Genomic DNA, 143,079 nt, shown 5'->3' on the forward strand with positions numbered 1-143,079 from the left:
TGCCCTACCCCCTCAGTGCAAACAGTGGCGGGCAAAGGCCCCTGCCAGCCATTTCGCACCCCTGCCCATTCTTCCCCAGGAATAAGCCATGCGTATATCTCCCTGCAAGGAAGGATCGAAAGGAGAGCGGACGACAAGTGAAACAGCCTCTTCCTCAGAAGGCAAAGGCCAGGCAAGGTGTGCAGCTGCTCAGCCCATGTGAACCATGGGGAAGGACCCATGGGGCACTGACACCAAAACTTTACTCCCTTGCTGGCAGAAGAAATGGCTGGGCGATGGGCACGGACGTCAGGCCTACCCGGTCACTAAGAAGGCTCTGTGGAGTAGGAAAGCCTCACGCACTGGATGACTCCCAGTGCTGTCCCTGATGGAGTGGGAATGTTTTTTGGCGCTCAGGGATCATCCAGATGAAGAAGGGTCCAGGCCCTCGCAAACCAGGGAGGAAGAGAAAAGATATGGGGGCATGGTGTTCTTGTACAAGTTGGCACCCCGGCAGGAGAAAGCTCTGCCAATCGCCACGGGGTTGCCTCCTTGGATGGCCGAGCTAGCCGGAAAGGCCCCTGTGGACGGACAGATGTTCTCCGTCCGGAGTCTCTGCTTCTCTGCCCTCTGGCCTCCGTCAGAGAAGGTAGGTGTGAGCCTAGGTAGGGCACGAGGCCCAAGGTTGGCAGAATCTCATTCTTGGCCTTCCCTGCACAGCTCTCTGGCCTCCAGAGTTCCTGGTGAGGTGGAGGTCGTCGTCGTCTTCAGCTTGGCTGTCATCCTCTTCGGGTGCCACAGCTGGCTCCCCTCCTGGCGGCGAGGACGTTCCTACTCTTCCCGGGCTCAGGTGGCCCCACCCCCAACCCCGACGGAACCAGCCCATCCCTCCCCCATGCAGGAACCCCACGGTAAACGAATGGCACCCGGCCCATAGCCCGAGCGGAACTGCACCAAGGGGCTCACCAGGAGGAAAGGTGACTTCAAGCAGCCCTGAGGCAAACGGCGAATAGGACAGAGCAGTTACTCCCCATTGCGAACACACATACCTGGAATCTCCCTCTCTCTCTCTCTCCCTCTCTCAATCTCTCCCTCTCTCCGTCTCTCCCTCCCTCTCTCTCTCAGAAGCCACAGGCACTCAGGCAGGTCCCGACAGGGCCAGGCTCTGCGGCCGGCGAAGGGGGACCCCTGAGTACACAGGGACACAGGGGCGTACGGGTAGTCGAGCCTCGCGAGTCACGGGCGTGAAGACTGCGGACTCTCGGGGAGACTCACATACGCAGCCAGCAGGCGGCTGTGAGGTGGCGATGGGCGACCGCCCCATGGACCCCGCTGCTGCTTCCTGGACGCTGCGACCACAGAGCCTTCTTCGGCCCGCTGAGCCCTCCTCCTCCTTCTCCTTGGATCCGCGGACGACCTCCTGGCGGGCAACCTGGAGAGGACAGGCCAGAGCCTGACAAGGACTCGCCCGGCCTGGCCGCACAGGGCTCCTGCGATAGGGACGCTTCACTAGGCAACGGCCGCTGTCATTGTGACGGCGACTTGCGCATGCGCGGTTGTAAGGCCGGCTCGCGCGCCGGGCAAGGCTGTCAGCGGGCCATGGCGGCTTTGGCCTCGCGACCCGGCGATGGCGACGGGGGTGCCCACCTGCGGCGGCGGGGGAGGGCGAGGCGGTGCTGCCTAGGGTGTCTGGGAGGGCGGAGGGAGGCTGTGAGGGAACGAGACCCGGACCGCACAGGGACCACGATGGGGGAGGCGGGGGCACAGCCTCCCGGTCCTCTGCTCAGGACCCCTCTGCGCAGAGCTCTGCTTGGGATCCCAGCTCCCAGGGGAGGGCCGATCCCAGGGTGACAGGCGAACATCGCCATCCCTCCTCCTGGGATCTGGGCTGGCATGAGACCCACTGGGGACAGGCGTGGCTGCCCACCGCGGCGGCGAAGATGAACTCCGGTGAGCGTGAGCGGGGCCGGGGCCTGTGGGGCACAAGGAGTTACCTGAGGCCCTAGAGAAGGCTCCAGGTAACAGCTCACCAACGTAGGTGTCCTGTGGCTCCAAGGACCCCGGGGGCCCACCAGGTACCGGCCCGGTCTTCATGGCCCTGGGCTCCCGCCTGCCCCCAGTGCTCTTCAGGGGAGACGCAAAGGCGCAGCCAGGCAAGACCCGGGGACAGCAAGTGTGACCCAAGCGGTGCCTGGCTAAGACCTGACAGCCCAGCAAGACGCAGGGAGGGAGGCAGCGGTGCCTCCCGAGCAGGACCGGCCGGCTCCAAGACAGATGTGGACGAGAAGGCACCCTTTCCAGGGGCCCAGAGGACCCCAGGAGGGCTCGGGGAAAGCAGAGCCTAATGGGACCACATGCACAGGCCCGCCTCTGCAGGCCTGGGCAAGACCGGGCATTCTTGCCCGAAGACAAAACGGTTCCCCAGGCAGTGCACTCAGCCCCCCCCAACCTAGCGAAGGGGAACAGGGCCACCACCACCCTGCAGCCACACAAAACCCAGTCCCTCGTCCTCCTGCCCTACCCCTTCAGTGCCAACAGTGGCGGGCCATGGACCCTGCCAGCCATTGCCCACCCCTGCCCACACTTCTTCAGGAACAAGCCAGGCATCTATCTCCCTGCAGGAAAGGAATGAACGGAGAGCGGACGCCACGTGAAACAGCCTCTTCCTCAGAAGGCAAAGGCCAGGCAAGGTGTGCTCCCGCTCAGCCCATGTGAATCATGGGGAACGACCCATGGGGCACGTAAACCAAGCCCTGACTCCCTTGCTGGCAGAAAAAATGGCTGGGCGGATGGGCACGGACATCAGGCTACGCAGTCACTGAGAAGGCACTGTGGAGAAGGAAAGCCCCACGCAGTGGATGCCCACAGTGCTGTCCTTGATGCAGTGGGAATGTTTTCTGGCGCACACGGTTCATCCAGATCAAGAAGGGCCCAGGCACTCGGAAGCCGAGGAGGAAGAGAAAAGATGTGGGGGCATGGTGTCAGTGGGTATACAAGCTGGCACCCCGGCAGGAGAAAGCGCTGCCCACCGCCACGGGCATGCCACCTTGGATGGCCGAGCTAGCCAGAAAGGCCCCTGTGGAGGGACAGATGTTCTCCGTCCATAGTCTCTGCTTCTCTTCCCTGCGGCCTCTGTCACAGAAGGTAGGCATGGGCCTAGGTAGGGCACGAGGCCCCAGGGTGGCTGAATGTCCTTCCTGGCCTTCCCTGCACACCTCTCCCTGGCATCCAGAGTTCCTGTTGAAGTGGTGGTGGTCGTCGTCGGCTTGGCTGTCATCCTCTTCAGGTGGGAAAGCTGGCTCGCCTCCTGGCGGTGAGGACCTTCCTACTCTTCCGGTCTCGGGTGGCGCCCCCAGAACCACACCATCCCACTGCCAAGCAGGAACCCCACGGAAAACGAATTGGACGGCTCCCTAGCCTGAGCGGAAGTGCACCGAGGGGCTCACCAGGAGGACAGGTGAGTTCAAGGAGCCCCGAGGCAAACCAGTTGCTCCCACCTGCCAACACACATACATGTCACCTCTCTCTCTCTCTCTCTCTCTCTCTCTCTCTCTCTCTCTCTCTCTCTCTCTCTCTGTGAAGCCAAAAGCGCTTAGGCAGTTCCTGAGAGGACCAGGCTCCACAATGGGAGAAGAAGGACCCGTGAGAACAGAGAGGCACACGGCCATCTGGCAGTCCAGCCTCCCGAATCAGAGGCGTGGTGACTTCTCAGGGAGATACAGGTACACAGCCAGCAGGTGGGAGTGAAGTCGCGATGGTGGACCGGTCCGTGGATGCCGCTGCTGCTTCCTAGACGCCGCCACGGAGCCTTCTTCAGCCCTCAAGTCCCCGTCTTCATTGCCAGGGCCTGAGGCCTGTGCCGTCTGCTCTTCAGGGTAGGAGGAAAGGTGCAGACAGGCAAGTCCCAGGGACAGCAAATATGACCAGAGAGGGGTGCCTGGCTAAGACCTGACATCCCAGCAGGGTGCAAGGGGGCAGGGGGTGTTTCGCCAACGGGACCGGCCCGCTCCAAGGACGACCTTGGGGAGAAGGCACCCTTTCCAGGGCCCCAGAGGGCCCCAGGAGAGCTCGGGGAAAGCAGAGCCTACCTAGGACCACATGCACAGGCCCGCTTCTGCAGGCCTGGGCAAGACTGGGCATTCTTGGCCGAAGACAAAACGGTTACCCAGGCAGTGCACTCAGCACCCCAACCTCAGCGAAGGGGAACAGGGCCACCACCACCCTGCAGCCACACAAAACCCAGTCCCTCGTCCTCCTGCCCTACCCCCTCAGTGCAAACAGTGGCGGGCAAAGGCCCCTGCCAGCCATTTCGCACCCCTGCCCATTCTTCCCCAGGAATAAGCCATGCGTATATCTCCCTGCAAGGAAGGATCGAAAGGAGAGCGGACGACAAGTGAAACAGCCTCTTCCTCAGAAGGCAAAGGCCAGGCAAGGTGTGCAGCTGCTCAGCCCATGTGAACCATGGGGAAGGACCCATGGGGCACTGACACCAAGACTTTACTCCCTTGCTGGCAGAAGAAATGGCTGGGCGATGGGCACGGACGTCAGGCCTACCCAGTCACTAAGAAGGCTCTGTGGAGTAGGAAAGCCTCCCGCACTGGATGACTCCCAGTGCTGTCCCTGATGGAGTGGGAATGTTTTTTGGCGCTCAGGGATCATCCAGATGAAGAAGGGTCCAGGCCCTCGCAAACCAGGGAGGAAGAGAAAAGATATGGGGGCATGGTGTTCTTGTACAAGTTGGCACCCCGGCAGGAGAAAGCTCTGCCAATCGCCACGGGGTTGCCTCCTTGGATGGCCGAGCTAGCCGGAAAGGCCCCTGTGGACGGACAGATGTTCTCCGTCCGGAGTCTCTGCTTCTCTGCCCTCTGGCCTCCGTCAGAGAAGGTAGGTGTGAGCCTAGGTAGGGCACGAGGCCCAAGGTTGGCAGAATCTCATTCTTGGCCTTCCCTGCACAGCTCTCTGGCCTCCAGAGTTCCTGGTGAGGTGGAGGTCGTCGTCGTCTTCAGCTTGGCTGTCATCCTCTTCGGGTGCCACAGCTGGCTCCCCTCCTGGCGGCGAGGACGTTCCTACACTTCCCGGGCTCAGGTGGCCCCACCCCCAACCCCGACGGAACCAGCCCATCCCTCCCCCATGCAGGAACCCCACGGTAAACGAATGGCACCCGGCCCATAGCCCGAGCGGAACTGCACCAAGGGGCTCACCAGGAGGAAAGGTGACTTCAAGCAGCCCTGAGGCAAACGGCGAATAGGACAGAGCAGTTACTCCCCATTGCGAACACACATACCTGGAATCTCCCTCTCTCTCTCTCTCCCTCTCTCAATCTCTCCCTCTCTCCGTCTCTCCCTCCCTCTCTCTCTCAGAAGCCACAGGCACTCAGGCAGGTCCCGACAGGGCCAGGCTCTGCGGCCGGCGAAGGGGGACCCCTGAGTACACAGGGACACAGGGGCGTACGGGTAGTCGAGCCTTGCGAGTCACGGGCGTGAAGACTGCGGACTCTCGGGGAGACTCACATACGCAGCCAGCAGGCGGCTGTGAGGTGGCGATGGGCGACCGCCCCATGGACCCCGCTGCTGCTTCCTGGACGCTGCGACCACAGAGCCTTCTTCGGCCCGCTGAGCCCTCCTCCTCCTTCTCCTTGGATCCGCGGACGACCTCCTGGCGGGCAACCTGGAGAGGACAGGCCAGAGCCTGACAAGGACTCGCCCGGCCTGGCCGCACAGGGCTCCTGCGATAGGGACGCTTCACTAGGCAACGGCCGCTGTCATTGTGACGGCGACTTGCGCATGCGCGGTTGTAAGGCCGGCTCGCGCGCCGGGCAAGGCTGTCAGCGGGCCATGGCGGCTTTGGCCTCGCGACCCGGCGATGGCGACGGGGGTGCCCACCTGCGGCGGCGGGGGAGGGCGAGGCGGTGCTGCCTAGGGTGTCTGGGAGGGCGGAGGGAGGCTGTGAGGGAACGAGACCCGGACCGCACAGGGACCACGATGGGGGAGGCGGGGGCACAGCCTCCCGGTCCTCTGCTCAGGACCCCTCTGCGCAGAGCTCTGCTTGGGATCCCAGCTCCCAGGGGAGGGCCGATCCCAGGGTGACAGGCGAACATCGCCATCCCTCCTCCTGGGATCTGGGCTGGCATGAGACCCACTGGGGACAGGCGTGGCTGCCCACCGCGGCGGCGAAGATGAACTCCGGTGAGCGTGAGCGGGGGCCGGGGCCTGTGGGGCACAAGGAGTTACCTGAGGCCCTAGAGAAGGCTCCAGGTAACAGCTCACCAACGTAGGTGTCCTGTGGCTCCAAGGACCCCGGGGGCCCACCAGGTACCGGCCCGGTCTTCATGGCCCTGGGCTCCCGCCTGCCCCCAGTGCTCTTCAGGGGAGACGCAAAGGCGCAGCCAGGCAAGACCCGGGGACAGCAAGTGTGACCCAAGCGGTGCCTGGCTAAGACCTGACAGCCCAGCAAGACGCAGGGAGGGAGGCAGCGGTGCCTCCCGAGCAGGACCGGCCGGCTCCAAGACAGATGTGGACGAGAAGGCACCCTTTCCAGGGGCCCAGAGGACCCCAGGAGGGCTCGGGGAAAGCAGAGCCTAATGGGACCACATGCACAGGCCCGCCTCTGCAGGCCTGGGCAAGACCGGGCATTCTTGCCCGAAGACAAAACGGTTCCCCAGGCAGTGCACTCAGCCCCCCCCAACCTAGCGAAGGGGAACAGGGCCACCACCACCCTGCAGCCACACAAAACCCAGTCCCTCGTCCTCCTGCCCTACCCCTTCAGTGCCAACAGTGGCGGGCCATGGACCCTGCCAGCCATTGCCCACCCCTGCCCACACTTCTTCAGGAACAAGCCAGGCATCTATCTCCCTGCAGGAAAGGAATGAACGGAGAGCGGACGCCACGTGAAACAGCCTCTTCCTCAGAAGGCAAAGGCCAGGCAAGGTGTGCTCCCGCTCAGCCCATGTGAATCATGGGGAACGACCCATGGGGCACGTAAACCAAGCCCTGACTCCCTTGCTGGCAGAAAAAATGGCTGGGCGGATGGGCACGGACATCAGGCTACGCAGTCACTGAGAAGGCACTGTGGAGAAGGAAAGCCCCACGCAGTGGACGCCCACAGTGCTGTCCTTGATGCAGTGGGAATGTTTTCTGGCGCACACGGTTCATCCAGATCAAGAAGGGCCCAGGCACTCGGAAGCCGAGGAGGAAGAGAAAAGATGTGGGGGCATGGTGTCAGTGGGTATACAAGCTGGCACCCCGGCAGGAGAAAGCGCTGCCCACCGCCACGGGCATGCCACCTTGGATGGCCGAGCTAGCCAGAAAGGCCCCTGTGGAGGGACAGATGTTCTCCGTCCATAGTCTCTGCTTCTCTTCCCTGCGGCCTCTGTCACAGAAGGTAGGCATGGGCCTAGGTAGGGCACGAGGCCCCAGGGTGGCTGAATGTCCTTCCTGGCCTTCCCTGCACACCTCTCCCTGGCATCCAGAGTTCCTGTTGAAGTGGTGGTGGTCGTCGTCGGCTTGGCTGTCATCCTCTTCAGGTGGGAAAGCTGGCTCGCCTCCTGGCGGTGAGGACCTTCCTACTCTTCCGGTCTCGGGTGGCGCCCCCAGAACCACACCATCCCACTGCCAAGCAGGAACCCCACGGAAAACGAATTGGACGGCTCCCTAGCCTGAGCGGAAGTGCACCGAGGGGCTCACCAGGAGGACAGGTGAGTTCAAGGAGCCCCGAGGCAAACCAGTTGCTCCCACCTGCCAACACACATACATGTCACCTCTCTCTCTCTCTCTCTCTCTCTCTCTCTCTGTGAAGCCAAAAGCGCTTAGGCAGTTCCTGAGAGGACCAGGCTCCACAATGGGAGAAGAAGGACCCGTGAGAACAGAGAGGCACACGGCCATCTGGCAGTCCAGCCTCCCGAATCAGAGGCGTGGTGACTTCTCGGGGAGATACAGGTACACAGCCAGCAGGTGGGAGTGAAGTCGCGATGGTGGACCGGTCCGTGGATGCCGCTGCTGCTTCCTAGACGCCGCCACGGAGCCTTCTTCAGCCCTCAAGTCCCCGTCTTCATTGCCAGGGCCTGAGGCCTGTGCCGTCTGCTCTTCAGGGTAGGAGGAAAGGTGCAGACAGGCAAGTCCCAGGGACAGCAAATATGACCAGAGAGGGGTGCCTGGCTAAGACCTGACATCCCAGCAGGGTGCAAGGGGGCAGGGGGTGTTTCGCCAACGGGACCGGCCCGCTCCAAGGACGACCTTGGGGAGAAGGCACCCTTTCCAGGGCCCCAGAGGGCCCCAGGAGAGCTCGGGGAAAGCAGAGCCTACCTAGGACCACATGCACAGGCCCGCTTCTGCAGGCCTGGGCAAGACTGGGCATTCTTGGCCGAAGACAAAACGGTTACCCAGGCAGTGCACTCAGCACCCCAACCTCAGCGAAGGGGAACAGGGCCACCACCACCCTGCAGCCACACAAAACCCAGTCCCTCGTCCTCCTGCCCTACCCCCTCAGTGCAAACAGTGGCGGGCAAAGGCCCCTGCCAGCCATTTCGCACCCCTGCCCATTCTTCCCCAGGAATAAGCCATGCGTATATCTCCCTGCAAGGAAGGATCGAAAGGAGAGCGGACGACAAGTGAAACAGCCTCTTCCTCAGAAGGCAAAGGCCAGGCAAGGTGTGCAGCTGCTCAGCCCATGTGAACCATGGGGAAGGACCCATGGGGCACTGACACCAAAACTTTACTCCCTTGCTGGCAGAAGAAATGGCTGGGCGATGGGCACGGACGTCAGGCCTACCCGGTCACTAAGAAGGCTCTGTGGAGTAGGAAAGCCTCACGCACTGGATGACTCCCAGTGCTGTCCCTGATGGAGTGGGAATGTTTTTTGGCGCTCAGGGATCATCCAGATGAAGAAGGGTCCAGGCCCTCGCAAACCAGGGAGGAAGAGAAAAGATATGGGGGCATGGTGTTCTTGTACAAGTTGGCACCCCGGCAGGAGAAAGCTCTGCCAATCGCCACGGGGTTGCCTCCTTGGATGGCCGAGCTAGCCGGAAAGGCCCCTGTGGACGGACAGATGTTCTCCGTCCGGAGTCTCTGCTTCTCTGCCCTCTGGCCTCCGTCAGAGAAGGTAGGTGTGAGCCTAGGTAGGGCACGAGGCCCAAGGTTGGCAGAATCTCATTCTTGGCCTTCCCTGCACAGCTCTCTGGCCTCCAGAGTTCCTGGTGAGGTGGAGGTCGTCGTCGTCTTCAGCTTGGCTGTCATCCTCTTCGGGTGCCACAGCTGGCTCCCCTCCTGGCGGCGAGGACGTTCCTACTCTTCCCGGGCTCAGGTGGCCCCACCCCCAACCCCGACGGAACCAGCCCATCCCTCCCCCATGCAGGAACCCCACGGTAAACGAATGGCACCCGGCCCATAGCCCGAGCGGAACTGCACCAAGGGGCTCACCAGGAGGAAAGGTGACTTCAAGCAGCCCTGAGGCAAACGGCGAATAGGACAGAGCAGTTACTCCCCATTGCGAACACACATACCTGGAATCTCCCTCTCTCTCTCTCTCCCTCTCTCAATCTCTCCCTCTCTCCGTCTCTCCCTCCCTCTCTCTCTCAGAAGCCACAGGCACTCAGGCAGGTCCCGACAGGGCCAGGCTCTGCGGCCGGCGAAGGGGGACCCCTGAGTACACAGGGACACAGGGGCGTACGGGTAGTCGAGCCTTGCGAGTCACGGGCGTGAAGACTGCGGACTCTCGGGGAGACTCACATACGCAGCCAGCAGGTGGCTGTGAGGTGGCGATGGGCGACCGCCCCATGGACCCCGCTGCTGCTTCCTGGACGCTGCGACCACAGAGCCTTCTTCGGCCCGCTGAGCCCTCCTCCTCCTTCTCCTTGGATCCGCGGACGACCTCCTGGCGGGCAACCTGGAGAGGACAGGCCAGAGCCTGACAAGGACTCGCCCGGCCTGGCCGCACAGGGCTCCTGCGATAGGGACGCTTCACTAGGCAACGGCCGCTGTCATTGTGACGGCGACTTGCGCATGCGCGGTTGTAAGGCCGGCTCGCGCGCCGGGCAAGGCTGTCAGCGGGCCATGGCGGCTTTGGCCTCGCGACCCGGCGATGGCGACGGGGGTGCCCACCTGCGGCGGCGGGGGAGGGCGAGGCGGTGCTGCCTAGGGTGTCTGGGAGGGCGGAGGGAGGCTGTGAGGGAACGAGACCCGGACCGCACAGGGACCACGATGGGGGAGGCGGGGGCACAGCCTCCCGGTCCTCTGCTCAGGACCCCTCTGCGCAGAGCTCTGCTTGGGATCCCAGCTCCCAGGGGAGGGCCGATCCCAGGGTGACAGGCGAACATCGCCATCCCTCCTCCTGGGATCTGGGCTGGCATGAGACCCACTGGGGACAGGCGTGGCTGCCCACCACGGCGGCGAAGATGAACTCCGGTGAGCGTGAGCGGGGCCGGGGCCTGTGGGGCACAAGGAGTTACCTGAGGCCCTAGAGAAGGCTCCAGGTAACAGCTCACCAACGTAGGTGTCCTGTGGCTCCAAGGACCCCGGGGGCCCACCAGGTACCGGCCCGGTCTTCATGGCCCTGGGCTCCCGCCTGCCCCCAGTGCTCTTCAGGGGAGACGCAAAGGCGCAGCCAGGCAAGACCCGGGGACAGCAAGTGTGACCCAAGCGGTGCCTGGCTAAGACCTGACAGCCCAGCAAGACGCAGGGAGGGAGGCAGCGGTGCCTCCCGAGCAGGACCGGCCGGCTCCAAGACAGATGTGGACGAGAAGGCACCCTTTCCAGGGGCCCAGAGGACCCCAGGAGGGCTCGGGGAAAGCAGAGCCTAATGGGACCACATGCACAGGCCCGCCTCTGCAGGCCTGGGCAAGACCGGGCATTCTTGCCCGAAGACAAAACGGTTCCCCAGGCAGTGCACTCAGCCCCCCCCCAACCTAGCGAAGGGGAACAGGGCCACCACCACCCTGCAGCCACACAAAACCCAGTCCCTCGTCCTCCTGCCCTACCCCTTCAGTGCCAACAGTGGCGGGCCATGGACCCTGCCAGCCATTGCCCACCCCTGCCCACACTTCTTCAGGAACAAGCCAGGCATCTATCTCCCTGCAGGAAAGGAATGAACGGAGAGCGGACGCCACGTGAAACAGCCTCTTCCTCAGAAGGCAAAGGCCAGGCAAGGTGTGCTCCCGCTCAGCCCATGTGAATCATGGGGAACGACCCATGGGGCACGTAAACCAAGCCCTGACTCCCTTGCTGGCAGAAAAAATGGCTGGGCGGATGGGCACGGACATCAGGCTACGCAGTCACTGAGAAGGCACTGTGGAGAAGGAAAGCCCCACGCAGTGGACGCCCACAGTGCTGTCCTTGATGCAGTGGGAATGTTTTCTGGCGCACACGGTTCATCCAGATCAAGAAGGGCCCAGGCACTCGGAAGCCGAGGAGGAAGAGAAAAGATGTGGGGGCATGGTGTCAGTGGGTATACAAGCTGGCACCCCGGCAGGAGAAAGCGCTGCCCACCGCCACGGGCATGCCACCTTGGATGGCCGAGCTAGCCAGAAAGGCCCCTGTGGAGGGACAGATGTTCTCCGTCCATAGTCTCTGCTTCTCTTCCCTGCGGCCTCTGTCACAGAAGGTAGGCATGGGCCTAGGTAGGGCACGAGGCCCCAGGGTGGCTGAATGTCCTTCCTGGCCTTCCCTGCACACCTCTCCCTGGCATCCAGAGTTCCTGTTGAAGTGGTGGTGGTCGTCGTCGGCTTGGCTGTCATCCTCTTCAGGTGGGAAAGCTGGCTCGCCTCCTGGCGGTGAGGACCTTCCTACTCTTCCGGTCTCGGGTGGCGCCCCCAGAACCACACCATCCCACTGCCAAGCAGGAACCCCACGGAAAACGAATTGGACGGCTCCCTAGCCTGAGCGGAAGTGCACCGAGGGGCTCACCAGGAGGACAGGTGAGTTCAAGGAGCCCCGAGGCAAACCAGTTGCTCCCACCTGCCAACACACATACATGTCACCTCTCTCTCTCTCTCTCTCTCTCTCTCTCTCTCTCTCTCTCTCTCTCTCTGTGAAGCCAAAAGCGCTTAGGCAGTTCCTGAGAGGACCAGGCTCCACAATGGGAGAAGAAGGACCCGTGAGAACAGAGAGGCACACGGCCATCTGGCAGTCCAGCCTCCCGAATCAGAGGCGTGGTGACTTCTCGGGGAGATACAGGTACACAGCCAGCAGGTGGGAGTGAAGTCGCGATGGTGGACCGGTCCGTGGATGCCGCTGCTGCTTCCTAGACGCCGCCACGGAGCCTTCTTCAGCCCTCAAGTCCCCGTCTTCATTGCCAGGGCCTGAGGCCTGTGCCGTCTGCTCTTCAGGGTAGGAGGAAAGGTGCAGACAGGCAAGTCCCAGGGACAGCAAATATGACCAGAGAGGGGTGCCTGGCTAAGACCTGACATCCCAGCAGGGTGCAAGGGGGCAGGGGGTGTTTCGCCAACGGGACCGGCCCGCTCCAAGGACGACCTTGGGGAGAAGGCACCCTTTCCAGGGCCCCAGAGGGCCCCAGGAGAGCTCGGGGAAAGCAGAGCCTACCTAGGACCACATGCACAGGCCCGCTTCTGCAGGCCTGGGCAAGACTGGGCATTCTTGGCCGAAGACAAAACGGTTACCCAGGCAGTGCACTCAGCACCCCAACCTCAGCGAAGGGGAACAGGGCCACCACCACCCTGCAGCCACACAAAACCCAGTCCCTCGTCCTCCTGCCCTACCCCCTCAGTGCAAACAGTGGCGGGCAAAGGCCCCTGCCAGCCATTTCGCACCCCTGCCCATTCTTCCCCAGGAATAAGCCATGCGTATATCTCCCTGCAAGGAAGGATCGAAAGGAGAGCGGACGACAAGTGAAACAGCCTCTTCCTCAGAAGGCAAAGGCCAGGCAAGGTGTGCAGCTGCTCAGCCCATGTGAACCATGGGGAAGGACCCATGGGGCACTGACACCAAAACTTTACTCCCTTGCTGGCAGAAGAAATGGCTGGGCGATGGGCACGGACGTCAGGCCTACCCGGTCACTAAGAAGGCTCTGTGGAGTAGGAAAGCCTCACGCACTGGATGACTCCCAGTGCTGTCCCTGATGGAGTGGGAATGTTTTTTGGCGCTCAGGGATCATCCAGATGAAGAAGGGTCCAGGCCCTCGCAAACCAGGGAGGAAGAGAAAAGATATGGGGGCATGGTGTTCTTGTACAAGTTGGCACCCCGGCAGGAGAAAGCTCTGCCAATCGCCACGGGGTTGCCTCCTTGGATGGCCGAGCTAGCCGGAAAGGCCCCTGTGGACGGACAGATGTTCTCCGTCCGGAGTCTCTGCTTCTCTGCCCTCTGGCCTCCGTCAGAGAAGGTAGGTGTGAGCCTAGGTAGGGCACGAGGCCCAAGGTTGGCAGAATCTCATTCTTGGCCTTCCCTGCACAGCTCTCTGGCCTCCAGAGTTCCTGGTGAGGTGGAGGTCGTCGTCGTCTTCAGCTTGGCTGTCATCCTCTTCGGGTGCCACAGCTGGCTCCCCTCCTGGCGGCGAGGACGTTCCTACTCTTCCCGGGCTCAGGTGGCCCCACCCCCAACCCCGACGGAACCAGCCCATCCCTCCCCCATGCAGGAACCCCACGGTAAACGAATGGCACCCGGCCCATAGCCCGAGCGGAACTGCACCAAGGGGCTCACCAGGAGGAAAGGTGACTTCAAGCAGCCCTGAGGCAAACGGCGAATAGGACAGACCAGTTACTCCCCATTGCGAACACACATACCTGGAATCTCCCTCTCTCTCTCTCTCCCTCTCTCAATCTCTCCCTCTCTCCGTCTCTCCCTCCCTCTCTCTCTCAGAAGCCACAGGCACTCAGGCAGGTCCCGACAGGGCCAGGCTCTGCGGCCGGCGAAGGGGGACCCCTGAGTACACAGGGACACAGGGGCGTACGGGTAGTCGAGCCTCGCGAGTCACGGGCGTGAAGACTGCGGACTCTCGGGGAGACTCACATACGCAGCCAGCAGGCGGCTGTGAGGTGGCGATGGGCGACCGCCCCATGGACCCCGCTGCTGCTTCCTGGACGCTGCGACCACAGAGCCTTCTTCGGCCCGCTGAGCCCTCCTCCTCCTTCTCCTTGGATCCGCGGACGACCTCCTGGCGGGCAACCTGGAGAGGACAGGCCAGAGCCTGACAAGGACTCGCCCGGCCTGGCCGCACAGGGCTCCTGCGATAGGGACGCTTCACTAGGCAACGGCCGCTGTCATTGTGACGGCGACTTGCGCATGCGCGGTTGTAAGGCCGGCTCGCGCGCCGGGCAAGGCTGTCAGCGGGCCATGGCGGCTTTGGCCTCGCGACCCGGCGATGGCGACGGGGGTGCCCACCTGCGGCGGCGGGGGAGGGCGAGGCGGTGCTGCCTAGGGTGTCTGGGAGGGCGGAGGGAGGCTGTGAGGGAACGAGACCCGGACCGCACAGGGACCACGATGGGGGAGGCGGGGGCACAGCCTCCCGGTCCTCTGCTCAGGACCCCTCTGCGCAGAGCTCTGCTTGGGATCCCAGCTCCCAGGGGAGGGCCGATCCCAGGGTGACAGGCGAACATCGCCATCCCTCCTCCTGGGATCTGGGCTGGCATGAGACCCACTGGGGACAGGCGTGGCTGCCCACCGCGGCGGCGAAGATGAACTCCGGTGAGCGTGAGCGGGGCCGGGGCCTGTGGGGCACAAGGAGTTACCTGAGGCCCTAGAGAAGGCTCCAGGTAACAGCTCACCAACGTAGGTGTCCTGTGGCTCCAAGGACCCCGGGGGCCCACCAGGTACCGGCCCGGTCTTCATGGCCCTGGGCTCCCGCCTGCCCCCAGTGCTCTTCAGGGGAGACGCAAAGGCGCAGCCAGGCAAGACCCGGGGACAGCAAGTGTGACCCAAGCGGTGCCTGGCTAAGACCTGACAGCCCAGCAAGACGCAGGGAGGGAGGCAGCGGTGCCTCCCGAGCAGGACCGGCCGGCTCCAAGACAGATGTGGACGAGAAGGCACCCTTTCCAGGGGCCCAGAGGACCCCAGGAGGGCTCGGGGAAAGCAGAGCCTAATGGGACCACATGCACAGGCCCGCCTCTGCAGGCCTGGGCAAGACCGGGCATTCTTGCCCGAAGACAAAACGGTTCCCCAGGCAGTGCACTCAGCCCCCCCCCAACCTAGCGAAGGGGAACAGGGCCACCACCACCCTGCAGCCACACAAAACCCAGTCCCTCGTCCTCCTGCCCTACCCCTTCAGTGCCAACAGTGGCGGGCCATGGACCCTGCCAGCCATTGCCCACCCCTGCCCACACTTCTTCAGGAACAAGCCAGGCATCTATCTCCCTGCAGGAAAGGAATGAACGGAGAGCGGACGCCACGTGAAACAGCCTCTTCCTCAGAAGGCAAAGGCCAGGCAAGGTGTGCTCCCGCTCAGCCCATGTGAATCATGGGGAACGACCCATGGGGCACGTAAACCAAGCCCTGACTCCCTTGCTGGCAGAAAAAATGGCTGGGCGGATGGGCACGGACATCAGGCTACGCAGTCACTGAGAAGGCACTGTGGAGAAGGAAAGCCCCACGCAGTGGACGCCCACAGTGCTGTCCTTGATGCAGTGGGAATGTTTTCTGGCGCACACGGTTCATCCAGATCAAGAAGGGCCCAGGCACTCGGAAGCCGAGGAGGAAGAGAAAAGATGTGGGGGCATGGTGTCAGTGGGTATACAAGCTGGCACCCCGGCAGGAGAAAGCGCTGCCCACCGCCACGGGCATGCCACCTTGGATGGCCGAGCTAGCCAGAAAGGCCCCTGTGGAGGGACAGATGTTCTCCGTCCATAGTCTCTGCTTCTCTTCCCTGCGGCCTCTGTCACAGAAGGTAGGCATGGGCCTAGGTAGGGCACGAGGCCCCAGGGTGGCTGAATGTCCTTCCTGGCCTTCCCTGCACACCTCTCCCTGGCATCCAGAGTTCCTGTTGAAGTGGTGGTGGTCGTCGTCGGCTTGGCTGTCATCCTCTTCAGGTGGGAAAGCTGGCTCGCCTCCTGGCGGTGAGGACCTTCCTACTCTTCCGGTCTCGGGTGGCGCCCCCAGAACCACACCATCCCACTGCCAAGCAGGAACCCCACGGAAAACGAATTGGACGGCTCCCTAGCCTGAGCGGAAGTGCACCGAGGGGCTCACCAGGAGGACAGGTGAGTTCAAGGAGCCCCGAGGCAAACCAGTTGCTCCCACCTGCCAACACACATACATGTCACCTCTCTCTCTCTCTCTCTCTCTCTCTCTCTCTCTCTCTCTCTCTCTCTGTGAAGCCAAAAGCGCTTAGGCAGTTCCTGAGAGGACCAGGCTCCACAATGGGAGAAGAAGGACCCGTGAGAACAGAGAGGCACACGGCCATCTGGCAGTCCAGCCTCCCGAATCAGAGGCGTGGTGACTTCTCGGGGAGATACAGGTACACAGCCAGCAGGTGGGAGTGAAGTCGCGATGGTGGACCGGTCCGTGGATGCCGCTGCTGCTTCCTAGACGCCGCCACGGAGCCTTCTTCAGCCCTCAAGTCCCCGTCTTCATTGCCAGGGCCTGAGGCCTGTGCCGTCTGCTCTTCAGGGTAGGAGGAAAGGTGCAGACAGGCAAGTCCCAGGGACAGCAAATATGACCAGAGAGGGGTGCCTGGCTAAGACCTGACATCCCAGCAGGGTGCAAGGGGGCAGGGGGTGTTTCGCCAACGGGACCGGCCCGCTCCAAGGACGACCTTGGGGAGAAGGCACCCTTTCCAGGGCCCCAGAGGGCCCCAGGAGAGCTCGGGGAAAGCAGAGCCTACCTAGGACCACATGCACAGGCCCGCTTCTGCAGGCCTGGGCAAGACTGGGCATTCTTGGCCGAAGACAAAACGGTTACCCAGGCAGTGCACTCAGCACCCCAACCTCAGCGAAGGGGAACAGGGCCACCACCACCCTGCAGCCACACAAAACCCAGTCCCTCGTCCTCCTGCCCTACCCCCTCAGTGCAAACAGTGGCGGGCAAAGGCCCCTGCCAGCCATTTCGCACCCCTGCCCATTCTTCCCCAGGAATAAGCCATGCGTATATCTCCCTGCAAGGAAGGATCGAAAGGAGAGCGGACGACAAGTGAAACAGCCTCTTCCTCAGAAGGCAAAGGCCAGGCAAGGTGTGCAGCTGCTCAGCCCATGTGAACCATGGGGAAGGACCCATGGGGCACTGACACCAAAACTTTACTCCCTTGCTGGCAGAAGAAATGGCTGGGCGATGGGCACGGACGTCAGGCCTACCCGGTCACTAAGAAGGCTCTGTGGAGTAGGAAAGCCTCACGCACTGGATGACTCCCAGTGCTGTCCCTGATGGAGTGGGAATGTTTTTTGGCGCTCAGGGATCATCCAGATGAAGAAGGGTCCAGGCCCTCGCAAACCAGGGAGGAAGAGAAAAGATATGGGGGCATGGTGTTCTTGTACAAGTTGGCACCCCGGCAGGAGAAAGCTCTGCCAATCGCCACGGGGTTGCCTCCTTGGATGGCCGAGCTAGCCGGAAAGGCCCCTGTGGACGGACAGATGTTCTCCGTCCGGAGTCTCTGCTTCTCTGCCCTCTGGCCTCCGTCAGAGAAGGTAGGTGTGAGCCTAGGTAGGGCACGAGGCCCAAGGTTGGCAGAATCTCATTCTTGGCCTTCCCTGCACAGCTCTCTGGCCTCCAGAGTTCCTGGTGAGGTGGAGGTCGTCGTCGTCTTCAGCTTGGCTGTCATCCTCTTCGGGTGCCACAGCTGGCTCCCCTCCTGGCGGCGAGGACGTTCCTACTCTTCCCGGGCTCAGGTGGCCCCACCCCCAACCCCGACGGAACCAGCCCATCCCTCCCCCATGCAGGAACCCCACGGTAAACGAATGGCACCCGGCCCATAGCCCGAGCGGAACTGCACCAAGGGGCTCACCAGGAGGAAAGGTGACTTCAAGCAGCCCTGAGGCAAACGGCGAATAGGACAGAGCAGTTACTCCCCATTGCGAACACACATACCTGGAATCTACCTCTCTCTCTCTCTCCCTCTCTCAATCTCTCCCTCTCTCCGTCTCTCCCTCCCTCTCTCTCTCAGAAGCCACAGGCACTCAGGCAGGTCCCGACAGGGCCAGGCTCTGCGGCCGGCGAAGGGGGACCCCTGAGTACACAGGGACACAGGGGCGTACGGGTAGTCGAGCCTCGCGAGTCACGGGCGTGAAGACTGCGGACTCTCGGGGAGACTCACATACGCAGCCAGCAGGCGGCTGTGAGGTGGCGATGGGCGACCGCCCCATGGACCCCGCTGCTGCTTCCTGGACGCTGCGACCACAGAGCCTTCTTCGGCCCGCTGAGCCCTCCTCCTCCTTCTCCTTGGATCCGCGGACGACCTCCTGGCGGGCAACCTGGAGAGGACAGGCCAGAGCCTGACAAGGACTCGCCCGGCCTGGCCGCACAGGGCTCCTGCGATAGGGACGCTTCACTAGGCAACGGCCGCTGTCATTGTGACGGCGACTTGCGCATGCGCGGTTGTAAGGCCGGCTCGCGCGCCGGGCAAGGCTGTCAGCGGGCCATGGCGGCTTTGGCCTCGCGACCCGGCGATGGCGACGGGGGTGCCCACCTGCGGCGGCGGGGGAGGGCGAGGCGGTGCTGCCTAGGGTGTCTGGGAGGGCGGAGGGAGGCTGTGAGGGAACGAGACCCGGACCGCACAGGGACCACGATGGGGGAGGCGGGGGCACAGCCTCCCGGTCCTCTGCTCAGGACCCCTCTGCGCAGAGCTCTGCTTGGGATCCCAGCTCCCAGGGGAGGGCCGATCCCAGGGTGACAGGCGAACATCGCCATCCCTCCTCCTGGGATCTGGGCTGGCATGAGACCCACTGGGGACAGGCGTGGCTGCCCACCGCGGCGGCGAAGATGAACTCCGGTGAGCGTGAGCGGGGCCGGGGCCTGTGGGGCACAAGGAGTTACCTGAGGCCCTAGAGAAGGCTCCAGGTAACAGCTCACCAACGTAGGTGTCCTGTGGCTCCAAGGACCCCGGGGGCCCACCAGGTACCGGCCCGGTCTTCATGGCCCTGGGCTCCCGCCTGCCCCCAGTGCTCTTCAGGGGAGACGCAAAGGCGCAGCCAGGCAAGACCCGGGGACAGCAAGTGTGACCCAAGCGGTGCCTGGCTAAGACCTGACAGCCCAGCAAGACGCAGGGAGGGAGGCAGCGGTGCCTCCCGAGCAGGACCGGCCGGCTCCAAGACAGATGTGGACGAGAAGGCACCCTTTCCAGGGGCCCAGAGGACCCCAGGAGGGCTCGGGGAAAGCAGAGCCTAATGGGACCACATGCACAGGCCCGCCTCTGCAGGCCTGGGCAAGACCGGGCATTCTTGCCCGAAGACAAAACGGTTCCCCAGGCAGTGCACTCAGCCCCCCCCAACCTAGCGAAGGGGAACAGGGCCACCACCACCCTGCAGCCACACAAAACCCAGTCCCTCGTCCTCCTGCCCTACCCCTTCAGTGCCAACAGTGGCGGGCCATGGACCCTGCCAGCCATTGCCCACCCCTGCCCACACTTCTTCAGGAACAAGCCAGGCATCTATCTCCCTGCAGGAAAGGAATGAACGGAGAGCGGACGCCACGTGAAACAGCCTCTTCCTCAGAAGGCAAAGGCCAGGCAAGGTGTGCTCCCGCTCAGCCCATGTGAATCATGGGGAACGACCCATGGGGCACGTAAACCAAGCCCTGACTCCCTTGCTGGCAGAAAAAATGGCTGGGCGGATGGGCACGGACATCAGGCTACGCAGTCACTGAGAAGGCACTGTGGAGAAGGAAAGCCCCACGCAGTGGATGCCCACAGTGCTGTCCTTGATGCAGTGGGAATGTTTTCTGGCGCACACGGTTCATCCAGATCAAGAAGGGCCCAGGCACTCGGAAGCCGAGGAGGAAGAGAAAAGATGTGGGGGCATGGTGTCAGTGGGTATACAAGCTGGCACCCCGGCAGGAGAAAGCGCTGCCCACCGCCACGGGCATGCCACCTTGGATGGCCGAGCTAGCCAGAAAGGCCCCTGTGGAGGGACAGATGTTCTCCGTCCATAGTCTCTGCTTCTCTTCCCTGCGGCCTCTGTCACAGAAGGTAGGCATGGGCCTAGGTAGGGCACGAGGCCCCAGGGTGGCTGAATGTCCTTCCTGGCCTTCCCTGCACACCTCTCCCTGGCATCCAGAGTTCCTGTTGAAGTGGTGGTGGTCGTCGTCGGCTTGGCTGTCATCCTCTTCAGGTGGGAAAGCTGGCTCGCCTCCTGGCGGTGAGGACCTTCCTACTCTTCCGGTCTCGGGTGGCGCCCCCAGAACCACACCATCCCACTGCCAAGCAGGAACCCCACGGAAAACGAATTGGACGGCTCCCTAGCCTGAGCGGAAGTGCACCGAGGGGCTCACCAGGAGGACAGGTGAGTTCAAGGAGCCCCGAGGCAAACCAGTTGCTCCCACCTGCCAACACACATACATGTCACCTCTCTCTCTCTCTCTCTCTCTCTCTCTCTCTCTCTCTCTCTCTGTGAAGCCAAAAGCGCTTAGGCAGTTCCTGAGAGGACCAGGCTCCACAATGGGAGAAGAAGGACCCGTGAGAACAGAGAGGCACACGGCCATCTGGCAGTCCAGCCTCCCGAATCAGAGGCGTGGTGACTTCTCGGGGAGATACAGGTACACAGCCAGCAGGTGGGAGTGAAGTCGCGATGGTGGACCGGTCCGTGGATGCCGCTGCTGCTTCCTAGACGCCGCCACGGAGCCTTCTTCAGCCCTCAAGTCCCCGTCTTCATTGCCAGGGCCTGAGGCCTGTGCCGTCTGCTCTTCAGGGTAGGAGGAAAGGTGCAGACAGGCAAGTCCCAGGGACAGCAAATATGACCAGAGAGGGGTGCCTGGCTAAGACCTGACATCCCAGCAGGGTGCAAGGGGGCAGGGGGTGTTTCGCCAACGGGACCGGCCCGCTCCAAGGACGACCTTGGGGAGAAGGCACCCTTTCCAGGGCCCCAGAGGGCCCCAGGAGAGCTCGGGGAAAGCAGAGCCTACCTAGGACCACATGCACAGGCCCGCTTCTGCAGGCCTGGGCAAGACTGGGCATTCTTGGCCGAAGACAAAACGGTTACCCAGGCAGTGCACTCAGCACCCCAACCTCAGCGAAGGGGAACAGGGCCACCACCACCCTGCAGCCACACAAAACCCAGTCCCTCGTCCTCCTGCCCTACCCCCTCAGTGCAAACAGTGGCGGGCAAAGGCCCCTGCCAGCCATTTCGCACCCCTGCCCATTCTTCCCCAGGAATAAGCCATGCGTATATCTCCCTGCAAGGAAGGATCGAAAGGAGAGCGGACGACAAGTGAAACAGCCTCTTCCTCAGAAGGCAAAGGCCAGGCAAGGTGTGCAGCTGCTCAGCCCATGTGAACCATGGGGAAGGACCCATGGGGCACTGACACCAAAACTTTACTCCCTTGCTGGCAGAAGAAATGGCTGGGCGATGGGCACGGACGTCAGGCCTACCCGGTCACTAAGAAGGCTCTGTGGAGTAGGAAAGCCTCACGCACTGGATGACTCCCAGTGCTGTCCCTGATGGAGTGGGAATGTTTTTTGGCGCTCAGGGATCATCCAGATGAAGAAGGGTCCAGGCCCTCGCAAACCAGGGAGGAAGAGAAAAGATATGGGGGCATGGTGTTCTTGTACAAGTTGGCACCCCGGCAGGAGAAAGCTCTGCCAATCGCCACGGGGTTGCCTCCTTGGATGGCCGAGCTAGCCGGAAAGGCCCCTGTGGACGGACAGATGTTCTCCGTCCGGAGTCTCTGCTTCTCTGCCCTCTGGCCTCCGTCAGAGAAGGTAGGTGTGAGCCTAGGTAGGGCACGAGGCCCAAGGTTGGCAGAATCTCATTCTTGGCCTTCCCTGCACAGCTCTCTGGCCTCCAGAGTTCCTGGTGAGGTGGAGGTCGTCGTCGTCTTCAGCTTGGCTGTCATCCTCTTCGGGTGCCACAGCTGGCTCCCCTCCTGGCGGCGAGGACGTTCCTACTCTTCCCGGGCTCAGGTGGCCCCACCCCCAACCCCGACGGAACCAGCCCATCCCTCCCCCATGCAGGAACCCCACGGTAAACGAATGGCACCCGGCCCATAGCCCGAGCGGAACTGCACCAAGGGGCTCACCAGGAGGAAAGGTGACTTCAAGCAGCCCTGAGGCAAACGGCGAATAGGACAGAGCAGTTACTCCCCATTGCGAACACACATACCTGGAATCTCCCTCTCTCTCTCTCTCCCTCTCTCAATCTCTCCCTCTCTCCGTCTCTCCCTCCCTCTCTCTCTCAGAAGCCACAGGCACTCAGGCAGGTCCCGACAGGGCCAGGCTCTGCGGCCGGCGAAGGGGGACCCCTGAGTACACAGGGACACAGGGGCGTACGGGTAGTCGAGCCTCGCGAGTCACGGGCGTGAAGACTGCGGACTCTCGGGGAGACTCACATACGCAGCCAGCAGGCGGCTGTGAGGTGGCGATGGGCGACCGCCCCATGGACCCCGCTGCTGCTTCCTGGACGCTGCGACCACAGAGCCTTCTTCGGCCCGCTGAGCCCTCCTCCTCCTTCTCCTTGGATCCGCGGACGACCTCCTGGCGGGCAACCTGGAGAGGACAGGCCAGAGCCTGACAAGGACTCGCCCGGCCTGGCCGCACAGGGCTCCTGCGATAGGGACGCTTCACTAGGCAACGGCCGCTGTCATTGTGACGGCGACTTGCGCATGCGCGGTTGTAAGGCCGGCTCGCGCGCCGGGCAAGGCTGTCAGCGGGCCATGGCGGCTTTGGCCTCGCGACCCGGCGATGGCGACGGGGGTGCCCACCTGCGGCGGCGGGGGAGGGCGAGGCGGTGCTGCCTAGGGTGTCTGGGAGGGCGGAGGGAGGCTGTGAGGGAACGAGACCCGGACCGCACAGGGACCACGATGGGGGAGGCGGGGGCACAGCCTCCCGGTCCTCTGCTCAGGACCCCTCTGCGCAGAGCTCTGCTTGGGATCCCAGCTCCCAGGGGAGGGCCGATCCCAGGGTGACAGGCGAACATCGCCATCCCTCCTCCTGGGATCTGGGCTGGCATGAGACCCACTGGGGACAGGCGTGGCTGCCCACCGCGGCGGCGAAGATGAACTCCGGTGAGCGTGAGCGGGGCCGGGGCCTGTGGGGCACAAGGAGTTACCTGAGGCCCTAGAGAAGGCTCCAGGTAACAGCTCACCAACGTAGGTGTCCTGTGGCTCCAAGGACCCCGGGGGCCCACCAGGTACCGGCCCGGTCTTCATGGCCCTGGGCTCCCGCCTGCCCCCAGTGCTCTTCAGGGGAGACGCAAAGGCGCAGCCAGGCAAGACCCGGGGACAGCAAGTGTGACCCAAGCGGTGCCTGGCTAAGACCTGACAGCCCAGCAAGACGCAGGGAGGGAGGCAGCGGTGCCTCCCGAGCAGGACCGGCCGGCTCCAAGACAGATGTGGACGAGAAGGCACCCTTTCCAGGGGCCCAGAGGACCCCAGGAGGGCTCGGGGAAAGCAGAGCCTAATGGGACCACATGCACAGGCCCGCCTCTGCAGGCCTGGGCAAGACCGGGCATTCTTGCCCGAAGACAAAACGGTTCCCCAGGCAGTGCACTCAGCCCCCCCCAACCTAGCGAAGGGGAACAGGGCCACCACCACCCTGCAGCCACACAAAACCCAGTCCCTCGTCCTCCTGCCCTACCCCTTCAGTGCCAACAGTGGCGGGCCATGGACCCTGCCAGCCATTGCCCACCCCTGCCCACACTTCTTCAGGAACAAGCCAGGCATCTATCTCCCTGCAGGAAAGGAATGAACGGAGAGCGGACGCCACGTGAAACAGCCTCTTCCTCAGAAGGCAAAGGCCAGGCAAGGTGTGCTCCCGCTCAGCCCATGTGAATCATGGGGAACGACCCATGGGGCACGTAAACCAAGCCCTGACTCCCTTGCTGGCAGAAAAAATGGCTGGGCGGATGGGCACGGACATCAGGCTACGCAGTCACTGAGAAGGCACTGTGGAGAAGGAAAGCCCCACGCAGTGGATGCCCACAGTGCTGTCCTTGATGCAGTGGGAATGTTTTCTGGCGCACACGGTTCATCCAGATCAAGAAGGGCCCAGGCACTCGGAAGCCGAGGAGGAAGAGAAAAGATGTGGGGGCATGGTGTCAGTGGGTATACAAGCTGGCACCCCGGCAGGAGAAAGCGCTGCCCACCGCCACGGGCATGCCACCTTGGATGGCCGAGCTAGCCAGAAAGGCCCCTGTGGAGGGACAGATGTTCTCCGTCCATAGTCTCTGCTTCTCTTCCCTGCGGCCTCTGTCACAGAAGGTAGGCATGGGCCTAGGTAGGGCACGAGGCCCCAGGGTGGCTGAATGTCCTTCCTGGCCTTCCCTGCACACCTCTCCCTGGCATCCAGAGTTCCTGTTGAAGTGGTGGTGGTCGTCGTCGGCTTGGCTGTCATCCTCTTCAGGTGGGAAAGCTGGCTCGCCTCCTGGCGGTGAGGACCTTCCTACTCTTCCGGTCTCGGGTGGCGCCCCCAGAACCACACCATCCCACTGCCAAGCAGGAACCCCACGGAAAACGAATTGGACGGCTCCCTAGCCTGAGCGGAAGTGCACCGAGGGGCTCACCAGGAGGACAGGTGAGTTCAAGGAGCCCCGAGGCAAACCAGTTGCTCCCACCTGCCAACACACATACATGTCACCTCTCTCTCTCTCTCTCTCTCTCTCTCTCTCTCTCTCTCTCTCTGTGAAGCCAAAAGCGCTTAGGCAGTTCCTGAGAGGACCAGGCTCCACAATGGGAGAAGAAGGACCCGTGAGAACAGAGAGGCACACGGCCATCTGGCAGTCCAGCCTCCCGAATCAGAGGCGTGGTGACTTCTCGGGGAGATACAGGTACACAGCCAGCAGGTGGGAGTGAAGTCGCGATGGTGGACCGGTCCGTGGATGCCGCTGCTGCTTCCTAGACGCCGCCACGGAGCCTTCTTCAGCCCTCAAGTCCCCGTCTTCATTGCCAGGGCCTGAGGCCTGTGCCGTCTGCTCTTCAGGGTAGGAGGAAAGGTGCAGACAGGCAAGTCCCAGGGACAGCAAATATGACCAGAGAGGGGTGCCTGGCTAAGACCTGACATCCCAGCAGGGTGCAAGGGGGCAGGGGGTGTTTCGCCAACGGGACCGGCCCGCTCCAAGGACGACCTTGGGGAGAAGGCACCCTTTCCAGGGCCCCAGAGGGCCCCAGGAGAGCTCGGGGAAAGCAGAGCCTACCTAGGACCACATGCACAGGCCCGCTTCTGCAGGCCTGGGCAAGACTGGGCATTCTTGGCCGAAGACAAAACGGTTACCCAGGCAGTGCACTCAGCACCCCAACCTCAGCGAAGGGGAACAGGGCCACCACCACCCTGCAGCCACACAAAACCCAGTCCCTCGTCCTCCTGCCCTACCCCCTCAGTGCAAACAGTGGCGGGCAAAGGCCCCTGCCAGCCATTTCGCACCCCTGCCCATTCTTCCCCAGGAATAAGCCATGCGTATATCTCCCTGCAAGGAAGGATCGAAAGGAGAGCGGACGACAAGTGAAACAGCCTCTTCCTCAGAAGGCAAAGGCCAGGCAAGGTGTGCAGCTGCTCAGCCCATGTGAACCATGGGGAAGGACCCATGGGGCACTGACACCAAAACTTTACTCCCTTGCTGGCAGAAGAAATGGCTGGGCGATGGGCACGGACGTCAGGCCTACCCGGTCACTAAGAAGGCTCTGTGGAGTAGGAAAGCCTCACGCACTGGATGACTCCCAGTGCTGTCCCTGATGGAGTGGGAATGTTTTTTGGCGCTCAGGGATCATCCAGATGAAGAAGGGTCCAGGCCCTCGCAAACCAGGGAGGAAGAGAAAAGATATGGGGGCATGGTGTTCTTGTACAAGTTGGCACCCCGGCAGGAGAAAGCTCTGCCAATCGCCACGGGGTTGCCTCCTTGGATGGCCGAGCTAGCCGGAAAGGCCCCTGTGGACGGACAGATGTTCTCCGTCCGGAGTCTCTGCTTCTCTGCCCTCTGGCCTCCGTCAGAGAAGGTAGGTGTGAGCCTAGGTAGGGCACGAGGCCCAAGGTTGGCAGAATCTCATTCTTGGCCTTCCCTGCACAGCTCTCTGGCCTCCAGAGTTCCTGGTGAGGTGGAGGTCGTCGTCGTCTTCAGCTTGGCTGTCATCCTCTTCGGGTGCCACAGCTGGCTCCCCTCCTGGCGGCGAGGACGTTCCTACTCTTCCCGGGCTCAGGTGGCCCCACCCCCAACCCCGACGGAACCAGCCCATCCCTCCCCCATGCAGGAACCCCACGGTAAACGAATGGCACCCGGCCCATAGCCCGAGCGGAACTGCACCAAGGGGCTCACCAGGAGGAAAGGTGACTTCAAGCAGCCCTGAGGCAAACGGCGAATAGGACAGAGCAGTTACTCCCCATTGCGAACACACATACCTGGAATCTCCCTCTCTCTCTCTCTCCCTCTCTCAATCTCTCCCTCTCTCCGTCTCTCCCTCCCTCTCTCTCTCAGAAGCCACAGGCACTCAGGCAGGTCCCGACAGGGCCAGGCTCTGCGGCCGGCGAAGGGGGACCCCTGAGTACACAGGGACACAGGGGCGTACGGGTAGTCGAGCCTCGCGAGTCACGGGCGTGAAGACTGCGGACTCTCGGGGAGACTCACATACGCAGCCAGCAGGCGGCTGTGAGGTGGCGATGGGCGACCGCCCCATGGACCCCGCTGCTGCTTCCTGGACGCTGCGACCACAGAGCCTTCTTCGGCCCGCTGAGCCCTCCTCCTCCTTCTCCTTGGATCCGCGGACGACCTCCTGGCGGGCAACCTGGAGAGGACAGGCCAGAGCCTGACAAGGACTCGCCCGGCCTGGCCGCACAGGGCTCCTGCGATAGGGACGCTTCACTAGGCAACGGCCGCTGTCATTGTGACGGCGACTTGCGCATGCGCGGTTGTAAGGCCGGCTCGCGCGCCGGGCAAGGCTGTCAGCGGGCCATGGCGGCTTTGGCCTCGCGACCCGGCGATGGCGACGGGGGTGCCCACCTGCGGCGGCGGGGGAGGGCGAGGCGGTGCTGCCTAGGGTGTCTGGGAGGGCGGAGGGAGGCTGTGAGGGAACGAGACCCGGACCGCACAGGGACCACGATGGGGGAGGCGGGGGCACAGCCTCCCGGTCCTCTGCTCAGGACCCCTCTGCGCAGAGCTCTGCTTGGGATCCCAGCTCCCAGGGGAGGGCCGATCCCAGGGTGACAGGCGAACATCGCCATCCCTCCTCCTGGGATCTGGGCTGGCATGAGACCCACTGGGGACAGGCGTGGCTGCCCACCGCGGCGGCGAAGATGAACTCCGGTGAGCGTGAGCGGGGCCGGGGCCTGTGGGGCACAAGGAGTTACCTGAGGCCCTAGAGAAGGCTCCAGGTAACAGCTCACCAACGTAGGTGTCCTGTGGCTCCAAGGACCCCGGGGGCCCACCAGGTACCGGCCCGGTCTTCATGGCCCTGGGCTCCCGCCTGCCCCCAGTGCTCTTCAGGGGAGACGCAAAGGCGCAGCCAGGCAAGACCCGGGGACAGCAAGTGTGACCCAAGCGGTGCCTGGCTAAGACCTGACAGCCCAGCAAGACGCAGGGAGGGAGGCAGCGGTGCCTCCCGAGCAGGACCGGCCGGCTCCAAGACAGATGTGGACGAGAAGGCACCCTTTCCAGGGGCCCAGAGGACCCCAGGAGGGCTCGGGGAAAGCAGAGCCTAATGGGACCACATGCACAGGCCCGCCTCTGCAGGCCTGGGCAAGACCGGGCATTCTTGCCCGAAGACAAAACGGTTCCCCAGGCAGTGCACTCAGCCCCCCCCAACCTAGCGAAGGGGAACAGGGCCACCACCACCCTGCAGCCACACAAAACCCAGTCCCTCGTCCTCCTGCCCTACCCCTTCAGTGCCAACAGTGGCGGGCCATGGACCCTGCCAGCCATTGCCCACCCCTGCCCACACTTCTTCAGGAACAAGCCAGGCATCTATCTCCCTGCAGGAAAGGAATGAACGGAGAGCGGACGCCACGTGAAACAGCCTCTTCCTCAGAAGGCAAAGGCCAGGCAAGGTGTGCTCCCGCTCAGCCCATGTGAATCATGGGGAACGACCCATGGGGCACGTAAACCAAGCCCTGACTCCCTTGCTGGCAGAAAAAATGGCTGGGCGGATGGGCACGGACATCAGGCTACGCAGTCACTGAGAAGGCACTGTGGAGAAGGAAAGCCCCACGCAGTGGATGCCCACAGTGCTGTCCTTGATGCAGTGGGAATGTTTTCTGGCGCACACGGTTCATCCAGATCAAGAAGGGCCCAGGCACTCGGAAGCCGAGGAGGAAGAGAAAAGATGTGGGGGCATGGTGTCAGTGGGTATACAAGCTGGCACCCCGGCAGGAGAAAGCGCTGCCCACCGCCACGGGCATGCCACCTTGGATGGCCGAGCTAGCCAGAAAGGCCCCTGTGGAGGGACAGATGTTCTCCGTCCATAGTCTCTGCTTCTCTTCCCTGCGGCCTCTGTCACAGAAGGTAGGCATGGGCCTAGGTAGGGCACGAGGCCCCAGGGTGGCTGAATGTCCTTCCTGGCCTTCCCTGCACACCTCTCCCTGGCATCCAGAGTTCCTGTTGAAGTGGTGGTGGTCGTCGTCGGCTTGGCTGTCATCCTCTTCAGGTGGGAAAGCTGGCTCGCCTCCTGGCGGTGAGGACCTTCCTACTCTTCCGGTCTCGGGTGGCGCCCCCAGAACCACACCATCCCACTGCCAAGCAGGAACCCCACGGAAAACGAATTGGACGGCTCCCTAGCCTGAGCGGAAGTGCACCGAGGGGCTCACCAGGAGGACAGGTGAGTTCAAGGAGCCCCGAGGCAAACCAGTTGCTCCCACCTGCCAACACACATACATGTCACCTCTCTCTCTCTCTCTCTCTCTCTCTCTCTCTCTCTGTGAAGCCAAAAGCGCTTAGGCAGTTCCTGAGAGGACCAGGCTCCACAATGGGAGAAGAAGGACCCGTGAGAACAGAGAGGCACACGGCCATCTGGCAGTCCAGCCTCCCGAATCAGAGGCGTGGTGACTTCTCGGGGAGATACAGGTACACAGCCAGCAGGTGGGAGTGAAGTCGCGATGGTGGACCGGTCCGTGGATGCCGCTGCTGCTTCCTAGACGCCGCCACGGAGCCTTCTTCAGCCCTCAAGTCCCCGTCTTCATTGCCAGGGCCTGAGGCCTGTGCCGTCTGCTCTTCAGGGTAGGAGGAAAGGTGCAGACAGGCAAGTCCCAGGGACAGCAAATATGACCAGAGAGGGGTGCCTGGCTAAGACCTGACATCCCAGCAGGGTGCAAGGGGGCAGGGGGTGTTTCGCCAACGGGACCGGCCCGCTCCAAGGACGACCTTGGGGAGAAGGCAGCCTTTCCAGGGCCCCAGAGGGCCCCAGGAGAGCTCGGGGAAAGCAGAGCCTACCTAGGACCACATGCACAGGCCCGCTTCTGCAGGCCTGGGCAAGACTGGGCATTCTTGGCCGAAGACAAAACGGTTACCCAGGCAGTGCACTCAGCACCCCAACCTCAGCGAAGGGGAACAGGGCCACCACCACCCTGCAGCCACACAAAACCCAGTCCCTCGTCCTCCTGCCCTACCCCCTCAGTGCAAACAGTGGCGGGCAAAGGCCCCTGCCAGCCATTTCGCACCCCTGCCCATTCTTCCCCAGGAATAAGCCATGCGTATATCTCCCTGCAAGGAAGGATCGAAAGGAGAGCGGACGACAAGTGAAACAGCCTCTTCCTCAGAAGGCAAAGGCCAGGCAAGGTGTGCAGCTGCTCAGCCCATGTGAACCATGGGGAAGGACCCATGGGGCACTGACACCAAAACTTTACTCCCTTGCTGGCAGAAGAAATGGCTGGGCGATGGGCACGGACGTCAGGCCTACCCGGTCACTAAGAAGGCTCTGTGGAGTAGGAAAGCCTCACGCACTGGATGACTCCCAGTGCTGTCCCTGATGGAGTGGGAATGTTTTTTGGCGCTCAGGGATCATCCAGATGAAGAAGGGTCCAGGCCCTCGCAAACCAGGGAGGAAGAGAAAAGATATGGGGGCATGGTGTTCTTGTACAAGTTGGCACCCCGGCAGGAGAAAGCTCTGCCAATCGCCACGGGGTTGCCTCCTTGGATGGCCGAGCTAGCCGGAAAGGCCCCTGTGGACGGACAGATGTTCTCCGTCCGGAGTCTCTGCTTCTCTGCCCTCTGGCCTCCGTCAGAGAAGGTAGGTGTGAGCCTAGGTAGGGCACGAGGCCCAAGGTTGGCAGAATCTCATTCTTGGCCTTCCCTGCACAGCTCTCTGGCCTCCAGAGTTCCTGGTGAGGTGGAGGTCGTCGTCGTCTTCAGCTTGGCTGTCATCCTCTTCGGGTGCCACAGCTGGCTCCCCTCCTGGCGGCGAGGACGTTCCTACTCTTCCCGGGCTCAGGTGGCCCCACCCCCAACCCCGACGGAACCAGCCCATCCCTCCCCCATGCAGGAACCCCACGGTAAACGAATGGCACCCGGCCCATAGCCCGAGCGGAACTGCACCAAGGGGCTCACCAGGAGGAAAGGTGACTTCAAGCAGCCCTGAGGCAAACGGCGAATAGGACAGAGCAGTTACTCCCCATTGCGAACACACATACCTGGAATCTCCCTCTCTCTCTCTCTCCCTCTCTCAATCTCTCCCTCTCTCCGTCTCTCCCTCCCTCTCTCTCTCAGAAGCCACAGGCACTCAGGCAGGTCCCGACAGGGCCAGGCTCTGCGGCCGGCGAAGGGGGACCCCTGAGTACACAGGGACACAGGGGCGTACGGGTAGTCGAGCCTCGCGAGTCACGGGCGTGAAGACTGCGGACTCTCGGGGAGACTCACATACGCAGCCAGCAGGCGGCTGTGAGGTGGCGATGGGCGACCGCCCCATGGACCCCGCTGCTGCTTCCTGGACGCTGCGACCACAGAGCCTTCTTCGGCCCGCTGAGCCCTCCTCCTCCTTCTCCTTGGATCCGCGGACGACCTCCTGGCGGGCAACCTGGAGAGGACAGGCCAGAGCCTGACAAGGACTCGCCCGGCCTGGCCGCACAGGGCTCCTGCGATAGGGACGCTTCACTAGGCAACGGCCGCTGTCATTGTGACGGCGACTTGCGCATGCGCGGTTGTAAGGCCGGCTCGCGCGCCGGGCAAGGCTGTCAGCGGGCCATGGCGGCTTTGGCCTCGCGACCCGGCGATGGCGACGGGGGTGCCCACCTGCGGCGGCGGGGGAGGGCGAGGCGGTGCTGCCTAGGGTGTCTGGGAGGGCGGAGGGAGGCTGTGAGGGAACGAGACCCGGACCGCACAGGGACCACGATGGGGGAGGCGGGGGCACAGCCTCCCGGTCCTCTGCTCAGGACCCCTCTGCGCAGAGCTCTGCTTGGGATCCCAGCTCCCAGGGGAGGGCCGATCCCAGGGTGACAGGCGAACATCGCCATCCCTCCTCCTGGGATCTGGGCTGGCATGAGACCCACTGGGGACAGGCGTGGCTGCCCACCGCGGCGGCGAAGATGAACTCCGGTGAGCGTGAGCGGGGCCGGGGCCTGTGGGGCACAAGGAGTTACCTGAGGCCCTAGAGAAGGCTCCAGGTAACAGCTCACCAACGTAGGTGTCCTGTGGCTCCAAGGACCCCGGGGGCCCACCAGGTACCGGCCCGGTCTTCATGGCCCTGGGCTCCCGCCTGCCCCCAGTGCTCTTCAGGGGAGACGCAAAGGCGCAGCCAGGCAAGACCCGGGGACAGCAAGTGTGACCCAAGCGGTGCCTGGCTAAGACCTGACAGCCCAGCAAGACGCAGGGAGGGAGGCAGCGGTGCCTCCCGAGCAGGACCGGCCGGCTCCAAGACAGATGTGGACGAGAAGGCACCCTTTCCAGGGGCCCAGAGGACCCCAGGAGGGCTCGGGGAAAGCAGAGCCTAATGGGACCACATGCACAGGCCCGCCTCTGCAGGCCTGGGCAAGACCGGGCATTCTTGCCCGAAGACAAAACGGTTCCCCAGGCAGTGCACTCAGCCCCCCCCAACCTAGCGAAGGGGAACAGGGCCACCACCACCCTGCAGCCACACAAAACCCAGTCCCTCGTCCTCCTGCCCTACCCCTTCAGTGCCAACAGTGGCGGGCCATGGACCCTGCCAGCCATTGCCCACCCCTGCCCACACTTCTTCAGGAACAAGCCAGGCATCTATCTCCCTGCAGGAAAGGAATGAACGGAGAGCGGACGCCACGTGAAACAGCCTCTTCCTCAGAAGGCAAAGGCCAGGCAAGGTGTGCTCCCGCTCAGCCCATGTGAATCATGGGGAACGACCCATGGGGCACGTAAACCAAGCCCTGACTCCCTTGCTGGCAGAAAAAATGGCTGGGCGGATGGGCACGGACATCAGGCTACGCAGTCACTGAGAAGGCACTGTGGAGAAGGAAAGCCCCACGCAGTGGATGCCCACAGTGCTGTCCTTGATGCAGTGGGAATGTTTTCTGGCGCACACGGTTCATCCAGATCAAGAAGGGCCCAGGCACTCGGAAGCCGAGGAGGAAGAGAAAAGATGTGGGGGCATGGTGTCAGTGGGTATACAAGCTGGCACCCCGGCAGGAGAAAGCGCTGCCCACCGCCACGGGCATGCCACCTTGGATGGCCGAGCTAGCCAGAAAGGCCCCTGTGGAGGGACAGATGTTCTCCGTCCATAGTCTCTGCTTCTCTTCCCTGCGGCCTCTGTCACAGAAGGTAGGCATGGGCCTAGGTAGGGCACGAGGCCCCAGGGTGGCTGAATGTCCTTCCTGGCCTTCCCTGCACACCTCTCCCTGGCATCCAGAGTTCCTGTTGAAGTGGTGGTGGTCGTCGTCGGCTTGGCTGTCATCCTCTTCAGGTGGGAAAGCTGGCTCGCCTCCTGGCGGTGAGGACCTTCCTACTCTTCCGGTCTCGGGTGGCGCCCCCAGAACCACACCATCCCACTGCCAAGCAGGAACCCCACGGAAAACGAATTGGACGGCTCCCTAGCCTGAGCGGAAGTGCACCGAGGGGCTCACCAGGAGGACAGGTGAGTTCAAGGAGCCCCGAGGCAAACCAGTTGCTCCCACCTGCCAACACACATACATGTCACCTCTCTCTCTCTCTCTCTCTCTCTCTCTCTCTCTCTCTCTCTCTCTCTCTGTGAAGCCAAAAGCGCTTAGGCAGTTCCTGAGAGGACCAGGCTCCACAATGGGAGAAGAAGGACCCGTGAGAACAGAGAGGCACACGGCCATCTGGCAGTCCAGCCTCCCGAATCAGAGGCGTGGTGACTTCTCGGGGAGATACAGGTACACAGCCAGCAGGTGGGAGTGAAGTCGCGATGGTGGACCGGTCCGTGGATGCCGCTGCTGCTTCCTAGACGCCGCCACGGAGCCTTCTTCAGCCCTCAAGTCCCCGTCTTCATTGCCAGGGCCTGAGGCCTGTGCCGTCTGCTCTTCAGGGTAGGAGGAAAGGTGCAGACAGGCAAGTCCCAGGGACAGCAAATATGACCAGAGAGGGGTGCCTGGCTAAGACCTGACATCCCAGCAGGGTGCAAGGGGGCAGGGGGTGTTTCGCCAACGGGACCGGCCCGCTCCAAGGACGACCTTGGGGAGAAGGCACCCTTTCCAGGGCCCCAGAGGGCCCCAGGAGAGCTCGGGGAAAGCAGAGCCTACCTAGGACCACATGCACAGGCCCGCTTCTGCAGGCCTGGGCAAGACTGGGCATTCTTGGCCGAAGACAAAACGGTTACCCAGGCAGTGCACTCAGCACCCCAACCTCAGCGAAGGGGAACAGGGCCACCACCACCCTGCAGCCACACAAAACCCAGTCCCTCGTCCTCCTGCCCTACCCCCTCAGTGCAAACAGTGGCGGGCAAAGGCCCCTGCCAGCCATTTCGCACCCCTGCCCATTCTTCCCCAGGAATAAGCCATGCGTATATCTCCCTGCAAGGAAGGATCGAAAGGAGAGCGGACGACAAGTGAAACAGCCTCTTCCTCAGAAGGCAAAGGCCAGGCAAGGTGTGCAGCTGCTCAGCCCATGTGAACCATGGGGAAGGACCCATGGGGCACTGACACCAAAACTTTACTCCCTTGCTGGCAGAAGAAATGGCTGGGCGATGGGCACGGACGTCAGGCCTACCCGGTCACTAAGAAGGCTCTGTGGAGTAGGAAAGCCTCACGCACTGGATGACTCCCAGTGCTGTCCCTGATGGAGTGGGAATGTTTTTTGGCGCTCAGGGATCATCCAGATGAAGAAGGGTCCAGGCCCTCGCAAACCAGGGAGGAAGAGAAAAGATATGGGGGCATGGTGTTCTTGTACAAGTTGGCACCCCGGCAGGAGAAAGCTCTGCCAATCGCCACGGGGTTGCCTCCTTGGATGGCCGAGCTAGCCGGAAAGGCCCCTGTGGACGGACAGATGTTCTCCGTCCGGAGTCTCTGCTTCTCTGCCCTCTGGCCTCCGTCAGAGAAGGTAGGTGTGAGCCTAGGTAGGGCACGAGGCCCAAGGTTGGCAGAATCTCATTCTTGGCCTTCCCTGCACAGCTCTCTGGCCTCCAGAGTTCCTGGTGAGGTGGAGGTCGTCGTCGTCTTCAGCTTGGCTGTCATCCTCTTCGGGTGCCACAGCTGGCTCCCCTCCTGGCGGCGAGGACGTTCCTACTCTTCCCGGGCTCAGGTGGCCCCACCCCCAACCCCGACGGAACCAGCCCATCCCTCCCCCATGCAGGAACCCCACGGTAAACGAATGGCACCCGGCCCATAGCCCGAGCGGAACTGCACCAAGGGGCTCACCAGGAGGAAAGGTGACTTCAAGCAGCCCTGAGGCAAACGGCGAATAGGACAGAGCAGTTACTCCCCATTGCGAACACACATACCTGGAATCTCCCTCTCTCTCTCTCTCCCTCTCTCAATCTCTCCCTCTCTCCGTCTCTCCCTCCCTCTCTCTCTCAGAAGCCACAGGCACTCAGGCAGGTCCCGACAGGGCCAGGCTCTGCGGCCGGCGAAGGGGGACCCCTGAGTACACAGGGACACAGGGGCGTACGGGTAGTCGAGCCTCGCGAGTCACGGGCGTGAAGACTGCGGACTCTCGGGGAGACTCACATACGCAGCCAGCAGGCGGCTGTGAGGTGGCGATGGGCGACCGCCCCATGGACCCCGCTGCTGCTTCCTGGACGCTGCGACCACAGAGCCTTCTTCGGCCCGCTGAGCCCTCCTCCTCCTTCTCCTTGGATCCGCGGACGACCTCCTGGCGGGCAACCTGGAGAGGACAGGCCAGAGCCTGACAAGGACTCGCCCGGCCTGGCCGCACAGGGCTCCTGCGATAGGGACGCTTCACTAGGCAACGGCCGCTGTCATTGTGACGGCGACTTGCGCATGCGCGGTTGTAAGGCCGGCTCGCGCGCCGGGCAAGGCTGTCAGCGGGCCATGGCGGCTTTGGCCTCGCGACCCGGCGATGGCGACGGGGGTGCCCACCTGCGGCGGCGGGGGAGGGCGAGGCGGTGCTGCCTAGGGTGTCTGGGAGGGCGGAGGGAGGCTGTGAGGGAACGAGACCCGGACCGCACAGGGACCACGATGGGGGAGGCGGGGGCACAGCCTCCCGGTCCTCTGCTCAGGACCCCTCTGCGCAGAGCTCTGCTTGGGATCCCAGCTCCCAGGGGAGGGCCGATCCCAGGGTGACAGGCGAACATCGCCATCCCTCCTCCTGGGATCTGGGCTGGCATGAGACCCACTGGGGACAGGCGTGGCTGCCCACCGCGGCGGCGAAGATGAACTCCGGTGAGCGTGAGCGGGGCCGGGGCCTGTGGGGCACAAGGAGTTACCTGAGGCCCTAGAGAAGGCTCCAGGTAACAGCTCACCAACGTAGGTGTCCTGTGGCTCCAAGGACCCCGGGGGCCCACCAGGTACCGGCCCGGTCTTCATGGCCCTGGGCTCCCGCCTGCCCCCAGTGCTCTTCAGGGGAGACGCAAAGGCGCAGCCAGGCAAGACCCGGGGACAGCAAGTGTGACCCAAGCGGTGCCTGGCTAAGACCTGACAGCCCAGCAAGACGCAGGGAGGGAGGCAGCGGTGCCTCCCGAGCAGGACCGGCCGGCTCCAAGACAGATGTGGACGAGAAGGCACCCTTTCCAGGGGCCCAGAGGACCCCAGGAGGGCTCGGGGAAAGCAGAGCCTAATGGGACCACATGCACAGGCCCGCCTCTGCAGGCCTGGGCAAGACCGGGCATTCTTGCCCGAAGACAAAACGGTTCCCCAGGCAGTGCACTCAGCCCCCCCCAACCTAGCGAAGGGGAACAGGGCCACCACCACCCTGCAGCCACACAAAACCCAGTCCCTCGTCCTCCTGCCCTACCCCTTCAGTGCCAACAGTGGCGGGCCATGGACCCTGCCAGCCATTGCCCACCCCTGCCCACACTTCTTCAGGAACAAGCCAGGCATCTATCTCCCTGCAGGAAAGGAATGAACGGAGAGCGGACGCCACGTGAAACAGCCTCTTCCTCAGAAGGCAAAGGCCAGGCAAGGTGTGCTCCCGCTCAGCCCATGTGAATCATGGGGAACGACCCATGGGGCACGTAAACCAAGCCCTGACTCCCTTGCTGGCAGAAAAAATGGCTGGGCGGATGGGCACGGACATCAGGCTACGCAGTCACTGAGAAGGCACTGTGGAGAAGGAAAGCCCCACGCAGTGGATGCCCACAGTGCTGTCCTTGATGCAGTGGGAATGTTTTCTGGCGCACACGGTTCATCCAGATCAAGAAGGGCCCAGGCACTCGGAAGCCGAGGAGGAAGAGAAAAGATGTGGGGGCATGGTGTCAGTGGGTATACAAGCTGGCACCCCGGCAGGAGAAAGCGCTGCCCACCGCCACGGGCATGCCACCTTGGATGGCCGAGCTAGCCAGAAAGGCCCCTGTGGAGGGACAGATGTTCTCCGTCCATAGTCTCTGCTTCTCTTCCCTGCGGCCTCTGTCACAGAAGGTAGGCATGGGCCTAGGTAGGGCACGAGGCCCCAGGGTGGCTGAATGTCCTTCCTGGCCTTCCCTGCACACCTCTCCCTGGCATCCAGAGTTCCTGTTGAAGTGGTGGTGGTCGTCGTCGGCTTGGCTGTCATCCTCTTCAGGTGGGAAAGCTGGCTCGCCTCCTGGCGGTGAGGACCTTCCTACTCTTCCGGTCTCGGGTGGCGCCCCCAGAACCACACCATCCCACTGCCAAGCAGGAACCCCACGGAAAACGAATTGGACGGCTCCCTAGCCTGAGCGGAAGTGCACCGAGGGGCTCACCAGGAGGACAGGTGAGTTCAAGGAGCCCCGAGGCAAACCAGTTGCTCCCACCTGCCAACACACATACATGTCACCTCTCTCTCTCTCTCTCTCTCTCTCTCTCTCTCTCTGTGAAGCCAAAAGCGCTTAGGCAGTTCCTGAGAGGACCAGGCTCCACAATGGGAGAAGAAGGACCCGTGAGAACAGAGAGGCACACGGCCATCTGGCAGTCCAGCCTCCCGAATCAGAGGCGTGGTGACTTCTCGGGGAGATACAGGTACACAGCCAGCAGGTGGGAGTGAAGTCGCGATGGTGGACCGGTCCGTGGATGCCGCTGCTGCTTCCTAGACGCCGCCACGGAGCCTTCTTCAGCCCTCAAGTCCCCGTCTTCATTGCCAGGGCCTGAGGCCTGTGCCGTCTGCTCTTCAGGGTAGGAGGAAAGGTGCAGACAGGCAAGTCCCAGGGACAGCAAATATGACCAGAGAGGGGTGCCTGGCTAAGACCTGACATCCCAGCAGGGTGCAAGGGGGCAGGGGGTGTTTCGCCAACGGGACCGGCCCGCTCCAAGGACGACCTTGGGGAGAAGGCAGCCTTTCCAGGGCCCCAGAGGGCCCCAGGAGAGCTCGGGGAAAGCAGAGCCTACCTAGGACCACATGCACAGGCCCGCTTCTGCAGGCCTGGGCAAGACTGGGCATTCTTGGCCGAAGACAAAACGGTTACCCAGGCAGTGCACTCAGCACCCCAACCTCAGCGAAGGGGAACAGGGCCACCACCACCCTGCAGCCACACAAAACCCAGTCCCTCGTCCTCCTGCCCTACCCCCTCAGTGCAAACAGTGGCGGGCAAAGGCCCCTGCCAGCCATTTCGCACCCCTGCCCATTCTTCCCCAGGAATAAGCCATGCGTATATCTCCCTGCAAGGAAGGATCGAAAGGAGAGCGGACGACAAGTGAAACAGCCTCTTCCTCAGAAGGCAAAGGCCAGGCAAGGTGTGCAGCTGCTCAGCCCATGTGAACCATGGGGAAGGACCCATGGGGCACTGACACCAAAACTTTACTCCCTTGCTGGCAGAAGAAATGGCTGGGCGATGGGCACGGACGTCAGGCCTACCCGGTCACTAAGAAGGCTCTGTGGAGTAGGAAAGCCTCACGCACTGGATGACTCCCAGTGCTGTCCCTGATGGAGTGGGAATGTTTTTTGGCGCTCAGGGATCATCCAGATGAAGAAGGGTCCAGGCCCTCGCAAACCAGGGAGGAAGAGAAAAGATATGGGGGCATGGTGTTCTTGTACAAGTTGGCACCCCGGCAGGAGAAAGCTCTGCCAATCGCCACGGGGTTGCCTCCTTGGATGGCCGAGCTAGCCGGAAAGGCCCCTGTGGACGGACAGATGTTCTCCGTCCGGAGTCTCTGCTTCTCTGCCCTCTGGCCTCCGTCAGAGAAGGTAGGTGTGAGCCTAGGTAGGGCACGAGGCCCAAGGTTGGCAGAATCTCATTCTTGGCCTTCCCTGCACAGCTCTCTGGCCTCCAGAGTTCCTGGTGAGGTGGAGGTCGTCGTCGTCTTCAGCTTGGCTGTCATCCTCTTCGGGTGCCACAGCTGGCTCCCCTCCTGGCGGCGAGGACGTTCCTACTCTTCCCGGGCTCAGGTGGCCCCACCCCCAACCCCGACGGAACCAGCCCATCCCTCCCCCATGCAGGAACCCCACGGTAAACGAATGGCACCCGGCCCATAGCCCGAGCGGAACTGCACCAAGGGGCTCACCAGGAGGAAAGGTGACTTCAAGCAGCCCTGAGGCAAACGGCGAATAGGACAGAGCAGTTACTCCCCATTGCGAACACACATACCTGGAATCTCCCTCTCTCTCTCTCTCCCTCTCTCAATCTCTCCCTCTCTCCGTCTCTCCCTCCCTCTCTCTCTCAGAAGCCACAGGCACTCAGGCAGGTCCCGACAGGGCCAGGCTCTGCGGCCGGCGAAGGGGGACCCCTGAGTACACAGGGACACAGGGGCGTACGGGTAGTCGAGCCTCGCGAGTCACGGGCGTGAAGACTGCGGACTCTCGGGGAGACTCACATACGCAGCCAGCAGGCGGCTGTGAGGTGGCGATGGGCGACCGCCCCATGGACCCCGCTGCTGCTTCCTGGACGCTGCGACCACAGAGCCTTCTTCGGCCCGCTGAGCCCTCCTCCTCCTTCTCCTTGGATCCGCGGACGACCTCCTGGCGGGCAACCTGGAGAGGACAGGCCAGAGCCTGACAAGGACTCGCCCGGCCTGGCCGCACAGGGCTCCTGCGATAGGGACGCTTCACTAGGCAACGGCCGCTGTCATTGTGACGGCGACTTGCGCATGCGCGGTTGTAAGGCCGGCTCGCGCGCCGGGCAAGGCTGTCAGCGGGCCATGGCGGCTTTGGCCTCGCGACCCGGCGATGGCGACGGGGGTGCCCACCTGCGGCGGCGGGGGAGGGCGAGGCGGTGCTGCCTAGGGTGTCTGGGAGGGCGGAGGGAGGCTGTGAGGGAACGAGACCCGGACCGCACAGGGACCACGATGGGGGAGGCGGGGGCACAGCCTCCCGGTCCTCTGCTCAGGACCCCTCTGCGCAGAGCTCTGCTTGGGATCCCAGCTCCCAGGGGAGGGCCGATCCCAGGGTGACAGGCGAACATCGCCATCCCTCCTCCTGGGATCTGGGCTGGCATGAGACCCACTGGGGACAGGCGTGGCTGCCCACCGCGGCGGCGAAGATGAACTCCGGTGAGCGTGAGCGGGGCCGGGGCCTGTGGGGCACAAGGAGTTACCTGAGGCCCTAGAGAAGGCTCCAGGTAACAGCTCACCAACGTAGGTGTCCTGTGGCTCCAAGGACCCCGGGGGCCCACCAGGTACCGGCCCGGTCTTCATGGCCCTGGGCTCCCGCCTGCCCCCAGTGCTCTTCAGGGGAGACGCAAAGGCGCAGCCAGGCAAGACCCGGGGACAGCAAGTGTGACCCAAGCGGTGCCTGGCTAAGACCTGACAGCCCAGCAAGACGCAGGGAGGGAGGCAGCGGTGCCTCCCGAGCAGGACCGGCCGGCTCCAAGACAGATGTGGACGAGAAGGCACCCTTTCCAGGGGCCCAGAGGACCCCAGGAGGGCTCGGGGAAAGCAGAGCCTAATGGGACCACATGCACAGGCCCGCCTCTGCAGGCCTGGGCAAGACCGGGCATTCTTGCCCGAAGACAAAACGGTTCCCCAGGCAGTGCACTCAGCCCCCCCCAACCTAGCGAAGGGGAACAGGGCCACCACCACCCTGCAGCCACACAAAACCCAGTCCCTCGTCCTCCTGCCCTACCCCTTCAGTGCCAACAGTGGCGGGCCATGGACCCTGCCAGCCATTGCCCACCCCTGCCCACACTTCTTCAGGAACAAGCCAGGCATCTATCTCCCTGCAGGAAAGGAATGAACGGAGAGCGGACGCCACGTGAAACAGCCTCTTCCTCAGAAGGCAAAGGCCAGGCAAGGTGTGCTCCCGCTCAGCCCATGTGAATCATGGGGAACGACCCATGGGGCACGTAAACCAAGCCCTGACTCCCTTGCTGGCAGAAAAAATGGCTGGGCGGATGGGCACGGACATCAGGCTACGCAGTCACTGAGAAGGCACTGTGGAGAAGGAAAGCCCCACGCAGTGGATGCCCACAGTGCTGTCCTTGATGCAGTGGGAATGTTTTCTGGCGCACACGGTTCATCCAGATCAAGAAGGGCCCAGGCACTCGGAAGCCGAGGAGGAAGAGAAAAGATGTGGGGGCATGGTGTCAGTGGGTATACAAGCTGGCACCCCGGCAGGAGAAAGCGCTGCCCACCGCCACGGGCATGCCACCTTGGATGGCCGAGCTAGCCAGAAAGGCCCCTGTGGAGGGACAGATGTTCTCCGTCCATAGTCTCTGCTTCTCTTCCCTGCGGCCTCTGTCACAGAAGGTAGGCATGGGCCTAGGTAGGGCACGAGGCCCCAGGGTGGCTGAATGTCCTTCCTGGCCTTCCCTGCACACCTCTCCCTGGCATCCAGAGTTCCTGTTGAAGTGGTGGTGGTCGTCGTCGGCTTGGCTGTCATCCTCTTCAGGTGGGAAAGCTGGCTCGCCTCCTGGCGGTGAGGACCTTCCTACTCTTCCGGTCTCGGGTGGCGCCCCCAGAACCACACCATCCCACTGCCAAGCAGGAACCCCACGGAAAACGAATTGGACGGCTCCCTAGCCTGAGCGGAAGTGCACCGAGGGGCTCACCAGGAGGACAGGTGAGTTCAAGGAGCCCCGAGGCAAACCAGTTGCTCCCACCTGCCAACACACATACATGTCACCTCTCTCTCTCTCTCTCTCTCTCTCTCTCTCTCTCTCTCTCTCTCTGTGAAGCCAAAAGCGCTTAGGCAGTTCCTGAGAGGACCAGGCTCCACAATGGGAGAAGAAGGACCCGTGAGAACAGAGAGGCACACGGCCATCTGGCAGTCCAGCCTCCCGAATCAGAGGCGTGGTGACTTCTCGGGGAGATACAGGTACACAGCCAGCAGGTGGGAGTGAAGTCGCGATGGTGGACCGGTCCGTGGATGCCGCTGCTGCTTCCTAGACGCCGCCACGGAGCCTTCTTCAGCCCTCAAGTCCCCGTCTTCATTGCCAGGGCCTGAGGCCTGTGCCGTCTGCTCTTCAGGGTAGGAGGAAAGGTGCAGACAGGCAAGTCCCAGGGACAGCAAATATGACCAGAGAGGGGTGCCTGGCTAAGACCTGACATCCCAGCAGGGTGCAAGGGGGCAGGGGGTGTTTCGCCAACGGGACCGGCCCGCTCCAAGGACGACCTTGGGGAGAAGGCACCCTTTCCAGGGCCCCAGAGGGCCCCAGGAGAGCTCGGGGAAAGCAGAGCCTACCTAGGACCACATGCACAGGCCCGCTTCTGCAGGCCTGGGCAAGACTGGGCATTCTTGGCCGAAGACAAAACGGTTACCCAGGCAGTGCACTCAGCACCCCAACCTCAGCGAAGGGGAACAGGGCCACCACCACCCTGCAGCCACACAAAACCCAGTCCCTCGTCCTCCTGCCCTACCCCCTCAGTGCAAACAGTGGCGGGCAAAGGCCCCTGCCAGCCATTTCGCACCCCTGCCCATTCTTCCCCAGGAATAAGCCATGCGTATATCTCCCTGCAAGGAAGGATCGAAAGGAGAGCGGACGACAAGTGAAACAGCCTCTTCCTCAGAAGGCAAAGGCCAGGCAAGGTGTGCAGCTGCTCAGCCCATGTGAACCATGGGGAAGGACCCATGGGGCACTGACACCAAAACTTTACTCCCTTGCTGGCAGAAGAAATGGCTGGGCGATGGGCACGGACGTCAGGCCTACCCGGTCACTAAGAAGGCTCTGTGGAGTAGGAAAGCCTCACGCACTGGATGACTCCCAGTGCTGTCCCTGATGGAGTGGGAATGTTTTTTGGCGCTCAGGGATCATCCAGATGAAGAAGGGTCCAGGCCCTCGCAAACCAGGGAGGAAGAGAAAAGATATGGGGGCATGGTGTTCTTGTACAAGTTGGCACCCCGGCAGGAGAAAGCTCTGCCAATCGCCACGGGGTTGCCTCCTTGGATGGCCGAGCTAGCCGGAAAGGCCCCTGTGGACGGACAGATGTTCTCCGTCCGGAGTCTCTGCTTCTCTGCCCTCTGGCCTCCGTCAGAGAAGGTAGGTGTGAGCCTAGGTAGGGCACGAGGCCCAAGGTTGGCAGAATCTCATTCTTGGCCTTCCCTGCACAGCTCTCTGGCCTCCAGAGTTCCTGGTGAGGTGGAGGTCGTCGTCGTCTTCAGCTTGGCTGTCATCCTCTTCGGGTGCCACAGCTGGCTCCCCTCCTGGCGGCGAGGACGTTCCTACTCTTCCCGGGCTCAGGTGGCCCCACCCCCAACCCCGACGGAACCAGCCCATCCCTCCCCCATGCAGGAACCCCACGGTAAACGAATGGCACCCGGCCCATAGCCCGAGCGGAACTGCACCAAGGGGCTCACCAGGAGGAAAGGTGACTTCAAGCAGCCCTGAGGCAAACGGCGAATAGGACAGAGCAGTTACTCCCCATTGCGAACACACATACCTGGAATCTCCCTCTCTCTCTCTCTCCCTCTCTCAATCTCTCCCTCTCTCCGTCTCTCCCTCCCTCTCTCTCTCAGAAGCCACAGGCACTCAGGCAGGTCCCGACAGGGCCAGGCTCTGCGGCCGGCGAAGGGGGACCCCTGAGTACACAGGGACACAGGGGCGTACGGGTAGTCGAGCCTCGCGAGTCACGGGCGTGAAGACTGCGGACTCTCGGGGAGACTCACATACGCAGCCAGCAGGCGGCTGTGAGGTGGCGATGGGCGACCGCCCCATGGACCCCGCTGCTGCTTCCTGGACGCTGCGACCACAGAGCCTTCTTCGGCCCGCTGAGCCCTCCTCCTCCTTCTCCTTGGATCCGCGGACGACCTCCTGGCGGGCAACCTGGAGAGGACAGGCCAGAGCCTGACAAGGACTCGCCCGGCCTGGCCGCACAGGGCTCCTGCGATAGGGACGCTTCACTAGGCAACGGCCGCTGTCATTGTGACGGCGACTTGCGCATGCGCGGTTGTAAGGCCGGCTCGCGCGCCGGGCAAGGCTGTCAGCGGGCCATGGCGGCTTTGGCCTCGCGACCCGGCGATGGCGACGGGGGTGCCCACCTGCGGCGGCGGGGGAGGGCGAGGCGGTGCTGCCTAGGGTGTCTGGGAGGGCGGAGGGAGGCTGTGAGGGAACGAGACCCGGACCGCACAGGGACCACGATGGGGGAGGCGGGGGCACAGCCTCCCGGTCCTCTGCTCAGGACCCCTCTGCGCAGAGCTCTGCTTGGGATCCCAGCTCCCAGGGGAGGGCCGATCCCAGGGTGACAGGCGAACATCGCCATCCCTCCTCCTGGGATCTGGGCTGGCATGAGACCCACTGGGGACAGGCGTGGCTGCCCACCGCGGCGGCGAAGATGAACTCCGGTGAGCGTGAGCGGGGCCGGGGCCTGTGGGGCACAAGGAGTTACCTGAGGCCCTAGAGAAGGCTCCAGGTAACAGCTCACCAACGTAGGTGTCCTGTGGCTCCAAGGACCCCGGGGGCCCACCAGGTACCGGCCCGGTCTTCATGGCCCTGGGCTCCCGCCTGCCCCCAGTGCTCTTCAGGGGAGACGCAAAGGCGCAGCCAGGCAAGACCCGGGGACAGCAAGTGTGACCCAAGCGGTGCCTGGCTAAGACCTGACAGCCCAGCAAGACGCAGGGAGGGAGGCAGCGGTGCCTCCCGAGCAGGACCGGCCGGCTCCAAGACAGATGTGGACGAGAAGGCACCCTTTCCAGGGGCCCAGAGGACCCCAGGAGGGCTCGGGGAAAGCAGAGCCTAATGGGACCACATGCACAGGCCCGCCTCTGCAGGCCTGGGCAAGACCGGGCATTCTTGCCCGAAGACAAAACGGTTCCCCAGGCAGTGCACTCAGCCCCCCCCAACCTAGCGAAGGGGAACAGGGCCACCACCACCCTGCAGCCACACAAAACCCAGTCCCTCGTCCTCCTGCCCTACCCCTTCAGTGCCAACAGTGGCGGGCCATGGACCCTGCCAGCCATTGCCCACCCCTGCCCACACTTCTTCAGGAACAAGCCAGGCATCTATCTCCCTGCAGGAAAGGAATGAACGGAGAGCGGACGCCACGTGAAACAGCCTCTTCCTCAGAAGGCAAAGGCCAGGCAAGGTGTGCTCCCGCTCAGCCCATGTGAATCATGGGGAACGACCCATGGGGCACGTAAACCAAGCCCTGACTCCCTTGCTGGCAGAAAAAATGGCTGGGCGGATGGGCACGGACATCAGGCTACGCAGTCACTGAGAAGGCACTGTGGAGAAGGAAAGCCCCACGCAGTGGATGCCCACAGTGCTGTCCTTGATGCAGTGGGAATGTTTTCTGGCGCACACGGTTCATCCAGATCAAGAAGGGCCCAGGCACTCGGAAGCCGAGGAGGAAGAGAAAAGATGTGGGGGCATGGTGTCAGTGGGTATACAAGCTGGCACCCCGGCAGGAGAAAGCGCTGCCCACCGCCACGGGCATGCCACCTTGGATGGCCGAGCTAGCCAGAAAGGCCCCTGTGGAGGGACAGATGTTCTCCGTCCATAGTCTCTGCTTCTCTTCCCTGCGGCCTCTGTCACAGAAGGTAGGCATGGGCCTAGGTAGGGCACGAGGCCCCAGGGTGGCTGAATGTCCTTCCTGGCCTTCCCTGCACACCTCTCCCTGGCATCCAGAGTTCCTGTTGAAGTGGTGGTGGTCGTCGTCGGCTTGGCTGTCATCCTCTTCAGGTGGGAAAGCTGGCTCGCCTCCTGGCGGTGAGGACCTTCCTACTCTTCCGGTCTCGGGTGGCGCCCCCAGAACCACACCATCCCACTGCCAAGCAGGAACCCCACGGAAAACGAATTGGACGGCTCCCTAGCCTGAGCGGAAGTGCACCGAGGGGCTCACCAGGAGGACAGGTGAGTTCAAGGAGCCCCGAGGCAAACCAGTTGCTCCCACCTGCCAACACACATACATGTCACCTCTCTCTCTCTCTCTCTCTCTCTCTCTCTCTGTGAAGCCAAAAGCGCTTAGGCAGTTCCTGAGAGGACCAGGCTCCACAATGGGAGAAGAAGGACCCGTGAGAACAGAGAGGCACACGGCCATCTGGCAGTCCAGCCTCCCGAATCAGAGGCGTGGTGACTTCTCGGGGAGATACAGGTACACAGCCAGCAGGTGGGAGTGAAGTCGCGATGGTGGACCGGTCCGTGGATGCCGCTGCTGCTTCCTAGACGCCGCCACGGAGCCTTCTTCAGCCCTCAAGTCCCCGTCTTCATTGCCAGGGCCTGAGGCCTGTGCCGTCTGCTCTTCAGGGTAGGAGGAAAGGTGCAGACAGGCAAGTCCCAGGGACAGCAAATATGACCAGAGAGGGGTGCCTGGCTAAGACCTGACATCCCAGCAGGGTGCAAGGGGGCAGGGGGTGTTTCGCCAACGGGACCGGCCCGCTCCAAGGACGACCTTGGGGAGAAGGCACCCTTTCCAGGGCCCCAGAGGGCCCCAGGAGAGCTCGGGGAAAGCAGAGCCTACCTAGGACCACATGCACAGGCCCGCTTCTGCAGGCCTGGGCAAGACTGGGCATTCTTGGCCGAAGACAAAACGGTTACCCAGGCAGTGCACTCAGCACCCCAACCTCAGCGAAGGGGAACAGGGCCACCACCACCCTGCAGCCACACAAAACCCAGTCCCTCGTCCTCCTGCCCTACCCCCTCAGTGCAAACAGTGGCGGGCAAAGGCCCCTGCCAGCCATTTCGCACCCCTGCCCATTCTTCCCCAGGAATAAGCCATGCGTATATCTCCCTGCAAGGAAGGATCGAAAGGAGAGCGGACGACAAGTGAAACAGCCTCTTCCTCAGAAGGCAAAGGCCAGGCAAGGTGTGCAGCTGCTCAGCCCATGTGAACCATGGGGAAGGACCCATGGGGCACTGACACCAAAACTTTACTCCCTTGCTGGCAGAAGAAATGGCTGGGCGATGGGCACGGACGTCAGGCCTACCCGGTCACTAAGAAGGCTCTGTGGAGTAGGAAAGCCTCACGCACTGGATGACTCCCAGTGCTGTCCCTGATGGAGTGGGAATGTTTTTTGGCGCTCAGGGATCATCCAGATGAAGAAGGGTCCAGGCCCTCGCAAACCAGGGAGGAAGAGAAAAGATATGGGGGCATGGTGTTCTTGTACAAGTTGGCACCCCGGCAGGAGAAAGCTCTGCCAATCGCCACGGGGTTGCCTCCTTGGATGGCCGAGCTAGCCGGAAAGGCCCCTGTGGACGGACAGATGTTCTCCGTCCGGAGTCTCTGCTTCTCTGCCCTCTGGCCTCCGTCAGAGAAGGTAGGTGTGAGCCTAGGTAGGGCACGAGGCCCAAGGTTGGCAGAATCTCATTCTTGGCCTTCCCTGCACAGCTCTCTGGCCTCCAGAGTTCCTGGTGAGGTGGAGGTCGTCGTCGTCTTCAGCTTGGCTGTCATCCTCTTCGGGTGCCACAGCTGGCTCCCCTCCTGGCGGCGAGGACGTTCCTACTCTTCCCGGGCTCAGGTGGCCCCACCCCCAACCCCGACGGAACCAGCCCATCCCTCCCCCATGCAGGAACCCCACGGTAAACGAATGGCACCCGGCCCATAGCCCGAGCGGAACTGCACCAAGGGGCTCACCAGGAGGAAAGGTGACTTCAAGCAGCCCTGAGGCAAACGGCGAATAGGACAGAGCAGTTACTCCCCATTGCGAACACACATACCTGGAATCTCCCTCTCTCTCTCTCTCTCCTCTCTCAATCTCTCCCTCTCTCCGTCTCTCCCTCCCTCTCTCTCTCAGAAGCCACAGGCACTCAGGCAGGTCCCGACAGGGCCAGGCTCTGCGGCCGGCGAAGGGGGACCCCTGAGTACACAGGGACACAGGGGCGTACGGGTAGTCGAGCCTCGCGAGTCACGGGCGTGAAGACTGCGGACTCTCGGGGAGACTCACATACGCAGCCAGCAGGCGGCTGTGAGGTGGCGATGGGCGACCGCCCCATGGACCCCGCTGCTGCTTCCTGGACGCTGCGACCACAGAGCCTTCTTCGGCCCGCTGAGCCCTCCTCCTCCTTCTCCTTGGATCCGCGGACGACCTCCTGGCGGGCAACCTGGAGAGGACAGGCCAGAGCCTGACAAGGACTCGCCCGGCCTGGCCGCACAGGGCTCCTGCGATAGGGACGCTTCACTAGGCAACGGCCGCTGTCATTGTGACGGCGACTTGCGCATGCGCGGTTGTAAGGCCGGCTCGCGCGCCGGGCAAGGCTGTCAGCGGGCCATGGCGGCTTTGGCCTCGCGACCCGGCGATGGCGACGGGGGTGCCCACCTGCGGCGGCGGGGGAGGGCGAGGCGGTGCTGCCTAGGGTGTCTGGGAGGGCGGAGGGAGGCTGTGAGGGAACGAGACCCGGACCGCACAGGGACCACGATGGGGGAGGCGGGGGCACAGCCTCCCGGTCCTCTGCTCAGGACCCCTCTGCGCAGAGCTCTGCTTGGGATCCCAGCTCCCAGGGGAGGGCCGATCCCAGGGTGACAGGCGAACATCGCCATCCCTCCTCCTGGGATCTGGGCTGGCATGAGACCCACTGGGGACAGGCGTGGCTGCCCACCGCGGCGGCGAAGATGAACTCCGGTGAGCGTGAGCGGGGCCGGGGCCTGTGGGGCACAAGGAGTTACCTGAGGCCCTAGAGAAGGCTCCAGGTAACAGCTCACCAACGTAGGTGTCCTGTGGCTCCAAGGACCCCGGGGGCCCACCAGGTACCGGCCCGGTCTTCATGGCCCTGGGCTCCCGCCTGCCCCCAGTGCTCTTCAGGGGAGACGCAAAGGCGCAGCCAGGCAAGACCCGGGGACAGCAAGTGTGACCCAAGCGGTGCCTGGCTAAGACCTGACAGCCCAGCAAGACGCAGGGAGGGAGGCAGCGGTGCCTCCCGAGCAGGACCGGCCGGCTCCAAGACAGATGTGGACGAGAAGGCACCCTTTCCAGGGGCCCAGAGGACCCCAGGAGGGCTCGGGGAAAGCAGAGCCTAATGGGACCACATGCACAGGCCCGCCTCTGCAGGCCTGGGCAAGACCGGGCATTCTTGCCCGAAGACAAAACGGTTCCCCAGGCAGTGCACTCAGCCCCCCCCAACCTAGCGAAGGGGAACAGGGCCACCACCACCCTGCAGCCACACAAAACCCAGTCCCTCGTCCTCCTGCCCTACCCCTTCAGTGCCAACAGTGGCGGGCCATGGACCCTGCCAGCCATTGCCCACCCCTGCCCACACTTCTTCAGGAACAAGCCAGGCATCTATCTCCCTGCAGGAAAGGAATGAACGGAGAGCGGACGCCACGTGAAACAACCTCTTCCTCAGAAGGCAAAGGCCAGGCAAGGTGTGCTCCCGCTCAGCCCATGTGAATCATGGGGAACGACCCATGGGGCACGTAAACCAAGCCCTGACTCCCTTGCTGGCAGAAAAAATGGCTGGGCGGATGGGCACGGACATCAGGCTACGCAGTCACTGAGAAGGCACTGTGGAGAAGGAAAGCCCCACGCAGTGGATGCCCACAGTGCTGTCCTTGATGCAGTGGGAATGTTTTCTGGCGCACACGGTTCATCCAGATCAAGAAGGGCCCAGGCACTCGGAAGCCGAGGAGGAAGAGAAAAGATGTGGGGGCATGGTGTCAGTGGGTATACAAGCTGGCACCCCGGCAGGAGAAAGCGCTGCCCACCGCCACGGGCATGCCACCTTGGATGGCCGAGCTAGCCAGAAAGGCCCCTGTGGAGGGACAGATGTTCTCCGTCCATAGTCTCTGCTTCTCTTCCCTGCGGCCTCTGTCACAGAAGGTAGGCATGGGCCTAGGTAGGGCACGAGGCCCCAGGGTGGCTGAATGTCCTTCCTGGCCTTCCCTGCACACCTCTCCCTGGCATCCAGAGTTCCTGTTGAAGTGGTGGTGGTCGTCGTCGGCTTGGCTGTCATCCTCTTCAGGTGGGAAAGCTGGCTCGCCTCCTGGCGGTGAGGACCTTCCTACTCTTCCGGTCTCGGGTGGCGCCCCCAGAACCACACCATCCCACTGCCAAGCAGGAACCCCACGGAAAACGAATTGGACGGCTCCCTAGCCTGAGCGGAAGTGCACCGAGGGGCTCACCAGGAGGACAGGTGAGTTCAAGGAGCCCCGAGGCAAACCAGTTGCTCCCACCTGCCAACACACATACATGTCACCTCTCTCTCTCTCTCTCTCTCTCTCTCTCTCTCTCTCTCTCTCTGTGAAGCCAAAAGCGCTTAGGCAGTTCCTGAGAGGACCAGGCTCCACAATGGGAGAAGAAGGACCCGTGAGAACAGAGAGGCACACGGCCATCTGGCAGTCCAGCCTCCCGAATCAGAGGCGTGGTGACTTCTCGGGGAGATACAGGTACACAGCCAGCAGGTGGGAGTGAAGTCGCGATGGTGGACCGGTCCGTGGATGCCGCTGCTGCTTCCTAGACGCCGCCACGGAGCCTTCTTCAGCCCTCAAGTCCCCGTCTTCATTGCCAGGGCCTGAGGCCTGTGCCGTCTGCTCTTCAGGGTAGGAGGAAAGGTGCAGACAGGCAAGTCCCAGGGACAGCAAATATGACCAGAGAGGGGTGCCTGGCTAAGACCTGACATCCCAGCAGGGTGCAAGGGGGCAGGGGGTGTTTCGCCAACGGGACCGGCCCGCTCCAAGGACGACCTTGGGGAGAAGGCACCCTTTCCAGGGCCCCAGAGGGCCCCAGGAGAGCTCGGGGAAAGCAGAGCCTACCTAGGACCACATGCACAGGCCCGCTTCTGCAGGCCTGGGCAAGACTGGGCATTCTTGGCCGAAGACAAAACGGTTACCCAGGCAGTGCACTCAGCACCCCAACCTCAGCGAAGGGGAACAGGGCCACCACCACCCTGCAGCCACACAAAACCCAGTCCCTCGTCCTCCTGCCCTACCCCCTCAGTGCAAACAGTGGCGGGCAAAGGCCCCTGCCAGCCATTTCGCACCCCTGCCCATTCTTCCCCAGGAATAAGCCATGCGTATATCTCCCTGCAAGGAAGGATCGAAAGGAGAGCGGACGACAAGTGAAACAGCCTCTTCCTCAGAAGGCAAAGGCCAGGCAAGGTGTGCAGCTGCTCAGCCCATGTGAACCATGGGGAAGGACCCATGGGGCACTGACACCAAAACTTTACTCCCTTGCTGGCAGAAGAAATGGCTGGGCGATGGGCACGGACGTCAGGCCTACCCGGTCACTAAGAAGGCTCTGTGGAGTAGGAAAGCCTCACGCACTGGATGACTCCCAGTGCTGTCCCTGATGGAGTGGGAATGTTTTTTGGCGCTCAGGGATCATCCAGATGAAGAAGGGTCCAGGCCCTCGCAAACCAGGGAGGAAGAGAAAAGATATGGGGGCATGGTGTTCTTGTACAAGTTGGCACCCCGGCAGGAGAAAGCTCTGCCAATCGCCACGGGGTTGCCTCCTTGGATGGCCGAGCTAGCCGGAAAGGCCCCTGTGGACGGACAGATGTTCTCCGTCCGGAGTCTCTGCTTCTCTGCCCTCTGGCCTCCGTCAGAGAAGGTAGGTGTGAGCCTAGGTAGGGCACGAGGCCCAAGGTTGGCAGAATCTCATTCTTGGCCTTCCCTGCACAGCTCTCTGGCCTCCAGAGTTCCTGGTGAGGTGGAGGTCGTCGTCGTCTTCAGCTTGGCTGTCATCCTCTTCGGGTGCCACAGCTGGCTCCCCTCCTGGCGGCGAGGACGTTCCTACTCTTCCCGGGCTCAGGTGGCCCCACCCCCAACCCCGACGGAACCAGCCCATCCCTCCCCCATGCAGGAACCCCACGGTAAACGAATGGCACCCGGCCCATAGCCCGAGCGGAACTGCACCAAGGGGCTCACCAGGAGGAAAGGTGACTTCAAGCAGCCCTGAGGCAAACGGCGAATAGGACAGAGCAGTTACTCCCCATTGCGAACACACATACCTGGAATCTCCCTCTCTCTCTCTCTCCCTCTCTCAATCTCTCCCTCTCTCCGTCTCTCCCTCCCTCTCTCTCTCAGAAGCCACAGGCACTCAGGCAGGTCCCGACAGGGCCAGGCTCTGCGGCCGGCGAAGGGGGGACCCCTGAGTACACAGGGACACAGGGGCGTACGGGTAGTCGAGCCTCGCGAGTCACGGGCGTGAAGACTGCGGACTCTCGGGGAGACTCACATACGCAGCCAGCAGGCGGCTGTGAGGTGGCGATGGGCGACCGCCCCATGGACCCCGCTGCTGCTTCCTGGACGCTGCGACCACAGAGCCTTCTTCGGCCCGCTGAGCCCTCCTCCTCCTTCTCCTTGGATCCGCGGACGACCTCCTGGCGGGCAACCTGGAGAGGACAGGCCAGAGCCTGACAAGGACTCGCCCGGCCTGGCCGCACAGGGCTCCTGCGATAGGGACGCTTCACTAGGCAACGGCCGCTGTCATTGTGACGGCGACTTGCGCATGCGCGGTTGTAAGGCCGGCTCGCGCGCCGGGCAAGGCTGTCAGCGGGCCATGGCGGCTTTGGCCTCGCGACCCGGCGATGGCGACGGGGGTGCCCACCTGCGGCGGCGGGGGAGGGCGAGGCGGTGCTGCCTAGGGTGTCTGGGAGGGCGGAGGGAGGCTGTGAGGGAACGAGACCCGGACCGCACAGGGACCACGATGGGGGAGGCGGGGGCACAGCCTCCCGGTCCTCTGCTCAGGACCCCTCTGCGCAGAGCTCTGCTTGGGATCCCAGCTCCCAGGGGAGGGCCGATCCCAGGGTGACAGGCGAACATCGCCATCCCTCCTCCTGGGATCTGGGCTGGCATGAGACCCACTGGGGACAGGCGTGGCTGCCCACCGCGGCGGCGAAGATGAACTCCGGTGAGCGTGAGCGGGGCCGGGGCCTGTGGGGCACAAGGAGTTACCTGAGGCCCTAGAGAAGGCTCCAGGTAACAGCTCACCAACGTAGGTGTCCTGTGGCTCCAAGGACCCCGGGGGCCCACCAGGTACCGGCCCGGTCTTCATGGCCCTGGGCTCCCGCCTGCCCCCAGTGCTCTTCAGGGGAGACGCAAAGGCGCAGCCAGGCAAGACCCGGGGACAGCAAGTGTGACCCAAGCGGTGCCTGGCTAAGACCTGACAGCCCAGCAAGACGCAGGGAGGGAGGCAGCGGTGCCTCCCGAGCAGGACCGGCCGGCTCCAAGACAGATGTGGACGAGAAGGCACCCTTTCCAGGGGCCCAGAGGACCCCAGGAGGGCTCGGGGAAAGCAGAGCCTAATGGGACCACATGCACAGGCCCGCCTCTGCAGGCCTGGGCAAGACCGGGCATTCTTGCCCGAAGACAAAACGGTTCCCCAGGCAGTGCACTCAGCCCCCCCCAACCTAGCGAAGGGGAACAGGGCCACCACCACCCTGCAGCCACACAAAACCCAGTCCCTCGTCCTCCTGCCCTACCCCTTCAGTGCCAACAGTGGCGGGCCATGGACCCTGCCAGCCATTGCCCACCCCTGCCCACACTTCTTCAGGAACAAGCCAGGCATCTATCTCCCTGCAGGAAAGGAATGAACGGAGAGCGGACGCCACGTGAAACAGCCTCTTCCTCAGAAGGCAAAGGCCAGGCAAGGTGTGCTCCCGCTCAGCCCATGTGAATCATGGGGAACGACCCATGGGGCACGTAAACCAAGCCCTGACTCCCTTGCTGGCAGAAAAAATGGCTGGGCGGATGGGCACGGACATCAGGCTACGCAGTCACTGAGAAGGCACTGTGGAGAAGGAAAGCCCCACGCAGTGGATGCCCACAGTGCTGTCCTTGATGCAGTGGGAATGTTTTCTGGCGCACACGGTTCATCCAGATCAAGAAGGGCCCAGGCACTCGGAAGCCGAGGAGGAAGAGAAAAGATGTGGGGGCATGGTGTCAGTGGGTATACAAGCTGGCACCCCGGCAGGAGAAAGCGCTGCCCACCGCCACGGGCATGCCACCTTGGATGGCCGAGCTAGCCAGAAAGGCCCCTGTGGAGGGACAGATGTTCTCCGTCCATAGTCTCTGCTTCTCTTCCCTGCGGCCTCTGTCACAGAAGGTAGGCATGGGCCTAGGTAGGGCACGAGGCCCCAGGGTGGCTGAATGTCCTTCCTGGCCTTCCCTGCACACCTCTCCCTGGCATCCAGAGTTCCTGTTGAAGTGGTGGTGGTCGTCGTCGGCTTGGCTGTCATCCTCTTCAGGTGGGAAAGCTGGCTCGCCTCCTGGCGGTGAGGACCTTCCTACTCTTCCGGTCTCGGGTGGCGCCCCCAGAACCACACCATCCCACTGCCAAGCAGGAACCCCACGGAAAACGAATTGGACGGCTCCCTAGCCTGAGCGGAAGTGCACCGAGGGGCTCACCAGGAGGACAGGTGAGTTCAAGGAGCCCCGAGGCAAACCAGTTGCTCCCACCTGCCAACACACATACATGTCACCTCTCTCTCTCTCTCTCTCTCTCTCTCTCTCTGTGAAGCCAAAAGCGCTTAGGCAGTTCCTGAGAGGACCAGGCTCCACAATGGGAGAAGAAGGACCCGTGAGAACAGAGAGGCACACGGCCATCTGGCAGTCCAGCCTCCCGAATCAGAGGCGTGGTGACTTCTCGGGGAGATACAGGTACACAGCCAGCAGGTGGGAGTGAAGTCGCGATGGTGGACCGGTCCGTGGATGCCGCTGCTGCTTCCTAGACGCCGCCACGGAGCCTTCTTCAGCCCTCAAGTCCCCGTCTTCATTGCCAGGGCCTGAGGCCTGTGCCGTCTGCTCTTCAGGGTAGGAGGAAAGGTGCAGACAGGCAAGTCCCAGGGACAGCAAATATGACCAGAGAGGGGTGCCTGGCTAAGACCTGACATCCCAGCAGGGTGCAAGGGGGCAGGGGGTGTTTCGCCAACGGGACCGGCCCGCTCCAAGGACGACCTTGGGGAGAAGGCACCCTTTCCAGGGCCCCAGAGGGCCCCAGGAGAGCTCGGGGAAAGCAGAGCCTACCTAGGACCACATGCACAGGCCCGCTTCTGCAGGCCTGGGCAAGACTGGGCATTCTTGGCCGAAGACAAAACGGTTACCCAGGCAGTGCACTCAGCACCCCAACCTCAGCGAAGGGGAACAGGGCCACCACCACCCTGCAGCCACACAAAACCCAGTCCCTCGTCCTCCTGCCCTACCCCCTCAGTGCAAACAGTGGCGGGCAAAGGCCCCTGCCAGCCATTTCGCACCCCTGCCCATTCTTCCCCAGGAATAAGCCATGCGTATATCTCCCTGCAAGGAAGGATCGAAAGGAGAGCGGACGACAAGTGAAACAGCCTCTTCCTCAGAAGGCAAAGGCCAGGCAAGGTGTGCAGCTGCTCAGCCCATGTGAACCATGGGGAAGGACCCATGGGGCACTGACACCAAAACTTTACTCCCTTGCTGGCAGAAGAAATGGCTGGGCGATGGGCACGGACGTCAGGCCTACCCGGTCACTAAGAAGGCTCTGTGGAGTAGGAAAGCCTCACGCACTGGATGACTCCCAGTGCTGTCCCTGATGGAGTGGGAATGTTTTTTGGCGCTCAGGGATCATCCAGATGAAGAAGGGTCCAGGCCCTCGCAAACCAGGGAGGAAGAGAAAAGATATGGGGGCATGGTGTTCTTGTACAAGTTGGCACCCCGGCAGGAGAAAGCTCTGCCAATCGCCACGGGGTTGCCTCCTTGGATGGCCGAGCTAGCCGGAAAGGCCCCTGTGGACGGACAGATGTTCTCCGTCCGGAGTCTCTGCTTCTCTGCCCTCTGGCCTCCGTCAGAGAAGGTAGGTGTGAGCCTAGGTAGGGCACGAGGCCCAAGGTTGGCAGAATCTCATTCTTGGCCTTCCCTGCACAGCTCTCTGGCCTCCAGAGTTCCTGGTGAGGTGGAGGTCGTCGTCGTCTTCAGCTTGGCTGTCATCCTCTTCGGGTGCCACAGCTGGCTCCCCTCCTGGCGGCGAGGACGTTCCTACTCTTCCCGGGCTCAGGTGGCCCCACCCCCAACCCCGACGGAACCAGCCCATCCCTCCCCCATGCAGGAACCCCACGGTAAACGAATGGCACCCGGCCCATAGCCCGAGCGGAACTGCACCAAGGGGCTCACCAGGAGGAAAGGTGACTTCAAGCAGCCCTGAGGCAAACGGCGAATAGGACAGAGCAGTTACTCCCCATTGCGAACACACATACCTGGAATCTCCCTCTCTCTCTCTCTCCCTCTCTCAATCTCTCCCTCTCTCCGTCTCTCCCTCCCTCTCTCTCTCAGAAGCCACAGGCACTCAGGCAGGTCCCGACAGGGCCAGGCTCTGCGGCCGGCGAAGGGGGACCCCTGAGTACACAGGGACACAGGGGCGTACGGGTAGTCGAGCCTCGCGAGTCACGGGCGTGAAGACTGCGGACTCTCGGGGAGACTCACATACGCAGCCAGCAGGCGGCTGTGAGGTGGCGATGGGCGACCGCCCCATGGACCCCGCTGCTGCTTCCTGGACGCTGCGACCACAGAGCCTTCTTCGGCCCGCTGAGCCCTCCTCCTCCTTCTCCTTGGATCCGCGGACGACCTCCTGGCGGGCAACCTGGAGAGGACAGGCCAGAGCCTGACAAGGACTCGCCCGGCCTGGCCGCACAGGGCTCCTGCGATAGGGACGCTTCACTAGGCAACGGCCGCTGTCATTGTGACGGCGACTTGCGCATGCGCGGTTGTAAGGCCGGCTCGCGCGCCGGGCAAGGCTGTCAGCGGGCCATGGCGGCTTTGGCCTCGCGACCCGGCGATGGCGACGGGGGTGCCCACCTGCGGCGGCGGGGGAGGGCGAGGCGGTGCTGCCTAGGGTGTCTGGGAGGGCGGAGGGAGGCTGTGAGGGAACGAGACCCGGACCGCACAGGGACCACGATGGGGGAGGCGGGGGCACAGCCTCCCGGTCCTCTGCTCAGGACCCCTCTGCGCAGAGCTCTGCTTGGGATCCCAGCTCCCAGGGGAGGGCCGATCCCAGGGTGACAGGCGAACATCGCCATCCCTCCTCCTGGGATCTGGGCTGGCATGAGACCCACTGGGGACAGGCGTGGCTGCCCACCGCGGCGGCGAAGATGAACTCCGGTGAGCGTGAGCGGGGCCGGGGCCTGTGGGGCACAAGGAGTTACCTGAGGCCCTAGAGAAGGCTCCAGGTAACAGCTCACCAACGTAGGCAGCTCACCAACGTAGGTGTCCTGTGGCTCCAAGGACCCCGGGGGCCCACCAGGTACCGGCCCGGTCTTCATGGCCCTGGGCTCCCGCCTGCCCCCAGTGCTCTTCAGGGGAGACGCAAAGGCGCAGCCAGGCAAGACCCGGGGACAGCAAGTGTGACCCAAGCGGTGCCTGGCTAAGACCTGACAGCCCAGCAAGACGCAGGGAGGGAGGCAGCGGTGCCTCCCGAGCAGGACCGGCCGGCTCCAAGACAGATGTGGACGAGAAGGCACCCTTTCCAGGGGCCCAGAGGACCCCAGGAGGGCTCGGGGAAAGCAGAGCCTAATGGGACCACATGCACAGGCCCGCCTCTGCAGGCCTGGGCAAGACCGGGCATTCTTGCCCGAAGACAAAACGGTTCCCCAGGCAGTGCACTCAGCCCCCCCCAACCTAGCGAAGGGGAACAGGGCCACCACCACCCTGCAGCCACACAAAACCCAGTCCCTCGTCCTCCTGCCCTACCCCTTCAGTGCCAACAGTGGCGGGCCATGGACCCTGCCAGCCATTGCCCACCCCTGCCCACACTTCTTCAGGAACAAGCCAGGCATCTATCTCCCTGCAGGAAAGGAATGAACGGAGAGCGGACGCCACGTGAAACAGCCTCTTCCTCAGAAGGCAAAGGCCAGGCAAGGTGTGCTCCCGCTCAGCCCATGTGAATCATGGGGAACGACCCATGGGGCACGTAAACCAAGCCCTGACTCCCTTGCTGGCAGAAAAAATGGCTGGGCGGATGGGCACGGACATCAGGCTACGCAGTCACTGAGAAGGCACTGTGGAGAAGGAAAGCCCCACGCAGTGGATGCCCACAGTGCTGTCCTTGATGCAGTGGGAATGTTTTCTGGCGCACACGGTTCATCCAGATCAAGAAGGGCCCAGGCACTCGGAAGCCGAGGAGGAAGAGAAAAGATGTGGGGGCATGGTGTCAGTGGGTATACAAGCTGGCACCCCGGCAGGAGAAAGCGCTGCCCACCGCCACGGGCATGCCACCTTGGATGGCCGAGCTAGCCAGAAAGGCCCCTGTGGAGGGACAGATGTTCTCCGTCCATAGTCTCTGCTTCTCTTCCCTGCGGCCTCTGTCACAGAAGGTAGGCATGGGCCTAGGTAGGGCACGAGGCCCCAGGGTGGCTGAATGTCCTTCCTGGCCTTCCCTGCACACCTCTCCCTGGCATCCAGAGTTCCTGTTGAAGTGGTGGTGGTCGTCGTCGGCTTGGCTGTCATCCTCTTCAGGTGGGAAAGCTGGCTCGCCTCCTGGCGGTGAGGACCTTCCTACTCTTCCGGTCTCGGGTGGCGCCCCCAGAACCACACCATCCCACTGCCAAGCAGGAACCCCACGGAAAACGAATTGGACGGCTCCCTAGCCTGAGCGGAAGTGCACCGAGGGGCTCACCAGGAGGACAGGTGAGTTCAAGGAGCCCCGAGGCAAACCAGTTGCTCCCACCTGCCAACACACATACATGTCACCTCTCTCTCTCTCTCTCTCTCTCTCTCTCTCTCTCTCTCTCTCTCTCTGTGAAGCCAAAAGCGCTTAGGCAGTTCCTGAGAGGACCAGGCTCCACAATGGGAGAAGAAGGACCCGTGAGAACAGAGAGGCACACGGCCATCTGGCAGTCCAGCCTCCCGAATCAGAGGCGTGGTGACTTCTCGGGGAGATACAGGTACACAGCCAGCAGGTGGGAGTGAAGTCGCGATGGTGGACCGGTCCGTGGATGCCGCTGCTGCTTCCTAGACGCCGCCACGGAGCCTTCTTCAGCCCTCAAGTCCCCGTCTTCATTGCCAGGGCCTGAGGCCTGTGCCGTCTGCTCTTCAGGGTAGGAGGAAAGGTGCAGACAGGCAAGTCCCAGGGACAGCAAATATGACCAGAGAGGGGTGCCTGGCTAAGACCTGACATCCCAGCAGGGTGCAAGGGGGCAGGGGGTGTTTCGCCAACGGGACCGGCCCGCTCCAAGGACGACCTTGGGGAGAAGGCACCCTTTCCAGGGCCCCAGAGGGCCCCAGGAGAGCTCGGGGAAAGCAGAGCCTACCTAGGACCACATGCACAGGCCCGCTTCTGCAGGCCTGGGCAAGACTGGGCATTCTTGGCCGAAGACAAAACGGTTACCCAGGCAGTGCACTCAGCACCCCAACCTCAGCGAAGGGGAACAGGGCCACCACCACCCTGCAGCCACACAAAACCCAGTCCCTCGTCCTCCTGCCCTACCCCCTCAGTGCAAACAGTGGCGGGCAAAGGCCCCTGCCAGCCATTTCGCACCCCTGCCCATTCTTCCCCAGGAATAAGCCATGCGTATATCTCCCTGCAAGGAAGGATCGAAAGGAGAGCGGACGACAAGTGAAACAGCCTCTTCCTCAGAAGGCAAAGGCCAGGCAAGGTGTGCAGCTGCTCAGCCCATGTGAACCATGGGGAAGGACCCATGGGGCACTGACACCAAAACTTTACTCCCTTGCTGGCAGAAGAAATGGCTGGGCGATGGGCACGGACGTCAGGCCTACCCGGTCACTAAGAAGGCTCTGTGGAGTAGGAAAGCCTCACGCACTGGATGACTCCCAGTGCTGTCCCTGATGGAGTGGGAATGTTTTTTGGCGCTCAGGGATCATCCAGATGAAGAAGGGTCCAGGCCCTCGCAAACCAGGGAGGAAGAGAAAAGATATGGGGGCATGGTGTTCTTGTACAAGTTGGCACCCCGGCAGGAGAAAGCTCTGCCAATCGCCACGGGGTTGCCTCCTTGGATGGCCGAGCTAGCCGGAAAGGCCCCTGTGGACGGACAGATGTTCTCCGTCCGGAGTCTCTGCTTCTCTGCCCTCTGGCCTCCGTCAGAGAAGGTAGGTGTGAGCCTAGGTAGGGCACGAGGCCCAAGGTTGGCAGAATCTCATTCTTGGCCTTCCCTGCACAGCTCTCTGGCCTCCAGAGTTCCTGGTGAGGTGGAGGTCGTCGTCGTCTTCAGCTTGGCTGTCATCCTCTTCGGGTGCCACAGCTGGCTCCCCTCCTGGCGGCGAGGACGTTCCTACTCTTCCCGGGCTCAGGTGGCCCCACCCCCAACCCCGACGGAACCAGCCCATCCCTCCCCCATGCAGGAACCCCACGGTAAACGAATGGCACCCGGCCCATAGCCCGAGCGGAACTGCACCAAGGGGCTCACCAGGAGGAAAGGTGACTTCAAGCAGCCCTGAGGCAAACGGCGAATAGGACAGAGCAGTTACTCCCCATTGCGAACACACATACCTGGAATCTCCCTCTCTCTCTCTCTCCCTCTCTCAATCTCTCCCTCTCTCCGTCTCTCCCTCCCTCTCTCTCTCAGAAGCCACAGGCACTCAGGCAGGTCCCGACAGGGCCAGGCTCTGCGGCCGGCGAAGGGGGACCCCTGAGTACACAGGGACACAGGGGCGTACGGGTAGTCGAGCCTCGCGAGTCACGGGCGTGAAGACTGCGGACTCTCGGGGAGACTCACATACGCAGCCAGCAGGCGGCTGTGAGGTGGCGATGGGCGACCGCCCCATGGACCCCGCTGCTGCTTCCTGGACGCTGCGACCACAGAGCCTTCTTCGGCCCGCTGAGCCCTCCTCCTCCTTCTCCTTGGATCCGCGGACGACCTCCTGGCGGGCAACCTGGAGAGGACAGGCCAGAGCCTGACAAGGACTCGCCCGGCCTGGCCGCACAGGGCTCCTGCGATAGGGACGCTTCACTAGGCAACGGCCGCTGTCATTGTGACGGCGACTTGCGCATGCGCGGTTGTAAGGCCGGCTCGCGCGCCGGGCAAGGCTGTCAGCGGGCCATGGCGGCTTTGGCCTCGCGACCCGGCGATGGCGACGGGGGTGCCCACCTGCGGCGGCGGGGGAGGGCGAGGCGGTGCTGCCTAGGGTGTCTGGGAGGGCGGAGGGAGGCTGTGAGGGAACGAGACCCGGACCGCACAGGGACCACGATGGGGGAGGCGGGGGCACAGCCTCCCGGTCCTCTGCTCAGGACCCCTCTGCGCAGAGCTCTGCTTGGGATCCCAGCTCCCAGGGGAGGGCCGATCCCAGGGTGACAGGCGAACATCGCCATCCCTCCTCCTGGGATCTGGGCTGGCATGAGACCCACTGGGGACAGGCGTGGCTGCCCACCGCGGCGGCGAAGATGAACTCCGGTGAGCGTGAGCGGGGCCGGGGCCTGTGGGGCACAAGGAGTTACCTGAGGCCCTAGAGAAGGCTCCAGGTAACAGCTCACCAACGTAGGTGTCCTGTGGCTCCAAGGACCCCGGGGGCCCACCAGGTACCGGCCCGGTCTTCATGGCCCTGGGCTCCCGCCTGCCCCCAGTGCTCTTCAGGGGAGACGCAAAGGCGCAGCCAGGCAAGACCCGGGGACAGCAAGTGTGACCCAAGCGGTGCCTGGCTAAGACCTGACAGCCCAGCAAGACGCAGGGAGGGAGGCAGCGGTGCCTCCCGAGCAGGACCGGCCGGCTCCAAGACAGATGTGGACGAGAAGGCACCCTTTCCAGGGGCCCAGAGGACCCCAGGAGGGCTCGGGGAAAGCAGAGCCTAATGGGACCACATGCACAGGCCCGCCTCTGCAGGCCTGGGCAAGACCGGGCATTCTTGCCCGAAGACAAAACGGTTCCCCAGGCAGTGCACTCAGCCCCCCCCAACCTAGCGAAGGGGAACAGGGCCACCACCACCCTGCAGCCACACAAAACCCAGTCCCTCGTCCTCCTGCCCTACCCCTTCAGTGCCAACAGTGGCGGGCCATGGACCCTGCCAGCCATTGCCCACCCCTGCCCACACTTCTTCAGGAACAAGCCAGGCATCTATCTCCCTGCAGGAAAGGAATGAACGGAGAGCGGACGCCACGTGAAACAGCCTCTTCCTCAGAAGGCAAAGGCCAGGCAAGGTGTGCTCCCGCTCAGCCCATGTGAATCATGGGGAACGACCCATGGGGCACGTAAACCAAGCCCTGACTCCCTTGCTGGCAGAAAAAATGGCTGGGCGGATGGGCACGGACATCAGGCTACGCAGTCACTGAGAAGGCACTGTGGAGAAGGAAAGCCCCACGCAGTGGATGCCCACAGTGCTGTCCTTGATGCAGTGGGAATGTTTTCTGGCGCACACGGTTCATCCAGATCAAGAAGGGCCCAGGCACTCGGAAGCCGAGGAGGAAGAGAAAAGATGTGGGGGCATGGTGTCAGTGGGTATACAAGCTGGCACCCCGGCAGGAGAAAGCGCTGCCCACCGCCACGGGCATGCCACCTTGGATGGCCGAGCTAGCCAGAAAGGCCCCTGTGGAGGGACAGATGTTCTCCGTCCATAGTCTCTGCTTCTCTTCCCTGCGGCCTCTGTCACAGAAGGTAGGCATGGGCCTAGGTAGGGCACGAGGCCCCAGGGTGGCTGAATGTCCTTCCTGGCCTTCCCTGCACACCTCTCCCTGGCATCCAGAGTTCCTGTTGAAGTGGTGGTGGTCGTCGTCGGCTTGGCTGTCATCCTCTTCAGGTGGGAAAGCTGGCTCGCCTCCTGGCGGTGAGGACCTTCCTACTCTTCCGGTCTCGGGTGGCGCCCCCAGAACCACACCATCCCACTGCCAAGCAGGAACCCCACGGAAAACGAATTGGACGGCTCCCTAGCCTGAGCGGAAGTGCACCGAGGGGCTCACCAGGAGGACAGGTGAGTTCAAGGAGCCCCGAGGCAAACCAGTTGCTCCCACCTGCCAACACACATACATGTCACCTCTCTCTCTCTCTCTCTCTCTCTCTCTCTCTCTCTCTCTCTCTCTGTGAAGCCAAAAGCGCTTAGGCAGTTCCTGAGAGGACCAGGCTCCACAATGGGAGAAGAAGGACCCGTGAGAACAGAGAGGCACACGGCCATCTGGCAGTCCAGCCTCCCGAATCAGAGGCGTGGTGACTTCTCGGGGAGATACAGGTACACAGCCAGCAGGTGGGAGTGAAGTCGCGATGGTGGACCGGTCCGTGGATGCCGCTGCTGCTTCCTAGACGCCGCCACGGAGCCTTCTTCAGCCCTCAAGTCCCCGTCTTCATTGCCAGGGCCTGAGGCCTGTGCCGTCTGCTCTTCAGGGTAGGAGGAAAGGTGCAGACAGGCAAGTCCCAGGGACAGCAAATATGACCAGAGAGGGGTGCCTGGCTAAGACCTGACATCCCAGCAGGGTGCAAGGGGGCAGGGGGTGTTTCGCCAACGGGACCGGCCCGCTCCAAGGACGACCTTGGGGAGAAGGCACCCTTTCCAGGGCCCCAGAGGGCCCCAGGAGAGCTCGGGGAAAGCAGAGCCTACCTAGGACCACATGCACAGGCCCGCTTCTGCAGGCCTGGGCAAGACTGGGCATTCTTGGCCGAAGACAAAACGGTTACCCAGGCAGTGCACTCAGCACCCCAACCTCAGCGAAGGGGAACAGGGCCACCACCACCCTGCAGCCACACAAAACCCAGTCCCTCGTCCTCCTGCCCTACCCCCTCAGTGCAAACAGTGGCGGGCAAAGGCCCCTGCCAGCCATTTCGCACCCCTGCCCATTCTTCCCCAGGAATAAGCCATGCGTATATCTCCCTGCAAGGAAGGATCGAAAGGAGAGCGGACGACAAGTGAAACAGCCTCTTCCTCAGAAGGCAAAGGCCAGGCAAGGTGTGCAGCTGCTCAGCCCATGTGAACCATGGGGAAGGACCCATGGGGCACTGACACCAAAACTTTACTCCCTTGCTGGCAGAAGAAATGGCTGGGCGATGGGCACGGACGTCAGGCCTACCCGGTCACTAAGAAGGCTCTGTGGAGTAGGAAAGCCTCACGCACTGGATGACTCCCAGTGCTGTCCCTGATGGAGTGGGAATGTTTTTTGGCGCTCAGGGATCATCCAGATGAAGAAGGGTCCAGGCCCTCGCAAACCAGGGAGGAAGAGAAAAGATATGGGGGCATGGTGTTCTTGTACAAGTTGGCACCCCGGCAGGAGAAAGCTCTGCCAATCGCCACGGGGTTGCCTCCTTGGATGGCCGAGCTAGCCGGAAAGGCCCCTGTGGACGGACAGATGTTCTCCGTCCGGAGTCTCTGCTTCTCTGCCCTCTGGCCTCCGTCAGAGAAGGTAGGTGTGAGCCTAGGTAGGGCACGAGGCCCAAGGTTGGCAGAATCTCATTCTTGGCCTTCCCTGCACAGCTCTCTGGCCTCCAGAGTTCCTGGTGAGGTGGAGGTCGTCGTCGTCTTCAGCTTGGCTGTCATCCTCTTCGGGTGCCACAGCTGGCTCCCCTCCTGGCGGCGAGGACGTTCCTACTCTTCCCGGGCTCAGGTGGCCCCACCCCCAACCCCGACGGAACCAGCCCATCCCTCCCCCATGCAGGAACCCCACGGTAAACGAATGGCACCCGGCCCATAGCCCGAGCGGAACTGCACCAAGGGGCTCACCAGGAGGAAAGGTGACTTCAAGCAGCCCTGAGGCAAACGGCGAATAGGACAGAGCAGTTACTCCCCATTGCGAACACACATACCTGGAATCTCCCTCTCTCTCTCTCTCCCTCTCTCAATCTCTCCCTCTCTCCGTCTCTCCCTCCCTCTCTCTCTCAGAAGCCACAGGCACTCAGGCAGGTCCCGACAGGGCCAGGCTCTGCGGCCGGCGAAGGGGGACCCCTGAGTACACAGGGACACAGGGGCGTACGGGTAGTCGAGCCTCGCGAGTCACGGGCGTGAAGACTGCGGACTCTCGGGGAGACTCACATACGCAGCCAGCAGGCGGCTGTGAGGTGGCGATGGGCGACCGCCCCATGGACCCCGCTGCTGCTTCCTGGACGCTGCGACCACAGAGCCTTCTTCGGCCCGCTGAGCCCTCCTCCTCCTTCTCCTTGGATCCGCGGACGACCTCCTGGCGGGCAACCTGGAGAGGACAGGCCAGAGCCTGACAAGGACTCGCCCGGCCTGGCCGCACAGGGCTCCTGCGATAGGGACGCTTCACTAGGCAACGGCCGCTGTCATTGTGACGGCGACTTGCGCATGCGCGGTTGTAAGGCCGGCTCGCGCGCCGGGCAAGGCTGTCAGCGGGCCATGGCGGCTTTGGCCTCGCGACCCGGCGATGGCGACGGGGGTGCCCACCTGCGGCGGCGGGGGAGGGCGAGGCGGTGCTGCCTAGGGTGTCTGGGAGGGCGGAGGGAGGCTGTGAGGGAACGAGACCCGGACCGCACAGGGACCACGATGGGGGAGGCGGGGGCACAGCCTCCCGGTCCTCTGCTCAGGACCCCTCTGCGCAGAGCTCTGCTTGGGATCCCAGCTCCCAGGGGAGGGCCGATCCCAGGGTGACAGGCGAACATCGCCATCCCTCCTCCTGGGATCTGGGCTGGCATGAGACCCACTGGGGACAGGCGTGGCTGCCCACCGCGGCGGCGAAGATGAACTCCGGTGAGCGTGAGCGGGGCCGGGGCCTGTGGGGCACAAGGAGTTACCTGAGGCCCTAGAGAAGGCTCCAGGTAACAGCTCACCAACGTAGGTGTCCTGTGGCTCCAAGGACCCCGGGGGCCCACCAGGTACCGGCCCGGTCTTCATGGCCCTGGGCTCCCGCCTGCCCCCAGTGCTCTTCAGGGGAGACGCAAAGGCGCAGCCAGGCAAGACCCGGGGACAGCAAGTGTGACCCAAGCGGTGCCTGGCTAAGACCTGACAGCCCAGCAAGACGCAGGGAGGGAGGCAGCGGTGCCTCCCGAGCAGGACCGGCCGGCTCCAAGACAGATGTGGACGAGAAGGCACCCTTTCCAGGGGCCCAGAGGACCCCAGGAGGGCTCGGGGAAAGCAGAGCCTAATGGGACCACATGCACAGGCCCGCCTCTGCAGGCCTGGGCAAGACCGGGCATTCTTGCCCGAAGACAAAACGGTTCCCCAGGCAGTGCACTCAGCCCCCCCCAACCTAGCGAAGGGGAACAGGGCCACCACCACCCTGCAGCCACACAAAACCCAGTCCCTCGTCCTCCTGCCCTACCCCTTCAGTGCCAACAGTGGCGGGCCATGGACCCTGCCAGCCATTGCCCACCCCTGCCCACACTTCTTCAGGAACAAGCCAGGCATCTATCTCCCTGCAGGAAAGGAATGAACGGAGAGCGGACGCCACGTGAAACAGCCTCTTCCTCAGAAGGCAAAGGCCAGGCAAGGTGTGCTCCCGCTCAGCCCATGTGAATCATGGGGAACGACCCATGGGGCACGTAAACCAAGCCCTGACTCCCTTGCTGGCAGAAAAAATGGCTGGGCGGATGGGCACGGACATCAGGCTACGCAGTCACTGAGAAGGCACTGTGGAGAAGGAAAGCCCCACGCAGTGGATGCCCACAGTGCTGTCCTTGATGCAGTGGGAATGTTTTCTGGCGCACACGGTTCATCCAGATCAAGAAGGGCCCAGGCACTCGGAAGCCGAGGAGGAAGAGAAAAGATGTGGGGGCATGGTGTCAGTGGGTATACAAGCTGGCACCCCGGCAGGAGAAAGCGCTGCCCACCGCCACGGGCATGCCACCTTGGATGGCCGAGCTAGCCAGAAAGGCCCCTGTGGAGGGACAGATGTTCTCCGTCCATAGTCTCTGCTTCTCTTCCCTGCGGCCTCTGTCACAGAAGGTAGGCATGGGCCTAGGTAGGGCACGAGGCCCCAGGGTGGCTGAATGTCCTTCCTGGCCTTCCCTGCACACCTCTCCCTGGCATCCAGAGTTCCTGTTGAAGTGGTGGTGGTCGTCGTCGGCTTGGCTGTCATCCTCTTCAGGTGGGAAAGCTGGCTCGCCTCCTGGCGGTGAGGACCTTCCTACTCTTCCGGTCTCGGGTGGCGCCCCCAGAACCACACCATCCCACTGCCAAGCAGGAACCCCACGGAAAACGAATTGGACGGCTCCCTAGCCTGAGCGGAAGTGCACCGAGGGGCTCACCAGGAGGACAGGTGAGTTCAAGGAGCCCCGAGGCAAACCAGTTGCTCCCACCTGCCAACACACATACATGTCACCTCTCTCTCTCTCTCTCTCTCTCTCTCTCTCTCTCTCTCTCTCTCTGTGAAGCCAAAAGCGCTTAGGCAGTTCCTGAGAGGACCAGGCTCCACAATGGGAGAAGAAGGACCCGTGAGAACAGAGAGGCACACGGCCATCTGGCAGTCCAGCCTCCCGAATCAGAGGCGTGGTGACTTCTCGGGGAGATACAGGTACACAGCCAGCAGGTGGGAGTGAAGTCGCGATGGTGGACCGGTCCGTGGATGCCGCTGCTGCTTCCTAGACGCCGCCACGGAGCCTTCTTCAGCCCTCAAGTCCCCGTCTTCATTGCCAGGGCCTGAGGCCTGTGCCGTCTGCTCTTCAGGGTAGGAGGAAAGGTGCAGACAGGCAAGTCCCAGGGACAGCAAATATGACCAGAGAGGGGTGCCTGGCTAAGACCTGACATCCCAGCAGGGTGCAAGGGGGCAGGGGGTGTTTCGCCAACGGGACCGGCCCGCTCCAAGGACGACCTTGGGGAGAAGGCACCCTTTCCAGGGCCCCAGAGGGCCCCAGGAGAGCTCGGGGAAAGCAGAGCCTACCTAGGACCACATGCACAGGCCCGCTTCTGCAGGCCTGGGCAAGACTGGGCATTCTTGGCCGAAGACAAAACGGTTACCCAGGCAGTGCACTCAGCACCCCAACCTCAGCGAAGGGGAACAGGGCCACCACCACCCTGCAGCCACACAAAACCCAGTCCCTCGTCCTCCTGCCCTACCCCCTCAGTGCAAACAGTGGCGGGCAAAGGCCCCTGCCAGCCATTTCGCACCCCTGCCCATTCTTCCCCAGGAATAAGCCATGCGTATATCTCCCTGCAAGGAAGGATCGAAAGGAGAGCGGACGACAAGTGAAACAGCCTCTTCCTCAGAAGGCAAAGGCCAGGCAAGGTGTGCAGCTGCTCAGCCCATGTGAACCATGGGGAAGGACCCATGGGGCACTGACACCAAAACTTTACTCCCTTGCTGGCAGAAGAAATGGCTGGGCGATGGGCACGGACGTCAGGCCTACCCGGTCACTAAGAAGGCTCTGTGGAGTAGGAAAGCCTCACGCACTGGATGACTCCCAGTGCTGTCCCTGATGGAGTGGGAATGTTTTTTGGCGCTCAGGGATCATCCAGATGAAGAAGGGTCCAGGCCCTCGCAAACCAGGGAGGAAGAGAAAAGATATGGGGGCATGGTGTTCTTGTACAAGTTGGCACCCCGGCAGGAGAAAGCTCTGCCAATCGCCACGGGGTTGCCTCCTTGGATGGCCGAGCTAGCCGGAAAGGCCCCTGTGGACGGACAGATGTTCTCCGTCCGGAGTCTCTGCTTCTCTGCCCTCTGGCCTCCGTCAGAGAAGGTAGGTGTGAGCCTAGGTAGGGCACGAGGCCCAAGGTTGGCAGAATCTCATTCTTGGCCTTCCCTGCACAGCTCTCTGGCCTCCAGAGTTCCTGGTGAGGTGGAGGTCGTCGTCGTCTTCAGCTTGGCTGTCATCCTCTTCGGGTGCCACAGCTGGCTCCCCTCCTGGCGGCGAGGACGTTCCTACTCTTCCCGGGCTCAGGTGGCCCCACCCCCAACCCCGACGGAACCAGCCCATCCCTCCCCCATGCAGGAACCCCACGGTAAACGAATGGCACCCGGCCCATAGCCCGAGCGGAACTGCACCAAGGGGCTCACCAGGAGGAAAGGTGACTTCAAGCAGCCCTGAGGCAAACGGCGAATAGGACAGAGCAGTTACTCCCCATTGCGAACACACATACCTGGAATCTCCCTCTCTCTCTCTCTCCCTCTCTCAATCTCTCCCTCTCTCCGTCTCTCCCTCCCTCTCTCTCTCAGAAGCCACAGGCACTCAGGCAGGTCCCGACAGGGCCAGGCTCTGCGGCCGGCGAAGGGGGACCCCTGAGTACACAGGGACACAGGGGCGTACGGGTAGTCGAGCCTCGCGAGTCACGGGCGTGAAGACTGCGGACTCTCGGGGAGACTCACATACGCAGCCAGCAGGCGGCTGTGAGGTGGCGATGGGCGACCGCCCCATGGACCCCGCTGCTGCTTCCTGGACGCTGCGACCACAGAGCCTTCTTCGGCCCGCTGAGCCCTCCTCCTCCTTCTCCTTGGATCCGCGGACGACCTCCTGGCGGGCAACCTGGAGAGGACAGGCCAGAGCCTGACAAGGACTCGCCCGGCCTGGCCGCACAGGGCTCCTGCGATAGGGACGCTTCACTAGGCAACGGCCGCTGTCATTGTGACGGCGACTTGCGCATGCGCGGTTGTAAGGCCGGCTCGCGCGCCGGGCAAGGCTGTCAGCGGGCCATGGCGGCTTTGGCCTCGCGACCCGGCGATGGCGACGGGGGTGCCCACCTGCGGCGGCGGGGGAGGGCGAGGCGGTGCTGCCTAGGGTGTCTGGGAGGGCGGAGGGAGGCTGTGAGGGAACGAGACCCGGACCGCACAGGGACCACGATGGGGGAGGCGGGGGCACAGCCTCCCGGTCCTCTGCTCAGGACCCCTCTGCGCAGAGCTCTGCTTGGGATCCCAGCTCCCAGGGGAGGGCCGATCCCAGGGTGACAGGCGAACATCGCCATCCCTCCTCCTGGGATCTGGGCTGGCATGAGACCCACTGGGGACAGGCGTGGCTGCCCACCGCGGCGGCGAAGATGAACTCCGGTGAGCGTGAGCGGGGCCGGGGCCTGTGGGGCACAAGGAGTTACCTGAGGCCCTAGAGAAGGCTCCAGGTAACAGCTCACCAACGTAGGTGTCCTGTGGCTCCAAGGACCCCGGGGGCCCACCAGGTACCGGCCCGGTCTTCATGGCCCTGGGCTCCCGCCTGCCCCCAGTGCTCTTCAGGGGAGACGCAAAGGCGCAGCCAGGCAAGACCCGGGGACAGCAAGTGTGACCCAAGCGGTGCCTGGCTAAGACCTGACAGCCCAGCAAGACGCAGGGAGGGAGGCAGCGGTGCCTCCCGAGCAGGACCGGCCGGCTCCAAGACAGATGTGGACGAGAAGGCACCCTTTCCAGGGGCCCAGAGGACCCCAGGAGGGCTCGGGGAAAGCAGAGCCTAATGGGACCACATGCACAGGCCCGCCTCTGCAGGCCTGGGCAAGACCGGGCATTCTTGCCCGAAGACAAAACGGTTCCCCAGGCAGTGCACTCAGCCCCCCCCAACCTAGCGAAGGGGAACAGGGCCACCACCACCCTGCAGCCACACAAAACCCAGTCCCTCGTCCTCCTGCCCTACCCCTTCAGTGCCAACAGTGGCGGGCCATGGACCCTGCCAGCCATTGCCCACCCCTGCCCACTCTTCTTCAGGAACAAGCCAGGCATCTATCTCCCTGCAGGAAAGGAATGAACGGAGAGCGGACGCCACGTGAAACAGCCTCTTCCTCAGAAGGCAAAGGCCAGGCAAGGTGTGCTCCCGCTCAGCCCATGTGAATCATGGGGAACGACCCATGGGGCACGTAAACCAAGCCCTGACTCCCTTGCTGGCAGAAAAAATGGCTGGGCGGATGGGCACGGACATCAGGCTACGCAGTCACTGAGAAGGCACTGTGGAGAAGGAAAGCCCCACGCAGTGGATGCCCACAGTGCTGTCCTTGATGCAGTGGGAATGTTTTCTGGCGCACACGGTTCATCCAGATCAAGAAGGGCCCAGGCACTCGGAAGCCGAGGAGGAAGAGAAAAGATGTGGGGGCATGGTGTCAGTGGGTATACAAGCTGGCACCCCGGCAGGAGAAAGCGCTGCCCACCGCCACGGGCATGCCACCTTGGATGGCCGAGCTAGCCAGAAAGGCCCCTGTGGAGGGACAGATGTTCTCCGTCCATAGTCTCTGCTTCTCTTCCCTGCGGCCTCTGTCACAGAAGGTAGGCATGGGCCTAGGTAGGGCACGAGGCCCCAGGGTGGCTGAATGTCCTTCCTGGCCTTCCCTGCACACCTCTCCCTGGCATCCAGAGTTCCTGTTGAAGTGGTGGTGGTCGTCGTCGGCTTGGCTGTCATCCTCTTCAGGTGGGAAAGCTGGCTCGCCTCCTGGCGGTGAGGACCTTCCTACTCTTCCGGTCTCGGGTGGCGCCCCCAGAACCACACCATCCCACTGCCAAGCAGGAACCCCACGGAAAACGAATTGGACGGCTCCCTAGCCTGAGCGGAAGTGCACCGAGGGGCTCACCAGGAGGACAGGTGAGTTCAAGGAGCCCCGAGGCAAACCAGTTGCTCCCACCTGCCAACACACATACATGTCACCTCTCTCTCTCTCTCTCTCTCTCTCTCTCTCTCTCTCTCTCTCTGTGAAGCCAAAAGCGCTTAGGCAGTTCCTGAGAGGACCAGGCTCCACAATGGGAGAAGAAGGACCCGTGAGAACAGAGAGGCACACGGCCATCTGGCAGTCCAGCCTCCCGAATCAGAGGCGTGGTGACTTCTCGGGGAGATACAGGTACACAGCCAGCAGGTGGGAGTGAAGTCGCGATGGTGGACCGGTCCGTGGATGCCGCTGCTGCTTCCTAGACGCCGCCACGGAGCCTTCTTCAGCCCTCAAGTCCCCGTCTTCATTGCCAGGGCCTGAGGCCTGTGCCGTCTGCTCTTCAGGGTAGGAGGAAAGGTGCAGACAGGCAAGTCCCAGGGACAGCAAATATGACCAGAGAGGGGTGCCTGGCTAAGACCTGACATCCCAGCAGGGTGCAAGGGGGCAGGGGGTGTTTCGCCAACGGGACCGGCCCGCTCCAAGGACGACCTTGGGGAGAAGGCACCCTTTCCAGGGCCCCAGAGGGCCCCAGGAGAGCTCGGGGAAAGCAGAGCCTACCTAGGACCACATGCACAGGCCCGCTTCTGCAGGCCTGGGCAAGACTGGGCATTCTTGGCCGAAGACAAAACGGTTACCCAGGCAGTGCACTCAGCACCCCAACCTCAGCGAAGGGGAACAGGGCCACCACCACCCTGCAGCCACACAAAACCCAGTCCCTCGTCCTCCTGCCCTACCCCCTCAGTGCAAACAGTGGCGGGCAAAGGCCCCTGCCAGCCATTTCGCACCCCTGCCCATTCTTCCCCAGGAATAAGCCATGCGTATATCTCCCTGCAAGGAAGGATCGAAAGGAGAGCGGACGACAAGTGAAACAGCCTCTTCCTCAGAAGGCAAAGGCCAGGCAAGGTGTGCAGCTGCTCAGCCCATGTGAACCATGGGGAAGGACCCATGGGGCACTGACACCAAAACTTTACTCCCTTGCTGGCAGAAGAAATGGCTGGGCGATGGGCACGGACGTCAGGCCTACCCGGTCACTAAGAAGGCTCTGTGGAGTAGGAAAGCCTCACGCACTGGATGACTCCCAGTGCTGTCCCTGATGGAGTGGGAATGTTTTTTGGCGCTCAGGGATCATCCAGATGAAGAAGGGTCCAGGCCCTCGCAAACCAGGGAGGAAGAGAAAAGATATGGGGGCATGGTGTTCTTGTACAAGTTGGCACCCCGGCAGGAGAAAGCTCTGCCAATCGCCACGGGGTTGCCTCCTTGGATGGCCGAGCTAGCCGGAAAGGCCCCTGTGGACGGACAGATGTTCTCCGTCCGGAGTCTCTGCTTCTCTGCCCTCTGGCCTCCGTCAGAGAAGGTAGGTGTGAGCCTAGGTAGGGCACGAGGCCCAAGGTTGGCAGAATCTCATTCTTGGCCTTCCCTGCACAGCTCTCTGGCCTCCAGAGTTCCTGGTGAGGTGGAGGTCGTCGTCGTCTTCAGCTTGGCTGTCATCCTCTTCGGGTGCCACAGCTGGCTCCCCTCCTGGCGGCGAGGACGTTCCTACTCTTCCCGGGCTCAGGTGGCCCCACCCCCAACCCCGACGGAACCAGCCCATCCCTCCCCCATGCAGGAACCCCACGGTAAACGAATGGCACCCGGCCCATAGCCCGAGCGGAACTGCACCAAGGGGCTCACCAGGAGGAAAGGTGACTTCAAGCAGCCCTGAGGCAAACGGCGAATAGGACAGACCAGTTACTCCCCATTGCGAACACACATACCTGGAATCTCCCTCTCTCTCTCTCTCCCTCTCTCAATCTCTCCCTCTCTCCGTCTCTCCCTCCCTCTCTCTCTCAGAAGCCACAGGCACTCAGGCAGGTCCCGACAGGGCCAGGCTCTGCGGCCGGCGAAGGGGGACCCCTGAGTACACAGGGACACAGGGGCGTACGGGTAGTCGAGCCTCGCGAGTCACGGGCGTGAAGACTGCGGACTCTCGGGGAGACTCACATACGCAGCCAGCAGGCGGCTGTGAGGTGGCGATGGGCGACCGCCCCATGGACCCCGCTGCTGCTTCCTGGACGCTGCGACCACAGAGCCTTCTTCGGCCCGCTGAGCCCTCCTCCTCCTTCTCCTTGGATCCGCGGACGACCTCCTGGCGGGCAACCTGGAGAGGACAGGCCAGAGCCTGACAAGGACTCGCCCGGCCTGGCCGCACAGGGCTCCTGCGATAGGGACGCTTCACTAGGCAACGGCCGCTGTCATTGTGACGGCGACTTGCGCATGCGCGGTTGTAAGGCCGGCTCGCGCGCCGGGCAAGGCTGTCAGCGGGCCATGGCGGCTTTGGCCTCGCGACCCGGCGATGGCGACGGGGGTGCCCACCTGCGGCGGCGGGGGAGGGCGAGGCGGTGCTGCCTAGGGTGTCTGGGAGGGCGGAGGGAGGCTGTGAGGGAACGAGACCCGGACCGCACAGAGACCACGATGGGGGAGGCGGGGGCACAGCCTCCCGGTCCTCTGCTCAGGACCCCTCTGCGCAGAGCTCTGCTTGGGATCCCAGCTCCCAGGGGAGGGCCGATCCCAGGGTGACAGGCGAACATCGCCATCCCTCCTCCTGGGATCTGGGCTGGCATGAGACCCACTGGGGACAGGCGTGGCTGCCCACCGCGGCGGCGAAGATGAACTCCGGTGAGCGTGAGCGGGGCCGGGGCCTGTGGGGCACAAGGAGTTACCTGAGGCCCTAGAGAAGGCTCCAGGTAACAGCTCACCAACGTAGGTGTCCTGTGGCTCCAAGGACCCCGGGGGCCCACCAGGTACCGGCCCGGTCTTCATGGCCCTGGGCTCCCGCCTGCCCCCAGTGCTCTTCAGGGGAGACGCAAAGGCGCAGCCAGGCAAGACCCGGGGACAGCAAGTGTGACCCAAGCGGTGCCTGGCTAAGACCTGACAGCCCAGCAAGACGCAGGGAGGGAGGCAGCGGTGCCTCCCGAGCAGGACCGGCCGGCTCCAAGACAGATGTGGACGAGAAGGCACCCTTTCCAGGGGCCCAGAGGACCCCAGGAGGGCTCGGGGAAAGCAGAGCCTAATGGGACCACATGCACAGGCCCGCCTCTGCAGGCCTGGGCAAGACCGGGCATTCTTGCCCGAAGACAAAACGGTTCCCCAGGCAGTGCACTCAGCCCCCCCCAACCTAGCGAAGGGGAACAGGGCCACCACCACCCTGCAGCCACACAAAACCCAGTCCCTCGTCCTCCTGCCCTACCCCTTCAGTGCCAACAGTGGCGGGCCATGGACCCTGCCAGCCATTGCCCACCCCTGCCCACTCTTCTTCAGGAACAAGCCAGGCATCTATCTCCCTGCAGGAAAGGAATGAACGGAGAGCGGACGCCACGTGAAACAGCCTCTTCCTCAGAAGGCAAAGGCCAGGCAAGGTGTGCTCCCGCTCAGCCCATGTGAATCATGGGGAACGACCCATGGGGCACGTAAACCAAGCCCTGACTCCCTTGCTGGCAGAAAAAATGGCTGGGCGGATGGGCACGGACATCAGGCTACGCAGTCACTGAGAAGGCACTGTGGAGAAGGAAAGCCCCACGCAGTGGATGCCCACAGTGCTGTCCTTGATGCAGTGGGAATGTTTTCTGGCGCACACGGTTCATCCAGATCAAGAAGGGCCCAGGCACTCGGAAGCCGAGGAGGAAGAGAAAAGATGTGGGGGCATGGTGTCAGTGGGTATACAAGCTGGCACCCCGGCAGGAGAAAGCGCTGCCCACCGCCACGGGCATGCCACCTTGGATGGCCGAGCTAGCCAGAAAGGCCCCTGTGGAGGGACAGATGTTCTCCGTCCATAGTCTCTGCTTCTCTTCCCTGCGGCCTCTGTCACAGAAGGTAGGCATGGGCCTAGGTAGGGCACGAGGCCCCAGGGTGGCTGAATGTCCTTCCTGGCCTTCCCTGCACACCTCTCCCTGGCATCCAGAGTTCCTGTTGAAGTGGTGGTGGTCGTCGTCGGCTTGGCTGTCATCCTCTTCAGGTGGGAAAGCTGGCTCGCCTCCTGGCGGTGAGGACCTTCCTACTCTTCCGGTCTCGGGTGGCGCCCCCAGAACCACACCATCCCACTGCCAAGCAGGAACCCCACGGAAAACGAATTGGACGGCTCCCTAGCCTGAGCGGAAGTGCACCGAGGGGCTCACCAGGAGGACAGGTGAGTTCAAGGAGCCCCGAGGCAAACCAGTTGCTCCCACCTGCCAACACACATACATGTCACCTCTCTCTCTCTCTCTCTCTCTCTCTCTCTCTCTCTCTGTGAAGCCAAAAGCGCTTAGGCAGTTCCTGAGAGGACCAGGCTCCACAATGGGAGAAGAAGGACCCGTGAGAACAGAGAGGCACACGGCCATCTGGCAGTCCAGCCTCCCGAATCAGAGGCGTGGTGACTTCTCGGGGAGATACAGGTACACAGCCAGCAGGTGGGAGTGAAGTCGCGATGGTGGACCGGTCCGTGGATGCCGCTGCTGCTTCCTAGACGCCGCCACGGAGCCTTCTTCAGCCCTCAAGTCCCCGTCTTCATTGCCAGGGCCTGAGGCCTGTGCCGTCTGCTCTTCAGGGTAGGAGGAAAGGTGCAGACAGGCAAGTCCCAGGGACAGCAAATATGACCAGAGAGGGGTGCCTGGCTAAGACCTGACATCCCAGCAGGGTGCAAGGGGGCAGGGGGTGTTTCGCCAACGGGACCGGCCCGCTCCAAGGACGACCTTGGGGAGAAGGCACCCTTTCCAGGGCCCCAGAGGGCCCCAGGAGAGCTCGGGGAAAGCAGAGCCTACCTAGGACCACATGCACAGGCCCGCTTCTGCAGGCCTGGGCAAGACTGGGCATTCTTGGCCGAAGACAAAACGGTTACCCAGGCAGTGCACTCAGCACCCCAACCTCAGCGAAGGGGAACAGGGCCACCACCACCCTGCAGCCACACAAAACCCAGTCCCTCGTCCTCCTGCCCTACCCCCTCAGTGCAAACAGTGGCGGGCAAAGGCCCCTGCCAGCCATTTCGCACCCCTGCCCATTCTTCCCCAGGAATAAGCCATGCGTATATCTCCCTGCAAGGAAGGATCGAAAGGAGAGCGGACGACAAGTGAAACAGCCTCTTCCTCAGAAGGCAAAGGCCAGGCAAGGTGTGCAGCTGCTCAGCCCATGTGAACCATGGGGAAGGACCCATGGGGCACTGACACCAAAACTTTACTCCCTTGCTGGCAGAAGAAATGGCTGGGCGATGGGCACGGACGTCAGGCCTACCCGGTCACTAAGAAGGCTCTGTGGAGTAGGAAAGCCTCACGCACTGGATGACTCCCAGTGCTGTCCCTGATGGAGTGGGAATGTTTTTTGGCGCTCAGGGATCATCCAGATGAAGAAGGGTCCAGGCCCTCGCAAACCAGGGAGGAAGAGAAAAGATATGGGGGCATGGTGTTCTTGTACAAGTTGGCACCCCGGCAGGAGAAAGCTCTGCCAATCGCCACGGGGTTGCCTCCTTGGATGGCCGAGCTAGCCGGAAAGGCCCCTGTGGACGGACAGATGTTCTCCGTCCGGAGTCTCTGCTTCTCTGCCCTCTGGCCTCCGTCAGAGAAGGTAGGTGTGAGCCTAGGTAGGGCACGAGGCCCAAGGTTGGCAGAATCTCATTCTTGGCCTTCCCTGCACAGCTCTCTGGCCTCCAGAGTTCCTGGTGAGGTGGAGGTCGTCGTCGTCTTCAGCTTGGCTGTCATCCTCTTCGGGTGCCACAGCTGGCTCCCCTCCTGGCGGCGAGGACGTTCCTACTCTTCCCGGGCTCAGGTGGCCCCACCCCCAACCCCGACGGAACCAGCCCATCCCTCCCCCATGCAGGAACCCCACGGTAAACGAATGGCACCCGGCCCATAGCCCGAGCGGAACTGCACCAAGGGGCTCACCAGGAGGAAAGGTGACTTCAAGCAGCCCTGAGGCAAACGGCGAATAGGACAGAGCAGTTACTCCCCATTGCGAACACACATACCTGGAATCTCCCTCTCTCTCTCTCTCCCTCTCTCAATCTCTCCCTCTCTCCGTCTCTCCCTCCCTCTCTCTCTCAGAAGCCACAGGCACTCAGGCAGGTCCCGACAGGGCCAGGCTCTGCGGCCGGCGAAGGGGGACCCCTGAGTACACAGGGACACAGGGGCGTACGGGTAGTCGAGCCTCGCGAGTCACGGGCGTGAAGACTGCGGACTCTCGGGGAGACTCACATACGCAGCCAGCAGGCGGCTGTGAGGTGGCGATGGGCGACCGCCCCATGGACCCCGCTGCTGCTTCCTGGACGCTGCGACCACAGAGCCTTCTTCGGCCCGCTGAGCCCTCCTCCTCCTTCTCCTTGGATCCGCGGACGACCTCCTGGCGGGCAACCTGGAGAGGACAGGCCAGAGCCTGACAAGGACTCGCCCGGCCTGGCCGCACAGGGCTCCTGCGATAGGGACGCTTCACTAGGCAACGGCCGCTGTCATTGTGACGGCGACTTGCGCATGCGCGGTTGTAAGGCCGGCTCGCGCGCCGGGCAAGGCTGTCAGCGGGCCATGGCGGCTTTGGCCTCGCGACCCGGCGATGGCGACGGGGGTGCCCACCTGCGGCGGCGGGGGAGGGCGAGGCGGTGCTGCCTAGGGTGTCTGGGAGGGCGGAGGGAGGCTGTGAGGGAACGAGACCCGGACCGCACAGGGACCACGATGGGGGAGGCGGGGGCACAGCCTCCCGGTCCTCTGCTCAGGACCCCTCTGCGCAGAGCTCTGCTTGGGATCCCAGCTCCCAGGGGAGGGCCGATCCCAGGGTGACAGGCGAACATCGCCATCCCTCCTCCTGGGATCTGGGCTGGCATGAGACCCACTGGGGACAGGCGTGGCTGCCCACCGCGGCGGCGAAGATGAACTCCGGTGAGCGTGAGCGGGGCCGGGGCCTGTGGGGCACAAGGAGTTACCTGAGGCCCTAGAGAAGGCTCCAGGTAACAGCTCACCAACGTAGGTGTCCTGTGGCTCCAAGGACCCCGGGGGCCCACCAGGTACCGGCCCGGTCTTCATGGCCCTGGGCTCCCGCCTGCCCCCAGTGCTCTTCAGGGGAGACGCAAAGGCGCAGCCAGGCAAGACCCGGGGACAGCAAGTGTGACCCAAGCGGTGCCTGGCTAAGACCTGACAGCCCAGCAAGACGCAGGGAGGGAGGCAGCGGTGCCTCCCGAGCAGGACCGGCCGGCTCCAAGACAGATGTGGACGAGAAGGCACCCTTTCCAGGGGCCCAGAGGACCCCAGGAGGGCTCGGGGAAAGCAGAGCCTAATGGGACCACATGCACAGGCCCGCCTCTGCAGGCCTGGGCAAGACCGGGCATTCTTGCCCGAAGACAAAACGGTTCCCCAGGCAGTGCACTCAGCCCCCCCCAACCTAGCGAAGGGGAACAGGGCCACCACCACCCTGCAGCCACACAAAACCCAGTCCCTCGTCCTCCTGCCCTACCCCTTCAGTGCCAACAGTGGCGGGCCATGGACCCTGCCAGCCATTGCCCACCCCTGCCCACACTTCTTCAGGAACAAGCCAGGCATCTATCTCCCTGCAGGAAAGGAATGAACGGAGAGCGGACGCCACGTGAAACAGCCTCTTCCTCAGAAGGCAAAGGCCAGGCAAGGTGTGCTCCCGCTCAGCCCATGTGAATCATGGGGAACGACCCATGGGGCACGTAAACCAAGCCCTGACTCCCTTGCTGGCAGAAAAAATGGCTGGGCGGATGGGCACGGACATCAGGCTACGCAGTCACTGAGAAGGCACTGTGGAGAAGGAAAGCCCCACGCAGTGGATGCCCACAGTGCTGTCCTTGATGCAGTGGGAATGTTTTCTGGCGCACACGGTTCATCCAGATCAAGAAGGGCCCAGGCACTCGGAAGCCGAGGAGGAAGAGAAAAGATGTGGGGGCATGGTGTCAGTGGGTATACAAGCTGGCACCCCGGCAGGAGAAAGCGCTGCCCACCGCCACGGGCATGCCACCTTGGATGGCCGAGCTAGCCAGAAAGGCCCCTGTGGAGGGACAGATGTTCTCCGTCCATAGTCTCTGCTTCTCTTCCCTGCGGCCTCTGTCACAGAAGGTAGGCATGGGCCTAGGTAGGGCACGAGGCCCCAGGGTGGCTGAATGTCCTTCCTGGCCTTCCCTGCACACCTCTCCCTGGCATCCAGAGTTCCTGTTGAAGTGGTGGTGGTCGTCGTCGGCTTGGCTGTCATCCTCTTCAGGTGGGAAAGCTGGCTCGCCTCCTGGCGGTGAGGACCTTCCTACTCTTCCGGTCTCGGGTGGCGCCCCCAGAACCACACCATCCCACTGCCAAGCAGGAACCCCACGGAAAACGAATTGGACGGCTCCCTAGCCTGAGCGGAAGTGCACCGAGGGGCTCACCAGGAGGACAGGTGAGTTCAAGGAGCCCCGAGGCAAACCAGTTGCTCCCACCTGCCAACACACATACATGTCACCTCTCTCTCTCTCTCTCTCTCTCTCTCTCTCTCTCTCTCTCTCTCTCTGTGAAGCCAAAAGCGCTTAGGCAGTTCCTGAGAGGACCAGGCTCCACAATGGGAGAAGAAGGACCCGTGAGAACAGAGAGGCACACGGCCATCTGGCAGTCCAGCCTCCCGAATCAGAGGCGTGGTGACTTCTCGGGGAGATACAGGTACACAGCCAGCAGGTGGGAGTGAAGTCGCGATGGTGGACCGGTCCGTGGATGCCGCTGCTGCTTCCTAGACGCCGCCACGGAGCCTTCTTCAGCCCTCAAGTCCCCGTCTTCATTGCCAGGGCCTGAGGCCTGTGCCGTCTGCTCTTCAGGGTAGGAGGAAAGGTGCAGACAGGCAAGTCCCAGGGACAGCAAATATGACCAGAGAGGGGTGCCTGGCTAAGACCTGACATCCCAGCAGGGTGCAAGGGGGCAGGGGGTGTTTCGCCAACGGGACCGGCCCGCTCCAAGGACGACCTTGGGGAGAAGGCACCCTTTCCAGGGCCCCAGAGGGCCCCAGGAGAGCTCGGGGAAAGCAGAGCCTACCTAGGACCACATGCACAGGCCCGCTTCTGCAGGCCTGGGCAAGACTGGGCATTCTTGGCCGAAGACAAAACGGTTACCCAGGCAGTGCACTCAGCACCCCAACCTCAGCGAAGGGGAACAGGGCCACCACCACCCTGCAGCCACACAAAACCCAGTCCCTCGTCCTCCTGCCCTACCCCCTCAGTGCAAACAGTGGCGGGCAAAGGCCCCTGCCAGCCATTTCGCACCCCTGCCCATTCTTCCCCAGGAATAAGCCATGCGTATATCTCCCTGCAAGGAAGGATCGAAAGGAGAGCGGACGACAAGTGAAACAGCCTCTTCCTCAGAAGGCAAAGGCCAGGCAAGGTGTGCAGCTGCTCAGCCCATGTGAACCATGGGGAAGGACCCATGGGGCACTGACACCAAAACTTTACTCCCTTGCTGGCAGAAGAAATGGCTGGGCGATGGGCACGGACGTCAGGCCTACCCGGTCACTAAGAAGGCTCTGTGGAGTAGGAAAGCCTCACGCACTGGATGACTCCCAGTGCTGTCCCTGATGGAGTGGGAATGTTTTTTGGCGCTCAGGGATCATCCAGATGAAGAAGGGTCCAGGCCCTCGCAAACCAGGGAGGAAGAGAAAAGATATGGGGGCATGGTGTTCTTGTACAAGTTGGCACCCCGGCAGGAGAAAGCTCTGCCAATCGCCACGGGGTTGCCTCCTTGGATGGCCGAGCTAGCCGGAAAGGCCCCTGTGGACGGACAGATGTTCTCCGTCCGGAGTCTCTGCTTCTCTGCCCTCTGGCCTCCGTCAGAGAAGGTAGGTGTGAGCCTAGGTAGGGCACGAGGCCCAAGGTTGGCAGAATCTCATTCTTGGCCTTCCCTGCACAGCTCTCTGGCCTCCAGAGTTCCTGGTGAGGTGGAGGTCGTCGTCGTCTTCAGCTTGGCTGTCATCCTCTTCGGGTGCCACAGCTGGCTCCCCTCCTGGCGGCGAGGACGTTCCTACTCTTCCCGGGCTCAGGTGGCCCCACCCCCAACCCCGACGGAACCAGCCCATCCCTCCCCCATGCAGGAACCCCACGGTAAACGAATGGCACCCGGCCCATAGCCCGAGCGGAACTGCACCAAGGGGCTCACCAGGAGGAAAGGTGACTTCAAGCAGCCCTGAGGCAAACGGCGAATAGGACAGAGCAGTTACTCCCCATTGCGAACACACATACCTGGAATCTCCCTCTCTCTCTCTCTCCCTCTCTCAATCTCTCCCTCTCTCCGTCTCTCCCTCCCTCTCTCTCTCAGAAGCCACAGGCACTCAGGCAGGTCCCGACAGGGCCAGGCTCTGCGGCCGGCGAAGGGGGACCCCTGAGTACACAGGGACACAGGGGCGTACGGGTAGTCGAGCCTCGCGAGTCACGGGCGTGAAGACTGCGGACTCTCGGGGAGACTCACATACGCAGCCAGCAGGCGGCTGTGAGGTGGCGATGGGCGACCGCCCCATGGACCCCGCTGCTGCTTCCTGGACGCTGCGACCACAGAGCCTTCTTCGGCCCGCTGAGCCCTCCTCCTCCTTCTCCTTGGATCCGCGGACGACCTCCTGGCGGGCAACCTGGAGAGGACAGGCCAGAGCCTGACAAGGACTCGCCCGGCCTGGCCGCACAGGGCTCCTGCGATAGGGACGCTTCACTAGGCAACGGCCGCTGTCATTGTGACGGCGACTTGCGCATGCGCGGTTGTAAGGCCGGCTCGCGCGCCGGGCAAGGCTGTCAGCGGGCCATGGCGGCTTTGGCCTCGCGACCCGGCGATGGCGACGGGGGTGCCCACCTGCGGCGGCGGGGGAGGGCGAGGCGGTGCTGCCTAGGGTGTCTGGGAGGGCGGAGGGAGGCTGTGAGGGAACGAGACCCGGACCGCACAGGGACCACGATGGGGGAGGCGGGGGCACAGCCTCCCGGTCCTCTGCTCAGGACCCCTCTGCGCAGAGCTCTGCTTGGGATCCCAGCTCCCAGGGGAGGGCCGATCCCAGGGTGACAGGCGAACATCGCCATCCCTCCTCCTGGGATCTGGGCTGGCATGAGACCCACTGGGGACAGGCGTGGCTGCCCACCGCGGCGGCGAAGATGAACTCCGGTGAGCGTGAGCGGGGCCGGGGCCTGTGGGGCACAAGGAGTTACCTGAGGCCCTAGAGAAGGCTCCAGGTAACAGCTCACCAACGTAGGTGTCCTGTGGCTCCAAGGACCCCGGGGGCCCACCAGGTACCGGCCCGGTCTTCATGGCCCTGGGCTCCCGCCTGCCCCCAGTGCTCTTCAGGGGAGACGCAAAGGCGCAGCCAGGCAAGACCCGGGGACAGCAAGTGTGACCCAAGCGGTGCCTGGCTAAGACCTGACAGCCCAGCAAGACGCAGGGAGGGAGGCAGCGGTGCCTCCCGAGCAGGACCGGCCGGCTCCAAGACAGATGTGGACGAGAAGGCACCCTTTCCAGGGGCCCAGAGGACCCCAGGAGGGCTCGGGGAAAGCAGAGCCTAATGGGACCACATGCACAGGCCCGCCTCTGCAGGCCTGGGCAAGACCGGGCATTCTTGCCCGAAGACAAAACGGTTCCCCAGGCAGTGCACTCAGCCCCCCCCAACCTAGCGAAGGGGAACAGGGCCACCACCACCCTGCAGCCACACAAAACCCAGTCCCTCGTCCTCCTGCCCTACCCCTTCAGTGCCAACAGTGGCGGGCCATGGACCCTGCCAGCCATTGCCCACCCCTGCCCACACTTCTTCAGGAACAAGCCAGGCATCTATCTCCCTGCAGGAAAGGAATGAACGGAGAGCGGACGCCACGTGAAACAGCCTCTTCCTCAGAAGGCAAAGGCCAGGCAAGGTGTGCTCCCGCTCAGCCCATGTGAATCATGGGGAACGACCCATGGGGCACGTAAACCAAGCCCTGACTCCCTTGCTGGCAGAAAAAATGGCTGGGCGGATGGGCACGGACATCAGGCTACGCAGTCACTGAGAAGGCACTGTGGAGAAGGAAAGCCCCACGCAGTGGATGCCCACAGTGCTGTCCTTGATGCAGTGGGAATGTTTTCTGGCGCACACGGTTCATCCAGATCAAGAAGGGCCCAGGCACTCGGAAGCCGAGGAGGAAGAGAAAAGATGTGGGGGCATGGTGTCAGTGGGTATACAAGCTGGCACCCCGGCAGGAGAAAGCGCTGCCCACCGCCACGGGCATGCCACCTTGGATGGCCGAGCTAGCCAGAAAGGCCCCTGTGGAGGGACAGATGTTCTCCGTCCATAGTCTCTGCTTCTCTTCCCTGCGGCCTCTGTCACAGAAGGTAGGCATGGGCCTAGGTAGGGCACGAGGCCCCAGGGTGGCTGAATGTCCTTCCTGGCCTTCCCTGCACACCTCTCCCTGGCATCCAGAGTTCCTGTTGAAGTGGTGGTGGTCGTCGTCGGCTTGGCTGTCATCCTCTTCAGGTGGGAAAGCTGGCTCGCCTCCTGGCGGTGAGGACCTTCCTACTCTTCCGGTCTCGGGTGGCGCCCCCAGAACCACACCATCCCACTGCCAAGCAGGAACCCCACGGAAAACGAATTGGACGGCTCCCTAGCCTGAGCGGAAGTGCACCGAGGGGCTCACCAGGAGGACAGGTGAGTTCAAGGAGCCCCGAGGCAAACCAGTTGCTCCCACCTGCCAACACACATACATGTCACCTCTCTCTCTCTCTCTCTCTCTCTCTCTCTCTCTCTCTCTCTCTCTCTCTCTGTGAAGCCAAAAGCGCTTAGGCAGTTCCTGAGAGGACCAGGCTCCACAATGGGAGAAGAAGGACCCGTGAGAACAGAGAGGCACACGGCCATCTGGCAGTCCAGCCTCCCGAATCAGAGGCGTGGTGACTTCTCGGGGAGATACAGGTACACAGCCAGCAGGTGGGAGTGAAGTCGCGATGGTGGACCGGTCCGTGGATGCCGCTGCTGCTTCCTAGACGCCGCCACGGAGCCTTCTTCAGCCCTCAAGTCCCCGTCTTCATTGCCAGGGCCTGAGGCCTGTGCCGTCTGCTCTTCAGGGTAGGAGGAAAGGTGCAGACAGGCAAGTCCCAGGGACAGCAAATATGACCAGAGAGGGGTGCCTGGCTAAGACCTGACATCCCAGCAGGGTGCAAGGGGGCAGGGGGTGTTTCGCCAACGGGACCGGCCCGCTCCAAGGACGACCTTGGGGAGAAGGCACCCTTTCCAGGGCCCCAGAGGGCCCCAGGAGAGCTCGGGGAAAGCAGAGCCTACCTAGGACCACATGCACAGGCCCGCTTCTGCAGGCCTGGGCAAGACTGGGCATTCTTGGCCGAAGACAAAACGGTTACCCAGGCAGTGCACTCAGCACCCCAACCTCAGCGAAGGGGAACAGGGCCACCACCACCCTGCAGCCACACAAAACCCAGTCCCTCGTCCTCCTGCCCTACCCCCTCAGTGCAAACAGTGGCGGGCAAAGGCCCCTGCCAGCCATTTCGCACCCCTGCCCATTCTTCCCCAGGAATAAGCCATGCGTATATCTCCCTGCAAGGAAGGATCGAAAGGAGAGCGGACGACAAGTGAAACAGCCTCTTCCTCAGAAGGCAAAGGCCAGGCAAGGTGTGCAGCTGCTCAGCCCATGTGAACCATGGGGAAGGACCCATGGGGCACTGACACCAAAACTTTACTCCCTTGCTGGCAGAAGAAATGGCTGGGCGATGGGCACGGACGTCAGGCCTACCCGGTCACTAAGAAGGCTCTGTGGAGTAGGAAAGCCTCACGCACTGGATGACTCCCAGTGCTGTCCCTGATGGAGTGGGAATGTTTTTTGGCGCTCAGGGATCATCCAGATGAAGAAGGGTCCAGGCCCTCGCAAACCAGGGAGGAAGAGAAAAGATATGGGGGCATGGTGTTCTTGTACAAGTTGGCACCCCGGCAGGAGAAAGCTCTGCCAATCGCCACGGGGTTGCCTCCTTGGATGGCCGAGCTAGCCGGAAAGGCCCCTGTGGACGGACAGATGTTCTCCGTCCGGAGTCTCTGCTTCTCTGCCCTCTGGCCTCCGTCAGAGAAGGTAGGTGTGAGCCTAGGTAGGGCACGAGGCCCAAGGTTGGCAGAATCTCATTCTTGGCCTTCCCTGCACAGCTCTCTGGCCTCCAGAGTTCCTGGTGAGGTGGAGGTCGTCGTCGTCTTCAGCTTGGCTGTCATCCTCTTCGGGTGCCACAGCTGGCTCCCCTCCTGGCGGCGAGGACGTTCCTACTCTTCCCGGGCTCAGGTGGCCCCACCCCCAACCCCGACGGAACCAGCCCATCCCTCCCCCATGCAGGAACCCCACGGTAAACGAATGGCACCCGGCCCATAGCCCGAGCGGAACTGCACCAAGGGGCTCACCAGGAGGAAAGGTGACTTCAAGCAGCCCTGAGGCAAACGGCGAATAGGACAGAGCAGTTACTCCCCATTGCGAACACACATACCTGGAATCTACCTCTCTCTCTCTCTCCCTCTCTCAATCTCTCCCTCTCTCCGTCTCTCCCTCCCTCTCTCTCTCAGAAGCCACAGGCACTCAGGCAGGTCCCGACAGGGCCAGGCTCTGCGGCCGGCGAAGGGGGACCCCTGAGTACACAGGGACACAGGGGCGTACGGGTAGTCGAGCCTCGCGAGTCACGGGCGTGAAGACTGCGGACTCTCGGGGAGACTCACATACGCAGCCAGCAGGCGGCTGTGAGGTGGCGATGGGCGACCGCCCCATGGACCCCGCTGCTGCTTCCTGGACGCTGCGACCACAGAGCCTTCTTCGGCCCGCTGAGCCCTCCTCCTCCTTCTCCTTGGATCCGCGGACGACCTCCTGGCGGGCAACCTGGAGAGGACAGGCCAGAGCCTGACAAGGACTCGCCCGGCCTGGCCGCACAGGGCTCCTGCGATAGGGACGCTTCACTAGGCAACGGCCGCTGTCATTGTGACGGCGACTTGCGCATGCGCGGTTGTAAGGCCGGCTCGCGCGCCGGGCAAGGCTGTCAGCGGGCCATGGCGGCTTTGGCCTCGCGACCCGGCGATGGCGACGGGGGTGCCCACCTGCGGCGGCGGGGGAGGGCGAGGCGGTGCTGCCTAGGGTGTCTGGGAGGGCGGAGGGAGGCTGTGAGGGAACGAGACCCGGACCGCACAGGGACCACGATGGGGGAGGCGGGGGCACAGCCTCCCGGTCCTCTGCTCAGGACCCCTCTGCGCAGAGCTCTGCTTGGGATCCCAGCTCCCAGGGGAGGGCCGATCCCAGGGTGACAGGCGAACATCGCCATCCCTCCTCCTGGGATCTGGGCTGGCATGAGACCCACTGGGGACAGGCGTGGCTGCCCACCGCGGCGGCGAAGATGAACTCCGGTGAGCGTGAGCGGGGCCGGGGCCTGTGGGGCACAAGGAGTTACCTGAGGCCCTAGAGAAGGCTCCAGGTAACAGCTCACCAACGTAGGTGTCCTGTGGCTCCAAGGACCCCGGGGGCCCACCAGGTACCGGCCCGGTCTTCATGGCCCTGGGCTCCCGCCTGCCCCCAGTGCTCTTCAGGGGAGACGCAAAGGCGCAGCCAGGCAAGACCCGGGGACAGCAAGTGTGACCCAAGCGGTGCCTGGCTAAGACCTGACAGCCCAGCAAGACGCAGGGAGGGAGGCAGCGGTGCCTCCCGAGCAGGACCGGCCGGCTCCAAGACAGATGTGGACGAGAAGGCACCCTTTCCAGGGGCCCAGAGGACCCCAGGAGGGCTCGGGGAAAGCAGAGCCTAATGGGACCACATGCACAGGCCCGCCTCTGCAGGCCTGGGCAAGACCGGGCATTCTTGCCCGAAGACAAAACGGTTCCCCAGGCAGTGCACTCAGCCCCCCCCAACCTAGCGAAGGGGAACAGGGCCACCACCACCCTGCAGCCACACAAAACCCAGTCCCTCGTCCTCCTGCCCTACCCCTTCAGTGCCAACAGTGGCGGGCCATGGACCCTGCCAGCCATTGCCCACCCCTGCCCACTCTTCTTCAGGAACAAGCCAGGCATCTATCTCCCTGCAGGAAAGGAATGAACGGAGAGCGGACGCCACGTGAAACAGCCTCTTCCTCAGAAGGCAAAGGCCAGGCAAGGTGTGCTCCCGCTCAGCCCATGTGAATCATGGGGAACGACCCATGGGGCACGTAAACCAAGCCCTGACTCCCTTGCTGGCAGAAAAAATGGCTGGGCGGATGGGCACGGACATCAGGCTACGCAGTCACTGAGAAGGCACTGTGGAGAAGGAAAGCCCCACGCAGTGGATGCCCACAGTGCTGTCCTTGATGCAGTGGGAATGTTTTCTGGCGCACACGGTTCATCCAGATCAAGAAGGGCCCAGGCACTCGGAAGCCGAGGAGGAAGAGAAAAGATGTGGGGGCATGGTGTCAGTGGGTATACAAGCTGGCACCCCGGCAGGAGAAAGCGCTGCCCACCGCCACGGGCATGCCACCTTGGATGGCCGAGCTAGCCAGAAAGGCCCCTGTGGAGGGACAGATGTTCTCCGTCCATAGTCTCTGCTTCTCTTCCCTGCGGCCTCTGTCACAGAAGGTAGGCATGGGCCTAGGTAGGGCACGAGGCCCCAGGGTGGCTGAATGTCCTTCCTGGCCTTCCCTGCACACCTCTCCCTGGCATCCAGAGTTCCTGTTGAAGTGGTGGTGGTCGTCGTCGGCTTGGCTGTCATCCTCTTCAGGTGGGAAAGCTGGCTCGCCTCCTGGCGGTGAGGACCTTCCTACTCTTCCGGTCTCGGGTGGCGCCCCCAGAACCACACCATCCCACTGCCAAGCAGGAACCCCACGGAAAACGAATTGGACGGCTCCCTAGCCTGAGCGGAAGTGCACCGAGGGGCTCACCAGGAGGACAGGTGAGTTCAAGGAGCCCCGAGGCAAACCAGTTGCTCCCACCTGCCAACACACATACATGTCACCTCTCTCTCTCTCTCTCTCTCTCTCTCTCTCTCTCTCTCTCTCTCTCTCTCTCTGTGAAGCCAAAAGCGCTTAGGCAGTTCCTGAGAGGACCAGGCTCCACAATGGGAGAAGAAGGACCCGTGAGAACAGAGAGGCACACGGCCATCTGGCAGTCCAGCCTCCCGAATCAGAGGCGTGGTGACTTCTCGGGGAGATACAGGTACACAGCCAGCAGGTGGGAGTGAAGTCGCGATGGTGGACCGGTCCGTGGATGCCGCTGCTGCTTCCTAGACGCCGCCACGGAGCCTTCTTCAGCCCTCAAGTCCCCGTCTTCATTGCCAGGGCCTGAGGCCTGTGCCGTCTGCTCTTCAGGGTAGGAGGAAAGGTGCAGACAGGCAAGTCCCAGGGACAGCAAATATGACCAGAGAGGGGTGCCTGGCTAAGACCTGACATCCCAGCAGGGTGCAAGGGGGCAGGGGGTGTTTCGCCAACGGGACCGGCCCGCTCCAAGGACGACCTTGGGGAGAAGGCACCCTTTCCAGGGCCCCAGAGGGCCCCAGGAGAGCTCGGGGAAAGCAGAGCCTACCTAGGACCACATGCACAGGCCCGCTTCTGCAGGCCTGGGCAAGACTGGGCATTCTTGGCCGAAGACAAAACGGTTACCCAGGCAGTGCACTCAGCACCCCAACCTCAGCGAAGGGGAACAGGGCCACCACCACCCTGCAGCCACACAAAACCCAGTCCCTCGTCCTCCTGCCCTACCCCCTCAGTGCAAACAGTGGCGGGCAAAGGCCCCTGCCAGCCATTTCGCACCCCTGCCCATTCTTCCCCAGGAATAAGCCATGCGTATATCTCCCTGCAAGGAAGGATCGAAAGGAGAGCGGACGACAAGTGAAACAGCCTCTTCCTCAGAAGGCAAAGGCCAGGCAAGGTGTGCAGCTGCTCAGCCCATGTGAACCATGGGGAAGGACCCATGGGGCACTGACACCAAAACTTTACTCCCTTGCTGGCAGAAGAAATGGCTGGGCGATGGGCACGGACGTCAGGCCTACCCGGTCACTAAGAAGGCTCTGTGGAGTAGGAAAGCCTCACGCACTGGATGACTCCCAGTGCTGTCCCTGATGGAGTGGGAATGTTTTTTGGCGCTCAGGGATCATCCAGATGAAGAAGGGTCCAGGCCCTCGCAAACCAGGGAGGAAGAGAAAAGATATGGGGGCATGGTGTTCTTGTACAAGTTGGCACCCCGGCAGGAGAAAGCTCTGCCAATCGCCACGGGGTTGCCTCCTTGGATGGCCGAGCTAGCCGGAAAGGCCCCTGTGGACGGACAGATGTTCTCCGTCCGGAGTCTCTGCTTCTCTGCCCTCTGGCCTCCGTCAGAGAAGGTAGGTGTGAGCCTAGGTAGGGCACGAGGCCCAAGGTTGGCAGAATCTCATTCTTGGCCTTCCCTGCACAGCTCTCTGGCCTCCAGAGTTCCTGGTGAGGTGGAGGTCGTCGTCGTCTTCAGCTTGGCTGTCATCCTCTTCGGGTGCCACAGCTGGCTCCCCTCCTGGCGGCGAGGACGTTCCTACTCTTCCCGGGCTCAGGTGGCCCCACCCCCAACCCCGACGGAACCAGCCCATCCCTCCCCCATGCAGGAACCCCACGGTAAACGAATGGCACCCGGCCCATAGCCCGAGCGGAACTGCACCAAGGGGCTCACCAGGAGGAAAGGTGACTTCAAGCAGCCCTGAGGCAAACGGCGAATAGGACAGAGCAGTTACTCCCCATTGCGAACACACATACCTGGAATCTCCCTCTCTCTCTCTCTCCCTCTCTCAATCTCTCCCTCTCTCCGTCTCTCCCTCCCTCTCTCTCTCAGAAGCCACAGGCACTCAGGCAGGTCCCGACAGGGCCAGGCTCTGCGGCCGGCGAAGGGGGACCCCTGAGTACACAGGGACACAGGGGCGTACGGGTAGTCGAGCCTCGCGAGTCACGGGCGTGAAGACTGCGGACTCTCGGGGAGACTCACATACGCAGCCAGCAGGCGGCTGTGAGGTGGCGATGGGCGACCGCCCCATGGACCCCGCTGCTGCTTCCTGGACGCTGCGACCACAGAGCCTTCTTCGGCCCGCTGAGCCCTCCTCCTCCTTCTCCTTGGATCCGCGGACGACCTCCTGGCGGGCAACCTGGAGAGGACAGGCCAGAGCCTGACAAGGACTCGCCCGGCCTGGCCGCACAGGGCTCCTGCGATAGGGACGCTTCACTAGGCAACGGCCGCTGTCATTGTGACGGCGACTTGCGCATGCGCGGTTGTAAGGCCGGCTCGCGCGCCGGGCAAGGCTGTCAGCGGGCCATGGCGGCTTTGGCCTCGCGACCCGGCGATGGCGACGGGGGTGCCCACCTGCGGCGGCGGGGGAGGGCGAGGCGGTGCTGCCTAGGGTGTCTGGGAGGGCGGAGGGAGGCTGTGAGGGAACGAGACCCGGACCGCACAGGGACCACGATGGGGGAGGCGGGGGCACAGCCTCCCGGTCCTCTGCTCAGGACCCCTCTGCGCAGAGCTCTGCTTGGGATCCCAGCTCCCAGGGGAGGGCCGATCCCAGGGTGACAGGCGAACATCGCCATCCCTCCTCCTGGGATCTGGGCTGGCATGAGACCCACTGGGGACAGGCGTGGCTGCCCACCGCGGCGGCGAAGATGAACTCCGGTGAGCGTGAGCGGGGCCGGGGCCTGTGGGGCACAAGGAGTTACCTGAGGCCCTAGAGAAGGCTCCAGGTAACAGCTCACCAACGTAGGTGTCCTGTGGCTCCAAGGACCCCGGGGGCCCACCAGGTACCGGCCCGGTCTTCATGGCCCTGGGCTCCCGCCTGCCCCCAGTGCTCTTCAGGGGAGACGCAAAGGCGCAGCCAGGCAAGACCCGGGGACAGCAAGTGTGACCCAAGCGGTGCCTGGCTAAGACCTGACAGCCCAGCAAGACGCAGGGAGGGAGGCAGCGGTGCCTCCCGAGCAGGACCGGCCGGCTCCAAGACAGATGTGGACGAGAAGGCACCCTTTCCAGGGGCCCAGAGGACCCCAGGAGGGCTCGGGGAAAGCAGAGCCTAATGGGACCACATGCACAGGCCCGCCTCTGCAGGCCTGGGCAAGACCGGGCATTCTTGCCCGAAGACAAAACGGTTCCCCAGGCAGTGCACTCAGCCCCCCCCAACCTAGCGAAGGGGAACAGGGCCACCACCACCCTGCAGCCACACAAAACCCAGTCCCTCGTCCTCCTGCCCTACCCCTTCAGTGCCAACAGTGGCGGGCCATGGACCCTGCCAGCCATTGCCCACCCCTGCCCACACTTCTTCAGGAACAAGCCAGGCATCTATCTCCCTGCAGGAAAGGAATGAACGGAGAGCGGACGCCACGTGAAACAGCCTCTTCCTCAGAAGGCAAAGGCCAGGCAAGGTGTGCTCCCGCTCAGCCCATGTGAATCATGGGGAACGACCCATGGGGCACGTAAACCAAGCCCTGACTCCCTTGCTGGCAGAAAAAATGGCTGGGCGGATGGGCACGGACATCAGGCTACGCAGTCACTGAGAAGGCACTGTGGAGAAGGAAAGCCCCACGCAGTGGACGCCCACAGTGCTGTCCTTGATGCAGTGGGAATGTTTTCTGGCGCACACGGTTCATCCAGATCAAGAAGGGCCCAGGCACTCGGAAGCCGAGGAGGAAGAGAAAAGATGTGGGGGCATGGTGTCAGTGGGTATACAAGCTGGCACCCCGGCAGGAGAAAGCGCTGCCCACCGCCACGGGCATGCCACCTTGGATGGCCGAGCTAGCCAGAAAGGCCCCTGTGGAGGGACAGATGTTCTCCGTCCATAGTCTCTGCTTCTCTTCCCTGCGGCCTCTGTCACAGAAGGTAGGCATGGGCCTAGGTAGGGCACGAGGCCCCAGGGTGGCTGAATGTCCTTCCTGGCCTTCCCTGCACACCTCTCCCTGGCATCCAGAGTTCCTGTTGAAGTGGTGGTGGTCGTCGTCGGCTTGGCTGTCATCCTCTTCAGGTGGGAAAGCTGGCTCGCCTCCTGGCGGTGAGGACCTTCCTACTCTTCCGGTCTCGGGTGGCGCCCCCAGAACCACACCATCCCACTGCCAAGCAGGAACCCCACGGAAAACGAATTGGACGGCTCCCTAGCCTGAGCGGAAGTGCACCGAGGGGCTCACCAGGAGGACAGGTGAGTTCAAGGAGCCCCGAGGCAAACCAGTTGCTCCCACCTGCCAACACACATACATGTCACCTCTCTCTCTCTCTCTCTCTCTCTCTCTCTCTCTCTCTCTCTGTGAAGCCAAAAGCGCTCAGGCAGTTCCTGAGAGGACCAGGCTCCACAATGGGAGAAGAAGGACCCGTGAGAACAGAGAGGCACACGGCCATCTGGCAGTCCAGCCTCCCGAATCAGAGGCGTGGTGACTTCTCGGGGAGATACAGGTACACAGCCAGCAGGTGGGAGTGAAGTCGCGGTGGTGGACCGGTCCGTGGATGCCGCTGCTGCTTCCTAGACGCCGCCACGGAGCCTTCTTCAGCCCTCAAGTCCCCGTCTTCATTGCCAGGGCCTGAGGCCTGTGCCGTCTGCTCTTCAGGGTAGGAGGAAAGGTGCAGACAGGCAAGTTCCAGGGACAGCAAATATGACCAGAAAGGGGTGCCTGGCTAAGACCTGACATCCCAGCAGGGTGCAAGGGGGCAGGGGGTGTTTCGCCAACGGGACCGGCCCGCTCCAAGGACGACCTTGGGGAGAAGGCAGCCTTTCCAGGGCCCCAGAGGGCCCCAGGAGAGCTCGGGGAAAGCAGAGCCTACCTAGGACCACATGCACAGGCCCGCTTCTGCAGGCCTGGGCAAGACTGGGCATTCTTGGCCGAAGACAAAACGGTTACCCAGGCAGTGCACTCAGCACCCCAACCTCAGCGAAGGGGAACAGGGCCACCACCACCCTGCAGCCACACAAAACCCAGTCCCTCGTCCTCCTGCCCTACCCCCTCAGTGCAAACAGTGGCGGGCAAAGGCCCCTGCCAGCCATTTCGCACCCCTGCCCATTCTTCCCCAGGAATAAGCCATGCGTATATCTCCCTGCAAGGAAGGATCGAAAGGAGAGCGGACGACAAGTGAAACAGCCTCTTCCTCAGAAGGCAAAGGCCAGGCAAGGTGTGCAGCTGCTCAGCCCATGTGAACCATGGGGAAGGACCCATGGGGCACTGACACCAAAACTTTACTCCCTTGCTGGCAGAAGAAATGGCTGGGCGATGGGCACGGACGTCAGGCCTACCCGGTCACTAAGAAGGCTCTGTGGAGTAGGAAAGCCTCACTGCACTGGATGACTCCCAGTGCTGTCCCTGATGGAGTGGGAATGTTTTTTGGCGCTCAGGGATCATCCAGATGAAGAAGGGTCCAGGCCCTCGCAAACCAGGGAGGAAGAGAAAAGATATGGGGGCATGGTGTTCTTGTACAAGTTGGCACCCCGGCAGGAGAAAGCTCTGCCAATCGCCACGGGGTTGCCTCCTTGGATGGCCGAGCTAGCCGGAAAGGCCCCTGTGGACGGACAGATGTTCTCCGTCCGGAGTCTCTGCTTCTCTGCCCTCTGGCCTCCGTCAGAGAAGGTAGGTGTGAGCCTAGGTAGGGCACGAGGCCCAAGGTTGGCAGAATCTCATTCTTGGCCTTCCCTGCACAGCTCTCTGGCCTCCAGAGTTCCTGGTGAGGTGGAGGTCGTCGTCGTCTTCAGCTTGGCTGTCATCCTCTTCGGGTGCCACAGCTGGCTCCCCTCCTGGCGGCGAGGACGTTCCTACTCTTCCCGGGCTCAGGTGGCCCCACCCCCAACCCCGACGGAACCAGCCCATCCCTCCCCCATGCAGGAACCCCACGGTAAACGAATGGCACCCGGCCCATAGCCCGAGCGGAACTGCACCAAGGGGCTCACCAGGAGGAAAGGTGACTTCAAGCAGCCCTGAGGCAAACGGCGAATAGGACAGAGCAGTTACTCCCCATTGCGAACACACATACCTGGAATCTCCCTCTCTCTCTCTCTCCCTCTCTCAATCTCTCCCTCTCTCCGTCTCTCCCTCCCTCTCTCTCTCAGAAGCCACAGGCACTCAGGCAGGTCCCGACAGGGCCAGGCTCTGCGGCCGGCGAAGGGGGACCCCTGAGTACACAGGGACACAGGGGCGTACGGGTAGTCGAGCCTCGCGAGTCACGGGCGTGAAGACTGCGGACTCTCGGGGAGACTCACATACGCAGCCAGCAGGCGGCTGTGAGGTGGCGATGGGCGACCGCCCCATGGACCCCGCTGCTGCTTCCTGGACGCTGCGACCACAGAGCCTTCTTCGGCCCGCTGAGCCCTCCTCCTCCTTCTCCTTGGATCCGCGGACGACCTCCTGGCGGGCAACCTGGAGAGGACAGGCCAGAGCCTGACAAGGACTCGCCCGGCCTGGCCGCACAGGGCTCCTGCGATAGGGACGCTTCACTAGGCAACGGCCGCTGTCATTGTGACGGCGACTTGCGCATGCGCGGTTGTAAGGCCGGCTCGCGCGCCGGGCAAGGCTGTCAGCGGGCCATGGCGGCTTTGGCCTCGCGACCCGGCGATGGCGACGGGGGTGCCCACCTGCGGCGGCGGGGGAGGGCGAGGCGGTGCTGCCTAGGGTGTCTGGGAGGGCGGAGGGAGGCTGTGAGGGAACGAGACCCGGACCGCACAGGGACCACGATGGGGGAGGCGGGGGCACAGCCTCCCGGTCCTCTGCTCAGGACCCCCTCTGCGCAGAGCTCTGCTTGGGATCCCAGCTCCCAGGGGAGGGCCGATCCCAGGGTGACAGGCGAACATCGCCATCCCTCCTCCTGGGATCTGGGCTGGCATGAGACCCACTGGGGACAGGCGTGGCTGCCCACCGCGGCGGCGAAGATGAACTCCGGTGAGCGTGAGCGGGGCCGGGGCCTGTGGGGCACAAGGAGTTACCTGAGGCCCTAGAGAAGGCTCCAGGTAACAGCTCACCAACGTAGGTGTCCTGTGGCTCCAAGGACCCCGGGGGCCCACCAGGTACCGGCCCGGTCTTCATGGCCCTGGGCTCCCGCCTTCCCCCAGTGCTCTTCAGGGGAGACGCAAAGGCGCAGCCAGGCAAGACCCGGGGACAGCAAGTGTGACCCAAGCGGTGCCTGGCTAAGACCTGACAGCCCAGCAAGACGCAGGGAGGGAGGCAGCGGTGCCTCCCGAGCAGGACCGGCCGGCTCCAAGACAGATGTGGACGAGAAGGCACCCTTTCCAGGGGCCCAGAGGACCCCAGGAGGGCTCGGGGAAAGCAGAGCCTAATGGGACCACATGCACAGGCCCGCCTCTGCAGGCCTGGGCAAGACCGGGCATTCTTGCCCGAAGACAAAACGGTTCCCCAGGCAGTGCACTCAGCCCCCCCCAACCTAGCGAAGGGGAACAGGGCCACCACCACCCTGCAGCCACACAAAACCCAGTCCCTCGTCCTCCTGCCCTACCCCTTCAGTGCCAACAGTGGCGGGCCATGGACCCTGCCAGCCATTGCCCACCCCTGCCCACACTTCTTCAGGAACAAGCCAGGCATCTATCTCCCTGCAGGAAAGGAATGAACGGAGAGCGGACGCCACGTGAAACAGCCTCTTCCTCAGAAGGCAAAGGCCAGGCAAGGTGTGCTCCCGCTCAGCCCATGTGAATCATGGGGAACGACCCATGGGGCACGTAAACCAAGCCCTGACTCCCTTGCTGGCAGAAAAAATGGCTGGGCGGATGGGCACGGACATCAGGCTACGCAGTCACTGAGAAGGCACTGTGGAGAAGGAAAGCCCCACGCAGTGGATGCCCACAGTGCTGTCCTTGATGCAGTGGGAATGTTTTCTGGCGCACACGGTTCATCCAGATCAAGAAGGGCCCAGGCACTCGGAAGCCGAGGAGGAAGAGAAAAGATGTGGGGGCATGGTGTCAGTGGGTATACAAGCTGGCACCCCGGCAGGAGAAAGCGCTGCCCACTGCCACGGGCATGCCACCTTGGATGGCCGAGCTAGCCAGAAAGGCCCCTGTGGAGGGACAGATGTTCTCCGTCCATAGTCTCTGCTTCTCTTCCCTGCGGCCTCTGTCACAGAAGGTAGGCATGGGCCTAGGTAGGGCACGAGGCCCCAGGGTGGCTGAATGTCCTTCCTGGCCTTCCCTGCACACCTCTCCCTGGCATCCAGAGTTCCTGTTGAAGTGGTGGTGGTCGTCGTCGGCTTGGCTGTCATCCTCTTCAGGTGGGAAAGCTGGCTCGCCTCCTGGCGGTGAGGACCTTCCTACTCTTCCGGTCTCGGGTGGCGCCCCCAGAACCACACCATCCCACTGCCAAGCAGGAACCCCACGGAAAACGAATTGGACGGCTCCCTAGCCTGAGCGGAAGTGCACCGAGGGGCTCACCAGGAGGACAGGTGAGTTCAAGGAGCCCCGAGGCAAACCAGTTGCTCCCACCTGCCAACACACATACATGTCACCTCTCTCTCTCTCTCTCTCTCTCTCTCTCTCTCTCTCTCTCTCTCTCTCTGTGAAGCCAAAAGCGCTCAGGCAGTTCCTGAGAGGACCAGGCTCCACAATGGGAGAAGAAGGACCCGTGAGAACAGAGAGGCACACGGCCATCTGGCAGTCCAGCCTCCCGAATCAGAGGCGTGGTGACTTCTCGGGGAGATACAGGTACACAGCCAGCAGGTGGGAGTGAAGTCGCGGTGCTGGACCGGTCCGTGGATGCCGCTGCTGCTTCCTAGACGCCGCCACGGAGCCTTCTTCAGCCCTCAAGTCCCCGTCTTCATTGCCAGGGCCTGAGGCCTGTGCCGTCTGCTCTTCAGGGTAGGAGGAAAGGTGCAGACAGGCAAGTTCCAGGGACAGCAAATATGACCAGAAAGGGGTGCCTGGCTAAGACCTGACATCCCAGCAGGGTGCAAGGGGGCAGGGGGTGTTTCGCCAACGGGACCGGCCCGCTCCAAGGACGACCTTGGGGAGAAGGCAGCCTTTCCAGGGCCCCAGAGGGCCCCAGGAGAGCTCGGGGAAAGCAGAGCCTACCTAGGACCACATGCACAGGCCCGCTTCTGCAGGCCTGGGCAAGACTGGGCATTCTTGGCCGAAGACAAAACGGTTACCCAGGCAGTGCACTCAGCACCCCAACCTCAGCGAAGGGGAACAGGGCCACCACCACCCTGCAGCCACACAAAACCCAGTCCCTCGTCCTCCTGCCCTACCCCCTCAGTGCAAACAGTGGCGGGCAAAGGCCCCTGCCAGCCATTTCGCACCCCTGCCCATTCTTCCCCAGGAATAAGCCATGCGTATATCTCCCTGCAAGGAAGGATCGAAAGGAGAGCGGACGACAAGTGAAACAGCCTCTTCCTCAGAAGGCAAAGGCCAGGCAAGGTGTGCAGCTGCTCAGCCCATGTGAACCATGGGGAAGGACCCATGGGGCACTGACACCAAAACTTTACTCCCTTGCTGGCAGAAGAAATGGCTGGGCGATGGGCACGGACGTCAGGCCTACCCGGTCACTAAGAAGGCTCTGTGGAGTAGGAAAGCCTCACTGCACTGGATGACTCCCAGTGCTGTCCCTGATGGAGTGGGAATGTTTTTTGGCGCTCAGGGATCATCCAGATGAAGAAGGGTCCAGGCCCTCGCAAACCAGGGAGGAAGAGAAAAGATATGGGGGCATGGTGTTCTTGTACAAGTTGGCACCCCGGCAGGAGAAAGCTCTGCCAATCGCCACGGGGTTGCCTCCTTGGATGGCCGAGCTAGCCGGAAAGGCCCCTGTGGACGGACAGATGTTCTCCGTCCGGAGTCTCTGCTTCTCTGCCCTCTGGCCTCCGTCAGAGAAGGTAGGTGTGAGCCTAGGTAGGGCACGAGGCCCAAGGTTGGCAGAATCTCATTCTTGGCCTTCCCTGCACAGCTCTCTGGCCTCCAGAGTTCCTGGTGAGGTGGAGGTCGTCGTCGTCTTCAGCTTGGCTGTCATCCTCTTCGGGTGCCACAGCTGGCTCCCCTCCTGGCGGCGAGGACGTTCCTACTCTTCCCGGGCTCAGGTGGCCCCACCCCCAACCCCGACGGAACCAGCCCATCCCTCCCCCATGCAGGAACCCCACGGTAAACGAATGGCACCCGGCCCATAGCCCGAGCGGAACTGCACCAAGGGGCTCACCAGGAGGAAAGGTGACTCCAAGCAGCCCTGAGGCAAACGGCGAATAGGACAGAGCAGTTACTCCCCATTGCGAACACACATACCTGGAATCTACCTCTCTCTCTCTCTCCCTCTCTCAATCTCTCCCTCTCTCCGTCTCTCCCTCCCTCTCTCTCTCAGAAGCCACAGGCACTCAGGCAGGTCCCCACAGGGCCAGGCTCTGCGGCCGGCGAAGGGGGACCCCTGAGTACACAGGGACACAGGGGCGTACGGGTAGTCGAGCCTCGCGAGTCACGGGCGTGAAGACTGCGGACTCTCGGGGAGACTCACATACGCAGCCAGCAGGCGGCTGTGAGGTGGCGATGGGCGACCGCCCCATGGACCCGCTGCTGCTTTCTGGACGCTGCGACCACAGAGCCTTCTTCGGCCCGCTGAGCCCTCCTCCTCCTTCTCCTTGGATCCGCGGACGACCTCCTGGCGGGCAACCTGGAGAGGACAGGCCAGAGCCTGACAAGGACTCGCCCGGCCTGGCCGCACAGGGCTCCTGCGATAGGGACGCTTCACTAGGCAACGGCCGCTGTCATTGTGACGGCGACTTGCGCATGCGCGGTTGTAAGGCCGGCTCGCGCGCCGGGCAAGGCTGTCAGCGGGCCATGGCGGCTTTGGCCTCGCGACCCGGCGATGGCGACGGGGGTGCCCACCTGCGGCGGCGGGGGAGGGCGAGGCGGTGCTGCCTAGGGTGTCTGGGAGGGCGGAGGGAGGCTGTGAGGGAACGAGACCCGGACCGCACAGGGACCACGATGGGGGAGGCGGGGGCACAGCCTCCCGGTCCTCTGCTCAGGACCCCTCTGCGCAGAGCTCTGCTTGGGATCCCAGCTCCCAGGGGAGGGCCGATCCCAGGGTGACAGGCGAACATCGCCATCCCTCCTCCTGGGATCTGGGCTGGCATGAGACCCACTGGGGACAGGAGTGGCTGCCCACGGCGGCAGCGGCGAAGGTGAACTCCGGTGAGCGTGAGCGGGGCCGGGGCCTGTGGGGCACAAGGAGTTACCTGAGGCCCGAGAGAAGGCTCCAGGTAACAGCTCACCAACGTAGGTGTCCTGTGGCTCCAAGGACCCCGGGGGCCCACCAGGTACCGGCCCGGTCTTCATGGCCCTGGGCTCCCGCCTGCCCCCAGTGCTCTTCAGGGGAGACGCAAAGGCGCAGCCAGGCAAGACCCGGGGACAGCAAGTGTGACCCAAGCGGTGCCTGGCTAAGACCTGACAGCCCAGCAAGACGCAGGGAGGGAGGCAGCGGTGCCTCCCGAGCAGGACCGGCCGGCTCCAAGACAGATGTGGACGAGAAGGCACCCTTTCCAGGGGCCCAGAGGACCCCAGGAGGGCTCGGGGAAAGCAGAGCCTAATGGGACCACATGCACAGGCCCGCCTCTGCAGGCCTGGGCAAGACCGGGCATTCTTGCCCGAAGACAAAACGGTTCCCCAGGCAGTGCACTCAGCCCCCCCCAACCTAGCGAAGGGGAACAGGGCCACCACCACCCTGCAGCCACACAAAACCCAGTCCCTCGTCCTCCTGCCCTACCCCTTCAGTGCCAACAGTGGCGGGCCATGGACCCTGCCAGCCATTGCCCACCCCTGCCCACACTTCTTCAGGAACAAGCCAGGCATCTATCTCCCTGCAGGAAAGGAATGAACGGAGAGCGGACGCCACGTGAAACAGCCTCTTCCTCAGAAGGCAAAGGCCAGGCAAGGTGTGCTCCCGCTCAGCCCATGTGAATCATGGGGAACGACCCATGGGGCACGTAAACCAAGCCCTGACTCCCTTGCTGGCAGAAAAAATGGCTGGGCGGATGGGCACGGACATCAGGCTACGCAGTCACTGAGAAGGCACTGTGGAGAAGGAAAGCCCCACGCAGTGGATGCCCACAGTGCTGCCCTTGATGCAGTGGGAATGTTTTCTGGCGCACACGGTTCATCCAGATCAAGAAGGGCCCAGGCACTCGGAAGCCGAGGAGGAAGAGAAAAGATGTGGGGGCATGGTGTCAGTGGGTATACAAGCTGGCACCCCGGCAGGAGAAAGCGCTGCCCACCGCCACGGGCATGCCACCTTGGATGGCCGAGCTAGCCAGAAAGGCCCCTGTGGAGGGACAGATGTTCTCCGTCCATAGTCTCTGCTTCTCTTCCCTGCGGCCTCTGTCACAGAAGGTAGGCATGGGCCTAGGTAGGGCACGAGGCCCCAGGGTGGCTGAATGTCCTTCCTGGCCTTCCCTGCACACCTCTCCAAGGCATCCAGAGTTCCTGTTGAAGTGGTGGTGGTCGTCGTCGGCTTGGCTGTCATCCTCTTCAGGTGGGAAAGCTGGCTCGCCTCCTGGCGGTGAGGACCTTCCTACTCTTCCGGTCTCGGGTGGCGCCCCCGGAACCACGACGGAACCACACCATCCCACTCCCAAGCAGGAACCCCACGGAAAACGAATTGGACGGCTCCCTAGCCTGAGCGGAAGTGCACCGAGGGGCTCACCAGGAGGACAGGTGACTTCAAGGAGCCCCGAGGCAAACCAGTTGCTCCCACCTGCCAACACACATACATACCACCTCTCTCTCTCTCTCTCTCTCTCTCTCTCTCTCTCTCTCTCTCTCTCTCTCTCTCTCTGTGAAGCCAAAAGCGCTTAGGCAGTTCCTGAGAGGACCAGGCTCCACAATGGGAGAAGAAGGACCCGTGAGAACAGAGAGGCACACGGCCATCTGGCAGTCCAGCCTCCCGAATCAGAGGCGTGGTGACTTCTCGGGGAGATACAGGTACACAGCCAGCAGGTGGGAGTGAAGTCGCGATGGTGGACCGGTCCGTGGATGCCGCTGCTGCTTCCTAGACGCCGCCACGGAGCCTTCTTCAGCCCTCAAGTCCCCGTCTTCATTGCCAGGGCCTGCGGCCTGTGCCGTCTGCTCTTCAGGGTAGGAGGAAAGGTGCAGACAGGCAAGTCCCAGGGACAGCAAGTATGACCAGAGAGGGGTGCCTGGCTAAGACCTGACATCCCAGCAGGGTGCAAGGGGGCAGGGGGTGTTTCGCCAACGGGACCGGCCCGCTCCAAGGACGACCTTGGGGAGAAGGCACCCTTTCCAGGGCCCCAGAGGGCCCCAGGAGAGCTCGGGGAAAGCAGAGCCTACCTAGGACCACATGCACAGGCCCGCTTCTGCAGGCCTGGGCAAGACTGGGCATTCTTGGCCGAAGACAAAACGGTTACCCAGGCAGTGCACTCAGCACCCCAACCTCAGCGAAGGGGAACAGGGCCACCACCACCCTGCAGCCACACAAAACCCAGTCCCTCGTCCTCCTGCCCTACCCCCTCAGTGCAAACAGTGGCGGGCAAAGGCCCCTGCCAGCCATTTCCCACCCCTGCCCACGCTTCCCCAGGAACAAGCCAAGCATATATCTCCCTGCAAGAAAGGAAGGAAAGGAGAGCGGACGACAAGTGAAACAGCCTCTTCCTCAGAAGGCAAAGGCCAGGCAAGGTGTGCAGCTGCTCAGCCCATGTGAACCGTGGGGAAGGACCCATGGGGCACTGACACCAAAACTTTACTCCCTTGCTGGCAGAAGAAATGGCTGGGCGATGGGCACGGACGTCAGGCCTACCCGGTCACTAAGAAGGCTCTGTGGAGTAGGAAAGCCTCCCGCAGTGGATGCCCCCCAGTGCTGTCCTTGATGGAGTGGGAATGTTTTCTGGCGCACACGGTTCATCCAGATGATGAAGGGTCCAGGCACTCGGAAACCAGGGAGGAAGAGAAACGATGTGGGGGCATGGTGTCAGTGGGTATAGAAGCTTGCACCCCGGCAGGAGATAGCGCTGCCAACCACCAGGTGGATGTCACCTTAGATGGCAGAGCTAGCTAGAAAGGCCCCTGTGGAGGGACAGGTGTTCTCCGTCCAAATCTCTGCTTCTCTGCCCTCCGCCCTCTGTCACAGAAGGTAGGCGTGAGCCTAGGTAGGGCCCGAGGCCCAGAGGTGGCAGAATCTCCTTCCTGGCCTTCCCTGCACACCTCTCCCTGGCATCCAGAGTTCCTGTTGAAGTGGTGGTCGTCGTCGGCTTGGCTGTCATCCTCTTCAGATGGGATGGCTGGCTCACCTCCTGGCGGTGAGGACGTTCCTACTCTTGCTGGTCTAAGGTCCCAGCCCCCCTCCTCCAGACCAGGAGTGAACCAGGCCATGCCACTCTCAAGCAGGATGCCCCTCTGTACTCACGGGTCCTTTTTCGCCCACCATGGAGCCTGGCCCTCTCAGGAACTGCCTGAGACCCTTTGGCTTCGGGGGGAGGGGGGGAGAGAGAGAGAGAAAGAGAGAGAGAGAGAGAGAAGAGAAGAGGAGCGGAGAGGAAAGGAGAGGAAAGGAGAGAGAGAGAGAAGTGATATGTATGTGTGTTGGCAGGTAGGAGCAACTTGTTTGACCAATATGGACTGGCTATGGATAACATTTCAAGGGCAAGTGAGTGATAAAGATAAACTGTCGCAAGAGAACAAAAACAAAGCTATAGAGCTGTAAAAATGATTCTGCACACATATTATTGTAGAGAGGAAAAAGAATTTAGCTGAGACCTGCAGCATGAGTACGAGTCCTAGGCAGGTAAGTGAGTGACAGTAGCTTTGTGACAGGTCAGCAGACACCAGACTGTTTCCTTGTGATTCGCTTCAGCACCTCGCTGAGCGGCCGCACCTGCTGTCCTCTGCTTAACACGTATGTGCATTTTTCTTTCCCCACTCACAGACTTCACCCTCCCCACACATGTCACAGCAAAGAGAATAGTCACTATATATTTATGCCTCTTAGATGTAGAAATCACCTTGCTTATAAGTACAGAATTCTAGCACAAAACATACAGCAAACCTAGAACACACCTTGCCCATAGTTTTTCTTCCAGGTACAGCCGTTGTATGGGTTATATCTATTGCCGTGGTGCCAGGCATAGGTCACTAACCTCTCAAACTCAACTTCACTCAAAATTCTAAAGTACATTTTAGCCAGAAAACACATCCACTAAAGGCCTCCAAATCTAGTGAGCCCTTCTGGGTGCTGAATATCTTAGAAGTTGAAACATAGACATTGGAGCGGGGGAAATGCTTTCTTGTGTGGTGAGCGCTGCATGACAGGGCCACAGAAATGAAAAAACTCTGTGGCTTTCTGTGGCCGACTTCTGCCATCACAATTATTTACCAGGATTCACTGCATCCTTTGTGCTTGGCCCAGTGGAACCCTTTGCACTATCGAGGTACCATCTACAGTGAGGCAGAACATAACGGTCAGTGCTGTAATAAACTCCAGCTGCCACTGGGCAGGTAGGCTTTGCAGACTTGAGAGGACCATGGCCCGAAGAGCAGGCTACATTCCTTGGAACAATACTTACTTTGGTGGACATATAGGACATATTCTCTTGGAACTCATCTATAAATCTAATCTAGGTTTATCTCCTCGGCTTTGCGTGACACACCTTTACAACCACCCCACTGCCAGCTGAAGCACTGATAATTCCACCTGATTCTTTATGTGATTTGCACAATCCACCCTGGTACTGATAGAGTGCCCCACCTCAGGACTTATCACTCATATTAATCATTTATTCCTTTCCCTGGATATCTGCTTATATTTTTAAATTCATAATACTCATCTCCAGAGCATCCAGTCTTGATGTTTGCCCCATTTGACACCTTGAGCCTGCCAGGTATTGAATCTGAATGCCGTCCACATCACCCCTTCTTGGAGTCAGATATGACCCAATGTCGGACACTTGGTAGGAGCCATGAACAAACAGCCTTGGGTTTCATCTGTGCCTGACTTTGTGTTTCAGCGAGAAAAATGAGGTTACTCAAAACAAATAACTTTCAAAAAGAAAATTTTTAAAAAGTAGCAATTAAGAAAATATTAATTAAATTTACTTATTCAATAATGACTTAAAATATTAGCCAAGCAAAGAGAAAAGACAGTTAGTGGTGAAACTTTATGAGTTAGTGAAGGAATTGCAGCAGTGAAGAAAAATAGAGGTGAGAAGAAACTGTCCTCATCAGTGCAGAAAGATGGACACCTTAGCTGTCATACCATTTCAGTGTCGTGAATTTTTTTCTAAGTATATAAATTTCTAATTATAAATTGTCTATGTTTCTTCTTCCTTATTACTTGTAGGTGTAGTGTGTCCATTTGTCTTTGAATTACTACTTTTTGCATATTCTTTACAGATTCTGTATTATACCTGTGAACATAATCCCCAAATAACTATGTTCAGATATAGCCTCTCTCCTATTTGTATGCTAATAATGCTAGAATATCTACTAACACTTTAATTTCAAAATGTAAGATGGGAATAATTTTATTTCCTGAAATAATAGTTCCTCTCTTGTATTTTTTCTTTTCTGATAATAGTGGGATAAAAGGTGATAAAAGATTAAGAACATACCACCTGGACTAGTGAAATAGCACATGGAATAATCTTTTGTGTTAGCAAAAATCTACTTTTGTGAAAAATAAGTCCAATTATAGACTTAATTAAGGTATTGTTTGAGCATATGACTTTAAGTGCCTTAAAGTTTTGTATCTCTTTAGAGGATTTTAATTGTAATTTTAAAAATATCTGAAGTATAAATTCATTCTGTCTACAGAGATATAATTCAAAATAATATTATTTTCATTAAATGAAGTAAACATAATATTTTTGTGCTATTCATTTCTTCTATAAAGATTAAAGCCATTTCCCTTTGGTTTCTCTGATTTTATATTTTTATAAGTCTAAAATACATAGAAAAATATTACTCTTACAAAAATGAAATTTCACAAGAAGCACCGACATTGACGTACTGAAATTGATTTCAATCTCTGGCTCAAGTCATGCTGTCACTCAAGAGTGTCAGGAATTGTCAGTATCTCAGCAACATCCATCAGCTAAACATGCTTTAAACACCAAAGAACTGGTTATGCATTAAAAAATTTTCCAGTTTAAGAGTCTCTTTAATTTAATACTGTCTTCCTAAAATCCCTAAGACAGTGATAACTAAAAAAAAAAAAAAAAAAAAAAAATCTGTTATAATCTTCTACATTACTTTTTGTACTTATTTTTAAATATTTTCAAATTTTAATTTTAGAAAACTTATTTTAATGTGAACACTTCAGTGACATTCAGTACATGTACAATGTTGTGCAATCACCAAACTACTAGTTCCAAAATATTTCTATCAGTCCAAAGTCAAGTCTCTTTGCTTTAAACAGTTTGTCCCCATTTTCCACTCTCCCTCTACCCCTGGGAACCAACCATTAGCATGCTCTCTCTATGGATTTACGTATTCTGCTTATATCTCATAAATGGAATCATACAATATGTAGATTTTTTGTGTCGGGCTTCTTAATAATGTAGTTTCATACCCGTGTGGCAGCATGTTTCAGTACTTTCTTTCTTTGGTTGAATGGTGTTTCATTGTATGCCAATGCCATATTCTGCTTATCTGTCTATCAACTGTTGGACATAAGTTGCTTCCACCTTTAGCTATTGAGAATGGCTCTACTGTTAACATGCGTGCATGCGCACTGGTTTGATCTTCTGTTTTCAGTTCTTTTTGTTGTACAGTTGACCCTTGAACAATGTTGATTTGAGCTGGACAGGCCCACTTTTATGTGATTTTTTTGCAATAAGTTACACCAGATGTACTTGCCTTTCCTGTCTTCCCTTCCACCTCTTTCACCTCTTCCACCTCCGCCACTCCTGAGACAGCAAGACCAGCCCCTCCTCTTGCTCTTCCTCCTCAGCCAATTCAAAATGAAGATTATAAAGGTAAAAACCTTTATGGTGAGATCCACTTCCACTTAATGAATAATAAGTATATTTTCTCTTCCTTATGATTCTCTTAATAACATTTTCTTTTCTCCAGCTTGCTTTGTTGTAAGAATACATACAACATAAAAATACGTGTTAATCTATTATTTATGCTGTTGCTAAGGCTAAGGGGTCAACAGTAGGCTATTAGTAGTTAAGTTTTGGGGAAGTCAAAGTTATATATGGATTTATGACTCTGTGTGTGGCAGTACCCCTAACCCCAGTATTGTTCAAGGGACAACTGTACACTTAAGAGTAAAATTTCAGGATCATTCAGTAATTATATGTTTAAAATTGTGAAGAGTAACCAAACTGTTTTCCATGTAGGCTGAAACATTTTATATTCTCACCAACAATTTGTGAGTATTGTAATTTCACCTTTACTTCTTGTCGATAGGTAGGTAGATAGATAGATAGAGCCAACATAGTGGGTGTGAAGTGGTATCTCTTGTGGTGCTCATTTCTCTAAAGTATAATGATTTTGAGTATCTTTTTGTGTGCATGTTCACCATCTGTATGCCTTTTAGAAATGTCTATTATTTTAATTTAGAGTTTTGTCTTTTTTCTCATTGTTGTAATGAGGACTAGTATTCTTGATACTCGTCTTTTCAAATATGTGAATTACAAATATTTTCCCACATTCTGTAGGTTGTCTTTCACTTTCTTGGTAATGTCCTCTGATTCCCAAAATTTTTCAACTTTGATAAAGATCAATTTTTCTATTTTTTATTTTGTTGTAGAGGTTTTTGGAGTCATTTCTAAGAATTCATTGACACATCCAAGGTCATAAAAATTTATCCCTGTTTCCTGCTAAAAATATTGTGTTTCTTGCATTTACATTTTTTGATCCATTTTAAGTAAACTGTCAAGTAAGAGCATTTTGAGTAAGTTTGATTTTAGCTCTTGTATTTAATTAAGTTTCTGATCAATTTTAAATTAGGGGCCTGATGTTATTCTTTTGCATGTAGATATTCAGTTGTTACTGCACCATTCGATGAAGAGACTTTTCTTTCCTCAATGAATGGTGACTCTTGTGAAAAACTAATTGGTCATAGACGGCTTTATTTGTAGTATATTCAATGTGTGGGCTTCTTCAGGAATGGTTTTTGTCAGTCTTTTTGTTCTTTGAATGAGCCATACTTTCCTTTTATTTTGTGTGGCTTATTTTTTGTTGCAAATTGGACATTTGAATATTATATTGTGTTAACTTTGAAAATTAGTCTCTCCTGCTCCCTGAGTTTGCTGTTTTTAATTACTGAAGGCTATAATTTCCCATTTTTTCCCCTGAGGTTTCTAAATTGTTTTTGCAAAGATTATATTCCTCATCATGTGTGGTCACTTAAGTCTCTCTTATTTTATTTCAGTTTCAGCTGTTGATCTTTATTTTCTAAATTTACTTACTCAGTTTTTTAGGCAAGTTTAACAGACTTGAGTGAGCTACACAACAGGGTAAGGCCATGTGCAATTTCTTTTTTTACATGCTCCTTTTTTTTAAATTTCAAAATATTAAGGGGGTAAAAATGGTTTTACTTAACACAAACCACTTTTGTAATGCTTGACTCACAGCTGTAAGTGTGTCTGTCCATCACCCAAGTGGAGTTCTTTACACCCATTAGGTGGGTTTTCACCAATCCCCTTCTCCCCACTACCCCCTACATAATTTCCGCTGAGTTTGACTTCCCTCTGTGCACATGCATGCTCAATGGTTAGTTCCAATTCAATGGCAAGTGCATTTGGTGTTCAATTTTAGATTATTTAGAAACTTTACACAGGATAATGGTCTCTAGTTCCATCCAAATTGTTGCAAAAGGCATTATTTCATCCTTTTTATGGCTCATTAGTACTCCATGGTATACATAGGTATACATAGACCACATTTTCTTTTTTTTTCTTTTTTGCTTCCTCCTAAGATTTTTATTCTAAATATAAATGCAATGCATAGTCAGATTAAAAAGTATAAATCATGCATGAAGTAAAAAGAAAAGAATAAAATCTTTCTCTAAACAATGTGATAAACACTATTAATATTTTGATGTAATTCTTTCCAGGATTTTTCTAAATATAATATAAAACAGAAATTTACATAATATAAAATATGGTTGAAATTATATTACATATAGTTTTTCTTTATTTTAGGACATTATGGGTGTACAAATATTTTGGTTACATGTTATGACTTTGCCACACCCAAGCCATGATTTGAGGCATGCCCTTCCCCCATACAATGCTCACTGCATTCATTAGTTGTGAGTTTACCCACTCCCAACCCCCCAACCTCCAAAGAATATTACTACCATGTGAACACCTTAGTGTTGATCAGTTAGTGACAATTTGATGGTGAGTACATGTGGTGCCTACTCTTCCATTCTAGTGATACCTCACTTCGGAGGATGGGCTCAAGTTCTACTCAGGAAAATATAAGAGGTGCTAGATCACTATCGTTTTTTGTAATTGAGTAGTATTCCATTGTATACATATATCATATTTTATTAATTCATTCATGGATTGATGGGCATTTGGGTTGTTTCCACATCCTTGCAATAGTGAATTGTGCTGCCATAAACATTTGGGTGCAGATGTCTTTATTACAGAATGTCTTTTGTTCTTTTGGGTACATGCCTAATAGGGCTATTGCTGGATCAAATGATATTTCTATTTTTAGCTCTCTGAGGTATCTCCAAATTCCTTTCCACAGAGGTTGCACTAATTTGCAGTCCCACCAGCAGTGTAAGAGTGTTCCTATCTCTCCACATCTTCACCAGCATTTGTTGTTTGGGGATTTTTGATAAAGGCCAATTTCACTGTGGTTAGGTGATAATCTCATTGTGGTTTTGATTTGCATTTCTCAAATGATTAGAGATGTTGAGCATTTTTTATATGTTTGCTGATCATTTTTCTGTCTTCTTTTGAAAAGTTTCTGTTCATTTCCTTTGCCCATTTATTGATGGAGTTATTTGATTTTTTTCTTGTTCATTTTTTTAAGTTCTAGATAGACTCTTGTTATTAGCCCTTTATCAGATGTGTAGAGAACAAATATTTTCTCCCATTCTGTAGGCTTTCTGTTTGCTCTAATGATAGTTTCCTTGGCTGTGCAAAAGCTTTTTAATTTGATCAGATCCCATGTATTAATTTTTGTTGCTTAAGTGGTTGCTTTGGGGGTCTTCTTCAAAAATTCTTTGCCTAGGGTGATGTCTGATAGGATCTTCCCAACATCTTCTTCTAGAATTCTCAAGGTTCCATGCCTTAGGTTTAAGTCTGTTATCCATCATGAATTGATATTTGAAAGAGGTGAGAGGTGGAGATCCAATTTCAATCTCCTGCATGTAGTTATTCAATTTTCCCAGCACCATTTATTGAAAACAAACTCTTTTCCCCAGCATATATTTTTGTCTGCTTTGTCAAAGATTAGATGACAATATGTGGATGGTTTCATTTCTGGTTTCTCTGTCCTGTTCCAAAGGTCTATATCTCTGTTCTTGTGCCAATGGCTTTAATATGGCCTTATATGGCCTTAATAATTTTAAGGTATGCCCCATCTATGTCAATTTTGTTAAGAGTTTTTATCATAAAGGTGTGCTGGACTTTGCATAGACCACATTTTCTTGATCCACTCATTAATTGATGGGCACTTAGATTGATTCCGTATCTTTGCAATTATGAATTGTGCTGCAATAAGCATTTGAGTGCAGGTGTCTTTTTGATAAAATGACAGCTTTTCCTTTAGGTAAATACCCAGAAGTAGGATTGCTGTATCAAATAGTAAGTGTACTTTTAGATCTTTGAGAAATCTCCATACTGTTTTCCATAGAGATTGTACTAATTTGCAGTCCCACCAACAGTGTATTGGCATTCCTTTCTCTCCGCATCCATGCCTGCATCTATTGTTTTGGACTTTTCAATAAAGGCCATTCTAACAAAGCTAAGGTGATATCTCATTGTGGTTTTAATTTACATTTCCATGATGATTAAGTGACATTGAGAATTATTTCATATGTTTATTGGTCATTTTTTGGTCTTCTTTTGAAAAGCTTTTGTTCATGATTTTGCCCACTTTTAAATGTTTTTCTTTTTTTCCTTTTGCTAATTTGCTTGAGTTTCTTATAGATTCTGGTTATTTGCCCTTTATTGGATATATAGCTTGCAAATATTTTTTCTATTCTGTAGGTTGTCTGTTTTCTCTGTTGATTATTTCCTTAGCTGTGCATAAGCTTTTTAATTTAATTAAGTCCCATTTATTTCTTTTGTTGCTACTGTAATTGTCATTGGGGTCTTCAAAAATTCTTTGCCTAGGCTGATATCTAGAAGAATTTTTAAAACATATTCTTCTGGAATTCTAATGGTTCATGCCTTATATTTAAGTCTTCTATCCATCTTGAATTAACTTTTATGGGTAGTGAGCAATATGGATCTTGTTTCATTCTTCTGTATGTGGCTATCCAATTTTCCCAGCACCATTTATTGAATAGGGATTCTTTTCCCCAGCATATATTATTGTCTGCTTTGTCAAAGATTAGATGGCTATATGTGGATAGTTTTATATCTGGCTTCTCATTTCTGTTCCATTGGTCTATTTCTCTATTTTGTGCCAATACCATGCTGTTTTGGTTACTATAATGTAGTATAGTTTGAAGTTTGGTAAAATTCAGCTATAAATCCAACTCATCTGGGGCATTGTTTTTATTGGAAGATTTTTTATTAGCGCTTCAATCTCACTGCTCATTATTGGTGTGTTCAGGAATTCTATTTCTTTCTAATTGAATCTTGGAGGTTGTGTGTTTTTAGGAATTTGACAACGTCCTCTACATTTTCTAGTTTTTTGTGTGTAGAGATTTTTATAGTATTTACAGATGATATTTTTTATTTCTGTGGTATCATTTCTAATATCTCCTCTTTCATTTCTTATTGAATTTCTGTTGGTCCTTTTTCTTCTTTTCCTGGTTAATCTAGCAAGAGTTCTATCAATTTTGTTTACCTTTTCAAAGAAACAACTTTTAATTTCATTGGTCCTTTGTATTTTTTTTTTGTTTGTTTTCCATTTCATTTAATTCTACTCTGACCTTAGCTATTTGTTTTCTTCTGTTGGCTTTGGGTTTGGTTTGCTCTTCCTTTACTATTTCTTTGAGATATGTCATTACATTGTTAATTTTTGATCTTTATTTATTTTTATTGTATGCATTTAAGTCTATGAACCTTCTCCTTAGGAATGCTTTTGTTGAATCTCAGAGATTTTTATACTTGTATCCCCTCTGTTTTTCAGTTGAAGGAGTCGTTTGATTCCCATCTTAATTTCATCACTGACCCAATAATTGTTCAGTAGGAAGTTGTTTAATTTCCATGACTATGTGTAGATTGAGTGCTTCTCTTGGAGTTGATTTCTAGTTTTATTATACTATGGTCTAAGAAGATACATGATATGATTTCTATTTTTTTGAATTTGTTGAGACATGTTTTGTGACCTAAGATATGATCAATCTTGCAGAATGTTCGATGTGCTGATGAGAAGCGTACATATTCAGTAGTTTTTGGGTAAAATGTTCTGTAAGTGTCTGTTAGGCCCATTTGCTCTAGATTCCCATTTAAGTCCAGTTTTTTTTTTTCTTTTTAATTTAGTTTCTGCTTATATAATCTGTCCAGCTCTGTCAGTGGGGTGTTTCCATCCCCAACAATTGCAATGCTTTCATTTATTTCTTTGCTGAGATCTAGTAGAATTTGCTTTATGGATCTGGGTGCTTCTGTGTTAGTTGCATAAATATTTAGGATTGTTATATCTTCTTGCCGAATTGCTCCCTTTACCAGTATATAATAACCATCTTTGTCTTTCTTTACCATTATTGATTTAAAGTCAATTTTATCTGATATGATAGCTACATCTGCTTTCTTTTGATTTCCATTGCTTAGAATACTTTTTTCCATCCATCAGCTTGAGTCTGTCTGAGTCCTTGTGGGTTAGATGTGTTTCTTGGAGTCAGCAGAGACTTGGATTATATTTTCTCATTCTTTCAGCTAGCCTATGTCTCCTGAGTGAGACATTCAGACCATTCACATTGATCAATAGGATAGTTATGTGTGATGCTGTTCTGCTCATTGTGTTGTGTGGTACTTTATTACTTTGTTGTTTACTGTCTTGTGCTATTGTTTTATATGAGCTCTGAGCTTTAGCTTCTTGGCTGGGGGCGGGAGGAGGTCTATTGTGCTGATCCATTTATAAAGAAGTTCTGGTCTTGACAAATTCCCTCCTTGTTTGATCCAGCTTTGCTGGATACAAAACTCTAGGCTTGCAGGTTTTTTTATTTAAGAAGACTGAAGATGGGGCCCCAATCCCTTCTGGTTACTAAGGTCCCCATTGAGAAGTCTGCAGTTAGCCTGATGGGTTTTCCTTTGTAAGTTACTTGATGTTTTTGCCTCACTGCTCACAGGAGTTCCTCCTTCATGTTGACTTTGGCCAGTCTGATGACTTTATGTCTTGGTGATTACCTCTTTGTAATGTATCTCCCAGGTATTCATTGAGCTTCTTGTACCTGGATGTCTAAATCTCTAGCAAGACCACGAAGTTTTCCTCTATTATTCCCTTAAAGAGGTTTTCTAGCCCTTGTTCACTTTCTTCTTCACTCTCAGGGATGCCTATAATTTTTTATATTTGGTCATTTTATAAATCCCATATTTCTTGTAGGCTTTGTTTATTCTTCTTGATTCTTTATTCTTCATTTTTGACTGACTGAGTTAATTCAAAAGAGTTGTCTTCAAGCTTGGAAATTCTTTCTTCTTTCTGGTCCAGTCTATTCTTAAAGCTTTCCACTGTGTTTTGCATTTCCTTACATGAATTTTTCATTTACAGAATTTCTATTTGTTTTTCTTTTAATATGTCTATATCTTTAGTAAAATTTCATTCATTCCTAAATTGATTTTCTGGTTTCTTTGAGGTTTTTTTTTTTTTTTTCTCTTGGATTTCATTGAGCTACAATCCATATTTGGAATTTTTATATGTCATTTCAATATTTTCATTTTGGTTGGGAATCATTGCTAGAAAGCTGATGTGCCTCTTTGGGGGCATACTTTCACTCCAATTTTTTCATACTTCTGGAGTTCTTGTGCTGATTCCTTCTCATCTAGAACACCTATTGCTTCTCATTTTGGGGTTTTCTTTTGTTTGGATAGGGCCCCCCCACTTGTAGGGATGTGTCTACAGCATATGTTGGTTAAGAACCTTTGACTTTGCTTATGGCTTCTTTGATGGTGGTCTAAGTTCTGGATGGATACCTTCATTATAGATACCTTTAGTGTGTTGGTTTTCTCAGTTGTTAGTTGTTTTAAGCTATAGCAGGGATGAGCTATGTGTATGGACCAATTCCCTGTCTCTTCCTCATGAGGAAGAATGGAGGTCTTTAAAATACTTTCATTTTCCCCAGCCCCAAGGCTTTCTTAACAATGTGAATTATATTGACATGTCAAGTTTAATCTCTGAGACAGTAGGTGATGCTTGTGGGTAAGAATTAACCACACCCTGTATGACTGTGTCAGTAAATTTTGTAAAGGACTGTGCAAATTGACCTCCCTGCCAATAGGTGATGCTTGCTGGAAATAACCAGCTGCAGTGTAGTTTTTGGGACATGTAACTGACTCTAGCCCCTCAGAAGAAGCACTTGAATTCTTCAGGTGGTGGGTGGGGCCCTGGAACTTCAAGTGAATCCTTGTTCTCCACCAGAGCAGAGGCAGGTTGGCGAGTGAGGCTGGGTGGGGTTTGGTCAGGTGACCTGTCCTCAGGCTCCACAAAAGCTGGTCTAATGTCCTGCTCATGCCACTTCAAATAGCCACCAAGAAGGGGCTGTAGTTCCCCACCAAGCCAGATAGTCTGCTTGTGGGGCCAGGGCTGTCTTAGATTCACAATCTGGCCCACAGGAATGGGTTTCTTTCTTCTCTCTGCTCCCTGTTCCACAGTGTTCATCTGGCATCTGCTGGCAGGCAGGAGCCCACATCAGCCAAGCTCCTCAGCAATGGTGCTGCAGGATGGGAACTTTCATGTCCAGGATCCACTCTGGGCTAAGAGCACAGCCTTCTTGTTGGGGGGGAAGTGCTCCACAAGTGCACTGTGACTCATGGCCACAGTGAACTCTCCTCTCACTTCTGCCCAGGTGGACTCCTTTGCTTCCCAAGATTAGTTCACGGATCTTCCTTCCATGACCCCAAGCAACATGATCAAGTCCTGTAGGTACAGGATCTGTCCTGTGACATGTCCCTGGGTACCCAGAGATCAGTCCCTAACCATGCAGGGAGAAACATACAAATCCGAAGTTGCCGATGGGTTGCTCAAGCAGGTTTCATGTCCCTCCACTTTGGGGTTTGCCCTGTTCTGATGGAGCAGCCAGTTGAGTAGGACTGTGGAGGGCTGGTGATAAGAGAGCTCACAGTCCAAGCACTCCTTAGTCTGCTGCAGGTTTTTAAGAGGAAAAGTTTTAACTCCACTCCCAATGGAAGCCTTGGTGAACACACCAACAGAGGGGAAGCAGCCTCACCTGAGAGCTTCAATTCAACAGTCTCTTGGCAGCCATGGATGGGGGAGGGGGAGGGAAGGAAAAGAGACTGAATGGAGGACAGTTGGTACTCTGGTTGTCTCTGTCCCTCTCTCCAGAAGACAGTCTGCCTGGAACGTCCAGGCTCTGGGGTCACACAGATCTCCCAGGACCCACTAGCCCCTGTGGCTGCTGCAGTCTGGACTGGAGTTGGGAAATGTTTGTATGGGAATAAGAAAGACAAGAAAGAACTGAGGGGCTGAAGCCCTTTGGGAAAGACAAACGTGCACTGTGGATGGAGAAGCAATACGGCACCTGCTGGCCCAGCTTAGGTCTGTGATGACAGGAAGTGACCCCATGGGGGCTGGCAGCCTAGTGCTTTGATCTTAAGAAGCTCCCAGTTCACTGGCAGCAGCCACTTCTGGGCTCATGAGGGTAGGAAGGATCTCCAACAGCTTAGGAGCCTGCAGACTTCCAGACTTGCGAGGGAGGGAGAAGCAAACACTCATCTTCATGTGGCTTTCTAAATTCCTCAGGATTCAAGAGTGCTTTTGCATACCATAATTTCTGAAATAAACACTTCACAAACTTTCCTAACCAGACTTAGTTGTCGATTATATGTCTCAGCTGTAATCTTTTGCCAAAGGTGGCAAAAGTGTTTACCTCAGGTGGCAAGAGTGCTTGTTTTCCTTACAATGTTTTAAAACAATGCTTACAGCTTTGCTGCCCTGAGTGAGTTCAGAGACAGGCCAAACAGCAATGAGTGTTTGCCTCAAGCCCTCAGGTAACACCTAGAAAATTAGAACAGACAATCAAAATAATTTGAAAATACAGTCTATTCTGCTCCTTCTGGGAGCAGGCACCAGGATCACACAATTAAAATGTAGAATTTCTTCTTCAAGACTGCCACTGAGCAAGGGCCAGGGTGGGACAAGAACAATTAAAAATACCACAAAACTTTCCTATTGCTTTAAAGTTCCCTTTCTCTTTATTTAACATTTAGTTGGTTGCTGTAGTACTTAGACTGTTTTCCAGAGCCCTAACACAACTGGTTTTATAGTTTATATTTTTTTCTTTGATGGGTCTGTGAAAGAATGGGAGCTTTCAGCTGCCTGGTCTATCATTTTCCTGATGTACCTTCACCACTGTGCTTTTTTGTCTATATCCTAACAGTTAAAACACTGGGTATAAAATTCACAACAATGTATTTGTATTCATTTGTGTATGTCCTAAACTGTACTAAAATAAAATATTAATATACTTTTTACAGACAAATTTACTTTTTCTATATAATAGCCTTTAATCATAAATATGGTTTTGCTTTTCCTGACCTACTTTTTTAACTTTGTCTCCAGAAACTATGAAATTGCCTTCTCTAAGAAAATACCCCTGAATTAAATATTGTCTGGATTTTATGATTACTATAGCAAGAGAAAAATTTCATATTGTTTAATATTAAAAATTTTCCAATCTAAATAATTTTCAGAATATATTTTAATAGCACAAGACAACATGTATTTGTTGTTCATTTTGTTTCCAATGACTGAGAAGATACTTTCAATTTTACATATATACATGTAAAAATTCTGGGTTTTCCCAATTTGAGCTCTTTGTAGAAATGCATAAGTTTTTGTAATTAAATACTTCATTTAGATGTTTAGTACATATAGTAATACTCTATAAATGTTATATAATTCAATATTTTTATGAAAAGCATGAAAAATCAATATTGCTTTGAAATAGCTTGAAGTTATTTTGAAAACATTATTTGAACTGAATTTTTAAAGCTAGTACACATAGTTCCCACATTTTCTACTTGTTTTCCCCATCACTAAGACATTATATTAGTTTAGTAGCTTGTTGCAGCTAGTGAAACAATATCAAGTAGTAAGTAACATCCATATTTTATTCAGATTTTATGAATTTTTACTTAATTTCTTTTTAAAATTCCAGAATCCCATCCCAGATACCATATTATATTTAGTAACTAAATATTTAATAAAGTTCAAATTCATAACTTTTTGTGGATTATACTTTCACCATTATAGTTTGATTTCAACTTTAAAGACAAATAGATTGTTTTCCATTTTTCCATGAAGTTATTACAATTTTGCATTTTACATTTAGGTTTAATATCCACTTGCATTAATCTCTGTGTATAGCTTTAATTTTTCATATGGATACCCAGTTTTTTCAGAAGCATGTACTGAAAACACTATCCTTTCTCCATTGTATTGTCTTTGTTCCTCTGTCAAAGATCATTTCTTTGTCAAGAATATTTCTTTGGATACTTTACTGGATTCTCTATTCTGAATCATTAATTTATGTGTTTAACTTTCACCAATATTAAGGTGTCTTAATGGCTTTTTAGTAAGTCTTGAATTTAGAAAATATGAATCTTCTGACCATGTTCTACTTTTCCAGAATTTTATTGGCTATTCCAGGTTCTATGCCTTAAGATATTATAAAATTTTGGAAGAAATTTGTCAACATTTACAAAATACTTTGCTGGAATTCTAACTATGATTTTTTAAAAAATCTATAAATGCAGCTAGAAAAATTTGACATCTTAAATACTGAGTCTTCTAATCTATAAAGATGAATATTTCTCAATTTATTATGACAATTTTCAGCCATTATTTCAAATATTTCTTCTGCTTTTTTCTCCTTCTGTGATTTCATGAACATGAATGTTATATATTTTGATAGCATTCTCTAGAGCATGGATGTTTCTTTTTATTTTACATTCTTTCTCCCCTTGTATTTAGGGATTTTTCTATGGACCTATCTTCAAGAACATTGTTTCTTCCCTTGGCCTCATCCAATCTATCAATGAGCCCACGGAAGACACTCTTCATTTATGATATCACACTTTTTATCATCTAACATTTACATATTATTTTATTGCTGGCATTTTCATCTTTTTGCTTACATTATCCATCTCTTTATGTTGTCTACTTTTTTCTATTTAGAGTCTTAACATATTAATGATATTTATATTTTCTGTCTAATATTTCCAACATCTATATCATATTTGAGTCTGGGTCTCATGATTGTTTTGTCTCTTCAGACTCTTTTCCTTTGCCTTTTGGATGCTGCTATGGTTTAAGTGTGTGTCCTCTCTGAAATTTATGTTGAAATTTAATTTCCATTTTGGTGGAATTAAGAGGTGGGGCCCATTAGGAGGTGATTAAATCATGAGAGCTCTGCACTCATAAATGGATTAGTGCCCTTACAAAAGGAGAGTTTACCTCTTTTCTTTCCACCTTCTTCCATGTGAGGACACAGAAACAAGGTGCCATCTTGGAAGCAATACATGGGCCCCCATCAGACACTGAATGTGCTGATGGCTTCATCTTGGACTTTTATACTCCAGAACTGTAAGGAATAAATTTCAATTGTTTATCAAATACCCATGCTGTGGAATTTTGTTATAGCAGTATAAACAGACTAAGACAGACTGCTTATAATTAGTTTTTAAATTATTAAATAGAACAGGTATCAAGTAGTAGGAATTGAAGTAAATAGAATTTTGGTGTATGTATTTATGTTGATTTGGTAGGAGTTGTGCTGTGTTTCCTGTTTGTTTTAAACATAAGTATCAGAGTCTCCAAATTTCTCTAGTGTCAGTTTTTGTCTTTCTTCTTGACTGTGTGTTTCCATATTGTATTGTCAGACTCCTCCAGGAAACAAAATCAACATGATATGTATATATTGGGAGAGGGAGATTTATATTAATAAATGGACCTACAGTATTATGAAAGCTGGCAGGTACAAAATCTGCAAGTCTGTCTTAGTCTGTTCAGGCCAGCAGCCTGAAAATCAGGGAAAAGCTGATAATACTGTTCAAGTCCAAAGAAAGTTTATTCCCAGAATTCCCTTTCTCAAGGAGGTCAGTCAAGCTGTTCTATTTAGGCCTTCAGCTGATGGATGATGCCTAGCCAAATATGGAGGGCAATCTTCTTTACTCAAAGTACAATGAATTAAATGTAAGTCTCATCCAAAAACAGCCTCACAGAAATATCTAGGGTAATGTTTTACCAAATATTTGGGCACTGTGACTCAGTCAAACTGACACATATAATTAACCATCACATATACATATGGCTTTTTAGAGAGTCTATGGCTTTCAACTCTTTAAGCTGTAATCCACTGTTACTGTACTAGAACCCTAGCATGGTGGTAATAGTACAGAAGCAGGACTTTCTGTAGTATTCAATTAAATCTCATATTTGACTCATATCTTGGGGCTCTGATTGTTATTAATTTCTTCAGTAGAACAGTGCATGCCACCCCCTGCCCCCTGCTCTTACTCCCTTCCTTGCCTACAGCATTCTCAATGCATTTCCTTGAATCACTAACTCCTGTTGGCCATGGGTTCTGCTGCCCCAGGAGGCACAGGAAGTCTGGAGATTTAGAATGTGGAGGGATTAATTTCTTTTTCCAACCTGAGGTAAAGTTTTAGAATTGGTCTCTGGCATCTTTCCTTTTAGAGTGTAAGCCTTTGTTTTGGAGAAAACTCTTCATGTTTTTCACAATGGTTACTTTTTACCTCCATTACCATAGCCAGGAGATCCACACATGCAAAGCCTGGTAGGACTTGTGGAGGCAAAGCCCATAAAATTATGCCCCCACCAAGACTGTCACCCTCAGTAGCATCTCAGTCTCATACTAGTTCACATTCAGACTCCAGCTACAAATCAAAATTACCTTTTAAGTGTTTTCATCAGTTACTGCCTCCCGTGACTAAATTCTGTTAAACAAACCTTTATGGCCTTTATCAAAAAGTCCCAAAACAATACATGTTGGCGTGGATGCGGAGAGACAGGAACACTCATACACTGCTGGTGGGACTGCAAACTAGTGCAACCCCTATGGAAAGCATTACGGAGATACCTTAAACAGATTCAAGTACACCTACCATTCGATCCAGCAATCCCATTATTGGGCATCTACCCAGAAGAACAAAAGTCATTCTATAAAAAAGACACCTGCACCCGAATGTTTATAGCAGCACAATTCACAATTGCAAAGATGTGGAAACAACCCAAATGCCAATCAATTTATGAATGGATTAGTAAAATGTGGTATATGTATACCATGGAGTATTACTCAACTCTAAGAAATAATGGTGATATGACATCTCTTTTGTTCTCCTGGAGAGAGTTGGAACCCATTCTATTAAGTGAAGTATCTCAAGAATGGAAAAATAAGCACCACGTGTACTCACCAGCAAATTGGTTTCCCTGATCATCACCTAAGTGCACATTTGGAAATAACACCAATTGGGTTTCGAACTGAGGTGGGGGGAGGGGATGGGTTTATACCTACATGATGAGTGCATTGTGCACTGTCTGGGGAAAGGACACGCTTGAAGTTCTGACTTGGGGGGATAGGCAGGACATGGGCAATATATATAACCTGAACTTTTGTACCCCCATGATAAGCTGAAATTAAAAAAAAAAAAAAAAAAAAAAAAAACCAAAACCTTCATCTCTCTGTATTCACCCATCTCTCCATATTTTGGGAAGATAGTTTGCCTTGTTAATTTAGGATTTTAAATAAAAAGTTTTCTAAGTGCTTTTGGAAAGCTCTGACAACATTCCTAGTAAAAAGAAATTATTTCACAGAAATGTGAATGTATCAGCAGCTTCTGGCTTTTCCTAAGAAGGAAAATTTTTCCTATGTGAAGTGCATAAAATACAATTATTATGAGACTATTTTTCAATTATCTGAAAGCAAATTCTGCCCTAAAATTATATAACCTGCAACTTTAGTCTTCTTCAAAAATTAATTCTAGTTTATAAGGTATTTTTAAAAAGTGTGTAAACTATTTTCATCTTCAGTTTTTTTCTTTCAAACTTTTCCATTTCAATAATATCATTAGTAATTCATCATTTAAAGTTCAGTTTCTCACTCCCAAAATATATCTTTTCAGTCAATTATCTTCTCAAATTTGAGATGCAAACACACTATTTTTACTAATATTTGTTTACTTCCAGGCAGCCTGCCTCAGAAATTCTATCCTCTGAAGTTTTGATAAAAGCAGCTGAAAAGGTGTGAACTATTTAATTAACAGTTTTATTGAATATAAATTGAAGATTAACATTTATTTTCACACATTTTAAGTGAAAGGAGTTCTTTGTACCTGATGCATTTGATGCAAAATTTACCCTGGAGGGAGAAGGCTACCCTACATTGTCCACCTTCCCATTTAAAAAAAAAAAGGTCAAAGAGCATTTTAGGCCAAGATGGGAATAGGTAGAAATCATGGTAGAAGTAATTCTTATTTTACTTTGATAGATGGAATAATCTTTCTCAAACACTGTCATATTGAATAACATGTTTGATTCATTTTCCTTCATTTTATTCCAGTATCTTGAAAAGAGTTAAACTTCAAAAGAAAATATTTTTTAATCTCTCAAACTAAATTGATGATTTTCCCTGTAATATTAAATTTTATAGTATTTAAAAACAATGGTATATTTCATGTAAAGTCAGGGCTATTTAAATGCTCCAGAACACAGGAAAAAAGGGAACATTTTAGCTTCTTTCTAAGGTACAGTGTATAATTAATAACTAAACCATATAAAAATTATGAAAAATAGATAACTCTAGGTAAATATCCATTTAAATATCAATACACAAACCTCCTAAATATAGAAACAATTGGGATCAAATTACACTTTAAAATAATAATAATATAACCAAAGGGATTGATGTCAGGATTGAAAGGTTGGTCATTATTTTAAAATGCATTAAATTATTTATCTATACTTATATATCTTAAGAGAAAAACAATATGGTAATCTACATGCACAGAAAACATTTGAAAAAAATGCAACATCAAACTACCAACTAAAACTTAATTAAATAAGAATTTATTTATTTTATTTAATATGTGAAAGACATATCTTAGCCTAAAAGTCACAATCATATTTATTTATTTAATGTTCCACTACAGTCAAAACCTAGGCAAGAAGAGTCGTTTCAGTGAAAATGGCATAGTAGGGACCTCTAAGAGCCTGTCTCTCTAAGGAAATAGTGAAAATAAAATTTTCAGATTCAACTTTCCCAGAACTCTGAAAAATAGCCAAAGGTTTACAGCAACCAATTGAATCAAGAAAAAGATGACTTAAACATGATAGCAAGACTTTGTGGCATTTTAACTTAGTCTTACTTCTTCCTACTTTCCTGGCATGATCCCATAGATGAACATGTCTATGTTCCCAGTGTGGGAATCTGGTTGTGAAAGAGAAAGAGTAGGCTGTGTTCTCAAGGAATTGTTTGCCAATTTTGACCTAGCTGGAGGTTCCCTGATTGATTGATGTGAGGCACTTGCTTTTGTTTAGCCAGTCTTCAAAAATGGAATAATGGCCAATCTATAATTCTTTACCCCATAAATCTAACCTTATATGAAGGAGAAATAAATACTTTCCCAGACAAGCAATTGGTGATGAAATTTGCAAAGACCAGACCTGCCCTGCAGGAAGTACTCAGACCTGCATTATACACCGACCAGCACAATAGAAACCCACCAGTGTAAAATCATCCAAAAGCTAAAGTTCAGACCTCTGATTCCACAATGGCTCAAAAGGTAAAACAAAACAATAAGAGTCTACACAATAGGATGAAAAGGAATCTACTCCAAATATCAATTCTCTCAATAATTGTGAATGGCTTGAATGCCTACTTAAGGGACCTAGGCTGCCTGAATGGAAGAGACAATATAAGCCAAGCATCTGCTGTCTCCAAGAAGTGCATCTTAGCCACAAAGACTCATTCAGACTCAAGGTGACAGGATGGAAGACAAGTTTCCATGAAAACTGAAACCAAAAGAAAGCTGGGGTAGCCATTCATATATCAGATAACATAAATGTTAAAGCAATAAAAGTAAAGAAATACAAAGATGATCACTACATAGTAGTGAAGGGAAAAATTCAACAAGAAAACTTAACAATCCTAAATATTTATGAATCCAACACAAGAGCACTCAGATACATAAAACAAATCCTGCTTGGTCTAAACAACATGTTAAACAGCAATGCCATAATAACCAGGGACTTCAACACCCCACTGACTGAACTGGACAGATAGTCCAAGCAGAAAGATAAGCAAAGATACAATGGACTTAAACAGAACTTTAGAACAAGTGGACCTAACAGACAACTACAGAACATTCCACCCAAATAACACTGGACATACGTTCTTCTCATCAACTCGTGGACTTTCTCTAAAATTGACCACATCCTACACCACAAAAGTGATTTTGCCAAATTTAAAAAAATAAAAATTATACCATGTATCTTCCCAGACCAAAGTGGAATAAAATTAGAAATCAATTCCAATAGAAACACTCATCTCTACACAAAGTCATGGAAATAAAACAATATATTGCTGAATTACTATTGGGTCAAGGAGCAGATTCAGATGGAAGTCCAATTATTCTTTGAACTAAATGAAAATGGGGACACAAGTTACCAAAATCTGTGAAATACAGCAAAAGCAGTCCTGAGGGGAAAACTCACAGCCTTAAATGCCCACATCCAAAAGACAGAATGATCACAGATCAACAAACTAATGAACTACATCAAGGAACTGGAAAAGGAAGAGTAAATCAATCATAAACCCAGCAGAAGAAAATAAATAACCAAGCTCAGAGCAGAACTAAATGAAATCAAGAATAAAAAAAACTATACAGGAGATTAATAAAACAAATAGTTGTTTCTTTGAACAGATAGAGAAAATTAACAGGCCTCTTGCTAGATTGACCAGAAGCAGAAAAAAAATAATTTTAATAAGCTCAATTAGAAATGAAAAAGGATAGGTCACAACTGATATCATGGAAATGAAAAAACATCATCTTTGAATACTATAAAAATTTCTATGCCTAAAAACTTGAAAATGTAGAAGAAATGGAAAAACTCTTAGAATACACAACCCCCCTAAGCTCAATCAGGATGAAATAGAATTCCTGAATAGACCAATATCAAGCACCCAAATTGAAGTAGCAATAACACAGTCTTCCAATAAAAAAAGTCCTGGAGCAGACGGGTTCACACCTGAATTTTACCAAACCTACAAAGAATAACTGGTACCTATAGTGCAGAAAATATTCCACAACATTGAGAAGGACAGAATCCTCCCAACTCATTCTACAAAGTCAATATTACCTTGGTACCAAATCCAGGAAAGGACAAAGCAACAAAAGAAAACTACAGACCAATATCTCCTAACAATATAGATGCAAAAGTTCTCAATGAAATATTAGCAAACCAAATTCAATTGCATATCAAAAAAATAATTCATCATGACCAGGTGGGCTTTATCACAGAGATTCAAGGATGGTTCAACATATGCAAATCTATAAATGTAATTAACCATGTAAATAAAAGCAAGAACAAAGACCATATGATCCTCTCAATAGATGCAGAAAAGGCATTTGACAAAATTCACCACCCTTTTATCATAAGAACTCTTAACAAAATAGGCATAGATGGGTCCTACCTCAAAATTATTAAAGCCATATATGATAAACCCAAAGCCAACATCATACAATTGGGGAAAAATTGAAAGCATTCCCACTTATAAATGGAATCAGACAATGTTGCCCACTATCTCCACTTCTATTCAGCATAGTGCTGGAAATCCTTGCCTGAACAATCAGACAAGAGTGGGGAATCAAGGGTATCCAAATGGGGGCAGAAGAGGTCAAACTATTGCTCTTTGCTGACAATATGATATGATATCTAGAAAATTCCAAAGATTTAACCAGGAGACTCCTGGAATTGATAAATGAATTTAATAAAGTCTCAGGATACAAAATCAATGCACTCCAAACAGTAGTTTTCATATACACCTATGTATGACAGTAAAACTGAGAATCAAATCAAAGATGTAATACCTATCACAATAGCATCAAAGTATATTAAATATTTAGAAATATATTTAAGTAGGAGGTGACAGACCTATTTAGTAAGAAGTATGAAACACTGAGAAAAATAATGCAGAGAATGTAAACAAATGGAAAACTCTGTCATGCTTCTTGGTCTGCAGAATCAATATTGTTAAAATGTCTATACTACCTAAAGTGATCTACGGATTCAATGCAATCCCTATAAAATACCAATATCATTTTTCACAGTTTGAGAAGAAATAACTGTACACTTCCTATGGAACCAGAGAAGGCCCCATATAGCCAAAGCAATCTTAAGCAAAAAGAACAAATTAGGAGGCATCAATCTACCAGTCTTCAAGCTATACTACAAGGCTATAGTAACCCAAACAGCATGGTACAGTCATAAGAACAGCAACATAGACCAATGGAACAGAACTGAGAATCCAGATATAAACCATCCTCATATTGTCATCTGGCCTTTGACAAAGCAGACAAAAACATAAACTGTGGAAAAGAATCCCTATTCAATAAATGGTACTGGGAAAATTGGATAGCCACATATAGAAGACTGAAACAGGATCCTCACCTCTCACCTCTCATAAAAATCAACTCACGATGGAGACAGACTTAAACCTAAGACATGAACACATAAGAATTCTAGAAGAACACATTGGGAAAACTCTTATAGACATCAGCCTAGGCAAAGAATTTATGAAGAAGTACCCAAAGCATTCACAGCAGCAACAAAAATAAATAAATGTGACCTGATCAAATTAAAATTATTTCATACAGGAAAGGAAATAAAAAGGAAATCAAATGGTATACTAGGATAAAAAAAAGGAACAAATACAAAAGAAGGCAGTATGGAGGATATGAAACAAAAAATGATATAAGATATATAGAAAACATATAGCAAAATGACAGATGTCCTTCCTTATTAGTATTGACTTTATATGTAAATGTATTAAACTCTCCAATTAAAAGTCAGAGACTGGCAATAGATGGGGAAACAAAGCATCCAGCTATATGCTGTCTACAAGAGACTCACTTTAGATCCAAAGACACAAATAAATTGGAAGTGAAAGGATGAAAAAATATATTCTATGCAATTAGTAACTTAAAGAGAATACAAGTGACCACACTAATATTAAACAAAATGGAATTTATGTCAAAAATTATTACAAGACACTTAGAGCACTATGTATTAATACATGTTGATTTATCAATAAAATATAACAACTACAAATAGATACACACCTAAATTGGACACAAAAATGTTAAGCAGACATTGACAGAATTGGAAGAGAAAATAGACTATTCTGTAATAAGAGAGGGAATTCCATCAACATGCTTTCAATATTCGGTAGAAAAATAAGAAGTTTGATAAAGAAAGAGATGACTTGGACAACACTGTAAAGCAACTGCAGCATCCACTGGTATCTGTGGGAATTAGTTCCAGGACTGCTCCTGAAGATAGCAAATCCACAACACTCAAGGTGAGGACATGGAGTAACTGGAACTCTCATTAATTGCTAGTGGAAGTGCAAAATGGTACAGCCACTTTGGAAGACCATTTGGAAATACTTTACAAAGCTAAACATAGTCTTACTATAAAGATCCAGCATTTTTACTTCTTGGAACTTACCTAAATGGGTAGAAATTTATATCCACACAGAAACCTGAACATGGATGTTTCTAGCACCATTAGTCACAGTTGCCAAAACATGAAAGCAACGAAGATGTCCTTCAGCAGGTGCATGGATAAACTGTGGTGCATCTTTGCAATGGAATGTCATTCCCTGCCAAATAAAAAGGAGTTATCAAGTGATGAAAAGACAGAGGAACCTTAAATATTGTTATGTGAAAGAAGCCAGCTAAATCAAAGAAGCCAGTCTGAAAAGGCTAATACTGTATTATTACAACCATATGACATTCCAGAAAAGGCTAAATTGTCTAGAGTAAAAAGATTAGTGCTGGAAAAGGCCTTGTGGTGGGGAAAGGAGGAATAGGTGGCACAAGGTGAGTTTTAGTTCAGTGAACTCTTCTGTATGAGACTATAATGGTGGAAACACCATATTATGCATTTATCAAAACCCAGAGAATTGTACTACAAAGAGTGAACCTCAATGTGAACTATGGATGATAATTAATAATAATATATCAGTATGGGTTTATAGATTGTAACAAATATACCGCACTAATACAAAATGTTAGTAACAGGGGAAAGAAACTGTGTGCAGGGCATAGGCAGGCTGTGGGGAAGAGAGAATTGGGTGCTCTCTGTCCTCTCTGCTCATGTTTCTAGTAAAGTTAAAGATCCTATAAAAATAAAATGGATTAGTTAAAAAATGAAATACATGAACACACACAAAACTATGAGGGAAAAAATGACTAGTCTTTCTATCATCATTTAACTGTGTATTGCAGGTATTAACTGATACAATTAGGTAAAAGAAATAAACTAGAGGCATAAAAATGGTGAAAAATAATTAAAAATATTTTTATACATATCAATGCAATGTAATAATTGGTAAAAAATATTTCAATTAATATTTTTAAATTCCCTTTAATCATTCTGCTCTGCCTGAAAAATGATGATATGGGAAGTAAAATTATCTTTGCAACTTTATTTATAATTGAACTTCGAGATAGAATACCACTTTCATTTATTTTAGATGACCAAAGGTGTCTCAAACCAGGAATAAAATATGTCCAGAAACCCTTTTTTATTTTGATATTGCCAGCCTTTGATTATGGTCAGATTTCTATACCTGCTGTAAAAACACATGAGATTACTAAAATTAAAAAAAAACTCATACAAGTAATGTTTGTTAAGTAAAATGAAATGAATTTAAGTAAAAAAATAGCTTTCTTGTGTAAGATGAGCTACTCTTTTTGTCTTTTGAATCTGTCTCTTTGAATGATAGATTTGAAGAACAGAGATGCTAGGCAAATCATATAAGGCCGAAGTACAAAATTTTAGGGCACGCCAAGTTTATCTGTTTCTAAGTCATTCTACTGTACTTGGGTGTGCCACATGTTGGGTTACAAAATGAAGTGAGAGGCAAGTATTTTTGTTTCTTACAGGCAGCTGCCTTTAAAATGCCAAATACAATTTGGTGCAAACATTCCGTAAGATTGTCCAGGCAATATTGTCTGAACTGTGGTATTGGAGATACCAGAGGAGACTGTTTCTAGGAAGAATAAAAACAAAGGCATGAGCTGGAAAAGAGAAATTGCTATCACTTTCGCTTGTACATCGGCCAGATCATGTCATGAATTATTACATAGCCTTGATTTTTGTTCTATCACCATACTTCATAATGACTTACCTGTGTGGAAGGCACCTTGAAGGTGAGTCAAGTTACAGACCTTACTCTTTCTAGTCATGGAAGTATAGGTAATTTGTACCAACCCTGCCACTGAGAACAACTGAAAATGCAAGGTACAGTGGGGGAAAAATCGCATGATGTCAGAGTACAGATGGTGGCGATCACACACAGGATCAGCTGAGCACTAAAGCCTGTTTATTCTTGAAGGCATAGGCCAAGGGCTAAGTTTTGACAGGATCAGGGGCCCAGGGACATAAATGAAGGACAAGGGCCTGCTCAGTTAGGATTCTCATTAAGGAAATTTTGACACCTTATACTGGAACCCAAATAGCTATGATTCAGAGTAAATGTGAACAAAATTAGGTCTGTTCTACTCCTATTTCAACCAAGGAAATTTGAGCAACAAGTAGATTAGGGAATTCACAGCAAAGAAAGAAATCCTGGCCTGAGAAGTTGTAGTTTGTGTGTCTGGGAGGTGCTACATGTTCATAGATGTATAAGCTGGGTCTTCCTTACCGTGGTAGCTCATCCATTTCAGTTTTATCATGAGAGTGTAGAAATTCAGTCCCATCTTCAGGCTCCACTTTTAATTCTAGCTTTCTTGTTATTTCTACCACAGCTGTAGTCACTTTCTCCACTGAAGTCTTAAACTCCTCAAAGTCATCCATGACGGTTGGAAGTAACTTTTTCCAAACTCCTGTTAATGTTGATATGTTGACCTCCTCCCATCAATTAGGAATGTTCTTAATTTCATCTAGAATGGGAAATCCTTCCCATAAGTTTTTCAATTTACTTTGATCAGATCCATCAGAGAAATCACTGTCTATGACAGCTGCAGACATACAAAATGTATTTCTTAAATAATAAGAGCTTAATGTCAAAATTACTCCTTGATTCATGGGCTGCAGAATGGCTATTATCATATAGCAATCATAAAAACTATATTAATCTCCTTGTACATCTCCATCAGAGTTCTTGGGTGAGTGGGTGCATTGTCAATAAGCAGTAATACTTTTAAAGGAATCCTTTTTTTTTTTTTTTTTTGAGAAGTAGGTCTCAATAGTGGGCTTAAAATAGCCAGTAAACCATGATGTTAAAAAATGTGCTATCTATCATCCATGCTTTGTTGTTCCATTTCTACAGCACAGGCAGAGTAGATTTGGCATCATTCTTAAGGGCATAGGATTTGGGGAATGGTAAATGAGCACTGGCTTCAACTTAAAGTCATCAGCTGCAATAGCCCCTAACAAGAGAGTCAGCTTGTCCTTTGAAGCTTTGAGCCCAGGCATTGACTTCTCTCTAGCTATGAAAGTCCTAGATGGCATCTTCTTCCAACAGAAGGCTGTTTCATCTACACTGAAAATCTGTTGTTTAGTGCAGCCACTTTCATCTATTATCTTCACTGAATCTTCTGGGTAACTTGCTGCAGCTTCTCCATCAGTGCGTGTTGCTTCACCTTGCACTTTTATGTTATGGAGATGGCTTCTTCCCTTAACCTCATGAACCAACCTCTGCTACCTTCCAACTTTTCTTCTGCAGCTTCCTCACCTCTCTCATCCTTGACAGAATTGAAGAGACTTAGAACTTTTCTCTGGATTAGGCTTTGGCTGAAGGGAAAGGTGTGCTGGTTTTGATCTTTTATCCAGGCCAATAAAACTTTCTCCACGTCAGCAATAAGGCTATTTTGCTTTCTTATCATGTGTGTGTTTTAGTGGAATAGTACTTTTGATTCCTGCAAGAGCTTTTCTTTGCATTTACAACTTGGCTGACTGTTTGGCACAAGAGGCCTGGCTTTCAGCCTATCTCAGCTTTCGACATGCCTTCCTCACTTAGCTTAATCATTTCTAGCTTTTGATTTAAAGTGAGAGACATCGGAATCCTCATTTAACTTGAACACCCAGAGTACATAATAAAGTTATTATATTGCCTAATTTCATTATTGTTTTGTCTCAGAGAACAGGGAGGCCCAAGGAGAGGGAGAGAGATGCAGGAATGATCCATTGGTGGAGCAGTCAGGACACATACGACATGGGTTGATTAAGTTCACTGTCTTATATGCACAGTTTGTGGTGCCCCAAAACAACCATAATCAAAGATCACTGATCACAGATACAATAATGAAAAAGTTTGAAATATTATGAGAATTATCAAAATGTGCCACAGATACACAAAGTGAGCACATGCTGTTGGAAATAGGATGATGATAGACTTGCTGTACGCAAAGTTGCCATAAACCTTCAAACTGTAAAAAACACATTATCTGTGAAGTGCAATAAAGCAAAGCACAATAAAATGAAGTATGCCTGTATTTAGGATTTTAATTATTAAGGTGACAATACTGACAGTGGAGGAGAAAGGAAATATTATCCAAAGACATCAGAAAATTTGCTAGTTCTTGCAGAATACCTTAAAGGCTACATATTAGGTAGTATTAAAAGTAATGGCAATAATAATGACAACAGGAATGATAACATCAGCCAAAGGTAATTCATCAATTCTTATTTAACACCAATGTCCATTAATTATGCAAAAATATCTTCCTCTGGTCAATGAGGCATCTCAAAAGAAGAGAATATATAAAGCTCTTATTGACAATAGGAAACATTCTAAGATGGTGCAAGCTTTCAAGGTTTTTATGTGGGAGGAGTATCAGAACCACTCTTTCTCCAAAGATGAGGTAGTGCGGTACTGAAAGCCCTGAGGAACAGTGGGTGAAGCCACTCCGTAAGGAGACACAGAGATACCCACCTGCAGCATCCCCAGTGAATGCAGAAGCTATTGCAGCATTGACGGCTTTGTCAGTGGATTTAAGATATTTATGTCTAGACACGTGAACTGCACAGAGGATTTAGCTGGAAACCTATATTTATTCTGATGCTTTTTATTGCCTACATCTTGATGTTCACTCAAGTCTCACGAAATGCAAAGTCTACTTGCACATCTCTCCAATCTAGCCACTTTTCTCCTAATTCTAAATCACTGTCATTTCTCACTTGAGTTATTGCAGCAGCTTCCAAAATGATCTGTTTCCAAGTTTAGTCTTATTTCCACTAACACAGTTTCTACATATTATTCAGTATGGATACTGTAAAATCCGATCATTCATTGTCATGTTGCAAACTCCTCAATGAATTTCTGTCACTCTCAGGCTAAAGTCCAAATATTTGCAGTGACTTACCAGCTTATTGGGTATGTAGATAAAGAGACGAGAAAGACTGGAGGAAATTGTCACACAATTTCATAAAAGAGAGGATTGGAGGGTGAGTAGCAGTTTTTCGAGGAGAGAAAAATTGAATAAGAGCATTGTAGGCAAAAGAAATGTCTGCAAGGACTAAGCGACGTGAGAGAAGTTGTTCAGGGAAACATCGCAGAGTTATAAAGTGTTTATTGGGCATTGGTAGGTATGGGAAAAGACAAAGTGGTCATGTCACTCAATACAAAGCTATACATATTTTGATTTCCACTTGTTTTGTGGAAGCGTAAATTTCCTTTGGAAGGACATACAATCAATTGTGGGTAGTGAGATTAGTCTAAAGTGGTTATAGGTTTGTCCCCCAATATGGCTCCTTCTCTCTCCTCTCACTAATTCCATTCTTCTTCAACTGGGCAGGTTTCTATGGTGTTCTAAGAGATATCAAGGAGTTAGAATACTACTCGGTGACTGGTATCATCTGGATGTGACTGATTGAGTATGAGATAAAAGCATAATTCTCAGATATTTGGTTCAGGCACAGATTGGCTGTTAAATCTGAAGACCCTATATGCAACAGCTTATATGGATTAGGTAGTAAGAAACATTGTGAGTGGGTGATGCAGATTGAAAGTCATCAACCACGTGGTAATCTCAGACACAGCATGAACAAGATGGTCTAGAAAGTATACTCAGAACAGTAAAAGGGGAAGCACTTGAGGAGCATGCAGAGGTCAGAGGATCTTGTGGAAATGAATGAAGTAATGCAGTCAGAAAGGAAGAATATAGTCCGGGAGCCAGTGATGCCATGGAGACCCAGGAAGGGCTCAATCCTGTGACAAGCTGGCAGATGGTCAAGATGAAGATTGTTAGACACTAAGATGCAATGGGTCAGTAGATAATAAATGCACATATTTGCATTTCACGTAATTTAAGCCTGGTGGTAGCATGAAGGAATGCTGTATAAAATGGTAGAGGATAATCTATTGTCAAAGGGGACCTTTAGTGATTGGTACAAATTGGCTACAATTTTAAGCTGAGGGAATGAGAACAAGGGAGTTTAAAGCAGTGGTTTTCACTATTTTTATGCTTCCACCAAGTACATATTATAAAGTATAATCACATTAATATACTCTGATGCAGCATTCAAATAATAATTCTTGGGTTGGTGAGGGTATCAGGGGTGGGGAGAGAGCGGATTGACCAAGGATACAGGCAGCTGAGCTAGTGGGGCCCAAACCCACCCCACAGTCTCAGATACCAGGTACCCTCACCCCAATCACAGTCACTGCAGGCAGCTGTGTGACTGTCACCACCTCTCCTGTATTTCCTACAATCTCCTGCACAAGAGAAATAGTGTTAACTTGTTTAAAATTCAAAATCGATCACTCTGATCATAAAAAATCATATGGGACAGATAAAGAAACTAGCTGATAGAGGTGCTTATTAAATTATGGAATAAATATGAGAAACCAATACCTAGACTAAAATTAAATTCTCTCTAGAGTTGAAAAGAAACTATACGTTCTTTCTAAGTGAAAAACATTTTTTAAAATTGAGCTTTTTTGGATGATTCTCGTTATTTGTTTTTAAAAGAAAATATAACAGCCTGAAAGTTATAATAATCACTTAAATAAAAAATAAATTAAAAATTGTAGGCAGAGTTTTCTTTTGAAAACAATGTAAACATGTGGATTTTACCATTTTTCCATCAAATGTGCATATTTGAAAAGATCATAATGAAACATGTCCGTCATTTAATTAACATGCCTTTCTGAGTTTGATTTTGGCCTTGCCGTGCGGTGTGTGGCAGGCAGAGCTGTTCTGGGCCCTGCACTTGACCAGGAGTGTGGTCCACAAGCCATGATCTATGTCCTTAGCTCTTCTAGCCATCTCTGTGACTATTGTTTTCATTCAAAACAAATGCTTATGTCTCTAAGTGAACAGAAAATTAAAGGAAAGAGAGAACCACAACTGTTTCTCTTTTACTTCCCTATACTTTAGGGAATCGTTATATCCCAGTAAACTCTCAAATTATTATCTGTTTACACTTTCATTGAAAACACACATATTTGAGAAAATGAAATGCCAAGGACTCCCATGGTGACACTTTCTTTTGCAACCCTCATGCTGAAAAAACTTTCTTTGTAATATCTAGGCTAAATTGCTTCTATTATAGATGAAGCTATAATAATTTTCTTTAGTTCTATCCTTAGTGAAAATAGAAGGCAATTCCTCCCCTCCCCCAACACAATATCCTTGAATACCAGTTAATTTGCCTTCAGTTTCCTCTATCCTATATATGTTGTTTCATGAACTTTTTTGCATACAGTCCACTTAAGTCCTCTTGTGGACCTATAGGGCTGAGATTGAAATGCTGCAAACTGCAAGTAATAAAGATGGTACTAATAATCCCAATTAGAAAAAGCATGAACTCAAATTATTTTTACTCCATGTTGCTACTCAACATAGAACTATATATAACTTTGCTTTATCCTAGTATACTATCTCACATTTTAAAAATCATCACTCCATTATTGTCTCATTTTCAGTTTGAGCACCATGATGTCCATGCATCTTCCGGAAATATCAGATCATAATGTACTATATGCATAACTCCCATTTCAAAATGTAGCAAAAAGAACCAGTATCTTCCCTGATAGGAAGAGCTGCTAGTGGAAATTAGGCAATAAAACAGTGGCAGAAGAGATCTTTAGCACAAAGCTTAATGTTAAATCTAGAATGTTAGCACAGTCAACCAAACACACCAGTAACATCTAATGGTGTTCTTCTTGGTTTATGCTGCAGTGTCATAACCCCAGGAAAGAAAAGCATGAGATAATGATAAGATAGTACTTTTATCTGGACTGCCCTTTGGAATGTCTACAGATCCTTTTAAGAGGATTAGCCTTTCTGGGTAGTGGCAAACTCAAATGCTGAGAGGCCTGCTGTCCAATAAAGTGATCTTTAGCTGTATGTGGTTACTGAGCACTTGAAATCTGCCTAGTCTGAAATTAAATACACTGTAGTGCAAAATACACATTGGAATTTAAAAGTCTTAGGATGGAACCATGAATGTAAAATATCTTTAATAAAGTTTACACTGATTATATGTAAAATGATAAAATTTGTATATTGATATCAAATAAATTATATTATTAAAATTAATGTCATTTTTCAAACTGTCTTTTCAGTGGCTAATAGGAAACTTTAAATAGCATGTGGTTTTCCTTTATGGCTCACATTATATTTCTCCCGGACAGTTCTGGTCTAGATAAGTGACTGACAAACTACAGCTCTTCGTCAAATCTGACCAGCTGCATTTTTTTGTAAATAAAGTTTTATTGGAAAATGGTCATGCCCATTTCCTTACCTGCAGTGTAAGGCCTTTTTTGTGCTACAATGGCAGAGTTGGGCAGTAGTGAAAAGACTGTATGGCCCACAAAGTGTAAAACATTTACTATCTGGAAACTTACAGAAGAAGTTTGCCAACCCCTGGTCTAGAAAAAAAACAGGTAACTTGAAGGTGTGAAAGTAAATGGGGTGTATCTAATAGGGAAGGGAAGATTTGTGAAAATAGGGAAAGCTATACTCTCTCTGAATTAAAAAAAAATGTATACCCCCCAAAATATTTTCTTAGCTATATCTTTTGAATGTAAAAAGTCTTCAACTTTTATGAAGTCTAGTTTCTCCGTTCCTTTTTCTATTATATTTTCGGTTTTTTGCTTCTTATCTAAGAAACCTTTGCCATTATTCCAAAGATTATCTCTTATATTCTCTTCTCAAGTTTTATAGCTTTGCCTCTTAGATATGTTAATTTCCTCTTAAATTTTGCATATGGTATGATACAATGGTTAGAGTTCATTACTGTGCAAATGGATTTTCTATTTTTTTTCCCTTGTACTATTTGTCGAAATATCATTTTGTTTCAAACTGAATGGTCTTGGCACTTTTGTTAAAGAACTAAACAAAACAACATATTCTTGAACCTATAAGTCAAGTAGTTCTAGTTCCGGACTCATTTTGCCTGAACCCTATTGCCTTGTTTAATGAGCAAGTAAGACTTGAAGTCTGGTAAGGAAAGTCTTCTAAATTATTTTTTTTTAACTTAGCTACTCTAAGTCATTTGCTTTTCCATAAAAAAATAAACATTATGTTATTTAAAAAAAAATCTACTGGGATTTTGACTAGAATTATGTTGAATTTATAGATCTATAAGGGAAGATTGGCATCTTAAAAATAGGAAGTTCTACAGTCCATAAACATGAAATACCTCTCAATTTATTTCAGACTTTTTAATAATTATAACCAATATTATTGTTTCATTGTATGAGATTTTCACATATTTGGTTAATTTCATTCCTCAATATTTCATATTTTGATATGATTGTAAATGCACTATAAACTGGACATTTAAATATAAATATCTTATTGTTTGCTGCTAATATATAGAAATAAAACTGATTGTGACATATTGGCTTTATATCTTGCTATCCTTCTAAATCTACACTTATTAATTTAGTAGCTTTTTTGTAGATTTAGTAGGATTTTCTACAGAGATATTCTACAGAGATTTTCTCCAGATGATATTCACATCATCTGCCCATAAAGGCAATTTTATTTCATCCTTTTCAATATGATAACTTTTGTATCTTTTTTTAACCCTATTGCACTGGCTATTCCAGTAGTACAATGCTAAATAAAAGTTATGAATATGAACATTGCTGCTTTATTCCTGACTTTAAGGGAAAGGTATTCAATATTTCACTATTTAGTAATCTATAGGCATTTCATGTATGCTTTTTGTCAAGTTAAGAAGGTTTTCTGCTACTCTTAGTTTCTGAATATGTTTATCATGAACGGACATTGAATTTTGTCAGGTGTGTTTGGCTATGTACATTGAAAGCATATATGATTAGTGAGTTAATATGGTGATTAGTGTGAGTTATTTTAAAATGTTATACAAACCTTGCATTTGAAGAATAATTGTAACTTGATCATGATATATCATTCATTATACATATTGTTTAATTTGCTAACAAATTGTCAAAAAATTTCGAGTGATATCGGTTCTTTTGTTTTATCTTGTAATATCTTTTTCGGGTTTTACTATCAAAGTAATGCTGGATATATAAAAGTCTAATAAAATTAGTTGGGAAGTTGCTGCTCCTCTTCCATTTTCTGAAAAGTTTGAATTATTAATTTTCCTTCAAGTTTGATAGAATTCAACACTGAAACAATGTGGGCCTGTAATTTACTTTGTGGGAAGGTTTTTATCTATAAAATCAATTTTTTAATAAACATAACATTATCAGATCATGTATTTGTTTTTTAAATGTCTGGTATTAGTTTAGGGCAAAAGTAATTGTGGTTTTAGCATTGTTGAAATTTGCCATTTGATATTGGAATACATTATTAAATAAACCTGATTATGTTATACATCATTTTAATGTGCATTGCCCGCTTTATAGTTTGTTTTTTTTTTGCTAATGACTTATTAGTTGCTGTTTATTTTATATTTATTTTAGACTATGGAAATGGTGCTAAACAAAAAGAAAATTCAAGTGATTTTCTTACTTGATTCCTTGCTCCTTTCATAAGCAGCGGAGACAACTTGCAACATCAACAACACATTTGGCGGAGGAACTGCTAAGGAATGCACAGTGCAATGGTGGTTCAAGAAGTTTTGCAAAGGAGATGAGAGCCTTGAAGTGCAGTGGCTGGACATTGGAATTGACAAAGACCAACTGAAAGCAATCATTAAAGCTGATCCTCTTACAACTACACGAGAAGTTGCCAAAGAACTCAACTGGGGCCATTCTATGGTTGTTTGGCATTTGAAGCAAATTGGAAAAGTGAAAAAGCTCGAAAAGTGGGTGCTTCATGAACTGACTGAAAATCACAAAAATCATTGTTTTGAAGTGTCATCTTCTCTTCTTGACCACAACCATCTCTCGATTGGATTGTGACATGTGACAAAAAGTAAATTGTATATGACAACTGGCAACAACCAGCTCAGTGTTGGACCAAGAAGCAGCTCCAAAGCACTTCCCAAAGCCAAACTTGCACCAATAAAGGTCTTAGTAACCATTTGGTGGCCTGCTGTCAGTCTGATCCACTACAGCTTTCTGAATCCTGGTGAAACCATTACATCTGAGAAGTATGCTCTGCAAATCGATGAGATGCACTGAAATCTGCAACTCCTGGAGCAGCATTGGTCAACAGAAAGGGCCCAATTCTTCTCCATGGCACGCCCAATCGCATGTGTCATACAACCAATGCTTCAAAAGTTGAATGAATTGGGCTAGAAAGTTTTGCCCCATCCGCCATATTCACCAACTACCACTTCTTCAAGCATCTCTACAACTGTGTGCAGGGAAGATGCTTCCAAAACCAGCAGAAAGCAGATGCTTTCCAAGAGTTCATGGAATCCCAAAGCATGGGTTTTTACGCTACAGAAATAAACAAACTTATTTCTGGTTGGCAAAAATGTGTTGATTGTAATGGTTCCTAATTTTGATTAATAAAGATGTGTTTGACCCTAGTTATAATAATTTAAAATTCACAGTCCTAAACTGCAATTACTTTTGCACCAATCGTAATTGTTTTTGTATTTCAAGGAATTTGTCCATTTCTTCTAAGTTATTGCCTATATTGACATAAAGTTGTCCATAATATTGCCTCGTTATTCTTTATTTTCTATGAAACCTATAGTGATAGTTTCCCTTTTATTCTTGATATCACTAATTTGTGTTTCTTTGTTTCTCCTTGAACAGCCTGATTATAGGTTCTTAAAGTTTATTGATCTTTTCAAAGAATCAGATTTGAGTTAATTTTCACCACTGTTACTGTTCCCTTGTCAGTGATTTATGTTTTTAACATTATTATTTTCTTCCTTCTGGTTACCTTTTTCAAAATTTTCTCTTCTTTTACTATTTCTTAGGTCATTGATTTTTAAAATTCTACTTTTTTCTTCCAATACATGTATCTGCTTTCATAAATTCACACCTAAGCAGTGCTTTTGCTGTATCCCGTGTGGGTGTGTGTGCTTTAATTTTCTTTTTGTTTAAAATATTTTCCAGTTTTCCTTGTGATTTATTTTATCATCCAGGGGATATTTAGAAGTATATTTTAAAATTTTTATACATTTTAGGTTTTCCAATTATCTTTCTATAACTGATCACTAGTTTAATGGGAATTTGTGGTCTGGGAAGAAACTTTTATTAAAATTTTCACCAATGTATTGGGATTTTTTTTTTTTACAGCTGCATGTATAATACATTCTGATAAATGTCATATACACTTAGATGAACGCATTCATCTGTTTTTAGTTGAATGTTTTATAATCATCAATTAAGTCAAGTTGGTTGCAACGTTGTTGAAGTCTTATATATTTTTACTTATTTTCTGTGTATTTGTTCCATCAATTATTACAAGTACAGTGTTTAAATCTCCAACTTTATTTCAGGACTTTTCTATTTCTCTTTACATTACCAAATTTGTTTAAACTATTTTAAGCTGAATTTTAAGTGCTTATGCCTTAGGATAGTCATGTTCTCTTGCCAAATTAATCCCTGTGTCATCATGATAAATGATAAATGATGAATGAGCCTATTTATCCATGGAAATATTCTTTTCTCTGGAGTGTACTTTTCCTTACAATCATATAGCCACTCAACCTTTTATCTTTTTTCTTTTTCTTTTTTGGGGGCTTAATATTTTATATCTTTTTTATCCATTTACCTTTCACTTTTTACCTATATTTGACTTTTTACTAAAAGTGGCTATTTTTTTTTAGATGGCATGTAGTTGGGTCTTTATTTTTCCAACCCAATAATCTGTTTTAATTTGGATATTTAGACAGCTTAAATTAAATGGGATTATTGATATGGTTGGGCTTAAATCTATCATCTTAATATTTTTTATATTTGCCTTATATATAAAATGTTTCATTTTTTCCTCCATCTCAATCATCACTTGGATGAATCAGAATATTTTTAATGTTTCTGTTTTATCTTTACCATCGTCTTATCAGTTCCTCCCTTTCTCTTAGCGGTTGTTCTAAGTTTTTAACATAATGCAGTCTATCTTTAGTATTATATCACTTCATTTATTATGTAAGAAACCCACAACAATATACTTCCTTTTCCTCCTACCATTTTTGTGCTATTGTTTTTAGATATTTTAATTCTACATATTCTATGAGCCCTACAATATATTGTTTCTTTTATTTAAAAAGTTAATCATCTTTGATAGAAATTAATACATGAGAAAAGTCCTTAAATTTACTTACATTTTTACCAATCTCATTCCTTTGTGAAGATTTTAATTTTCTTCTTATATTTTTCTGCTGCCTGAAAGACTTCCTTAATATTTCTTTTAGTGACAGTCTCCTGCTGGTGAAATCTCTCTGCTTTTGTATATCTGAAAGTCTTTACTTTGTAATTTTCTACAGACCTCTTGATGAGTAAAGAATTTCATTTTACATACACTTTGTCTTTTAGTATGTAAAAATATATCTCCTTTTCTTCTGACCTACAGTTTTTCTTAGAAGCCAGTTACTATGCTTATTCTTTTTGCTATGTCATGAGTATGTTTTTCCTCTGGCTTCTGTTTTGATGACTTACATCGGTTTTAAGAAATTTCTTCATGCCTTTATGTTTATTCTGATTTTGTTCATTGAGGTGCTCTCTCTTTCTGGAATTTCACTTATATCTACATTACACTGTTTAATATTATCCCACAGGTCACTGATGTTCTATTTAATTTTTTATTCTTTCTCCTTTTGGGCTAAATTTTAGAGAATTTTAGAGAATTCTTTGCTATGAATTTGAGTATGCTTTTCTTTGTTTCTGCATCAACTTATCTGCTGTTAATACCACCCAAGAGTTTTTTTCTTTTTTTTAAATTTTAGATACTGTATTTTTCATCTCTAAAAGTTCCTTTTGAGTCTTCTCTTCCATCAATCACCTTTGGGTGTTTATGTTTTCTTCAACCTCCCAAAGCATATGGGGCAAAGATATCTTTTGATATATTTGTCTGGCAGTTCCATTGTTTTTATCATCTCTATATCAGTTTCTATTGATTGGTTTTTCTGATGCTGATAGGTCCCATTTTCGTGCTTTTTAGAATGCCAGAATTTTTTTGACTGGACATTGTACACTGACCTTGTACGTTAGAATTTGATGTTGTTGGTTGTCATATGTTATATTTTATTTCTTTTGATAAAGTTTGTCTTTGTTTTGGCAAATAGTTACATTGTTTTTAATCAGATCTCTGAGGTTTGCTTTCAAGATTTGGTAGAGTGGCTTTAGAGGTTTTATCTGCTCTGCCTCATGGGGACAGAAATTATTCACAGCCCTATTAGGACACTCAAAATTGCCTGTCTACTCATTTATGATGGTTCTTTCCCTAGCCTCAAATACTTTTCTCAGGTGCACACACAGATGTTAAAGAATCATGAGAACCCTCAGCAGGTCTCTGAAGCTCTCCTTCCCTGTGAAATCCCATCCTCTCTTCTGGCTGGGTCAGCTCCCTGAGCTCTCTGATCTGTTTCTCGTCAACTCAGTGAGGTCACCAGGCTGTTAGGCTCCTATTCCCCGTACTGCAAACTGAAAATTGGTTCTAACCACAAATCATGAATTACTATCAGGTTCATCTTGTTTCTTCCCCGTCTCAAAGGATATAATCCTCTACTTTCTTTTGCCTAGTGCTCGAAAACCAACATTTCATATATTTTGTCAGATTTTTAGTTGTTTAATGTATTATTTCATATCGCTAAGAACCAGAAATCTCTTAATTTTTAAAACTGTCCTTCCCTTTGCTTTAATTTTCTCCTAAGACATTATCCATTATTTTTTCTTGTGTTCCTTTAAGTTTTTTTAAATGCTGATTTTTTTAATTTCCTTTTCTGCTGAAATATTTCATTTCATTCCTGCATTTCACAAATTTTGCTGTTTGTGTGTGTGTGTGTCTTCCATCATTTCTAAGAGGGTTTTAGTGCATATTGAAACAGGTGACACTTTAACTGTATTATAGGAAAGTCTTACTGCTCTGCTCTCATTGTTTTAAAGTTCCCCGTGCCTGTTGCCCTCCATCAGTTTTATCTGAAATTTGGCTTTCCTTTGTTTTGATGTCCCTGTCCTATTTCTTTTGTTTCCACCCTGAGTGCTTTATCCTCAGCATGGGCGCTGTAATGGTAGCCCTGGTTCATCAGTGTTGAGAGACCATAGAAGATAGAAAACTTGGGTCTCTCCATCCTTTCTCCATTGGCTTGTTGTACCCAACAGCTTTCAGATTGTGCAAAATGCATCCCAGTTTCAGTTACTGTGTCTGCCTCACTCTTATCTGATAATCTGTGGGTTTTTAGCTTTCAGGTTTATCATCCACATATCTTCTTCCTGTTGATTCTTTCCACACAGGCACTGATAGCACATAGCATGTAGGTGTGAAGGTTGGTGGATTTTCTGTATCTACTGGTAGTTTGAGATGTGTGAAGGTATCTTCTCACTTAGTGTTTTTTTTTTTTAATAAAGTCTTGTAGTTTTGTTTTTACTGTCTAGTCATTTTGGCTTTTTAAATTAGACATTCATAAAAATGAAAAAACAAAAACCAGATCATGGATAACCTTCATCCTTAATCACTTTCTAAAGCACTGTCTCAATTTTCATGTGCTTCCACATTTTCCATAATTCCAAATATATTCTGTATTATTTCTGTTATAATTTCAATGTGTTTATGCCAATATTATTCCCTTTCCCAGACCACTGCGAAGGCTGGCGTGGATTCCGTGAACAGAGCATCCCTAACTTGAGTAAAAGCATTCACCCAAATCTAACGGATACATGACATGGCGCGCGGGCGTGGGGCAACCTGTGAAGGAAAATAAAGAGTTGGCACAGCGGAGGAGGTGTTCAAAAAACTGCCCGAGAAGGGCATCGCTTTATGTGGTGGAAAAGGGGAAGTAGATTCAAACTGTCTCGAGGGAACCCTTTTTGTCAGCCAAGCTAGAAGTGATTTGAAGTCATTTTTAAATTGGCTTTTCTGATGCGCTCTCCTCAGTGTGACGGAAGATCGCTCCATAAACATTCTACTGACATTTGGTAGCTAAATGAGCAGTTCCGTTTTAAAATATTCTCAAGGATTTTTTAAAAAAAACATATCTATGTACAGTTTTAAAATGATGCAGGGTACATATTAAAACTTCCTCATCGTTTGTGCTTTCACACAGCCCGCTAGTTATTTACGTCGCAGAACCCACTGCCCTCCGGCAAGCGCGGCTGCTCTGTGTCCCCCACCGCCGCGCGGGGACCGCGTCCTGGTCGCTGTCTTACATCCAGGGCCCAGAGAGACAGGATAGAATATAAAACTCATCATATAAAAACCCAGGCTAAGGCACAAGATCAGTCTGTAAATTTAATCAATTTGCCTGGCGGTGGGAAAATGGCAGAGCTCAGTAAAAATAGCCGTGATCCAGTCAGCGGGTGTCGCGCGATCACCGGCTTTAAGGCTTCCTTTGCTTGAGGTGAACTTTTCTTGATTGCCACAAAAGAGTGATGTGAAGGTTTTAGAATCATGAATGCCAAGGAAAATATCCTGTTGTTGGTGAAACAAAATCAATTATTACTGATGTATACAAGGAGACATGGGCCGAATTGGCTCCTCCCAAGCAGAAGCGGGTGAAGATGTGAAACAAAATACTGCGCTGTCTGCAACCTACGCTCCCGCGCCGCCGAGCTCGGCCGCCGCAGCCACGCAGAACCAAACCCGCTCCCGACCTGACTTCCGGTCTCCCTTAGCAAGTGACTCCAGAGACTTACCTATCAGCTTGTAGAGAATACATTCGTATTTCAGCACCTTGTGTTGATAATTCTCTTTTTTCTTACACTTACCTTGTCAGATGTAATTAAATCTTAACTATTTTTTCCCATGAAATGGTCAAACCGAAAAGCTCTCACTATGAATAGATGCCATACTTTCGTTGTTCACTGATACTTAACTTATTCATACAATCATTTCAGGATTTATGGCAAGATGAAATCCTGACCTCCATGGTTTAAGAAATTTTACTTGAGGTAAATTTGTTGACATATCACACATAAAATACATTATGTTATCATATTCTAAAATAAAGGAGTGAGGGCTCCACCGCCCACCTGGGTATGTGCCAAGCAATGGGCACCTATGTGACCAGCCTCCATTGAAAACCCCAGTTACTGGATGGAGCTCACC

The sequence above is a fragment of the Lemur catta genome, chromosome 9 (genome assembly GCF_020740605.2).
Source record: "Lemur catta isolate mLemCat1 chromosome 9, mLemCat1.pri, whole genome shotgun sequence".
NCBI classification, from domain to species: Eukaryota; Metazoa; Chordata; class Mammalia; order Primates; family Lemuridae; genus Lemur; species Lemur catta.